Source organism: Phaseolus vulgaris, chromosome 2, assembly GCF_051622355.1.
Source record: "Phaseolus vulgaris cultivar YP4 chromosome 2, ASM5162235v1, whole genome shotgun sequence".
In the NCBI taxonomy this organism is placed as follows: domain Eukaryota; kingdom Viridiplantae; phylum Streptophyta; class Magnoliopsida; order Fabales; family Fabaceae; genus Phaseolus; species Phaseolus vulgaris.
This window is the reverse complement of record NC_143499.1, coordinates 46795478-46939656: the sequence shown is the minus strand read 5'-3', so window position 1 is coordinate 46939656 and position 144179 is coordinate 46795478. Positions and strand designations below refer to the sequence as shown.

The 144179-nt window shown below is 30.6% G+C and overlaps 13 protein-coding genes and 1 long non-coding RNA gene across 29 annotated transcripts; 11 read left to right on the top strand and 3 right to left on the bottom strand.

Moving 5' to 3' along the window:
- Nucleotides 1-6273: 6273 nt before the first annotated feature.
- LOC137812697 (uncharacterized) lies at nt 6274-7476 on the top strand. 3 transcript variants are annotated; one of them, XR_016518866.1, is made up of 3 exons: nt 6292-6432; nt 6540-6615; nt 6976-7476. It is a non-coding gene; the product is annotated as an uncharacterized LOC137812697 (long non-coding RNA). The 3 variants fall into 3 exon arrangements; XR_016518865.1 differs by having other exon boundaries at nt 6540-7047; nt 7157-7476; XR_011081274.2 differs by having other exon boundaries at nt 6274-6432; nt 6540-7476.
- A 6671-nt stretch (nt 7477-14147) lies between these two features.
- LOC137812696 (uncharacterized) lies at nt 14148-16318 on the top strand. The gene is made up of 7 exons (XM_068614860.2): nt 14148-14483; nt 14584-14753; nt 14849-14951; nt 15139-15255; nt 15338-15508; nt 15728-15851; nt 15923-16318. Exons 1-7 carry the CDS (start codon nt 14193-14195, stop codon nt 16051-16053), a joined length of 1107 nt encoding a protein of 368 aa, XP_068470961.1. The 5' UTR covers nt 14148-14192; the 3' UTR covers nt 16054-16318.
- Nucleotides 16319-23086: 6768 nt separating this feature from the next.
- On the top strand, nt 23087-23884 carry LOC137812695 (disease resistance response protein 206). The gene has a single exon (XM_068614859.2). It carries the CDS (start codon nt 23206-23208, stop codon nt 23749-23751), a length of 546 nt encoding a protein of 181 aa, XP_068470960.2. The 5' UTR covers nt 23087-23205; the 3' UTR covers nt 23752-23884.
- Nucleotides 23885-30928: 7044 nt separating this feature from the next.
- LOC137812694 (dirigent protein) lies at nt 30929-31747 on the top strand. Its single transcript, XM_068614858.2, has one exon. The coding sequence runs from the start codon at nt 31044-31046 to the stop codon at nt 31611-31613; it is 570 nt and encodes a 189-aa protein (XP_068470959.1). The 5' UTR covers nt 30929-31043; the 3' UTR covers nt 31614-31747.
- Nucleotides 31748-36982: 5235 nt separating this feature from the next.
- On the top strand, nt 36983-46027 carry LOC137812693 (potassium transporter 3). Of its 2 annotated transcripts, XM_068614857.2 has the most exons (9): nt 36983-37158; nt 37899-38142; nt 38239-38487; nt 38614-38664; nt 38787-39047; nt 39125-39177; nt 39839-39953; nt 41866-42120; nt 44441-46027. In XM_068614857.2, the coding sequence occupies exons 1-9, from the start codon at nt 37117-37119 to the stop codon at nt 45541-45543; spliced, it is 2373 nt and encodes a 790-aa protein (XP_068470958.1). In that variant the 5' UTR covers nt 36983-37116; the 3' UTR covers nt 45544-46027. The 2 variants fall into 2 exon arrangements, with proteins under 2 accessions (XP_068470958.1, XP_090155245.1); XM_090299119.1 differs by lacking the exon at nt 41866-42120 and having other exon boundaries at nt 36997-37158.
- A 10860-nt stretch (nt 46028-56887) lies between these two features.
- Nucleotides 56888-62092, top strand: LOC137812692 (uncharacterized). 6 transcript variants are annotated; one of them, XM_068614852.2, is made up of 3 exons: nt 56888-57373; nt 58438-58535; nt 59445-62092. In XM_068614852.2, the coding sequence occupies exon 3, from the start codon at nt 59767-59769 to the stop codon at nt 61753-61755; it is 1989 nt and encodes a 662-aa protein (XP_068470953.1). In that variant the 5' UTR covers nt 56888-57373; nt 58438-58535; nt 59445-59766; the 3' UTR covers nt 61756-62092. The 6 variants fall into 6 exon arrangements, with proteins under 6 accessions (XP_068470953.1, XP_068470954.1, XP_068470956.1 ...); XM_068614853.2 differs by having other exon boundaries at nt 56972-57373; nt 58438-58540; XM_068614855.2 differs by having other exon boundaries at nt 57025-57373; nt 58415-58540.
- A 4164-nt stretch (nt 62093-66256) lies between these two features.
- On the top strand, nt 66257-72959 carry LOC137812689 (calcium-dependent protein kinase 1). The gene is made up of 8 exons (XM_068614843.2): nt 66257-67169; nt 67737-67880; nt 68864-69016; nt 70135-70250; nt 70589-70756; nt 71888-72015; nt 72116-72215; nt 72518-72959. Exons 1-8 carry the CDS (start codon nt 66509-66511, stop codon nt 72605-72607), a joined length of 1560 nt encoding a protein of 519 aa, XP_068470944.1. The 5' UTR covers nt 66257-66508; the 3' UTR covers nt 72608-72959.
- A 1007-nt stretch (nt 72960-73966) lies between these two features.
- On the top strand, nt 73967-81684 carry LOC137812688 (potassium transporter 3). Its single transcript, XM_068614842.2, has 9 exons — nt 73967-74207; nt 74929-75172; nt 75275-75523; nt 75639-75689; nt 76521-76781; nt 76862-76914; nt 77870-77984; nt 79099-79353; nt 80138-81684. Exons 1-9 carry the CDS (start codon nt 74166-74168, stop codon nt 81232-81234), a joined length of 2367 nt encoding a protein of 788 aa, XP_068470943.1. The 5' UTR covers nt 73967-74165; the 3' UTR covers nt 81235-81684.
- Nucleotides 81685-85464: 3780 nt separating this feature from the next.
- Nucleotides 85465-91117, top strand: LOC137812687 (uncharacterized). Of its 3 annotated transcripts, none has more exons than XM_068614840.1 (4): nt 85465-86066; nt 86377-86532; nt 89884-89955; nt 90166-91117. In XM_068614840.1, exons 1-4 carry the CDS (start codon nt 85941-85943, stop codon nt 90832-90834), a joined length of 1023 nt encoding a protein of 340 aa, XP_068470941.1. In that variant the 5' UTR covers nt 85465-85940; the 3' UTR covers nt 90835-91117. The 3 variants fall into 3 exon arrangements, with proteins under 3 accessions (XP_068470941.1, XP_090155240.1, XP_090155239.1); XM_090299114.1 differs by having other exon boundaries at nt 85601-85795; XM_090299113.1 differs by lacking the exons at nt 85465-86066; nt 86377-86532 and adding an exon at nt 86559-89628.
- A 5255-nt stretch (nt 91118-96372) lies between these two features.
- On the top strand, nt 96373-102100 carry LOC137812690 (uncharacterized). Of its 4 annotated transcripts, none has more exons than XM_068614847.2 (16): nt 96373-96786; nt 97186-97307; nt 97430-97518; nt 97609-97644; nt 97766-97859; nt 98241-98289; nt 98359-98459; nt 98807-98871; nt 98982-99478; nt 99548-99635; nt 99741-99881; nt 99997-100565; nt 100778-100916; nt 101052-101120; nt 101215-101391; nt 101619-102100. In XM_068614847.2, exons 1-16 carry the CDS (start codon nt 96569-96571, stop codon nt 101730-101732), a joined length of 2568 nt encoding a protein of 855 aa, XP_068470948.1. In that variant the 5' UTR covers nt 96373-96568; the 3' UTR covers nt 101733-102100. The 4 variants fall into 4 exon arrangements, with proteins under 4 accessions (XP_068470948.1, XP_068470950.1, XP_068470951.1 ...); XM_068614849.2 differs by having other exon boundaries at nt 96377-96786; nt 98247-98289; XM_068614850.2 differs by having other exon boundaries at nt 96427-96786; nt 98247-98289; nt 99744-99881.
- Nucleotides 102101-104678: 2578 nt separating this feature from the next.
- On the bottom strand, nt 104679-107503 carry BTI2 (VIRB2-interacting protein 2). The gene is made up of 5 exons (XM_068614851.1): nt 106513-107503; nt 105748-105928; nt 105511-105652; nt 105243-105312; nt 104679-105133 (listed from the first exon to the last, which is right to left on the bottom strand). The coding sequence occupies exons 1-5, from the start codon at nt 106712-106714 to the stop codon at nt 104964-104966; spliced, it is 765 nt and encodes a 254-aa protein (XP_068470952.1). The 5' UTR covers nt 106715-107503; the 3' UTR covers nt 104679-104963.
- Nucleotides 107504-115493: 7990 nt separating this feature from the next.
- Nucleotides 115494-117773, top strand: LOC137812686 (putative membrane-associated kinase regulator 2). The gene is made up of 2 exons (XM_068614839.1): nt 115494-116667; nt 117085-117773. Exons 1-2 carry the CDS (start codon nt 115560-115562, stop codon nt 117177-117179), a joined length of 1203 nt encoding a protein of 400 aa, XP_068470940.1. The 5' UTR covers nt 115494-115559; the 3' UTR covers nt 117180-117773.
- A 1812-nt stretch (nt 117774-119585) lies between these two features.
- On the bottom strand, nt 119586-120813 carry LOC137812683 (late embryogenesis abundant protein At1g64065). The gene has a single exon (XM_068614835.2). It carries the CDS (start codon nt 120413-120415, stop codon nt 119744-119746), a length of 672 nt encoding a protein of 223 aa, XP_068470936.1. The 5' UTR covers nt 120416-120813; the 3' UTR covers nt 119586-119743.
- Nucleotides 120814-122308: 1495 nt separating this feature from the next.
- LOC137812682 (respiratory burst oxidase homolog protein A) lies at nt 122309-132102 on the bottom strand. 3 transcript variants are annotated; one of them, XR_016518863.1, is made up of 14 exons: nt 130917-131940; nt 130546-130705; nt 130230-130278; nt 129548-129661; nt 127482-127907; nt 125642-126050; nt 125447-125542; nt 125040-125155; nt 124493-124660; nt 124228-124387; nt 123835-124035; nt 123571-123699; nt 123368-123446; nt 122309-123180 (listed from the first exon to the last, which is right to left on the bottom strand). XR_016518863.1 is itself a non-coding variant. In XM_068614834.2 (14 exons), exons 1-14 carry the CDS (start codon nt 131560-131562, stop codon nt 123071-123073), a joined length of 2841 nt encoding a protein of 946 aa, XP_068470935.1. In that variant the 5' UTR covers nt 131563-132102; the 3' UTR covers nt 122309-123070. The 3 variants fall into 3 exon arrangements, 2 of the variants coding, with proteins under 2 accessions (XP_068470935.1, XP_090155235.1); XM_068614834.2 differs by having other exon boundaries at nt 125642-126028; nt 130917-132102; XM_090299109.1 differs by lacking the exons at nt 129548-129661; nt 130230-130278; nt 130546-130705; nt 130917-131940 and adding an exon at nt 128150-128304 and having other exon boundaries at nt 125642-126028.
- Between the last annotated feature and the right edge of the window lie 12077 nt (nt 132103-144179).

Genomic DNA, 144179 nt, shown 5'->3' with positions numbered 1-144179 from the left:
ACCGAAATGTCAATGAGTCCAATTTATAAAAAAATTACTCAAACAATTATATAAAATTGCATAATATTTTTTATCAGCAACAAAAAATTAAATAAATATGAACTATTTTAGGGGTAATCCAACCTTTTTACAAAACAACTCCTATTAAAAGAGAGATCCTATAACTAGATTTCAGGATAAGATTGAGGTTTCTATGGCTATTTCAGTAATTAAAGATTTAACTTGTCTAGTGGGAAATTCGTCTAAAGCTTCAATGAAGAATGATATGTTGGATTTCAACGTGATTAAGATTTTTGGTATTTATACTCGTAGTGGTAAAGTTCTTCGTCATTTTCCCGTTAGATGGGAGTTTCCTTCACCAGGCTGGGTTAAAATTAACATTGATGGGGTATCTTGGTCTTGCTACTTGTGGAGGTATTTTCGGTGGGAGTATGTGAGAGTTTATTGGTGCTTTCTCTGCATTTCTTGAAGTCTAGACTTCTATGGTTGTTGAGTTTTATGGAGTCATACATGCTATGGAGGAAGCTCATTAGATGGGACTTACTAATGCCTGACTTGAATGTGATTCTGCCTTTATCTGTAATGTGTTTACTGCTAGGATTAATGTTATGTGGATGTGTCATAATCGATGAGATACTTGTCTTAATTACTGTGGGAAAATCAGGTTTATGGTTACTCATATTTTTCGTGAAGGGAATGTGTGTGCTGATAAGTTGGCTAATTTATGATTTATTCATAGATGATCATTTCATTGATATAATAGATTTTCATCTACTTTGTTTTTACAATTCTTTATGAATAAGTCTAGTTTAGCTATGTAAATAAAAAACTCTTTATCATAAATAAATAAATCAAGAGATCAAGACACTTATCAGAATAAGAGAAACATGCAAATAAAAAAATAAAAACATATAAATTTAACCGTGTAAATATAAAGTATATATAATGATTGATAGGGTAGAAGTTTAAAATGATTCATATTACAAGCACTCGTTTCTAATATATAACATAACACAAATGATACTCAATAAATATCTTTCTACCCTAATTATTACAAACATCCATACACAAGATACTCCTTATTATGTTATATTATTTTATTATATGAAAAGTAGGATGCTGCAATAGGATACATGAATATCCTTACCACCTTTGACGTACATTTGCACCAAAAATTGATCTTATGATCCACTTCGTAGACATCATGGTGACAGTTGAATGTTGCACAATGAATCAACTAAGGTCTTCTAATTCATGCCTGACTATGAAGTGGTCAACCGATTAGCTAAAAGTATTGTAGTATAGTTTAAGTATGTCTAAACAAAAAAAAACCTAAAAGTTGCACTAGACATGTTAAGTAGAAAACTAATAAATAGATTTTTTTTAATAAATATTTTAAAAAAATTATTAAATAAAAACTAATTTTAAAAATAATTGTTATATTAATTAAATTAAAGACTATTTTAAAATTTTTTAAAAATATTTTAAATTAATTTTTATTATTGTGAATTAATTTTTAAATTGGTCAAAGTTTTTACTATCAAATTTAAAATTTAAATAATAGATAGTTAAAACTTTGATAATTAATTAAATATTAATATAAAAATTATTTAATAATAATAATAAATAATTATTTTTTTTTAAAATTAATATTTAAAATATTTTTAATTTAGTTAAGATAACCATTCATTATTTTTTTAAAATTTAATTTTTATTTTGTGATTTTTTTAATAATTTTATTTATTTATTTTTATTTCGAAGGATCAATAGATCATATTTAATAACAATATTTATGAAAAGAAGGACATTCTAACTTCTGTATACGTCTAGTTCTGATTTGAGAAAAATTTATTACAGTAAGCATCGATCACAAACGACTAATTATAGTAAGCATCCATCACAAACGATTGATTTGAACAAAAGTTAAAAGTTTTATTATAGTAAGAATTGATCACAAACGAGTATTATCTATGCAATCTTAATATTTTTTAGGATTAAAATTCAAATATTTTTTAGGATTAAAATTCAAATATTTTTTGTTGTCATTTTTTTACACTGTTACAAATTGATTAAATTAAAAATTATTTTATAAATTAGAAAATTATTAATATGTAAAGTAATTTTTATTATTAATAAAAATTTATAAAATAATTTTTAAATTAAAATCTAGTCATTAATTATCAATATTTTATCTACTTATTATTTTATATTTAAATTAATTTTTTAAAGACAAATTTAAAATATTAGTTGTTAAAATTTAAATAATTAATTTATATATAAATTTAAAAATTATTTTATAAATTTTTGTTATATAATAAAAATCATTTTAAATATAAATAATTTATTTATCTTATTTTAGTTGATATAATAATATATTTGAGTTTTATCTCAACCAATTTAAAATTGAAAAGTTTGAGTTTTATTACAAGAGAGTCAGTGATATGTATGACATTATTCAAAATATCAAAATATTTTATAATTTAATTACAAAAATGTAAACAAAGTTTAATTTTCTATAAATATAGAAAAACTTAAAATTAAGATATAATTATATATTTTTCCAATATTTTATGACTTTATTTAATTTAGTCTTTATATTTCTAAAAATTCAAAATAATTTAATTGTTTTTAAAACAATTTATTATAGTCTCTTACGTTATATCATCTTCATTTTAATAGATTTATCGTTTTAAAATTAATTGAGTCTATTGTTAGAAAAAATAAGACCATCCTAAATTCTGAAGATTAAATTGAATAAAGTATTAGGAAAAAAAATGATAATTATATCTAAAAATAAGTATATAAACTTTTAGTATTTTGTTTTAATATTGCTTTTGTTTTTATATTATTTTAGAAATCTATTTCAATAAAAAATAAATATAATGTACTCAAATGTTTATAAGTTGTTTTTTATGTCATTATATTTTGATAATTATCATTATACTGTAAAGGAAACTTTAATAATAACAATAGACTGTATTTTTTTTAAAATATTATTATTTTAATTTTGAAAAGTCAAATTTCAAGAAACAACCAACCAGTGAATGCCATATATACAAAAATAAATTATGGAGATTCAAAACTTCAGGAGAGGTCACAAAAAGGTCCAGTTTTTCAAATTGTGTAAAAATTATTTTTTAAAAAATATTGAAATTTATTTATTTATTAGCAGTCCTTAATTAGAGTTATTTAAGCAGTGTTGCAGCAGGAAGCTTTGAAGTTTGAATGGTGAAGTGTGACTGCACATATCATATCATATGGCGTTGTCGCATGAAGTGACCTCGTAGCTCAGTACCTATCTAGTCTGCCTCTGTACTTCGTCCACAATTTCTCTGTCTTTCCTTTCTCTTTCTAATAATATACTTTTATCACTCTCCACCTCCTTTCTCACCATAGTTTCCACACCTGATCACGTGTTCTGCTATGTTATCTGTAACCTTTTCCTTTTCCTCTCTATCGATAAATCTAATCAATTTTACTTTCATAATTCCTTCTCGTTCTTCAAGTAAACCTCCCACCAGAGACTATCTATTTTAGGTTAATACCATTAACTACTTTTGAAGCAAGATATCTTGATTGATTTGGAAGAACAACAACCCTTAATTTGTATATATAGATTACAGTTAGTTACTTAGATGTAGATAAGTGATGATTATGGAAAGATTAAGTAAAGGTGGTAACGTGTGATGTGATGATAAAAAAGGAGGGAAGTGCATTTAAACAGAAACTGAGAGATTGTTTGTTTAGTGGTGGTGACAGAAGTGCTGACATTAACGAGTTCCGAAAAGAGTCATAAATTGGGAGTGGAATGGTAGGTTAGGGCTATACACGAAATAGAGGAAATGAATTGAAGGTGATTGGATGGATGGACAGGTGAGGGGTAATGAGAAAAAGGTATGATTGGACAAATTGAAATGAAATGGTAATGAAGATGGTAATGGAAGAGAGATGAATGCAAGGGACACCCATATCTCTTCCATATTTGGTAGACAGCTTTTTTTTTCCTTTGACAAGACCCATTTCTGTACCCACTCATCCATCATCCACTCATATGCATATGTCTGCTCCACCCTATCCTTCTCTTTCAAAATTAATATTCAATCAAACACCACACATTAGTAACACACTTCTCCAACAAAAAACAACTTAAGTACTTTGTTTTGTAAATTGTACCTGTGACCCTTTTAAACAACACCATATTACTACTAAGAATTTATAAACTTATTCAAGATCTCACCCTCTTTTACTAATAATAATTTCAATCTGTTTATCTATTTAAGGTCTCTTCTAGGATTAGGATTTGAAAGAATTAACAAATGTTGGTTATACATCTATCAGTAAGATATAATAAAGGAATAAATCTTAGCCCTGAATTAAGAGAAAAGTAATGAAAGAAAAAACCTTTAGAAAGAGTATTCTCAAGTTTGAATGCATAATTTGTTCTCCATTATAAATTATAATTTTTTTCATTCATTTTGTTATTTAGTTTCTGAAATATATTTATATAAAAATGTACAGTTAGGTGTCAAAGTGTGCAGTCATATCAAGACATGATTCATTCAGCAAATTGAATGATGTAATTAGAATAATTTTGAATTGGTCATCATGTATGTTTGTACGATGAGAAAGTATATTTTTAAAATTTAATATTTCTTCTCTTAAACCACCAGTTACAGAATTAAGACAAAACATTGTCTACAATGTTATCAGCATATTTTGTAATTTTTATTTACATTACTTTTATATTATATATAATCTTTTCATACACATATTAATGACATATATTAACATAAATAACTTATAATTATAATTTATAATATTAAAATAAAATCACCTAACATTTAATTGAGAAAATTCAGTGTTTCGTGTAGTCATTTAACCATAATCGACTACTAATGGTATACAATTAGATTATAAGCTTTTAAATTTCTTTTGCTCTTATGTTATAGTCACCTGTTATTCTTGTCATTTCATCCAGTTCCAAATAAAATTATTAATAAAAATAATAATCTTAATATCATAAATAAAATCATAATAGAAAAACTTATCCATTTATAAACTATTATGTTCTGTAATGTTTATTTAATAATATTATCTTTTTCTATTTTATTGGTAGTCATTATTTAAAACTATAAATACTATCAATCTAATCAAACATATAATATACTCCACAATTTAAATAACAAAAGTTCATACAAAATATTTTACTATTTATTATATGTTTTTAAAAAGTTCAAACACATTATCAATGACTTTTATAAAACAACCAAACTTATATTATGCAACAATTAACTACACATTATCTATGACTTTTATAAAACAATTAACCAAACTTATTAAAATTAATCAAACAATTTATTATACTAATTACCATTTATTCAATAAATAATAGTAATTTTTCGTAATTTTTTACACAATTATTTTTGTTTTTAAAGTATAAATTATCATTTTATATAAATTAAATTAAAAAATTAAACTGTATGATAACTTTAATTTAAAAATAATATAAAGAGGTTATTGTATTCCTGCACGATTTTAGTTATTGTTTTTACACTGAAAGATATAAAATTAAAAAAATAAACTGTGTGACAACTTTAATATAAAAATAACACAGTGAAGTTATTACATGCATACTTCTGTATATTATTTTTACATGTGAGACAACTTCAACTTTTAGAAAAAAGTTAGCAACACTGATTAGGCTAGATCAAGATGGTGTTATGAAATTATGATAATGTCTTAGTTCTTATGGCTTTTTTATTAATTTAGTTGCCAAATTATATTCAAGAGCTTCCAAATAATAAGAGTGAAGTTGTGCTCCTTGAAAATAACTTATCCATTTTTATAATTCTTTTTAAATAGCCTACTCTCATATAAATTTAGTACTAAACTTCACCATTTGCTTAAAAATAATCCTTTATATTCTTCTTCTCTATTTCTAAAGTTATTCTATACTGAGTACACATTCAAGTAGTTTTTTTTTAGGAAATGACTGAGATTACTGCTCTTATATTAAAGGAGAATATGAATAACTTTCCAATATAAATAGATAAAATAAAGAATAGATGTAACTCTATTTTTTTTTTCTTAATTGGAGACACCTGTAGCTGTTTATATTTTATATTTTCCCCCGTTACTTAATTTCAATTTACATCTAATTTCATGTTTTACACAAATAAAATATGTCAATTGAATGATTTCTTTTTTGTTTACCATATATATATATAAATATATTATTTTATTTTACAAATTAACTGTCAAGAATTAAATTCAGAACCCTTCTCTCTTCTAGCTTATATAAAGCCCTTCATCTCTTCTTAGATTCTGTGAGTTGCTTGCTTAGATTAGAGTATCATGAATGCTGTGGCTAGTCTGTGAGATGTAAGATGGTCGAGCCATCCTTCTGGGTATAATATGGTTCATGATTCTTTTGTAAGATATTTTCCTTGCTTTATTTTTCCTTCTCAATACCCAGCATAACAGTTACTTGTCTTGTTTGCCTATGTTTAACACCAGTTTCTTCTATTTCTTGTGGATAGTCATGCAGATCTGTATACTTGTTCTTCAACTAAGCCAAACTGTTGAAGAATACCAAAAAACTGAGCCTTAACAAATGTAGGTAAGTGAGCTTTCTTCAGTCCACTCATAGGTGGCAATAAGATTCAATTAGCTGCCGGCTCATTCATCCAAATGCTGAGTGATACTCAAAGATGCTCATCAAATGAGTGAATGATGCGGGAGACAAATTGGTTCTTAAGTTTCCTGTACTTGGACTGAAGGGAGCTCCCTTTTCCTTTCTATGTAAGACCCCACTAGTATTTACTGTATCTTTAATTTATCTGAGTTTTTGGACTTCATAAGCAAGGGCATGCTGTTATAATTGTGTCTCGGCACTGGTTTCCTAATATTGATTTATTACTGCACTGTTTTCTGATGTACTTTTTCTCAACTTAATTGTTTTCTATATATTACAAGTCTGACATGCAAGATTTTGCCAAGTTTTGCTTATAAAGGGCTCTATGTTTGTGGAGTTGCTGAAAAGTGATGGTAAGAGGTTGATGGATACATGTTTTCCAATTAGGGATAGATTAAGGTTTGCAGTTTGAGACTCTTATTTTTCTTGCGAAGTGCATTGAGATAAGGGTTTTGGCACCAGGTGAAACTTCTTTTTCCAACTTGAGTTCTTCAAGTTCCAAGTAGTAACTGGAGGCTACACATGAGTGACATGTTAGCTCGAGCCCATACATTCAAAGTCTACCTCATCTCGGGTCGTGCTCTTTCTCAGCAACAAGTTCCTAGACTGTGATGTCTGCCACAAAGTTGTTCAATTACTAACATATCCTTGTACATTTGTTCATGTTGATGTTGGTTATTGTGAATGTATTTTATGCGGATTCGAAAATAAGGTATCTTGTAGTCATGAATGTATTTTCACTTGAGTTTATGTAATAAAGCTTGATTAAATATTTACAGTAAGCTTTGACAATACTATCTTAAGGTGGGAGCATTTTGTTTAAAATGGAAAATCAAATAAATTTGTACCAAGGGTGTATGGTGATAATTGAAAGTAAAATGTGAGACTAAATTTATCACGAAACAGTAGGTGATGGGGATCTGAAAAATGAGAGTACTAATTTATATTTTTCTGAATATTTTAATTACATAAATATATGAAGAGATAGATCTTGGTTGCTTCTTCTAAGTACAAACTTGGGGGCGCATAGCAGAATGAAAGAGCTTGTGTTGATTTTTTAAGAAGCACTTTTATCGATGCGATTGGCATTGTTTGTTGTTTAATATAAAGTGAGGACACTATAATTTTTTAGAGTATTAGATTTGCTATTGTTATATTAATATTATGTTGTTTAGCAAAGTTAGTTCTATATATGTTGTGGAAAACTGCCAGTTTGAGAAGATTGTAAAACTAATCCATAATACAGTAAATAGGAAAAGCTTTTTTGTTAATGTTTTTACATAATGATGGAAAGTATTCCATCTGTTTAGAGTTTTGAAAAGTGTATATTGGGTTTAGAATTGACATTACATTTAAGTTAATATTGCTTTGCTTTTTCTTTTGGAGAAGACCATCTTATGGTACAGTGAATTAACTCTTCTCATTTGAGATTTGAGATGTGGTAATGACCCTAAAGTTTAAGGGTTTTGTTAAGATTTATCTGGAGCAAGGAGTGGGTTATGTATGAGTAAATGGTGAATGGCAATCCCTAGCATGGAAGGTAGTGTTGGCACTGGATATACAGTGTTGAGGGTAGTTTCTTTCCCAATAGTATAGAATCTAACAGCCCTTTTTACGTGTCTTGTTTATATTGATCATTGCCCCATCTTTAGCCAACACAATGGCTAAAGTTGTTTGTCATTAAGAGCAATATACTGATAAAATATATCAATTTTCCATGTGCCAATCACTTCAAGGGCTAGTGTTTAACTGATTAATTAATGTGTAAGTATAAACTTTAGATATGGTAGTTGAGACTTGACAATGGATATTGTCTTGTGTTAAAATGCAAATGTGTTTGATTAACCCTAAAGTATAATGTTCCTTTATTCTGTGGGACCTAGATGTTTCCAACGCCTTTGGAAAAATGTTAAGACTTAGTGAAGTGAATAGTTTGCAATAATGATTAAAGCCTTCCCCAGTATGAATTTATGTAAGATATTGAAATAAATAAATTTCATGTGACCTTGCTGCGAATCTGTCTTAAAATAGTAGCTAGTCAAAGCAAGGGTTTTAATTGCTTTTATGATCCTTAAAATATAAGAGCCAAGAGAATACGCACAAAAAAAAGGCTACATGAAGAGGGAAAATGCAGATGGATGTAATGTATTTGTACCTGCTAGAAGCTTATATCGAATTGATGTGACAATAATAACATTATCACTGTTTTCTTTTCTTTGGTAGTGCGAAACAGATTGATGTAAAATACACCTTGATATGGTATCCAAGTGTAACTTTGCATTTAGTTTTAGGAGGATGGTCTCTTCTTGCACATCAATAAAGATGCTTTCATCAACACAAAGGATCCATGTGCAACCAATAATAGTTAATTTGAAGGAAAAATTAAGTGGCACTCACTGCATCAACATGCATTTTCAATTGTTAGATATGTGAGGTAGCTAAGGTTCTTTTGTTCGACTTTTCCTCCACAATCACAAAAATAAGAAAATAATTAACAAACTTTCATCCATCGTCTTTCAGACCACACACAATACTACTTCAAAGTATATGACATATACAGCATGTCTCTTTCTGAATATATATTAACTAAATAATTATATAATGCTACCATATATCCTATACATAAATGTCATTATAAGAGATGAATCATGAATTTAATTTAATTTTATAAAATTATATATTTATAACTTGTTCCATAACAATAACAAATTATTTGATAAGATAAAATTTGAATGTGTGATATTATATTAAAAAATAGAATTATAAGTTTAATTTAACTGCATAAAACTAGTTGATAAGAAAACATGAAACAAACATATTTGTTTCTAACTTATTGTTGTTTTCAATTAAAATTAAATTTTAATTCTACTAAATAAATAATTATGTTACTAAATAAATAATTATGTGATGAATCATCGGATATAGTAAGAATAATTTAATAAAGCTGTTTCACTCATTAAGTTATTTATTATTTTTAGTTAAGTACAGCTCTTTTTAATATTTAAAAAATGAAATTAAATTTCAATTTTTAAAATGAAAAGAATAATATTGTTCTTGATAGTATTAGATAATCTTCACACATGTGGCCATTTATAACTGAATAAAAAATTAACATGCAAACATCAATATTTTTTTCTTTCATTTTAAACATAGTCAAAAATCGATAATTCAATTAAGAAACATCAATATTCTTCAATTTCAAAACATATACAAACATCAAACCACTACATTAAACCTAGTAAATTCGTAAATTCAAAAACATTAATATTCTTCCATTTCAATAACATTGGATGTATGTTAGTACATTCATCATTCATTCTAATCCAATAAGCAAATTAGGATTTTGACAGGAATTAATGGTTCAACAATATGGTTGTATAAAATAAATGGTCATCGTACAAAATAAAATATATTCTTTAGGATTTAGGGTGAAGTTACTCTATAAGCATTTTTTATGTTGTTTTTTTGCCATATCCTTGCCAATTCCCCTAAATTTAAGTTTCACCATTTCTCTTTACTCTTGGCGCTATAATTTTATTATAACTGAATAAAAAATTAACATTTAAACATCAATATTGTTTTTCTTTCATTTCAAACATAGTCAAACATCAATAATTCTATTAAGAAACATCAATATTCTTCTATTTCAAAACATATACAAACATCAAACCACTACATTAAACCTAGTAAATTCAAAAACATTAATATTCTTCCATTTCAATAACATTGGATGCATGTTAGTACATTCATCATTCATTCTAATCCAATAAGCAAATTAGGATTTTGACAGGAATTAATGGTTCAACAATATGGTTGTACAAAATAAAATATGATTTTACTCCCACAATCCATAAGGAGAAATAAATGATTGTTTAGGGTGAAGTTCCTCTATAAGTTTTTATGTTATTTTTTTGCCATATCCTTGCCAATTCCCCTAAATTTAAGTTTCACCATTTCTCATTACTCTTGGCGCTATAATTTTATTATAACTGAATAAAAAATTAACATTTAAACATCAATATTGTTTTTCTTTCATTTCAAACATAGTCAAACATCTTAAACTTGGTAAATTCAAAAACATTAATATTCTTCCATTTCAATAACATTGGATGCATGTTAGTACATTCATCATTCATTCTAATCCAATAAGCAAATTAGGAATTAATGGTTCAACAAATATGGTTGTACAAAATAAATGGTCATCGTACAAAATAAAATATGATTTTACTCCCACAATAAATAAAGAGAAAGAAATGATTGTGTAGGGTTTAGGGTGAAGGTTACTCTATAAGTATTCTAATGGTTCAACAAATATGATTGTACAAAATAAATGGTAATCGTACAAAATAAAATATGATTTTACTCCCACCAACAAATAGAGAAAGAAATGATTGTTTAGGGTTTAGGTTACTCTATAAGCCTTCATCTTTTTTGCCATATCCTTGACAATTCCCCTAAATTTAAGTTTCACCATTTCTCATTACTCTTTGCTCTATAATTTTATTATAACTGAATAAAAAATTAACATGTAAACATCAATATTTTTTTTCTTTCATTTCAAACATAGTCAAACATCAATAATTCAATTAAGAAACATCAATATTCTTCCATTTCAAAACATACACAAACATCAAACCACTACATTAAACCTAGTAAATTCAAAAACATCAATATTCTTCCATTTCAATAACATTGGATGCATGTTAGTACATTACTCATTCATTCTAATCGAATATGCAAATCAGGATTTTGATAGAAAATATAGAATAAACATATAATTAAAATTAATGGTTGAACAAATATGGTCATAGAACAAAATAAAATATTATTCTAATCCCACAATAAATAGAAAGAAAAAAATGATGGTTTAGGGTGAAGGTGATTGTGATAAGCCTGGATGCATCCTTTCTTCCATATCCTAGCCAATTTCTCTAAATTTAAGTTCCACCATTTCTCATTCTACTCCTTTCACCTTTCTGTTCCTCGCCTACATGATCTTTGGACTCGAATGGTACATGCAAAATTTATGCTTATTTATATAATTATCATGTATCATTTGTTATTGGATATAATTAAAATTTTAATTTATAATTAAAAAGATACTATTTGATCTTTGATGTTGACCGAATAAGGTACTTCGAATCGATTATACAACTCGACCGATAGATAAGTTAATCCAATTTAAAAAAAAAAAGACTGTCCCATTCAGATGAGTAGCCCCAAGAAATTAAGTCATTCTTAATTAGATATTATTACCATTGATAAGTTACAAACTTCACACTAACAATATGTTTTAATTCTTTTTCTATGTTTTATAAAACGAGTATTATTTTTGTAACAATTTGATATTATAATCTTCTCCCACTTTAAGAAGACAATGGCTACAATGGTACAAATAATATTTCGCCCCTGTTTGTCCCGGATGAAAAATATGAGGATTTATTTTAGTTTCTTACTGATATTTAAAAAGAACTGCAAGAATGAAGAGATATGTGCTTTCCCTTATTGAAATATAAATTTGGGAGGAGAGATAGCTATTCATGACAAACAAAGAATAAATATAATTTTTAATATATATTTTTCATTAAAAATATAATTTTAATATATATTTTCCTTTAAAAATTATATTTTTAATATATATTTTCCTTTAAAAATTATATTTTTAATATATATTTTCCTTTAAAAATATAATTTTTTTATTTAACTTCAAAATTATTTTAATTCTAATTTATATTTTAAAAACTAATGTTTTATATCAAATTATTTTAAACAAATTTTCTCTTCGGTTACAAAACCTCACTTTTCATTTCTTTTTTCCAGTCCCTCCGTGAGAAACCGTAGAACTGAAAGAAAAAAAAAAAAGGCCACAAGACACTATCTCTCTTTCTTTCTCTTTCTCTTTCTCTCCTTTTTTTTTCAATTTTCTTTTCCATAACTCATCTATTTCAAAACCAGATCATATCGTGTAGTAGCTGAAGAGTCAGACTACATTTTAATCCGATTAGATTTTTAAAAAATAAGTTCATTTTTACTTTAAAAATCTCTTATTATTATTTTTATATGATTTAGTCATAAATCTTAGTAGAGTCAGTTGATAAAAGTGTTTCTTTCAACTTGATTAAGCTCATATTAAAATTTGGATAACTTGTTATAGGTTCCTAAATTTTGGAGGGGTTTCCCGGTTTGAAGTAAAATATTCATCAGAATAAGAAATTAAAGATAAGGGAAGTTATCTATGTTTTTTTAATACAACCTTAGATAGTTGATTTAAATAACAAGTTAATCTAGTAATTGTATGCTTGTTAGGTTATAAAGTTAGTTAAACTGAATGTGATTATGAGTATGAATTTGAAATATACATGTAATTGATTTGAGAAATCTTAAATGATATATGTATGAGTACTTGATATGTGTTGTATGTGAGTGATGAAAGCTGAATGAACTTGATGTCATACATTTAGGATAATATATGAGATGTTGAGTTTTGGTACATTAAGTATGAAAAACCTAGCCTATGAACAGAGATCTTCTGGCTTCACTAATGATTTAAGCCACATAGACCAATGTATCAGTTGGTGGAAACTGAAGAATGAATTCATACACACCGTGATCACTTGTAGTCACAAAGTATGGATGTTTAGACTTACACTGATCCGATTGGAGTGAATTAGATGTTAGTGTATAGTAGAAGCATACTTAATAAGTCTTCATAAAAAAATAATTAAATACTTATAGTCTTATCTATATAAACGTCCATTATAGATATCTATTTTGTATTCATTATCATTTAATCACGTATAATTTTTATTTTTTTTCAACTTATTAAAGTAGTCACTCCTTTTTCCTTTAAGAAAAGTTTAAACGAATTTCTCTCTGTTTTTTTTTATCATTTTTTTTCTATTAGCTAACACAACAAGACTAGTGTATTCTTTTACATAAAACGCAGGGTTAGGGTAATCACTGCTTATTAACTTCATTTGTGTTTTTGTCTTCTTTATCACCCTATTTTTATAAAATTATATGTTTTCATGGCAGATGTTGTTTGTTTTCAGGAAGACTACTTTTAAATCTTTCTTTAAAAATTCTCTATTTACTATATAAATAAAATACTACTAATATTTTGAAGAAAAAGAAAGTATTAAGCATTTTAAATTTTCAACATCGTAAGTATGTATGCATTTTATTTAATATTTTCTTCTTAAAATATTAAAATTCTAAATCCTGTTTAGACATTTTCATTAATTCGCTAGTTTTGTATGTTAGATACTACATGGTTTTATATTCTAAAACTATTTATTTTTATTCAATAATTTTTTATAAAAAATATTAAAAAATGTATGGGAGCATATCATTCTTTAAAATACTAAATAAATGTAAGAAAACTTGAAGGAGGGTAGAGATTAGTAACATTTTCAAGCAATAAGGATAAGGGTTAAACATAAGAAAGTGAATATTTTCTTTTCTTTATGTCTGGTGTTAACATAGCTGCCACAGCAAAATGGGAAGCTGCAGTGTGGATAGGGAGAGGCTTGAGATGTTCGAAGTTGGACCATGCAAAGATGCTTTCGAAATGGGTCTCTTAATTGGCCAAAGATTCTCCAAACTCATAAGGAGCAGAGTGGCCAGAGATCTCATTTTACAAAATCATCTCCGACCCTTTGCCCTTGCACACACCCCTCACTCAGAATCACTTCTCAAAGCACTTTTTCATTCCAACAAAAGCAAATTCCCAAGGCATTGGGATGAACTCTTGGGGACTGCAGCAGGAAGCGGTGTGCCACTTCTTGATGTAATTGCAAAACCTTATATTATACATAAATAATTAAATGCTGCAACATAACTATGAGCTTGTAACATTGATATCTCGTGTCTTGTGTGTGCGTGAGCAGATTTTACTTATCAACTTCCGGAAGGAGATTCTGGCGTTTATTCCAAAAGAAGGGGCAAAAAGTGCCAGTGTGGATACCTCGGATGATTGCTCCGATGTTGCTGTTGTCGGTGAATCTATGGCTATTGTTGCGCACAATGAGGATGCAAATGTTGCTCTTGTCGGGCACACGTAAGCTTAGAGATTCATTTATGTCTTGTCCTCGCTTCAGAATTCGAATAATTAAAACGGCTTTGTGAGTGTTTTCTGTGAAATTACAAGTGCAGCTACTTAATCAAAGGAATCTTGCCGGATGGACACTTTTTTGTTGGTTATACTTATGCTGGGGAGCTTCCAAGCTGTGCATTTGGGTTCAATAGCCATGGACTGGTAAAGTTTCCTATATAATCACTGTATCTAGTAAATGATGTTCTTTATTTTTCTTCGTGTGGTAAAATTCTCAATTTAAAATATGTAATATAATGAATTTAAGGATTTACAATGTCATTAAAAAGATATCAATTCAAGCATGGTCTTGTGCCAGCAATGTCTACAAAAACAATGATATGATTCGCAGGCGTTTACTCTGGATTCTGTACCCCCCGCTGAAGATGAAATTGTGGCTGGTGGGATTGGGCGCAACTTCATTTCTCGAGACCTTCTTGAAGCTTCAAGCATGGATGATGCACTGAGTGTTAGAATTTGCATCCCTTTCCTTCCCATATCAGTGAGTTCATAAGTTTGATGTTTTCTTTTTTGTGTCATTATTTCATCAGAGGATCCAATTGTCAGAAGTTTCTCTGGGGCATTCTTATAACCTGATAGAAACAAAGACCCGCAGGATTTTTAACGTTGAAACTGCATCTAGGAAGCGGATTTCAGTTTATGAGGTGGGGGAAGTACCTTTCTTCCATGCAAACATGTACCTCCACCTTCCTATTAATCAGGCAAGTGATACAAAACAAAATCCTGTTTTGCATTTGTTTGATCCAGACCTCTGCATACCAAATCACATGGGCATGTTTTGCTGCTTGGAAGTGTCTCAATTCACTTCACCAATAAAAGAATTGAACTATTGAGGAAATTGCATGTCAAAATATCATGAAAAAATCCATGATGAAACATGTGTATCTGTGACTAAAACATCATTTGGATTTCATTCAAAGGTGCACGATGAGAATTCAATCAGCAGGCAGAAAAGAGCATCTGTGTTGACAAAAAAGTCGAAAGGGGATTTTCTGTCACTTCTAGGAGATATGGATGACAAAAACTACCCCATCTACATGACAGGTAAATTGAAGACATCTCACATCTGAATCCATATACTCTTGATGATCACTTTTTCTTTCCCCTATTCTCAGGTCCATTACTTCACACCCTTTGTACTGCCCTTATCGATCTGGACGAACAAACATTATCAATCATTGAAGGGAATCCAAAAAAGGGAGATGTTTCATATGTTTTCTCCATCTCCCCTCAAAAGTCCCCATGATTCTAAAGCAGCCAAAAAATTATTAGAATTGCAAAAGAACCTGTTACTGGAGTTCCCATCAATACAATGCATAGCAGTAACCTGATCACAAAGAGATCTTATCCATTTTGTTATAGTCACTGACTTTGCTGTTGATATCAGTCGCTGTAAACGATAGAAGGATTGCTACTCCGTTACTTGGTCACTGTTATATATGCTATGCTATCATTGTCACTTTGAACCTCGTAAAATCTTTATCGTCTATGTTGTCACTTTTAACATCAAATTTTTGAGACGATACATTTTGGGATGTTTCTTGTCGAATACTAATTGATCAACGTATTGTCACTGGATGATTAGGTGGTAACATTTCTTACTCAAACTATATACTCAAAAAAACAAAACTTCGAGTTACCTTACAGGCAATTTCTTCCTGCATTTTTTTATATGCACCCAAACGTAACCATTTCAATCCAACTTTTTCCTAGTTGTCACAAATTTACTTATGCATATTAATATCCGGAAGTGTCAGTTTTGTCTATGGATATTAACATCCGAAAGTGTCAGTTTTATCTACGGATATTGGTATTCGGAAGTATCATATTTGCTTACGAATATTATCATCTGGAATTATTCTCTTTAACTACGGACATCTTTATCCGGAAGACACATCATACTTCTGGATATACATATTCGAAAACCAATCATCCTCAACTATTTTTTTTTTACAGTATGATGATTTTGGTACTTTTAATGAATTAAAATCCACTAAACTAAATAAATTTAAAGAATTAATGTTATGGACTTTAATCCAAAAGCAACTAGAAAATACAAAATAAAATTGTGAAACCATGTACCTAATTACCATTCAAGTAGCAAACCAATAGTTTGGTGAAGCACTCCGAAAATTCTTGGGCGAAAGTGCAATAGAAAGAAATGGTTGCATTTCTCAAATCAATTGGACAAAGAGAATGAGGTTTGTAGGATCCTTTTATCCCCCAACAAATGGGATAGTGTCATGTGTTGGCAAGGGCCACATGAGATTTAAAGAAAAAGTTAAAGGAATTGGCAGGGGCACATTCTGGATTTTTTCATCCGGAACAAATCAAGCAAAATATTCTTCCAGACATAATTATCTGAAATTATTTTGGATATATATCCAGAACAAAATAACACAATTACGGATATATATATCCAAAAGTGAAAATTTTTATAAAAATTTACTGTTTTACTGGGTGCAATCAGCTTTAATCCAATTTCTATTTTATTAAGGATACAAAAGTAATTTCATACTTACATGTTGGGTGCCAATCACAAATGGTGCAGGAAGAATGTTGAGCCCAATGTATTTTCATTGTGTTTTTTTTTTTTATCAAACTTAGTTTTGTGGTTAAACAGTGTTCTCAGGATGATCTAGTTCAATACTACGAACGAAATTAACCTTTATATTGTAAACATTTATTATATTAAAGGTAATTACAATACCACAAAACAAATTAATCTTCATCAAATAAATAGACAAGAAAAACGTATTTTCTTTTAGTATATGTATTCTCTGGCTGCTTCTTCCTGCACCTCCATAGCTTCTTGTGTCACCCCCATATATTTTTTATATTCCAAAAATGCCATTTTTTAATATTCTAGATTACATAATCCGGAAGTCTTTTTCTAGATTCAGAATTAGCTTCCAGATTATGTAATCTGGAAGCCTTTTATGATTAGCTTCCGGATTACATAATTTGAAAGTCTTTTCTATACATAAGATTAGGTTCCGGATTATATAATCCAGAAGTATTTTTTTCAGATGTGTGGTTAGCTTCCGGATTATATAATCTGGAATATATCTAGATTACATAATCCATAGACTTATTTAAAATGCAAAAAAGAGTTTCGGATTTTATAAATCTCAAAAACAGTTTTCAGATTATGTATGGAGGTGGTACAAAAAAGGAGAAAACGGTATTTTTAAATTTAGTATGAAGGTGGCAGAAGAAGGTATGGAAGTGTAGGAAGAAAGAGTCGTATTCTCTTTATACACATTTTCAATGTAAGAAAAAAGTCCCGAGGCTTTTCAAAATTGGGCCTATATTCTCTTGCCCTTCGTGAGAAGGCTGTTCTTCCTGCATATCCATAGCTTCTCCGAGATCCCGTCCTTCTTAAAATACCAAATACACTCTTTATTATATTGATGTTTTTCATTTCAGAATTAATAATTCGAAAAATTCTGAATTATAGAATTTTAAAAATATATTCTTTTCAAAAAATTTAAAAAACATACTTTGAATTATAAAATTTAGATGGTATTTTTTCTGATTCTGTAATCTAAAATGTATTTTTCTTAAAAAATCAGATTGTATAATCTAGAAGATATTTCTGAATCCGAAATAACTTATGGATTTTACAATCTGAAAAAAGTGGAAATTGAAAAAATACATCATCGAATTCTAGATTCAAGATTCAGGAAAGTATTTTTTAAGGACAAAATGGTCTTTTACTTAACCTATGGGAGTGCCAAAAGAAGTTATCAAGGTGCAGGAAGAAACAACCTCGTGAGAAACCTAGTGTCATGTCCAGTAATGCTTGTATCTTTTTCCCCTTTATTTTAAATATAAAAAATAGTATCATAATAAACAAAATTTACCAGAATAATAATTTTTATATAATTTGGAATACTTATTTGCATGTGATACTTTCAGTAACTCTTTGATTTTTTTTAATCACAAATCAAAATACTAAAATTTGAGTTGTTCTTAATAATAATAATGTAAATTTAAGTCAAGCGGATTATTAATACTTTGTTAATTTTGATTTATATTTTAAATTTTAATTCTATGTTGAAAAAATTATGAGTTGATAACTTCATTTTTTAGGTAATTACAATTCTAATCTATTGACATTAGATTACAAAATTCTCTATTACTTTTCTAGTAATATTTAATACATTGAAAACATAACATAATTATAAAATAATTACTGAAAATTAGAAAAAAAAACAAGATGTTTAATTTTCACAAATCCTCACAAAAGTGCAATGTTAAATATAAAATAAATAAATAAATTCATATGTTATATAACTTTATTTAATTTAAAGTTATCTTTTTCCCCTTCTTGATTACTTAAATAAGTTTGTTCTCATAAAATTGATAAATTTTAAATACAAAAAAAATAGTTAAAGTTTTTTATTATGTTATTCACACATCCACGATAAAATAGATTTTAGCATGCTATTCAACATTATGCAATAAATCTCCGTGTAAAAAGTAGATTTTATATTTTAAACCCTAAAATCAATAAAAAATAGAAAAGTTCAGAGAAAGTTACCACGTATATTCCCTTCACCTTTGTCATTCTTTAATATTGTGTCAAACAATGAAGAGGAAGAAGAAGCTCTACTTAATTTGGAGTTAGTTTCAAATACATGTAAATAAGATTATGGATGGAAAATTTGTGCTTAAAAGAGAAACTTTCTTGAGATTCGTGAGTTAAGTTTTTCAATATATATTAATAATTGACAAGTTAATAGATACTTTATTATATCAACACTGTTTATAAAAAAATAGTTGAAACTTTTAATATACACTAAGTTTTTTCTTCTGCAGTAACAATTTATAATCTATAGTTTATAACACTATATAATGATAATAGAGGTCCTTTATTACATTTTAATAATAATAATAACGATCTTCATCTTCTTTTCTATTCCAACCACATTCCGAATGAAATGGTTCGTTTAAATCATTAAATTAAGACTATCGTTTATTAATTCAACCATTCATTTATTGGTCACCAAGACCATGATATTATGTCAAGAAGGTCAACCATTTAGGCCAACGACTTCATTTAATTCATTGAAAACACAAAAATGTTCTTTCAACAACGACTTGGTGAAAACAATACATTAAAAAAACTCATATATATATATATATATAATATTTTCAAATAATTTCACTTTTCACATTTTTTAATAGAAGGGTCTTAATGAAAAAAAAAGTAACTTCTACCTACGAAAAATGGAAGCTTAATCCTTTTTCAATACAATTTTTTATTATTAGGTTAAACTTTTGAAGAGTTTGTTCACTTTTATCTTATTATAATTGATAGTATAATTTTCTTTATTTGTATATAAAAATTAAAGTCTAAATTTATTTGTGTTAGCAATGTGGGACAGACCATGTGGGACGTTCCACAATCTGATAATAAAAAGTGCGAGACGGGTTCAGTAATTCAATCTGTTGACTTGTTTAAGTCCATCTCGCATGACCTGCAGTCAATCGCGGCACTGAGCTAATTGAAGTCATTTCTTTCTCCCCGATTTATTGTGAAAGCATATTTTATTTTGTACGATGCCTGTATTTGTTGAATCTTTAATCTTAATTTACACATGTGAAAAAAAACATGACTTTGTGTTATCATTGACAATCAATTAATTAAATTAATTGTGGAGTACTTATGTCAATCACCTAATTTATTTTGCAAATTGGATTGGAATTGATGAGTAATGTACTAACGACATCCAATGTTATTAAAATTAGAAGAATATTGATGTTTTTTAATAGACTATATTTAATGTAGTGGTGTAGTTTTAATGTTTGAATATGTTTTGAAATGGAAGAATATTAATGTTTGATGTTTTATATCAATAACAAATATAAGTTCAATTTTTTATTCAATTATAATCAATTTATATTCAACTTTTTTTATAATTAACAATATAAAAAGTAACAAATATTTTGATTGAATTTTTTCATATTTAATTTTTCAATAACAAACATTTTTATTGAATTTTTTAAAAAAAATTTGTATGCGGACGGGTCTTTAGACCCACAAACTGACTCTTATGCGAAGCGGAGTAAAGAAATTTCGAAGGTTTCGCAGACAGTCCACATTATCATTCATAATTTATATATAAAAACTAAAGTCTAAATTTATTTGTATTTTACTTTTATTTATTCCTCATGAACCGACCATGTTGCCCTAAAACTACAAGGCTTTTATTATTTCGATTTATACAAATAATATTGTCATTGAAGTATATGACAATTAACTTCAAGTTAAAAATATACTATTATGGGTTTGAATATTAAAACTCTCCGTCTAAAAGTTCTAGGATAAATTATCTTCTTATTTGTTTAACTTGTTGAAGGGACTCAAATTATAAAGAAAGAAAAGAAAAACAAAAACAAAATATATATTATATAATTTATTTATTTTTGTGTATTCTTCTTGACTTTTAACAAGTTTGTTTTAAATTCCTTTTTCACATCGATATTTAGATAGTATATTACAAAGAAAGTGTATCAATTAATAATCGATGTTAAAGAGTAAAATTAAAAATAGGAAAAAGTAGTTTGTTAAAAAGATAAGTTATTACGTTGATAAAGAAAAATATTTCATGACATCCACGATTTTATAGTTTTTGGACTCATTAATATGAGCAATTTGAAGATTTTATTTCAGTTTAAATGCATTAATTACTGAAACAAACGGTCTAGAGTGTGTTTAATTTTTCATTAACGCCGTTCTTTTTAATAAAATTTGTGACCTAAAAGACCACAAACACAACATTTAGTGATTATTTTCTACTACCGTTAAAATAAATATATACATTTATAAAATGTCAAGAAAATTATTGAACTTAAAAATAAATTAATCCTAACAGATTTGTAGGAACATTATTAATTAAGGGTAATAATAGAAGGACCTACTTGTCCCTTTCTGCATGTTCGTTAACATATAATCGGAGGTAGATGAAGCCAAATGAAGAAAAAGATTGATTTAAAAACGGGACCAATGACCAGTGTTACGTGGTGGTGATGTGAAATGTGGAATTTGCACCACTGAATAGGGATCACCAACAACGAGTCACCAACCCTTAACATAAGGACTTTTTGCCACTAAATTCAAGATCTACCTAATACCACCTACCTCCATTAACTTATAGCTTCCCAAAAAACGATTAAAAAAGAAAATTATATTTTATTTTTTATTTTTTATTTTTATTTTGTTAATTTTTCTAGTTTTTTATATAATGAAATATTTTAAATTTTAAACATCGTAAATATACTATTTTTAAGGTGATAAAAAATCGTAGGAAGATATAGTATAATCATTACCAATATATATAAATATAACTTTTGTTTATTTGTAAGAGTTTTTGCCATATTTCTGCACTAAAAATAGAGTGCTTAACATATTTTGAAAAAATAAAATACGTGGTTGAAGCATCATTACCTCTGCAAAAAGATTTGTATATCCTCATGTGAAAAAAAATGTTTTATTAAGAAATATTTATTAGAATATTACCTTTTTAAAATATACTTTCTAAAAACAAATAACAAATATAAAAATTGAATATTTCAACTTCAAATCTTAAAAAACTTAAAAAGAAACTCCTTAACACGCATATAAACGTCCCTCTTGTTAATAATGCAATGGAATTAATTAACAGACACCATAGTCCTTTTCAGCCATCAGCATCGGAAGTTACAGATGAATGTAACTGTGCACTGAGGAATAAAGATGTGGAGTAAGTTTACTCGTTTTATTCTCTATTTCTTTTAGGAAAAGATTTCTTTGACTTTTTGTAACTGTTTGTGTTCTTTTAAGCATTGTTATTGTATAATAATATATTACTATTGAATTGAAAAAGACATATTATAAGGGTGAGCTTGTGTACACACAACTTAATGAAAAAAAAAGGTTAAACAGAACCAGAATAATAAGAGCTTAAATTAATATGTAATTTTAAGCAAATTTTAATTACAAAGAGTTTAAATCTTAAAGTTACTATTGGAGATATACTATATTTAATTATTATTCTTAATATTATCAGAATTAATATTCGGCTAATGGCAAAAAGTTAATTAAGGAACATTTTTTAATTAAAGTTCTTTAACATGGCCAAAAAAGTCTTACTTGTAGATACCGATGCATAATATCATTTGAAACGTAGATACATATTTGTGTACAAAAGTACAAACAAATTTTACAATTATTAAACTTCTTCCTACTTCCTACCAATTGTTTTCAAGAAATTGGAGAATCATCAAGTCCTTATAAAAGGACACTAGAACTATGTAAGAACATCACACAAAGTTCCCAAAGTATTCTTGGCTATAGAATAAATACTCTAGTGTGTTTCTCTCCCTCTTGTTTTACTTTTCTTGGGATATAATGGGTGGCAAAGTTTCCCTCATCATTTTCTTGATGCTGCTTGTTTCATGTTCAGCCGTGAAGAGGAAGCAATTTGCACCATGCAAAAACTTGGTCCTCTTCTTCCACGACATCATTTACAATGGAAACAATGCAGGCAATGCAACGTCTGCAATAGTGGGAGCCCCAGAAGGTGGTAACTTAACCAAACTGGCGAGCATGTTCCACTTTGGAAACATAGTGGTTTTCGATGACCCCATCACGTTGGACAACAACCTTCACTCAAAAGCCGTGGGAAGGGCTCAAGGCTTTTACATCTATGACACCAAGAACACTTACACTTCGTGGCTAGGATTTACGTTTGTTCTTAACAGCACTGAGCATCAGGGAACCATCACATTCGCTGGAGCTGACCCCATCATGCAGAAGACTAGAGACATCTCAGTGACTGGTGGCACTGGCGATTTCTTCATGCACAGAGGAATTGCCACCATTATGACCGATGCATTTGAAGGCGAAGTTTACTTTCGACTTCATGTTGATATCAAGTTCTACGAGTGGTGGTGATACTACAACTCCTTGCTAAATAAACTATGTTCATCTTGATCAAATGTTTTAGATTGGATATTGGATTATGGCTACGTTTCTCTTCGCAGAGATTTTATTGTATCAATCTACAAGTTTGGATTTCAACTCAAAATTCCCTAGACCATCGAATAACTGAACCTAATTAAATTGATTACTCGAATTTATTAGTCAACGAGGTTTTATATTGACACATGCTAGAAAAAAAAAATTTCTTCGTGGGGTAATATTTTTATTAATATTTGATTCAAGAATTAAGAGAAGTAATCAAGTCTAACACTAAACTTTGGAAACAGACTTCGAAAATAAGGTGTGTTTGCATTAGGAGTAAGATGGATATTAGATGCATTTAAAAGAATATATACATTTTACTCTCATTATCAGTATCCATATTTTTATTTTATCAGCATGTCAGTATCCATATATACTTAGTATTGACTCCTTACATCACTACTGTTCACAATGCTTTCACTACTGTTCACAATGCTTTCCTTCTGTTGACACCTTTTTATACAACATAGTTCTCTTCTTTCGTTCTTGCTATTTCTCACCACTTTTCTTCTGCTCACCATATGAGTAATTTTCTACGACTGAAATGTAAAAGCTAGCAAAAGAAAAAGAACTGATTTCATAGAAATCATGTTTCCCAAGGTAATCTGTTTCTAAGTTGCTACAAACATTCAGGCAAAAACTCAACATCTAATCTCTAGTAGAGTGATAACTAATTGAATCAATAAGCAGTAGTTTGGTGAAACAGATATCAACTACACTAATAGTGTAAAGTCATGGGCTTAGTCCGAAGGAATGTAATATATGGTTCATCTTTTGAGCTCCAACTCACCATAGTCTCATTGGTCTACGCCTGAGGCTGAAGAACATTTAAGATCATGGATCTGACCCGATAGTTGGCAATTTACGGGTCATTTTTCGATCTGTGTATCTAACGTAATATTATAGCATAAATCAAGAGATCTCAATTAATTAATCGCTCAATTAAGACAGAATCATGATCAAAGACGAAGATGTTAGAATTTGTTCATATGTATCAGATTACGCTCTGCAAAAATGATCATCTGAAACACACTGATAAAGGATATACTTATCCTCGACCACCTTGAATGTTCTTGGTTGAAAGTCACCTATACTCTTATCTGAAACAATTATACTCAACTTCATATGTAAAATATAAGAAAGGTTGTGATGTGAACTTGTGTATACGTTGTCAACAATTAAAATAGTTAAAAACGAATATGAAGAATAAAACATGTAACATGTAAACCACATCATTGACTTTTGGGATAAAGAGATTACCAAAGTATAGTATAAAAATATATGTAAATCTTATTTTATAAACTTATCTTATAAATTTAAATTAAATTTAAAGTCCTCTTTAAATATGGTATCAAAGCATTCTGAGTCTATTATAGTAATAGTTTATTCAAATAACATTCATTGAATTATGCGACCGATTATTGAACTTGTTGAACCACTGACAAATATCTAATTTTACTATTGAAATATTGATTGCTTAGGTGAAGAGATATGTTGGATATTCAATTGTATTAATGATGACGCCTCTTCCTTGGGGAGAGTGATTTCAACTATGTAAAAACACACTTTACAATTTATATTCCCATTTGTTTCTCCATAGGGTGTTCTGGATTAGGTTGAGTAGAATTTGGGTGAACTCATTACTAAATCCTTTAAAAACAAGTATAGAATTGAATCAAATTTTTGCATTTTTTTTTATGTTATACCCAATTTAATCTAACTTACTTTTGAACGATTTAGTTTGAGTTTGATCAATTGGATCAAGATTTTAAAAGACTTTTTTTTATTAAAATTATAATTTTCAAGTATCAATCTAATTAAAAATAATACAATATTTATAAAAAAAATTAATTCAAGGCTTAGTAAGTGAATAAATAAAGTCATAATAAATTTGTTTAAACTAATTTTTAGACATAAACAATATATAATATAATTCAATGAGTTTTGTGTCACATATAAAAGTGGATTAGTTTTGGATTAAGTTAGATTTCATCTAATATAAATGAAACTGAAAATAATTTGTGTTGAATTGGATTGATTTAGATCATAGGTGTTAAAATGCTTTTAATATAAAGCTTACATGCCTTTGCGTGTTTTCTTTTTCAATTTTTCTCGTTGGACCTTTAATAGTTCTCTATGTTTCATCTCCCTAGCAGGATGCACAGTGAAGTCAGGAAGACGGACGACAAGTTCTCATCAAAGTCCTTTCCAAATTCGTGCAGTAGGTGAAGGGGGCATACCACCTAGAGTGGCTGTCGGGCAAAAGGAGTGCTTATGTTGCAGTATATATACCAAGGAGATGTAATGTGGTAGGATAATTGTTGTCTATTTTTGGTTGGTAGAGGAATTACAATAATTCTAATAGGATTGGTTTTGGAGAGAATATGAAGCAATAGGTAACAAACAAAAATTATATAAGAAAATGGTAAGAAAAATGAAAATCTTTTTATTCTTTTGTTTGTATTTACATAACTCCATATACAGTAAATATATACAAGTGTTATGTAGGGATCCATTAATCATAAAATTCTATCAGTATTAAATTAATTGCATATAATTGCGTTCAATATCGTACAATAATGTACCATAATTGCATACAATAATTACGTATAATTTGATAATTATTATTTTCTTAATATTCCCCTTAAGTTGGTAGGTGAAAATATGAACTCCCAACTTGTGTCCTAACGTCGTCAAAAAATGTTCCTTGTGCCTTCATAAAAATATCGTAAAATTCAACTAATGTTTGAAAATGAAATCCTAATCATAGTAAAATTCAAAATGGTTAGGTTTCTGATCCAATTTTTTAAAATTCAATGAACATTGTTTCTTTCAATATTCAGTTCAACTATTAAATAATATGTATATATCTCAACTTTCATACTCTACATCCATTTTTTTCTAATCCTATATCTGATCAGCTCTCCTCACATCATTCACCTTGAATTGACAAAACGTGACTTAGTATTTTTATACGTGACTTAGTATTTTTATGTGTATTTCTTTTGAGGTAAGATTCCCTTATTAGTTTTACATTTAGACACATTTTCCTTTATCTTTTCAGGATGCTGCTAGATATCGTAATGAACTAAACAAAATTGCCCCACACTCTTTTTTGAAATCTTTATGCTACAGCATTGGTATGATCCCTATTTCCTTATTCTTTATCTAAATTAGAAATACGTTTAACTAGTAAAGCAACTTCCCTTTTTAAAGCAATCTTTGAAGCTGATAGAATAATTAGTTAGATACCAAGTGTTAAGAAATGGAAAGGTTATAAGATTCCAAATCCAACCCAATTCCCCCAAATTCAAGCTCCACCCTTTTTTATTACTCTTGAATCTCAAGAAACTCATCCCCTGAACATAGGTATAAATCTTTGAAGGCTCCACCTTTTTCATTACTCTTGAGCCTCAAGAAACTCATCCCCTGAACATAGGTATAAATCTTTGAAGGCTCCACCCTTTTTCATTGCTCTTGAGCCTCAAGAAACTCATCCCCTCCACCCTTTTTCATTGCTCTTGAGCCTCAAAAAACTCATCCCCTCCACCCTTTTTCATTGCTCTTGAGCCTCAAGAAACTCATCCCCTGAACATAGGTATAAATCTTTGAAGCATACAAAACATTCCATTGGACTCGTTACTAATGCCTTTTTTGCCAGACATGATCTCTTATTTAGCGGATCAAAATGGAAAGGGATGTGTACATATTATTTAATAGTTGAATTGAATATTGAAGAAACCGTGTTCATTGAATTTTAAAAAATTGGGTCACAAACCTAACTATATAACAATTTGAAACCAACTGGAAAATAATGTACACTTTCACGTTATTTTTACTATGATTACGATTTCATTTTCAAATATTAGTTGAATTTTAGGATATTTATTTATGTTCATCCAATGACTGGCACATTGTACGAGAAAAGTTACAAATTGAGATAATTCGTTCTTCATATGTACTGACACAATACCAGCTCGCAAATACTTTTACGAAGGTACCGCGAAAGGAAAAATTTTTTGACACTACGACACAAGTTGGGAATTCATATCTTCATCTACCAACTTGAGGGGAATATTAAGGAAATAATAATTATCAAATTGTACACAATTATTGTACATTATTGTACGCAATTTTATATACAATTAATTTAATAATGATAGAATCCCATGATTAGTGGATCCCTACATAATTTTATTGACCGCTAGGCTTTCCTCGTTTAAGGTGAGATCGAACATTTGTTGTCGTATGGTGGGCTCGCCCACTTCGACCGGATCATCGCTTCGGTCCCGTATGTTAGGTTGTACGGTGTTTCCTGTGCGGTTGTTTGGGGTGTGCATATGTATGCCCTTAGTACTTCTATCACCTCTTTTGTCCATCGGTCTTTCGCTTTTCCGAGACGTTTCTTCAGCTCGTTCAATATGACCTTTTTTGCGGCCTCGACTTGCCTGTTGGTTTGCAGGTGCTCGACCGAAGTTGTGATTGACTTGATGTCGAGGTTGACATAGAAGGATTGTAGTCCTTGGTAAATGAATTGTCAACCGTTATCAGTTATTATCGTGTTAGTGTTAGGGATGCCGAACCGACACACGATACCTCGCCACACGAAATTTTGAACGTTTTTTGCTGAAATGGATGCGAGTGGCTCGACCTCGATCCATTTAGTAAAATAGTCAATTCCTACCAGGAGGAACTTGGTCTGCCATTTTCCTAACGCGAAAGGGTCGATGATGTCCATTCCACAGATGGCGAACGACCATGGGGAGATGAGACTGTGCAGCGTTTCTGGTTTAGCATGATGGAGGGGGCCGAACTTTTGGCATTTGGTGCATTTTTTCACGTACTCAGCGCAGTCTCCTTGAACGGTCGGCCAATAGTAGCCTTCTTTGAGGACTTTAGAAGTCATCATCCGTGCCTCCGAATGATTTCCACAGACCACTTGCTGTATCTCGGTCAGGACATACTCGGCTTGCTCGCTGGTGATGCATTAGCCTCTTCGGTATAGATCTTTGTTTATCATAGTGTACCGGGCACACTGCTGCTTCATTGTTTTTTCTTCTTCTGGCTTACATGTGCCGTCCTTGAGGTACTGGATGATGGGGGTCATCCGGTTGTCATCCTTAGTCTCGGCAACAGCAAGACATTCAGTTTTCGACACACTGGGGTGTCTTAGCCTTATCCGTATAACTGATCGTTAGTGGCTCTTCTTCTTTGTAACCGACAGTCTAGACAAGGCATCGACCCTTTTGTTCTCCTGTCTCAGTATGTGCTGCACATGTGCCTTGTGGAACCAGGCGATGCTGTTTCGGACAACATGGTAGTAGCGCTGTAGCAGGGGCTCTTTCACCTCGAACTCTCATTTGATTTGGCCGACCATAACCTGAGAATCGCTTTTGCACGTGATCTCACGTACTCCCACGTTCTATAATAAATAAAATATAAAAAACCATACATGTACAAAACTCACACACGTATGAGACACCAGAGAAAGAAGTATTTAAGTAGGAGTAACTACCCGATCAAGAATAGTCGTAACATCCACTTAACCACTTCTCTCTAATATATATATATATATATATATATATATATAATATTAATAATTCATTAAATAACTAAATATTTAATATTTAATTATATATTTTATTTATTTTAAATATTTGTGTAAGATAAAAAAAATTATGAATATATTAATTCTAGTGTATTTATTCAAAAAATGTATTCATTTTATAGCTATTTATAAAAAAATTAACTTTTATTAAATTGAGTGTCAATTTTTTCTTTCATAAATGAATTTGCTTTCAAATTTTATCAATTTAGTGATCAATCCTAAAAGATTGAATTTAATTTCGAGTGTTGATATATTTGACCACCTTTGTCAAATTACAACTGGAGAATATTTTTTTCTTAAATAAAACAATTTTAAAATTATATTTACTAAATCACAATTACAAATTAGTGTTTTCAATAAACAATTGACAAAGTAAAACACTAAACATTTTCCTACCATTTTTTCGAACAATTATGTTTTCATTTTGAAAAAGTCGAGTTCATTTTCAATAAGAATAAATAACTGAACAAATATTACAAGTTGAAGAAATAACGTTATAATTAGCATATATTAAATTGTAAGTATAAAAGAAAAAAGCAAATCCTTAAACATTTGATAATTATAAGAGAATAGCACAAGCTATTTCATTTATTAAAACTAAAAAAGATTCATCCGAGTAGTGGAGTTGGATGAGGTTTGCTTGGGTGGGTCGACGCAACCAACCAACCAGCAGCAGGTCCAGTTGTAGTTACACCAAAAACACGTTTAGTACTTTGTCTTATTCCTCTTTACGTCTTCATCCAATGATTTCGCATGTCGTAGACTCAAAGCAACCAAAAATTAAGCACTCTTACAATTCTGTTTCCTTAAATGGAAAATGATACTCTAACAGATATATAATTCTTGATGATATGATGTGTTAATAAAATATAAATTTAAAATTAAATGATATAAAAGATATTAAAATAATAATATTGAAGATTGTAATGTAATTATATAAAAAAATGTAGGTTGTAAATGTATGATTTTTTTTGTTTTATTTTGTTGGAGATCTCACATCGACGGGAGATTATGACATTTCATTGTATATAAGTGGGTGCAAACTTCATCCCATAAGCTGGTTTTATGGGGTTGAGTTGGACTTAAAGTTCACTTTGTAATATGGTATCAGAACCATTTTCAAATTTATCATAGCGAAAATTTGTTAGGTTTATCAGGCCGTTATCGGACCACCCATAATATATTATCCCACGCACAAGTTGTCACTCTCAGCGTAAGAGGAGTGTTGAAGATATAACTGAGTGCAAACCCATCCCATAAACCGATTTTATGGGATTGAGTTAGGCTTAAAGTTTACTTAATATATTTATTATAACTTTTCCTTCAAAGCCAAGCCTAACTATATGCTAGATATACAAAAAGAAGTCATCACCAAAAGAGAAACAGTGTTATTCAGTCAGCTTAAAAGGTTCACCTAAACATAAAAATGGCATTATAATAATAAGTTGCTAACCTTCTACAACATTGGTTCATGTTAAACTTGAAAGTCTTTGCAGGGATATATTTAATTAACTGCAACTTTGCTTTATGGGTATAGTCACTAGAGTCTCTAGACCCGTGCTTATAAATTACAAGTTGGTGACCCAATATTTCCATAATTGAGGCATCATTAACAATGGAACTCACGAGGTTCATTTTGGCTCTCGTCTTCTTCCTAATGATGGCGGTGGGATCTTGGGGTTCTCCGAACCATTGGAGAGAAAAAAGGGTTCGTGAGCCCTGCAAGAAGCTGGTGTTCTATTTCCACGACATAATTTACAATGGCCATAACTCCAAGAATGCAACTTCAGCCATTGTGGGAACACCAGCATGGGGGAATAGGACCATACTAGCAGGGCAGAACCATTTCGGTGACGTGGTTGTGTTCGACGACCCTATCACCTTGGACAACAATCTGCACTCACCACCCGTGGGACGTGCCCAAGGGTTTTACATTTACGATAAGAAGGAGATTTTCACGGCTTGGCTTGGGTTCTCCTTTGTGTTCAACTCGACGCAGCATAAGGGTAGCATCAACTTCGCAGGTGCAGACCCTTTGATGAATAAAACCAGGGACATTTCTGTGATTGGAGGGACTGGTGATTTCTTCATGACCAGGGGGGTGGCCACTCTCTCTACCGACGCATTTGAAGGGGAAGTTTACTTCAGGCTTCGTGCGGATATCAACTTGTTCGAATGTTGGTGACTAAGCTAATTGGTTTCTCTTTTCATGGTTTCTTGTTTTGTGTGACATTTTTCTTTGTGTTGGAGGGATACTTAAATGATGTTAAACAGCTTATTCACAGCTAATTAAATGATGTTAAACATCACATTTTTTCATCTACCATGTTTATTTTCTTGCTTTTCTTCATATATTAATTAACACCCAAAACTGTTTAAAAACTATAATTTTTAATTAAAAAATACTTTAGTACTCTCCCAAACAAAACTTATTTAGTTGTTAAAAGTAACATAATCATAATGTTATTATATAGGAAGTAATCATAATGTTATTATATATAGGAACGTAATCATAATGTTATTATATAGGAACTTAAGAGTTACAAAAACAGCACATGTTTTGTGCACACGTGTTATTACTTTCAATAGGTATTTTCAAATTTTAAATAATTTTCTTTTAGTAGTAATAATTTGGGTTTTATTTTATATTTTTAATTAATTTGATCTTTGCTTACTAGTTTAGTCATAAATTAAAGAGTTTGATTTCTTCCTCCCACAAAATTATTAAATCATTTATCAAGTAACTTAGATAAATAATTATGTCAATTTTTAGATTGTTTAGGACATAATAAAATGACAATAGATAATAGGATATATTTGCCCTTCAAGGTGGAAGGTTTTAAATGACCAATAAAATTAGTTATGAAATGTGGTTAACACTTAAGTTATGAGACTAGTTCATTTTATCTACAATTAGTCTAAGTATAAAGTTTATTGTCTCACTCAAAAAAAATTGGAAAAATAGAATATATATTAGATATCGAAGTTGTCAACCATTTTTTTTAGGCAGTTTCTTCCTGCACCTCCATATTTTTCTTCCTGCACCCCCACACTCTTATGAAAAGACTAAATCACCCTTATTAATTTTTAAAATTCCAAAAATATTCTTAACCTAAAAAGACCCTAAAGAGGTGCAGGCAAGGATGCTCTCTTGCGCAGCCTTGTCTTTCATGTTCCAGTAGCAGCACGCTTTCATGTTCTAGCAGCAGTGCAAGACCTCCAAATCCTTCTCTTTCAATCTCACATTTTTTGTTGGTGATTTAGAGTGTTCATGACAAAGGTAAGTAAATTTCTTTGCTTTCGGATCTGCACATCCGTTTCTTTTATGGATTTTTGTTTCCATAAGTGTTTTCTTCCATTCCAAGTTCTAGAATCCGATAGAATTTCGGATCACAAAATATGGTAAAATCTTGAATTTTTGCTTCCAGTAAAATCCCAGATTTGTGGTTCTAGGAAGATTCTGAATTTGTGGATCCGGAAGGTTCCGAATTTGTGGATCCGGGAAGATTCCGAATTTTTTTATCCGAATTTGTGTTTTTATGGTCATCCTTTCTTCAACATATAAAACTTCATCAAAAGATTTTTTCTATCTTCAAATATGATTTGCAATGAGCTTCTTTTTTTCTTCATTTAATATTTTTTTTTTGGTCTATAGTTTATTTATATTTGTTTAGTAAAAATGATTCAATGCTTTTTTTTCTCTCTTTTGGATTCAATAGAATTTTATATTTGCTTTTTTTGTTTGTATTTGTTCAACATCTTATTCATTAGTTAGTTTGTAATTTGGTCTTAGAATGATGTAATTCAACAGTACTGGTGAAGACTAGGAGAGGAGGTTCACAAAGTGATCGTCTACGTCCCACAGCCTCTGTTATAAGAAGACATGTTAATGAAGATGAAAAACATGGATAATGACTTCTCAATATCATCATCATCCCACAGATCAACCCCATCATATAATTATTGTTCAAATTCATCAATAATGTTCATGCTTTTACAAATAAATAAAAAATGAAACAAAATCATTGCATTTCGGATCCATAAATCCATAAGTCAAAAACATTATTCTGGATCCAACAATTCATAATTCAAAAAGACCATTCTGGATTCAGGAATTCATAACACAAAAAAATAATTCTGGATCTACCAATCCGTAATGCAATTTAGACTTCTGGATTCAGCACTCCGAAAAACAACAATTTATTACCTTTTACCTTCCGGAATACCTCCCTCATCCGGAAAACACAATTTAATCAATTTCGGATTCATGAATCCAGAATATATTACTGGATTTCGATATCCGGTAGCCCCTTTTGAAATTATAGGTGAAGGTTAATGTTGAAATATTTAAAATTGTGGGGTGCAGAAAGAAAAACGTGGAGGTGCAGGAAGAAGAAGCTTTTTTTTATCATGTCCATTAGCAAATAATCAATTAAACCTTGAAACTATAGGAAGATGCCATAAAAATTGTTAGAGGACCATTATTTTATTTTATTGACATTCTTCCACATCCTCTACTTTATAGCTTGATACTACATGAACATTTGTGCAAATATTCAAATTCTTTTTTATATATAATATGCATCAACTATGATAAATACACACTTTTTATATTCCAAATCTATCGAACAAAATATCTTATTCGTCTTTTATATATATATATATATATATATATATATATATATATATATAATCATTTGGTAGCATTTTCTTCAAAATTTATATTTCACTCATATTTTACCTTCAAATTCATGAGACACTAAACAAATGACAACCACATAAATCTTATACACTATGATACAATACAAAGATATCTCACCATCACTCTTTAATTTATTATTTTATAATACACATAACATGTTCTGATTGAAATACAATTATATGTATTTATAGTTAATTAATAACTAAAAAAATATATCAATGTGTCTTTTGAAGGTTGTTTTATACTTTGATTTTATTATATTTAAAATATATTTATACTTATCAAAAATAAAAATATGATAATAAATTTTATTACAGTTTCTTAAATGTAAAACCATGTATACACAAAAAAATCATGGCATGTTTTTGTATTCGACAAATTTTAATTATAGAATACTTAATAATTTTTAAATAAACATTTAACAATTTTACAATACCAAAATTCAATCAAAATTTAATAGCAAAACATTGTTTTAGTTTGATTTTGATTAAAATTAGGGATCACTGTAATCGAGTTAAATATATATACATTAAAATCGAACTAAACCAAACCACCTTTCATTTATATGCTTGGTTCAAGTAACTTTTTATTGAAAAATAAAACCAAAACAAACTCTCAACACTCTAATTGCATTGTGTGTAAAGCATCCAATTTCTTTGACTGATGTGATTAATAACTTTTTGAATCTCAAAAAAAGTAATAAGCAAAATAAATGGAAAATTCATGGAAAATTAGAATCACGTTAAGAGACTATGGATAATTTTTTTTTTTTTTTTTTCCATTTTTTTATACAGATAGACTCGTAAGCCCACAATTGTATAAGATAAGTTAGACAGTATTCTTCAAGTATTACGTGAGTCAGCTTCTCGTGTTTTTAATATAAATAATTAATTAATGAGATATATTATTTTTCTAATTTTAAAATTTAAAGATACATTGCTATGATATTCCTAATTAAATGACTTAATTATATAATAAATTAATTGGATATATACGTTTTATTTATTTATTTTGGAACTTAAAGATGAATTTTGTGACAATTTTTTATTATATTATAGTCCTTTTTAAATTAAGCATGTTTTTTTAAGTACCAATATGGGCCTATCTTTTAGTTTCCCTCAATATACATTAGTTATGAGGGTTAAAAAATCTAATATAAAATATAAATATTTTCTATTAAAACTACTATTTAAATATTATTGTTCATTGCAACTGAAGAAACATAAGAGCAAATATAGAGCTAAATATATAAAAAAACATAATATTAATCTTTATATTATTTAATAATAATTTTTATGATAATAACTGTGACTAATTGAATTTTAAAAAAATAATAAAAACATATGCAAATTTTATTTAATTATTTTAGAGTGATATAAGTATTTAAAATAAAAAATAATAATACTTAATTAATTACAGGAGTCGTTTTTATAAGAAACATGGAAGGTGTTAATATTTGTTTACACATAATTAATTATCGAATTCAAAGTTTCGTTTCGCAGACCAAACGTTTTCCAATTCTCGATTGTTTATTTAATTCTTTTTCTCATCTTATCTCAACCGTGATTGACCATGATTCATGTGATTTTACTTTAAATTAAATATATTTTTTATTTTTATTATAATATAAAATTGTTTTTTCTCTTTAAAATAATTAAAACAATACTTGACACGCGACTTAAAAAAATAAGGAGAAATTAAAGATAGGTTCTCCATTATAGGTTCCTCTTAAAATGTGAACGTCATTTAATAAAATTTCAAAAAATAAGAATAAGCTTTCTATAATTAAATTATTTATTTATTAAAAATTCTTTAAATTTTTTTATTTTAAAACATTTTTTTATAATTTTTTTATTTAAGTTTAAGTGAATATGGTATTTAAAAATGTAATAAATGAGATAAATAACATTTCAATAATAAAAAAATAAATATCACTTTAATAAAAAAACAAAAGATATGTTTTATTTAATTTAAAAGATAAGATATATATACACGTGAACTTGCATAATAATAATTAACATAAAAGTTTTTATAAAAAAAAAAAATACATATACACGTACTTTTTCTTTCTTTATGTTAACTTGCACATCATTTATGATTTTGAACTAAGTGGAAGTTTATACCATATCAACAAACAATATATATATATATATATATATATATATATATATATATATATATATATATATATACCACATTTTTTTATCGGCATTAATATACCACATTGCTTTTAATTTTTTTTTATATATATTTAGGACAATATGAGATTGAAAATAAATATAAAATTGAAACATAACTAGAAGAATTTTTAATAAAAATAAGAGATAATATCAAATAAAAAATACACATATCTTAATTTTTGAAGAATTTATTTGTAAAAATATTTAAAGTAATATTAGATATTTGTCTTTTTTAAACCAATACGTAAATTAACCTATAAAATAGTAACATATAATTTTGCATGAAAAGAAAATCAAATTTTTTTCAATCATAATTATTAAAATTTTTCTATTGCTTTTTATAAACGAACTTTTTTTAAAAGACTGGGAAACAATTCACTGTAACATTAAAAGGATGAAGTTAAAAAAATAGAAAAAATGTGAATATTTAGTCACCTTTGATACTTCGTTAGTAATTTGATGTATTATCATGTAAACATTATAATCTCTAAATTAAAAATTCTTAAAAAAAGAAGAGATTGAATTTTGTAAGAAAAAGAAGAGATTGAATTTTGAAAGAAAAAGAAGGGAAAGTGTACAATTTGATTGATTTGAGATTTTACCAGACACTTTTACCACTGCCACAACATTTTGCAATTGAAATTAAGTTTACCGTGGAAATAATAATAAAATATGAAACACGGTTTCCATAGGAGGCAATTTCGCGGTCCTAACCCAATACACAGTTGGAGTAGAATTTCAACGACAAGACAACGCTCTCTCACAAAACCAAAAAAACTCTTGCTCTGTTTTCTTCTGCCTTTGCTATGAGTTCAGATACGATTAGAGAACGAGGTGCATCAACCGGGGTACGTTTTCCCCTCTTTTTCCTCTCAGTTAAAACCCTAAGTTGACCATAGAAGTATACTTATACTTCATATACTCTGTAATGCTTCTGGAACTTTCTGCACTTCTTTCCGTCTTTTCAGATTTGATTTTCTTAGTATCGATTGAATCCTAACGTATGAATGTGTGATATAGCAATTCTTGAATAAGCAACGTTTTATTCGAGTTTTTAACTGTAAAAAGAGAATGCGAAGTGAAAATGGGATCCGTTGTTTCAAACTCGATCGTCAATGTAATTGTGGATCACTAGCCTGGAGATGAGACAGGGTTTTGTTGTGTAGTTTGGGAGTTCACAAGGCATTGTGGCAATCACGTGCATCATTTAAGATATTTTGCAGCATCAGAAATTGAGAAAGAAATGCAAGTTGTTGTGTGGAGAGTGTGGTGAATGTTTGCTATGTCGGTAGAAGCTTAGAAAATGAAAATGAAAATGAAACTGTTCCTGAACATAAGCCGCTATAAGTAGATGCTTTTTGTTCAAGACTTGTGTTCTTTTGCACCTCTTTTGTCTTTTATTATCTAATGGAAAATGAGCAAATTACACGAGTTGCATGCTAGTGCAGAAGAAGAGGAAATAGGAAAGAGAAGCATTGAACATCTATGTAATTTATTTTGTTCACTGCTTTCAATTTTAACCTAAAGTTTGTTCTATTGAACTTAAAGACCTTGTGTATGTGTATGACATGTTTTTTTCTGTTAACAGGTAGAACGGAAATTTCAATATAGACAACTTTTGTTTTTGGCATACCAAAGTTTAGGATTTTTGTTTGGTGACTTGAGCTTATCCCCTCTTTATGTCTATCAAAGTATATTTTCCGAAAGACTGAAACATGTCCAGAATGAGGATGCAATATTTGGCGCTTTTTCTTTGATCTTTTGGACTCTTTCAAGTATTTCTTTGTTGAAGTATGCACTTATTATGTTAAGTGCAGATGATAATGGTGAAGGTAAGGGCTATTGTTTTTTATTTTTCTGTCAACCTAGGTTCTTTTTAACTCATTACTTAATTATTGTGGTAATACTAATACATTCAACTTTAACAGGTGGAGTTGTTGCTTTGTATTCACAGCTTTGCAGAAGTGCAAAATTTTGTTTGCTTCCTAATCATCAAGCTTCCGATGAGGAGCTTTCTACATATTACAAACCTGGCTCCTCAAATGGAAGTATACCATCCTCACCTTTGAAAAGATTCATTGAGAGACACAAGAATACAAAGATGGCTTTGCTTATTTTTGTTTTACTAGGTGCTTGCATGGCAATTTGCGTTGGTGCACTCATGCCTGCCATTTCTGGTAAGGACACGATTTTTACTCTCTCACAAATATGTTATTGTGTCTGGTGGGAAACCTTAGCTGATTGATGTTTTATTGTTGTATTAGCTCTATTTGTACCTCTGCTGATAAGAATTCTTTTTGTAGTTCTTTCCTCCGTTGAAGGCCTGAAAATCGAAGCAAAGATTACAAATAAAAGTAAGTGTAAAAGATGCTAATCTCAATTGACATGCTTGTTATATGATACTGGTCCTATATTCCTTCCTTAAAAAATTTGATGCAAATTTTCTATCTAAGCTTATGTATTTATCATTTCACAGGTATGGTGTCTTGTATTTCTTGTGTTCTACTGATTGGACTCTTTGTCATGCAACATCGTGGCTCCTACAAGGTTGCATTCGTGTTTCCTCCTGTAATCATCCTATGGCTACTGACTATTTTCATGATTGGCATTTTCAATATCATCAAGTGGAACCCAAGAGTATATCAGGCTCTTTCTCCATATTATGTATACAAGTTCTTTAGGCTTACAGGAAAAGATGGTTGGACTAACCTTGGAGGAGTATTTCTATGCGTTACAGGTCTGCATCTTTTAAAACTAAAGTCTGCTTAAGCCTTATTCTTGCCAAATTCATTATGTTTTTCTTGTCATCTACAGGAACTGAAGCTATGTTTGCAGACCTTGGTTACTACAGACAAACACCTATAAGGGTATGTATGGCCAATAAGTATTATGTTGGCTTTTGACTTCATGGTTAAATTGCAATGTTTTGTTCATAACGGGCCCTTCAAAGGGATACTGAGAATGATTAGTGTTACTTTACTAAATGTTTTTTGTAAGGGTGGTTATGATTTCCATTGGTCAGTAATAGTGTGTGTACTAAGTTGTGAACTACTTTTTAGACTTTAACTTGATATACCTGCCTAGTCTATGAGACAGTTGATGAAATTTTCTAAGAAAGAACTAAATATCAAATAGAAAGCTGCTACAAAGAAGGAAAAATACAACCTAATTTGTATTGCACGTATGTATTAGTATCATGAAAGACAAACCTTTGTTTAAAATGATGGACATGCATAACAAGTGAAGGAGTACAGGTTTTATTGAACTGTAGGTTAATGACATCTGAAAAGTTATTCTTGATTTGTTAAGGAGAGGTATGGCTAAAGTGGAATATGTGAAATCAAAATTTGAGTTTATTTATCTGTTGTGCAATGTAATTCACGTAATTTACCTTCATCTGTGGTCCTTGACATAATAAATTGAGGCCTTAATAGTGATTCATCATTTAAAACAGAATGGCAACTTTTCCATAGATTTTGTTTTGAAAATGATTGTTGTAACTGTTATTGTATCCTTGTTACTGTGCAGGTTGCATTTCATTGTATCATTTACCCATGTCTAGTTCTTCAATACATGGGGCAGGCGGCGTTTCTTTCCAAGAATTTATCTGCAGTGCCTATAAGCTTTTATGCTTCTATTCCAGGTCAGTTAATGTAAATACTAAGAATAAAGTATCCCTGATAGGCCATTTCATGTAATTCTAGAAGAACGTGGATTTGAGGTTATTTGTCACAGACAATGGAAAAATATGCAGTGAATAGTGTAAACCTTCTAAGTGTGACTCGACCACTTACATTGTACAAAAATTTCTGAACTTTCTAAGCAGCAGTACATTGAGCTAGCGATAAGTTGGGATTCTTTGAATAATCGAATATATTCTTTTTTTTTTTTTTTTGATCGGCAAATCGAATATATTCTAATTTCTATCTTTTAAGTATTATCTTTTTATTCCTTGTGTCATTAGTTGTCCATTATGAACTGATACCAGCACTGATAACTTTACCTGGATATTGGCCAATTTATATGGAATAGTCAAGAGATCACTCTTATGAAGTAGATTTAGGCCTAAATCAACTCTACAAAATCGGTTTGTAGTGTAAAATTTGCACCCACTTATATGCTATAATTTGACTATATCTGGTTGGACATCTCGAGTGTGAGAGTAGATATTTTTGAGTTATTCAATAGCGGGTGACATGATAAGTCTAATAAACCTTACTATTATAGGCTGTGATACCATCTTAGAAAATAGATGTGTAACTTTATCTTACAAAACTAGCTAATAAGGTGAAATTTATACTTATATATTACAATGTAGTCATATCTCAAGTCGATGTGAGATCTTTGACAACAACTTTACTCTTGGAGAATTCTATATTTTCACAGCTTGTTTTTAATGAAGCCTAAGTTTTTCATATGTTACTTGAGAAAATAAAGAAAAAGACAACATATTTTGAGGGCTAGAAAAGGTCTCCCTTAAGTGGTCATATTTATATGCAACAACCCAGTGATAAAATGATGAGAAAAGAAAGTGTTAAAAACAAGTAATTCTAGGTACAAATAGGTATTACCCATAGCATGATCAACTCGCTCTAATACCAACGTGAGAAGATAAAGAAAAAGAGAACAATATATTTTGAGCTTGAAAAGGTCTGCCTTACGTGGTCATATTTATATACAACAGATTTGTGATACAATGATGAGAAAAAAAAGAGTAACAAACAAGTAATCCTAGGTACACATAGGAATCTAAACCTATTCTGATAATGTTCTAGAAACTTAAGTTGGTTTCGTTTAGATATTATATTTCTATTAATTGTACTATGATTTTCTGAGTTGAAAAAAAGTAATATCTATCATGTCTTGCTTCAAGTTATATATTGCTGTAGTGATCTATAGATTAACTGTTTGTGACACTATCTTTTTCTTAGTGAAACTCAACCTCTAACTAGAATGTTATTGATCTTGGGAAAAAGGTGCCAGAATCTCCACCAGTCTATGTCACTTATTATTTAGGATGTAATTCTTCGTGAAACTGGATAAAACTAGGGAAATTTCCTATATTTTGAACAAAAAAGGTTGAACTTGTACTGTACTATTTTTCATGTATGACAGTCGTTGGTGGACAAATTAGTAGATCTGGTACCTGCCCCTTTTTTTCAATGTATAAAAGTCACTGTTAATTGGTTTAGCTTAACTCTAATTGATAATTTTTGAGCTAAACCTAGCTAATGGGTTAGTTGTTATTGTTTCTTCATTTTGGTTCTGTACTCTATTAACATTTTTCCCCATAAAAGGAACCACTCAGACTATCCCTGTATCTGATTTTTGTAACTTTTCATTGTGTTGTGCTGTGTATTACACGTGTTCAGAGGAATAACTTCATGGTCTACTTTTAGCATTTGCCATCATATATGGAAGGAGCTTACATTAGTGGTAAATAAAGCAAATAGTTGAGTTGGTAAAATGTCCTGCCATTCGATTTTTATGAGACTGCTGTACATGTTTTCAAGTCTCTGTCATGTATTTCAGATTTTTTCTTTTCATTTTTGTAGATGTTCTCTTCTGGCCAGTATTTGTGTTGTCTGCTTTGGCTGTAATAGTTGCAAGTCAGGCTGTCATTGCTTCAACATTCTCTGTAGTCCAACAATGCCATGCATTTGAATGTTTCCCTCGGGTTAAGGCAATACATTCCAGAAGGTGGATCCCTGGTCAGACATATATACCGGAGATAAACTGGATTCTTATGATAATCAGCTTGGCTGTGACAGTTGGTTTAGGAGACAAGAACCGTATAGGATATGCTTATGGTAAGTGGGTGAATTGGAGAATTGTATTGTTAGTTAAATCACAATATTAGACAATGGAACAAACGATTCCCTATTACACAGATTTAATAGTGTGTTCTAACTTTCTGTCCTGAGTTGTCAACATGAAAGTTACTATTCAACATTCTCACACAACTGCCACTAACCCTCAATTCCCATCATAGGTTGTCTAAAAGTAATGTTATTTATAATATCTATTATCTAATTAAAATAGTTTGAGTTCCATTATATTTCTCTTGTCCAATATGCTATTTATTCAATATTATTTGATGTTAGTTGAAGGTTTTAGATTTTAAAATCAGTGTGTATCATTACGTTTCCACTGATGTGTAATCTGAGTAATTGAAAATGCAACTCTTGAGAAAATTTGGGACCCATATGCTAAAATAATGTGGGGAAATTTAAGGGGTATCATGGAAGAAAACAAAGAAGCATTACCAACTATATGATAAAAAAAACTTGAATAGAAAACCATGGACTTTGATTAGCAATAAACACATGTTGAAACACTAGGAGTGGAGGAAGACTGGCTTTTATTTGAGGTTTTCCATTGAAGATGTTCTTGAGCGCCATCTCAAGATCTTAATTTTAGATTTTTCGAACTTGGACCAATTTGTTGTCTTTTCTTCTAATCAGTGAACACGGTAGCAATTTTCCTCTGTATAACACATTGTCTTGCAATATAAACATTGGGGACAATCACCTCTACTTCCTCTTCCTCCTCGATTTCTATGACCTCTTCCTCTGGAAGATACCATTGCTGAGGATTCAACCATATCAGTTGAATTTTCCCTTTCTACAAAAGTAGGAATATGAAGAAGTCTTGTAATTAAGTTGTCCAAAGAATGAACTTCTTGACTAGTCAATATTTGACCATGAATGTTATTAAAATCTTAATTTCTCGTCGAGTTTAATTCCTTCCAATGAGTCTACATATAAGAACATTTTCCGTTCTTCCACTGCAACTTGCGCTTGAGCTAGATGAGCATTCATATCATGGTTGGCCTGTTTGAGAGAAATTTATTTCTCAGCTGAGTAGTACAGACGTATATCATTAGCAAAAATACTGTGTCTTTTTCCAAAATGAACGTTTGAAAGGTTCTGAGAGAGTCCCTAAAATATGTGGTCCCACAAATTGCCTCAGTCAAACAACTGAAAGTCAAGCTTCTTCCACTAAACATTACTCTCTGTTGATCATCCACTACCCGCTTTTGCTAGATGCTCATGGGATTGTTGACCAAGAAACCAAAATTCCAGAGACAGCCCATGATAAGTAATTTTTACCATTTAATTTATTTGTGGTGCGGTGGTGTCCCAGAAATAGAGAAAATAGGACCTGAAACAGACCCAAGAGAACTAGGAGTGACCAGAACAGGTTCGGTGGGAGAAAAAAACATGTACAAGTCAACCAACCATACAAAATACAGTTGAAGATGAAGATGATCTCTGAAACAGATCAAAGAAGCTCCGGTGAGACCTGTGGAAGAGACCCGATGATGTTCCGACGGTGGCAGACCAGTGTGTGAGATGCATGCGTGTGACAGGACATGGGTCGAAGTTTGGACATGAACCACTTGGGCAGTGGTTGATGGGGCACCAACCCTAAAGTCGCCAGAAGAATTGGGTTCCAGCATTGCTGGTGATGGTGGTTTCCAGCAATACAATAGCTGTTTCCGACGGTAGGCGCAATGATGGAAGGAAGGACAATAGAGTGGGATTGTTCTCTGATACTAAGTTTGAAGCTTTTAGATTTGAAAATCAGTGTTTCACTACACTCCACTGATGTGTGTCTTTATATATAAATCTGGGTAATTGAAAATACAACTCTGAGAAATCAGAGATAACGGCTACTGCTCTGGCATACTCGATACAGCAAAAACCAGCTTTATAAAAGGCTATGCAACATTTAATGACACTGTAAAAAGCTTTACATTCTCATTATACAATGTCATCTATTTAAAAAATAGAGGTGAAACCTTTACCGAGTGAAAATTAGCATAATTTTGATCTGTTGTCAACGTAAGAACTATGTAATTTGCATTCAATAATTTAATATGATATTATTAAAAGAGTTGGCTAAAGTAATAGCTTCCCAATAGGTTAGACTTTGTTGATGATATGGCAACACAATATTGGATCCTAGGGTTAAAAGTTATGCTAGCCGTGAATAAACATTTTTACATTACTTAGTTATAGATGGTTTAATAATCGTGAATGAAAATACATTGATGTCATGGGTCATTTTGTCTCTCACTGCTGTTTTTCAACTCATGATGCTTAACAACCTCATTTTTGTTTACAGGGATTGCATATCTAATTTTGGTGTTTGTGACCACATGTTTGACATCACTAGTAATCAACCTTGTATGGCATCGAAGTCCTATAATTGCTCTGGCATTTGGTTTGTTCTTTGGTTCAATAGAGATTATTTTCCTGTCATCCTATTGCACGAAAATCCTCAGAGGTGGCTGGATTCCACTTGTGCTTTCGGCAGTCTTCATGGTTGTTATGTACGTTTGGCATTATGGTTCTAGGAAAAAGTATTTATTTGACATGCATAACAAAGTTTCAATGAGGTCCATCCTTGGATTAGGTCCTAGTCTTGGGATTGTTAGAGTTCCTGGAATGGGCCTTATCTACACTGAATTGGCTACTGGAGTCCCTGCCAGTTTTACTCATTTCTTGACAAATCTTCCAGCATTCTACCAAGTGGTTGTTTTTGTTTGTGTTAAGACTGTGCCAGTGCCTTGTGTGCCGCATGAAGAACGTTACCTCATTGGCCGAATTGGTCCCAAATCTTACCGATTGTATCGTTGTATTGTTCGAAATGGCTATAAGGATGTGTATAGTCACGAAAATGATTTTGAAAATGACCTGGTGATGAGCATAGCAGAATTCATTCAATTGGAAGCAGAAGGTTCCTCTGGAAATGCAGAGGGTTCAGTGGATGGACGGATGGCAGTGGTTAGGACATCAGGGAAGTTTGGGACACGATTGCTAATGTCCGAATCTTCTGGTTTTGAGGAAGGCAACAACATTAATCTTCCTGGAGCTTTGACTGTCACTAGCAGTAAATCCCCGACATTGAAGAGACTGCAGGCCATGTATGAGCAGGAGTTGCCTGAACTCAACACTGGACGACGAATTCGATTTGAGTTGCAAAATGTAATATATAAAGACGCACGTGTCAAGGAAGAACTCATGGAACTTGTAGAAGCCAAGCGCACTGGAGCAGCGTATGTAATAGGTCATTCTCATGTAAAGGCGAAGTGGAACTCATCATTTATAAAGAAGTTTGCTATCAACCTCTACTCTTTTCTCCGGAAAAATTGTCGGTCCCCTGCAGTAGGTCTAAACATTCCTCAGATTTCTCTTATTAAGGTAGGAATGAATTACCATGTGTAGCATGAGTGGGTGACAGTGTTTTGATTGGGGATGTAATTTATGCGAGCAAGAATATATACTACTTTGGCAGATTCCACTTGAATGGATTTCACTCAAGAATTTCCTCTTGGAATGTTTGAAGAAATAGCGGCATCAAATTGCCAACATCTTTTGATTTTGTGATGGGCCTGGTGAGGTATCTAAAGTAGTGAATTGGTTGCCAAAGGAGTTTTGTGCAGGGTCCTATACCTGTTTATTTTGTTAGCCAAATTGGCCTTGTCTTGTGAGTTTCGCTCTAGTTTTGTTGAATATAAATTTGCATGTAACATCTACTGCTGCCGCCTTTTTGTACTTGTACAAAAATTTGTTCTGGTTTTCAATCTTCCTAGGGAAAACAGGGAAATGAATTGTATTTAGAACGGAACCATACCTGAACTGAAAACGTGTCACGTCGAGTTTGATTTTGGTTCTTTGATTTATTTATTAATTTTGGCTACTGAGCTCATCTCTCTGGTTAGTTTTGCTCTGCTGTTTTTACTTTGACTGGCCAAATATATCTTATTTCCTCTAGATATTTTGCAAAAATATATATTTCATTTACCTATTTTCTTTATGTACTTCTATACTGCTTTTGTTTTCTTTTGTCGTGGGTAACTAAATTATTATCTTGGATTGTTTTAATCAATTAATTGAAGAGTAACTCATCCTTGCACCCCATAATTTCAGCTTCCAACTCGTAGATTTTAAGTTTCCAAATTTACCTTGTCATCTAAGATGTTCATTTTCAATTCTAGATTGTGTTATCTGGAGACAATTTGAATTGTTCAATCTTGAAATGTGAAAACATGAATATTTTTTATGTCGTAATGTATATTATTTGATTACAAAAAATACAAATGTACTGTGGGACTACTGCGGAGGTGGCGCTGGAAGTTGGAAGAGAGGTTGCTGCGGCTCGGAAGAGGAAGCGACCTATTCAATGAAGAAGAAGAAAATGTCAAAATTATCATTTTACTTCTTCTATGATGGTGGCGAAAGAAGACATGGAGGTGCAGGAACAGAATTGCAAGGTCATTAACTCATGTGATAATACTGATGATAGTAGTGTAGAAACAAAACATGACTCTTAACTAGTTTCTCACTAACAGGATTATGTGTTTTTTATGCTCATAATTTCATGATTGCTAATATATGCCTTTTTTATTGAGGTAATAATATCATATCCTAATTAGGATCTTAAAAATCATATGTTCTTCACATGCATGTTAAAAAGAAGAAGAGAAGATTAATACAAAGATATATAGGATATTAAATAAAAAAACTATATTTAAAAAGACCTATATTCTAATAACTCAAACTAGTTTCTGAAAAAGACTTTAGTACAAGACAATAAAATATCATCTAAAATCTTGCTTAAACTCTACTCTTAAATTATGAAGAATGTGAACACATTTTTTTTTTCTAAAAATGTAAGAAGCGTGAAAATTTAAAATTTTAAACTTAATTAAACAAGGGTTTCATCTTCCTTTAAACACCAAAATACAATATAACAATTTACAAAAACATGTACCACCAATATTCAATCAATCTGAATCCATAAAGAAGAACAATTTTTACCCACTCTTAATTCAAGGAGTAACATGCTACCATAATTTCATAAGAAAGAGAAACACTTTTATATATACCTATCATGTTAGTTACACTTGATTCACGTTAGTGTCGAAGCAATGAATTCTAGCTTATACGTACTTCTTCATAGTTGACGTGAAAATTTAGGAAAAAACTCAAATCAGTGATGTATATACAGTGTAATTAATTTAATTTAATTCCATCTAAATCATCCAAAGCATTTTTTTATTTTTTTCAATCAAATAAGAAAAAATAACTCTTTTTTTTCACTTTTTTTACCAAACAATTAAAAAAAATATTTTTTCCATACTTTCAGTCGTAAATAAAAAATATATAGTTAATTATACTTATTTTCTCTTTATCTAATCATGGGCCAACAACTGGTGGACCAAAACAAAATGGGCAATGAAGTGAGCATAATATCTTGAAGATTGACCCACAAAAGGCCCACTGAGAAATTGGGGAAGATTTTTTGGCAGGAGGGGAACTCTTGTGTGTGCATAATTTAGAGGCGAAGGAAAGAAACCTAGTATAAAATCTGAATGATTGCCATAAACAGCAGCGACATGGTGGAGGTTCCTTTAAAGGAACCATTATTGGGAAAGAACATGTTCTGTTCTTCCAACCAGACAATAGAAGAGAGGAGTGAAGAAGAGTCCATTGTTGGGGCGGTAACATTATTACAGGCATAAGAATATGTTATATGTCGATGCTCTTCTCACCACAGTTTTTATATTCCATACTTAGTGCACTATGCCTCAAGCATCAACAAACTACATTCCTCTACATCTCCAATATGCCTCATGCACCCATCTCAAACTACATACACTCTCTTTTATTCCCTTTTATTCTTAAACTTATTTTAACTTAACAACCTTTTATATAAAAATAAATAAATGAGATTTGACAAATCCGTTGAAATGACATATTAGGAGTCAAAATATTTGTATCCAATGTATTATCTGTTTTAAACTTCAAAGTTTACGATTTTGTTCATAAAAAATAATTTGACGAAGAAAGGTGTATATAAATTGTACTTTTAACTTCTTTCTTAAATAATATTTTATGAAACTATATGTATCGAAACTGAAAATATTAATAGCACAATCTAACTTTTCAGGGCAATTTACATGTTATAATCAGTAATCGATTTTATATAATTTTGTTTCTCTTTTAAGTGATACTATTTCTTCTACGTGTAGCAATTCACATCTGTAAATAGTCTGGAATGCAATACTTGTATTTCAGGAAAATCGTTACAATGAAGGTAGAATATGCTTTGATTGCAGGGTAGATTTTTTGTTGTTGAAAAAACATGTGGAGACGTGGCATTACCTTAGCCATTGCTAAGGTCTTTGAATTGGAAGAAGAATCATAAAGTGGTGAAAGGGACGATTGTGGTTTGTGGAGAATTGGGGATGGAGAAACGTCACTCTCAGTCTACCCTTCCCATTCCTCCAAACCTTTACTTCCACTTGTATTCTTTTCCCACTTTCCTTTTTCTACATTTCATCTCCCTCATCCAAATCCCATTTTCTCAACTCCTTCCACAAATATTTATCTCACACCCATCAATCAAACAATAAACAAAACAAACATTTTTCAGATATTTCAACACTATTTCTTCACCCATTATTTCTTTATCAAGCTCTATTGTGTTGTTATCTTGTAATTGTAAGTAGTATTCATTCCGCTTTGTAGCATGTGTTCTATGTGTGTTAACTTTCAAAGATGAATGAATTTTTCATGTAATGTTTGGAGTTGTAGGGCACAGTGTAAAGATACCTAATTGTACAAATTAATTAAAAAAATTTATTTTGAAAAAGTTGAAACTGTGCAAGTGGAAGTGGTGAGAATAAGATATAGAGGGAAGATCTGGTGGGACAAAGAAGCACACATGGTCTAAGTCCAGAGTCCAGATCCACATGCTACTTTTTTTCTTGCTTCTTTCTTTTCCTATTTCGCAATATTTTCTCCAAAAACAAAAACAACACATTATATTTATATTATCTTCTTTGGAAAATGCTGTGTTGTGTTGGTGAGTGGTGACATGTGTGTGCGTGTGTGTGAGATGAGCCACCCCATCGATGACTCACCCTCAAACATGGCACGTGCATTCTAGGATCCGAATATCAAAAGGTATATTCTTTAAAAACCCCCTCTTTTTCCTTGATATTCCCAAACAATTTTTTAATAATTAATTATAAATATTTTGCACTTTGTAACTGTGTCTGAAAATGAAACCAATTTGACTTTTCCTTCTAAATTTCGCGCTTCGATGGTTAAAACATAATCTCCATTGAGCAGATCCAACGGTGCAAAATTTTCTCTTGCAATGCGGGCGCCCACAGTGTGATGGCTAGCAAACCTGAATCGCCTTTAGCCGGTTTTGGCTGAAAAGGGTGGGCGGTGGAGGCGATGAGTGCGGGTGGGACCATCTGACACTACAGGATCCCATCCAACGGTCCAAGTCCAATTCCATGGGATTACCTGTGAAGATCCAACGGCTGGGAGATCTACAAGATAAGGGAATAGATTCCTCTTAACTTTTTTGTTTTATGGATGACCTACAAAATTGCATAAACCCAAGGATTGTATCGTTATGTGAAATATGATTCTTTTTAATTTATTTAGAAAAAAATATTATATTAACCAAAAGCATATGAGGTATTTTTTTTAAAATATTTTAATTTTATCACGATTTTATTTTAAAAGATATTTTTATGAATTAAAAGAATTTTTGTTATAAACTATTAAACATTGATTTTGAATTTTGGACATACCATAACAAGAATATTAATTCTCGAAATAGAATGCCTTTATGCCTATATTAAGAATTTTAATAGAGTATTTTGAAGAAAAATAATGGGAATTTAATTTGTTATAAAATAAAATAAAATGTGTTGAGGGAGAAATAAAATATTAGTATTATTTTTGTTGTAAAGGCAGTAGCAGAGGACAAGAGAATAAAAAGGACGCACTCACACACAAAGCTATCCACAACCATTACTCTCTTCTTCTTTCCATGCTTATTCTCCTAAATGGAACAAACGGGGTTTAGAAATTCACACCACACCCACATATTTTACTATGCAAATTCCTGTCTTGCTCCTGCGCGTCCATCACACCTTCTACTCCAGCGCGTCTTCTTCACTTTCCCGTTTTCTCCAAAAACTGTTCCGTTTCTCAACTCAATGCTGTACCTAATACAAGTCAAAACGAAATGACGTTAATATATACTACTAAATTATTTACTGTTAAAATATAATCCATAGAACGAATAAATAAATTGACAAAGATGGATAAAAAATTAAATATTGGAAAACATTTTTTTTCTTAAGATTATTATTATTATTAAACGGGGAATTACTAATTTTTTGTGAATGACGAAGAGGCGCACTTTAAAACGATCCCGTTTGGTATTCGTAAGGACGTTTCAGATCCATTTAGAGTTGTCTTTTATGCTTGCTCGTGGCTACTACCTTCTAATAAAAAATTAATTCGTCAATTTCACGGTTTAAATTAAAAAAGAAATGGCTGTTCATTTTTAATATTCTTATCTATGCATATCATTTTATATTTTTTATTACATCATCATCATCCAGAACGGAAATGAAATGAGATAATGCATTTATTATCCAATCTTAAAAGCAATATAAAATCGTACTTATTAAATTTTATTTCTTAAATTAGTTAGAATAAAGAAACACGACAGTTTCTCTCTACTAGAGAATATATGAAAAGTTAACTGTAAAGAAATTTCGGGTGTCAAGCTAAAACATTAAACCATATTTGAAAATATTTATGAAAGTAACAAAATGATTTAAAATAAAGAAAAAGTATTATTAAAATATGTAGTGGTATTAAGGAAGGGTATTAAGAAAAGACAAGTTTCATAATTAATATAGATTTGGTGTGGGGTCGAAGGGGCGAGCAGTGACGAGACGAGCCGCTACCGTTTTACCTAAAAAACCTCAAAAAACATAACGTGGAGTTGACTTAGGTGTCCGCTATTGATGCCTTGTCCAGAATCACGGTTCGCCACGCCGCGCCACCCTTCACCCTTCCTTTCTTTCACACTCTTTACTCTTTATCCACCCACCTCTCATCAACTATAAACTGCATCTGGACATAATATTGTCTATATTCTTTCTTTTTTTTCAATTCTCATCTCTCTCTGGTTATTTAAAACCCTTTTTCGATAAACATATGTAGGGTTTTTTTGTTTTTGCACAGACGTGTTCAGAAATACTTGTTAAAGAAATAATAAAAAATATAGTTTATCGAAAATCATGGAAAACTAATATTACCCTTGTTCTTATCGGGTTGAGTGGTAATTGTCGGAAGAGAATTATATGATTTAATTGATTGTTGAAAGATTGAGAAGGTGGGTTTGTTAAAGAAATAAAAAAATACATTAAAGAAAAAAAATATTTTATTCAAAATCATGAAAAAACAATGTCACACTTTTCTTCTCAAACTAGATATGAATTATATCAGAATTATTCTCATGGGTTCGTAAAATGTTTAATTGATCGTTGAAAGGTTGGAAGGTGAATTTTAAGTTTAATATTGTTTGTTTTGAAGTTTAGAGTTTCGTCACAGTTTTATTCTTAAAAGGTATTTTGACAGCTTAAGAGTGAAAGAAATATATAAATTATTTTTGACCTCGACTTCTAAGACATGTAAAATTATATTAAACATATGAAACACTTATATATATATATATATATATTATGAAATGTTATTATCAGTTGATGGGATATCCAACACATCTTTCACTCTGATAGACTCTATATAAAACTTTACAAAATTGACTAATAAGGTAAGTTTTATACCACTTATATACTATGAAATATCATTAATTTTTAGTCGACGTAAATCTTCAACCGTTACTCAATTTTAATAATAAAACCAAACCAGTGGTGATACACCTCTATAAAATTCTTTTAACGCTAAGATAAGTAATAAAATAAATAATAAGTATTAAATTAAGATAAATACTTTTAAAGTTATATTTATAAGTTTTTAAACAGTTAAAATATATAATTAATTAATATACTAATATTAAGTTGATTCCAGCGATCATGTGGTTAATTCTCATTGTCACGATTTAGTCAGTATTTTTCAGTAATGGGTACTACACACCTTAATGATTAATGAAAAGAAGTATATTGAATGGTTTAATAAATGTTTTAACGAATCTAGGAAGAAGAGTAAGAAGAAGGAAAAAATGGATGGAAACCGAGATTGAGAGTGATGTTTATGTCTTCGTAGGTGAAGCGTGTGGTCTCTTTTCCTTCTCCCTTCGTCAACATGATATAGTGAAATGAAGAGAAATTGGACCATTTGGCTACAATACAACACAATCTTGGTTCATGAATCACGCGTATGAACCTATTCTCACATCATCTAAAAATTATCCATAATTGTGCTTACACTCCAACTATGCTACTCAAATACGTATTTCCACAAATGCTACCTCTCAACGTCTTATCATTCAACATTCCAAATACAAATTAACCACTTTCAAATTCTATTCAAGATGTAAATTAGAGTGTTAGAAGTTACTACAATATATATCAATAGAATCAATAATCTTATAATATAAACTAATTTTGCAAACCCAAGTTTATTATAAAAATATACACTTTATTCATTGAAATAGCTAAACAATGTTTTTTATCAGTTTTTCTTTATTTTGATGAAAAATGGTTGAAAAAATAATAAAGAATGATTTTAAGTAGTTTTTCAATTTATTTTTTGAATGAAAAAAACAAAGAGGATAAATTTTAAATATATCTTTAGTTTTTTATGTGATGGATTCTTCCGCTAAACCTAATGATTGATTAGTAGTGTGTAGAATTGGAATCACGTTAAAAAAATAACTATTGTAGTTTTAGCTAAAAACAAATATATGTTCGTTTTTATACGAAGGAAAAATATTATTACTGTTTAATAATAAATAAAAACTAAATTTTATTACTATTTTTTAAATGAAAGTGTCGAAATGTAAAACAGATTATTTTGAAAATATTTTTTGTATTTATGAACACCCACTCACATACAGTACTAAAGTAACTTTAATTTAAGAATAAATGAATTGAATGCATTACGTACATAAACAAATGATTGATGGTTCAAATTTGATCCAGTGGATCATTACTGCATTATTGATAGTATCGAACAGTGGGTTTGAAATAGAAATTTAGGATATATTTTTAAAATATTTTATTTAAATTACAGATTAAATTTTCATAAACTATTTCATTTATTTAGTAAGATAGTTTTTATTTTGTTTTAATAAACTAGTTAAGTTAATGTTTTAAAATAATTTATTAAGATATAAGTTATATTTCATTATCTTATCTTTAAAATGATGATAAGAAATAGTTGTCTCATGATTTTTTTTATTATTGTTTTATTAATACATTTTCATTAAATTTTTTGCGTTATGCTTGTTTATTATTACAATTATTTAATTTTTATTAAAAATAATAACTATTTAATATACAAGCATCATTCACATTTACCTTCATCTCCATTTGTAGGAGGTTTCCTTTATTAAATTTTTCAACGCTTCAACAATAACTTAATGGTGAAGATCTCAAAAAGGCATAAACATTTTAAGATAAAGGAAAAATACAAAATGAAGATTCCTCAAGAGAAAGAACAGCAAAAAAGAGAGTAAACAAGTTAATTATATAGGAGATTAGAAAGTATAAAATATAGAAATTATTTGAGTTCATTTCATTGTATTAATTTCATGATTTATCTTTCACTCTTAGGAATCTTTTCAAACATACCTCTTCATTCTAAGAATATAATAGAGCACTCCTCTCCATTGTATTATACACTTGCAAAAATATGAAATAAAGTTTTTGTTTTGTGAGATTAAATGTATTTTAATTTTGATGTTAATAATTTACTTGCTTTTTATAGGATTTTTTTTTTAAGTGGTGGATCATCTATAATAATTTTTTTAAAATTTTCAACACCATTCTTTAATTTATGAATATTCTAAAAGACTTTGAATATTTTAAAAAAATAATGTTATTGATAAATTATTTAAAATTTGTTTGCTAACATATTTGATGTTATAGTTGTTATTACACTCACTATTGTAAGAATGTCTTTAAACAACAACTTTTAAAGTCTTTGGGTGACGATTTTAGAATCGTAGTTTATGCGCATATCATTTATAGTTTTGAATTATAAACGATGGTCAAACAACCATAGTTTATTACACCAATATAGATAACACTTACTAATAGAATCGTTGCCTAACCTATATTCTTTTGTGGGTGTTCAATGTTTTGTACATGGAGCCAACATAGACTACAATTATAGTAAAAAAGTAGTCTATGACTATAAATATAGTTGTAGACTTGAAATTGGATCTTAATGAAAACTTATTCAATTGAGAACTAAGTTATGAATAAACCCAATAAAGGATATACAAAAAGATATTCAAAGTTAAAATAAGAAATAAGTCACTAAAACAAAGAAAGTGTTGGTAACAACATGTAAGAAAAACATGACACAAATATGAAACTTGTCACCTTAGACATAACACATGAAAGATTCTTCTAAATTTTTTATTTGAATGTGAGTTTGAGTTTGTCTCTCATTTACATATAGTTTTAGATAAGTAATTAATTATAAATAATCATATTTTCCTTTTGTAAAACACTTTTTATTGAATGAAATTTGTATAAATTTGAGATATTGTCTATTAATAAAAGTAACTATCTTTCTCTTTTAATCTTTTCTATAAATTGTTAAGAATTTAAGTGATGATTTTTTCTCTCTCTCATTTATCTTAAGTATAACTCAAGTGACATTTTTATATTTCTTCCCTCTTTCCATTTTCTCTTTTTTTTGTTTAACTCTTTACATTATTTTCAAATTATGCTCTTAAGTCCATTACTCAAAGCTAAGCATTATTAGTATTATGGTGTAAAGACATAGAGGAGATTCAATTCTTTTGCTTATAATTTTACATGATATTGATTTGCTTCCATTGATAATTGGATTTGATAGATTGTAGGTGAAAGTCTCTTATGTGAAAAAAATCACCCTTCCATACTCACATTCAATGAACTAAGTGTCTACATTCATATTATATATATTTAAAACGTCGAATATTTAAAGATTAAATTATCTTATTTACTTTTGGCCTCAATTTCAATAGTTTTTATGATTAACCTTGATATAAGGGCATTCATTTATAAAATATTAGAGAAGGTTGGTTATTTTCAAGCACTTCAAGTATAACATGTATCATTTATATGCTAAAGAATGGTGAAAAACAACCAACTATAACATGAGCAAATTTATGTTTAATAAATCTCCCTACTAAACATTTCATGTTAACTAAGAACGGGTTAAGTAAAAATAAGTAAGTATTTCATTCCTTCCTAAAATGTCAGTATTGTATTACAACTCTATTGATGCTCATAAATGTGAAAAGAGAATTATTGATCACAAAACAATAGTGGAAAGTTGTCTATTACATCCTAACAAATCGTAAAACTTTAATTAATTTCCGTCTGTCTCACTTATATTTTTGTCTTGGACATACAAACTTTCACCTAGATGGATCTCTACCTCTTTTGGAATACAACAATTACACTAACTATATGAAAATTTGAGTTTTTATATTATTATTCTCCATGCGTTTGTAGGTGTATTGTTCACTGTCCCAATGAAACAATGTTAAAAAAACCTATAACTCTTCTCTTCCAAAAAATAATCCAATTTTGTAATTTGTAACATTAGGGCACTAAATTACTCACAGGTCTCATTATCCTTTGCCATTTCACTAAGACACGTATGAATTTCATATAAAAATCACGAGTAACAAATAAATTTTTGTATTGATTAATATTTTTTTCCATGGAGGAGCATATGTCCCCAAACAATCCTTTCATATCACTCAAAATATAACTTGGAATTTTTAAGATGAAATGTTGATGTAGTGTAATCCTATAAATATGGAAAGAATATTACCTTTAAAGAGACCTAATTTAAGTTTTTATGTTATGGTATATGTAAAAAATTGACAATTTTTTCCTCCACAAAATAATATATTATCTTTCACCATATCCTAACACTAAATATAAATGAGACACCTCTTTAACCCACTCTGATGTTGGTTTTTCTTACTACCAAAGTACATAACATTATCTTTCCTACCACATAAAACAAACAATTAAAGAGTATATTCAGCAATAATAAAACACAATATATAGTAATTATTGAGATTTGAATACAATTAAATGACTCTTTCTTGTTGAACATATGATATTAATTGTCTTTCAAAATTCAAAATGACTTACCAATTGTTATCCTCCATTTCTTCTATTTCAACCTCCATTGACCTTTTTTAAATAAATATACAATTTAATATATAAATGGAAGAAAGTATTACAATTAATAAATATAATAAGCTCTTTAATTACTATCCACAAATTTCTTAAATCATAAAAAATTATTAACCACGCAAATAACACATATAGTCTATAATCTATGCTAAAGTAGAAATATTAGTTAGCAAGAATAAGCTCAATAACAACAACACAAATAACACCAATTCTATGAAAACTAATATGATATAAAGAGAAACATGAACATAAGAAATATGTATTTCCACTTGTTAACACAAATAAGAAAAAAAAATGATTTGAACATAAATCATAGACCAACATAATTTTCTTTCTTCCTCAATCACACCAACGAAACAAGAGAGAACAAGATTCACATCCTAATTTTTTACAAAAAACTAAAACAAAAGCGATGTTCCAATCCAATTCAATCAGATTTATCTTAAATCAAATTAGAAAATCATATCAATGAGAGGCTCAAGAAACTGAAATTTCAAATGCGGTTTAAGGCAGATAACTGTTGAGAAATTCTCGAAGAAGCAAAAGCAATTGCGGTATAATGAGGCAGAGAAAAAAATAATTTAAAAAAGAAGAAAACAAAGAAAGAAGAGAAACGTAACCCTAGAATTCGTGGAGTATTAAAATTGGGTGTAGCGTACTCTCACTAGGAACACGCGCCTCTTCTTCCTCATTCATCTCTCACTCTCTCTTCCTCTTCACCGTTTACTGTCGGCTTTCTCTGTCCACTCTCTCTCGCCGGATTTCAAAACCCTAGGCCACCCGTTTCTCTAACCCCAAATCAAATCAATTCGAATTCAATCCAGTCTACGCGCTTGGTAACTCGCTCTTCCGAGATCTCCCATATTCATTCTCAATTCATGTTATGTGCTTCTGGCAATCTAATTTTCGTTAAGCATCTTCATCAACAAGCTACGGAATCATCATTTCTGTGTACTTTTCGTTTTCCATTTCATTTTTCTTTCTTTGAAATCTGGAATTGTATTCAAAGGACGGCATATGAATTGATGCTTTTATTCTTCTTCTTCTTCTCGACTATGTGGAAACTTAATTTTGAATTTGATTGAAGATTCCGCGTTTAGCACAATTCAGCAAATTTGGAACGATGAAAATTGAATTGGAATATTTCTCTTTTCTTCTTCTTTCTTCCCTGCCTGCATAATTCACAGAAAAGCAAACATATAACCTTAGGACCAATTTATCATATTTTCTACTTCAATCTGTTTCTTCCCTAATTAATTTCGATTTAACCACGTGTGATCAAATTCACCATGTTTGGGGTGCTTAGTAATAATATTTGCTAATTCAACTTGTGCGTTTCTATCCTTATTTATTTATTTATTTATTTATTTATTGGAGTGTCTGATTCCAGGTACTTTGAACTAAGTCTCGGAATTTCCCTCGTTCTGTGTCCGTTTCACGTTTTTTTGGTCGATTTTTTCTATGATTTATTTGAAAGGATTTTATTTTTATTATTTATGAGGGTTTACCCTGTATGAAAAGAAAGTTTGTAGTTAGCCCCCCATCTTCTCTTTTTGGTTGGGTTTAATTGATTTTAGTTATTGAAACAAGTTAATGGCTCAGAGCAGAAGTAGAAAAAGAGAGAAGAAACAGTTTTCGCACTAATGGTTGTATTTATGTATGGTACTGTGCTACCGAGTTGTAGTCTTGTTCATTGTCCAGGCTTTTTTGTTCGTTTTTTTAATTATGTGTTGTTTTGTTGAGGAATTATTACACTCAAAGACTGTCGTTATCTTGTATGCCTCAACATTCCAATTTTTGGTATTTCATGTTTTCATCTCTGCAGTTGCTTACTCTTAGTCTTCGTTTTTTATTGTTTTTGTACTATTGGATCCTAGCTTCTCTGCTGTAATATTTTCAGAACTTTTTCAACCGATGCACCTGGGTGTTAGGTGTTAGGCTGCTGTATTCTCGTAGCTGCTCCTGCTGTTTTATGGAAATACGTCTCATCAGTAATAGGTGAGGTTCGTTCAAGTGCTCTCTCTCTCTCTCTCTCATTTTCTTATACGCTAAATTTTGATGCATTAGTTAAAGCTTGGCAGACGTCTAAGTCATCTATTTTATAAATTTTTATTTAGCATGAGAAAAGTCTTGTTGTGGTAGTGGTTTCGTCCAGTTGGTTCAAAACACAGTATAAAGTGGGGGATCCCTTCTACCAAAATAGGTCAAAAGTATAACGTGGTGGTCATTAGGGTCTGATACGCACTTTTGGTGTTCTTGTAACAAACAAACTATCAGAGAAAACAGTTTTTTTGACAAACAAACTTACAGAGAAAGCAATGTGCTTGTTTTATGAAATGCTGCAAGGTGTAAAATAGTTTATATATATAATAACTACTGATTACTTCAACTACTTTCACTTGGAGTACTCTGGACAATGACTCAGATACTCAGCTCTTTCTTCGTTTCAACCCAGTTATTTTTTAAAAAGATTCTCTCTTTGGGGGATTTGGGTTGATTTGTAACACTTTTTGTAGGATCGGGCATGCAATTTAATAACCTTTTGCTTCATGCATAACTATAACTAAGTTTTTGTTTTGCTGGCCTGTGATGCCCTTGCAAAACGGAGATCTGTGTGCCCAGTTCATTTATTTAAGTGTTATTTTCTGAGTAGATTTATCTTCTTTCTTTATGTTTTATCTTACGTTTCAATTTCTATGGATAAAATTTCTAAAAGAAGTTTCTGGTCAAGTTGTTCTTTTAAGTTTTAAATTGTAGTATTTTTCTTATTTTGGGCCAATGAACATCTGGTGTTTGGCAAACATAAGTTTATTTTTTGTGTGCGTTTCGCTTTCTGATGCCATCTATTACCGACTTTTATTTTAGTAAGCATGCAAAAGTTGACTGTAATCATGTTTATTCTGGCAGATGTTCCAGTTCTGACCATGTGGTTCGTGAATAGTATGATTGCTTCCATGGTGTGTTTTGGAAGGAGTCAGACGTTGTTAGGTTAATTTGTACTTGCAACTGACAAAGTGAACCTCAGCTTAGTCTTTCTATATCTTATAGATGGATCGGCGTGATACTTCAGGATTTGTCAGCGGAGGTGCATTATACACCTGTAGACACATCTAACCCTTAATTTTGTAGATAAACATCTATATCTTTTTTACCCTGAACTCAGGAAGGTTGTTCTGTTAAATTCATAAATAGGATTAGATATTGTTTCTACAGTGGTTTAATTACTTTAATGGACGTGAGGTTGAAGCAATTTTTGGGATTTGCTGCAAATCATTCTGCAAATGCATTCAAGATTTTGGGCAATTCTATGCAAGCTGAAGGAAGGGGCGCTGATCATTACGGTACAGATACCATCTTACGACTTGATTCCCCTGGTTCTTCAATTCCCACCGGGGTGCCCTCTTCTAAGGGAACGAAAAGAAAGTGGGATTTAATTGATGGATGTACGGGTCAAAAAGTCGACTCATCTTTGTCACTTGGGCTTGGTCGTTCAACCTGTTCCTCTGATAGCAAGGGGAGTTCAGCTGCTGCTTGCACAGCTATGTCTTCAGCCAAAGATACTGATGAGGAATCATCTATGGATATTGAACTGGACTTTTCTCTCCATCTTGGCTGTGAGAAGGTACAAAGCCAGAAGAAACCTGTTAATTCAAGTTTGAAGACGTTGGAGCTGCAACCAAAATTTGATTTGGAATTAAGCCTTTCTACTGGGCCCTGTGAGTCAGATATTACAAGCGTACATCTAAATCCTTCACCTCTTCAATTGAATATGGAGATGCCATTAACATTCAGTGGGACACAAAATACAGACGAGGGATCAACTTCATGTAGTTGGAAGCCAGGGATTGTTTTGCCATCTTCAAAGACGTCATCAAATACTGGCACTGGTTTTCTTTTAAATCAGGCTTTAAAGCAGTTTGATCGTAGTCCCGTTGTTCTGGATCTCTCGTCAACCAGACCTAAAAGTTCAGTTACATGCACTTCCGAGCTTACACAGCAGCAACAGCCACTACGCCCCAGTAATTCTAAAACATGTCAAGTGGAGGGATGTGGAAAGGGTGCCAGAGGTGCTTCTGGAAGATGTATATCTCACGGTGGGGGTAGGAGGTGTCAGAAACCTGGCTGCCTCAAAGGAGCTGAGGGTCGCACAGTTTACTGCAAGGCACATGGAGGTGGCAGGCGATGCGAATTCCTTGGTTGCACAAAGAGTGCAGAAGGACGTACAGATTTCTGTATTGCCCATGGTGGTGGCCGGAGATGCAGTCATGAAGGCTGTACCCGGGCTGCTAGAGGGAAATCTGGATTGTGCATCCGACATGGTGGTGGCAAGAGGTGCCAGAGAGAAAACTGCACCAAGAGTGCTGAAGGCCTATCAGGTCTTTGTATCTCACATGGTGGAGGGCGTCGATGCCAGGCTACTGGATGTACAAAAGGGGCACAAGGGAGCACAATGTTTTGCAAAGCACATGGTGGGGGAAAACGGTGTACAGCACCCGGGTGCACCAAAGGCGCTGAGGGGAGCACCCCGTATTGCAAGGGCCATGGAGGGGGAAAACGCTGTACGTATCAGGGTGGTGGAGTGTGTACTAAAAGTGTGCATGGAGGTACCAACTTCTGTGTGGCACATGGGGGTGGAAAGAGGTGTGCTGTACCAGGATGCACAAAAAGTGCTAGAGGAAGGACTGATCATTGTGTCCGCCATGGTGGAGGCAAGAGATGCAAGTTTATAGAGTGTGGAAAGAGTGCACAAGGCAGCACTGACTTTTGCAAAGCACATGGGGGAGGCAAGAGGTGCTCTTGGGGCCATCCTGGTTCCGAATATGGCATTCAACAGGATGGTCCTTGCAATTCGTTTGCAAGGGGGAAAACGGGTATGTGTGCTCTTCATAGTGGGCTAGTGCATGATAAGAGGGTTCATGGAGGTATCTCGCTGGGATCTGTTGTCCAGAATCCACATTCGAGTAAAACAGATGAACTAAAGCAGTTACTCGTTGACAAAAACATGGATATAGATATGATGAAAATAGGGAGTAGCCTAGGCCCGGCTGCAACCTGCTCTGACTTCAAGCACTATGAAGCTGTAACTGCTCATGTCTCAGCCAAGGAAGGTGGTCACTTGCCAATGTCAGTTGCTGTTCCTGAAGGCAGGGTGCATGGTGGAAGTCTGATGGCAATGCTGAGTGGGAGTCCCATGCCCCAGAATTGGATTGAAAGCTAGTTATCGTTTCCTTTCTCATTGTCTCCTTAGTTAACAAATTTTATCAGCATGTTACATTATTACTCCATTCTACGTTAGATTTTGACGAATTGAGTTATTCTGTCATCCTTTGAAATTGAGTTGGGAGAATAACCAAAACGTTTGACAATCTCGTGGAGGGGATATCATGTTAGGAAATTGTACTTTGATTAGGTAGTTGGTGCTGTTCTTTTTTACATTCTTCCTTCCTCTGTAGATATTACATGTAATGTAAGCTCTGTCAGTGTGTCATGTATTCTATTTAATAATAGAACTTCACTGAGATTGTATTTGTTATAATAGTACTTATTTTTCAATACATGGTGATCCTCGAGTAAAACACCCATTTTACTGGCTAAAGGGATTTATGAGGGCGCATTCACTTGGCAATTCGTGCTGGTGTCTTGTACCATGACAGCATTGTGTTGATAATTGTGTTCTGTTTTCCACCTTTATTCTCTCAAAGTTGATTAATGGTCTTTGAGGTTTGTTAGTATTAGGTTCAGATATCAAAATAAAAATAAAAGTGTACAATAAGACATGCCAAAAATATATCGTTCAAAACTTTTAAATTGATGTTGAATATTGTGACTTAATTGTTGAAGATATGGAGACTTACAAAAAGAAAATAAATCTTAATAAAGTTGTTTATACAATATATTTATATTTATCTTCCTGGAAAATTTTCAAAATATTTTTTCTTCATAATAAATCCAAATACATAGATACACATAAACATATCCACAAAATAAAAAAATATACGAAATATAATAAAATTATTTCCTAACTCCTTAACCCATATCTAGTGAGAGTGTCATCTTCCAACATATTTTGTTTTCTTATAATACACTATCATCATAGTTCATAAACAAAACACAAGGCTCGAAAAGATAGAATTTTAAAACAAAAACTTGCACATATATAAATTTATCATACACAAATTCAATTACAATTTATCCATACACTCAAATGGATACAACTCATGTAAGCTCAATTGGTCATCTCTCATGTAATAATTCAAACACATTAACATCAAATAAACTTGACTACTTATGAAAAGCTTATGCGTTGAATTAGATTCAGAGATTTGCACTGTCATATTACTTTCACTAATTTATTACCACAACAAAGCTATATAATAAGAACTAGTCTACTCATGTGATAGGTTAAATTCATTATGACCTACTAGACAAATTTTTTTTTCACACCACATACTAAATCATATGTGACTCTTATCACCTAATTTTTTCTCTATGTGAGTCCAATATTAGTAGAGTTAGGATTATATCCTTTAGAGTCTCAAAATCAATACACAACCTAAACATCTCAACATGGTATTTCCTCCCTAAAAATAACTATAACTTACCATATATTATATCACAACCAAACCATCACATTTAGTAACTCGAAGATATGCCATAGTTAATTCAAATTGTTGTAAAAGAATGTTATATTCTTTTTCCATAGCTTAGTTTTTGTCCTTAAGGAGGGGTTTTCTTTGCAAGGTTTTAATGAGGCATGCTCTTGGATAAATTTCAAAATATTCAATTTAAAAGCTTATTTGACAACTAGATTCAATGTAATTTAGTTAACATATAACTGGATCAAAGTAATTCGGTTATCACAATTAATCAAATCAAAGTAATTTGGTTAACACATATAATCGGATCAAAGTAATTCAATCATCTAAATTAATCATATCAAAATAATTCGATTGATACATTAAAAAATGCACACAATGGAATGCTCAAATCAAAGTAATTTGACACTTCAGTCAACGTAATTTAGTTAAGTTAAGTTGATAATCATATCAAAGTAATTTGATTAAGTTACATTAATAGTTAGATCAAAGTAATTTAATTAAATTAGTTTGAAAATGAACAAGGTCAAATAAAAAGTCATCCGACCAAAACAAATTTAATAGTATCATTTCACAATTTCATAGTAATAGTTACTATTTTCGTTATACTTTAATTAAACTAAGCTCAATCCATCAAGCTATATTAATGGTCGCAAACTCCAACTTAAAGCTAGTCATGAAAATGTGACCAATTTTTTTAAAGCTAGACAAAAATATGACTTGAGCTTAAAAAGTTAAAAATAAAAGTTCGATTACCCTAAAATCGTATTCCCGAGCTTGGCTGCTTGTGTACTATCTAGTACCAAAAGTATTAAAATTATAATATTCACTTGAGATAGTTGAGCCAAACCACCTACGAATCCGAACAACTCAAATTCACTTGAAAACTGATTTTGGTTACAACAAAAATCAACCAAATATTTAATAACATACTAATGGGTCCAATCTTTGGTGACTACCTTATTGGATATTTTTCTAGGTCCAAAAGTTTATAAATATAGTTTTATTCTCTTGGGAGTACTAACTCAGTCTCATCTAATTACTTAAATGCTTTTATATCTCTAAGCTCTTACTAACTTGAGCATCAGAGAATCTTTTACAACAGGTGGATTATCCCTCGATCTTCATCTACGAAGTTTGGCAACCTTTCATAGAGATGTCATATCGTCCAAATAGCTCAAACATCCACCTCAGATGACACATCTTTGGCAGAACATTTAAATATTGACCTCTCAAGTTTATTAATATAACATCGTTAAAGTTAATCATCACATCCAAGGTATTTTTGCTTTAGAGTTTGGAGGTCCCTCACGATTTTGTTCTTAAAACACGTCTTGGAGGTTAGGAATGGATGTATTTAAATTGTTTTTTACCTTGATTCCTAAGCATTGTGTGATTATTAAGCGTAGTGAAACAATATTAATCATAATTGTGTGATTATTAAGGCGTAGTAAAACAATATTAATCATAATTTTTATAAACTGCATAAGCTATCAAACATGTGAATTAGTTATAAAAATTAATATGTTTTTTTATGCTAGTTAATAAATTAAAGGTATTGCATTAATTTAAAATATGGACGAATATAATGACAAATATGAGTATTAGGACGGAGTGGGATAAACATGTACATATCCATCATCGTCTCCGTATCTTTTTGAAAAATTAGATATTACTCATATCCACATATGTACTGAGTTAATACGAAAATTCTTCATCAAAATCAAGACAAATTCAGAAAATACTCATCAAGATGAATTTATTGTGATCTTAGACAAAGGTATCACATTAATGTCTTTTTAATTTTATATTTGCATAAAATAATTTTGATGTTTAAAATTGAGCATTAAATTTTTTTATCTTACAAATAAATTTATAATATAACTCTTACGCAAACACATTTCAAAGAATAAATTTTGTCTCATAAACACCAACCAAATATAAATGTTTATTTATAATTTATAACAATATATAATGAAATTTCTTTATTTGATATATATAAATTATGTTTCTATTGTATTTTTAATTTTAAAATTTTATGTGTGGAGCGCTTATGAATATTTATAAGGTTGTATCCTTGTGATATGTGTAAGTGATAAAGGGTGAGAAAGATATATAGGAAAAATCAAATTTTGTGCTATAGATAATAACGAAGTGCAATGTCTCGTATGATGTGCAAATGAGATAAAGTAGAAATGCGGTAGTGTGGGAAGTGTTGTGTTTTTTTAATTTTTAATTTTAAAATACAAACTATTTTATTCAAAATATTTAAACTTAAAATTCATTTATATATCAATTTTTTAATACAAAGACAGGACAACAGGTGTTTCTTCATATACAAAGTGTCTAATGTAACCTAAAAAGATAAGTTTAGTAACAATGTTTACTTATAATCACCTTTTCAACAAATTTATTTATTTATATTATGAGAATGCACATGTTTTCAATTGAAATTTGGGTGGGTTTCGTGGTCATTTTTTAATCTCTAATGATTTAGTTTTCAAGAATTAAGTCTGAGGTTCCACCTGTAAAAAAAAATACTCATACGTTCAAGTCAATAAGAACATTAAATTCTACGTATATAGTGAATATAATACTACAATTCTAGTTGAGATACTTCGTGTGAGTGATCATTTATTTATAAACGGACTTAGATCTTTGACACTCTCTAAATTTTAATGTATGGCATATATCTTTTCATCAAATCCGAATATTATATTGAAATACTTCCTCTAAATGGTCATTATTTATTTATAAACTTTTATGTGTGGCTTGGATTTTGACACTAATTTCTCCAAATTTTAATATTTTAATGTGTTCCATATAAATTAAAATATTTATGTAATATAAAGAGAGATATTGTAACAATAGAAAAATCATAATATTGTACATTAAAAAATTATTCCCATTAAAATATTTATATAATATAAAGAGAGATAATGTAACAATAGAAAAATCATAATATTGTACATTAAAAGATTATTCCCATAATATATTTATATATTATGCTAAACTAATATTATTATATGATGATAATTACGTAGGAGTTATAATAATAATTCTAAAAATCACAATGACTTTAACCTGTCAAATTAATATATCACCGACCAAATCCATAACTGTGCACTATGTTTATAAAAAGCTTATTATTTTTAAACTATTATGTATATGATTATATTTTATTAAAGTAAATTAATTAATAGTTTAAATATTAATATTAATTTAAAATATAACAAAACTATTTTAAAGTTTAATGTAAATATTTGAAAGTCCTGTGCCGGCCACCTAGTTTTAAACCCCGACACACTTAGTCTTCTTCTGACCAACCAAACCTCTGACTCCGACCGCCACAGTTCTCTTCATTGACCTCAGTCCATGGGTAACTGCAGCAGCAGCCACGGCGGCGGTGGCACGCCCGCTACTTCCACTTACTCCGACGAACTTCCCCAGCGCAACGGCATCACCGTCCTACCTCCGAACACGAACCCTTCACCCCCACTCCCGAAGCCCCAAGCGTCGTCCTCGCTGGGCCGCGTGCTGGGCCGGCCCATGGAGGACGTCCGGTCCATTTACATCTTCGGGCGCGAGCTGGGCCGCGGGCAGTTCGGCGTGACGTACCTGGTGACCCACAAGGTCACGAAGGAGCAGTTCGCGTGCAAGTCGATCGCAACGCGCAAGCTCGTGAACCGCGACGATATCGATGACGTCCGGCGCGAGGTCCAGATCATGCATCACCTCACCGGCCACCGCAACATCGTGGAGCTCAAGGGCGCCTACGAGGACCGCCACTCCGTCAATCTCATCATGGAGCTCTGCGCCGGCGGCGAGCTCTTCGACCGGATCATCACCAAAGGCCACTACTCGGAGCGCGCTGCCGCTAATTCCTGCCGCCAGATCGTGACGGTGGTGCACAATTGCCACTCCATGGGCGTGATGCACAGGGACTTGAAGCCCGAGAATTTCTTGCTGCTCAACAAGGACGATGATTCCCCTCTCAAGGCCACGGATTTTGGCCTCTCCGTCTTCTTCAAGCCAGGTTAGTTAGTTACTCAATATGCTGGTCACTGTTCATTGATTCTGCTTGTGTTAGGTCTTGTTTGGATAATTAGTCGGAGGAGAAGAAGAAGATAATGTTATGATTATTGAATTACGCATTTTCTCAAATTAAAATGAATTAGTTTACCAGTTAAAATAAGTTTTTTGAAAATGCTGAACAAGAAAACTCACACATAAATTGGGATATGAATAAGATAATCATAATTTATGATTGAAGCTTAATTCATTTTAGTTTGACTTTATTTAGATAAACTGTTTCATTAACATTTACAGAAAAAAAAATAGAACGTTTCATGAGTTAAAATTATTCTATACATATAATTCTGACATAAGATTTCTCATTTCACTTTTTCAAAAGTTTACTTGCATTCGTTGATTTTTAAGAAACTTAATTGATTTTAGTTTCGTATTTTTTTCTTCCAGTAAGTTATTGTGTAAAAGTTCATGTTATCTTTCTTTTTATCTCTTGTAAGTGTTTATTGTGAAATTTGTGAAAATGTTGGGGTTGTTCCAATGGTTGACTTGGAGAGTTGGGTTCTGAGAACAGGAGATGTGTTTAGAGACCTTGTTGGGAGCGCTTACTATGTTGCTCCTGAGGTGTTGAGAAAAAGTTATGGGCCTGAGGCTGATATTTGGAGTGCTGGGGTTATACTCTACATTCTGCTTTCTGGTGTTCCACCTTTCTGGGCAGGTACAACTCCTTCCTTTTTAATTTGTAAATAAATATTTACACCCTCACTTTTATTTTTGAATATGGGTAAGCTTGGAACTTTTTTTGCTGACTCAAGACCATGTCGAATATGTGTACCAGAAATTAGTGTATGATTTTGGTGTGCATATGTCTATGGTCTCATTCATTTCCATTTCCATGTGTCATGTAAATTGAGTTTATTAACTATTTTTAGTAAATTGAAAGTTTTGGTTATGTATCGTGGGAGATTGACTGATATAATAGATAGGTAGTCCAGGCCATGGACACCTGTTGGGTATGCCTAAGCACTTTTCAAAATTATTATTTTTTGAATGGGCAGAATAGGTATGCTTTGACTCATAGGTTTACCTTATCTACTATAATTATTCTCTGAAAAATAATTATAGTTTTTAGTTTAAATTACGGATCCTCCCATCCTTTCTCTTGATTTTTTCATTTTGTTTTTTCGTATTCAATCAAATCTATTCTTCCTTAGCCATCAGATAAGAGTTTATTATTATTTTTTTATAAATGTTTTCCTAATAATCTGCACTGTTTTACTGTATTTATGTTTATTTTGAAATTTACTGTGTGTAAAAAATTGTTAACTTACCTGTAGTTTCAATGTTGAAAGATTGCATATCATATACCTGTATCTGTATTACATGCTTTTGCTCCCCAAGTCAATGCAACATCGTTGATGGGATCTATCTCATACTTGCATGAAATCTTTATGATTCTAATGGTTTATTGGTGTTATGAATTAATTATCCAGCAACCTCAGGTTATTAGGTGAAGGAGCGGAATTATTTTATCCTTATATAACAATTATAACAACTGCTTGAACCTTCTGCTTTGTTTTCTCAGCTTCGAAAGGATTATGTTGGCACTTTACTATGGAAGTTTGCTTTTATTGTACCTTGATATACTCAGTTTTGAACCTTTCCAATGGTTTTCACTTTATTTTAATCTTTTATGTGAAGAAAATGAACAGGGTATATTTGATGCAATTCTGCGTGGACATATTGATTTCGCATCGGATCCCTGGCCTTCCATATCAACTAGTGCCAAAGATCTGGTCAAGAAGATGCTACGAGCTGACCCTAAAGAACGGCTTTCAGCAGTTGAAGTACTCAGTAAGTTAAATTCTACCCATGAACGTAAATTTTTTATTTTTGTGCCAAATTTGGTTTATATTTTATTTTAATCTTACTGGGAGAGAAGAAGAGAGTCATTGTTTACCCTTATAGCGAGGTTCTAAACCTGTAGGATGGATTATGTCGTGATTCAGTGAGGCCGAGATGGCTGGCAAGAAATAGACCATGGATATTCAAAACAGTTGTCAATTGATAGATCTGTGATATTGTTACGGATACTGGACCATTGGAATAGTGTGATTAGTTAAATAAAAAGAAAAAGAAAAAGAAAGAGAAATAATTGTCACATCCAAAACATTTCAGCCCCCTCTCGAGAAAAGTAATAAAAATAGAAATGTAGGTCAGGACCTGCAGTGTTATGGCCCAGACTAGATCGTCATAGTCCCGATCTTAGTAATATTTCTGGTCGGTCTTGGTCGATTCATAAGAGTAAGATATGGGGGTCGTAATGAAGGAGAGATGAACAGACATTATATTAAAAGCATAGGGACAAAAGAATAAAGCTGTGTAATTAGTTATAAATGTAATGAATAAAAATTGAAAACATGGTCTCATAGTGGTCATAAAGAAGAAGGAGGAATGAACAAACATTAGATTAAAAGGAACCGTAGCTTCGGATCTCTATACTTCTTGGCTAGAACAAGACCCAATGATTCTTTCTACTAATACCTGGATTTACATTTTCTTCTTGCCTAGTGTATAACGTGCTCTTGTTTTGCCCGTAATTACAAATAAATTATTAGGTGGTTGTGAACCAGTTAGTCCATGACCAATTTTTGTTACATGTAATTAATTATTTTATTTTAAAGTTAAAAACTTAAGCACATGTCACTTAAAGATTGATAGGGACCATAGAACAGGTGGTGGTCCTGAACCACTTAATAACTTCTCCATCATTACACCTGTTTGATATACGATAACGTTGCACTTAACAGAGTTGTCCATGGGAGTTTACTCTGATTAATATTTTGCTTTAAAGTGATTGCGACTTTTTCTCAAGCACTAAAGCAACATAAAAACATTTAAACTAAAGGTCTCTTGGCAGTTTGCTTATTTGAATTAATGCATCATAGCATAATATGTTATATATGGTGCAGATCATCCCTGGATGAGAGTGGATGGAGATGCATCAGATAAGCCTCTTGATATTGCTGTTTTGTCCAGAATGAAACAATTCCGAGCAATGAACAAGCTAAAAAAAGTAGCCCTGAAGGTAAATTATCTTTTATCATAATATTTTTGTTCTCACCATGAACGTCATTATCGAGTTTTTGGTACAATATCTGCAAAGTCCACTATATTGAAATCCTTTAGGATTATGTTGTTATTTGAGGTGTCAGGTCAGCCTAGCTTAGATGCCAAGTTGCATAGTGATGCCTAACATGAAAGTTTTTATATTATTTAGTTCCGCAATAAGATAGATCCGTCTTGAAGGAATTTGTTTCACACACACCTTCGAGACTTGGTTTCACAGACACCCTCAGTATCCACTATTTGGACTAAATGACTCATGAAATGAATTTATTAATTTTTAAATTATTTTATTTGCAGGTTATTGCTGAAAGTCTTTCTGAAGAAGAAATTATTGGCTTGAAGGAAATGTTCAAATCCATGGATACAGATAACAGTGGAACAATCACATTTGAGGAGTTGAAAGCTGGTCTCCCAAAACTGGGTAGTAAACTTTCTGAGTCTGAAGTAAGGCAATTGATGGATGCGGTAAGATTACTGTTCTCTTCTTTTTTGGTGATACCTTTGCCTAGTGTTTCTTCCAAAAGATTTGCACTCCTTTGTTGATACCTATTGAGAATGTTTGAAGTTTACATGATATCTCATCCTGTCTCTAAATTTGACCTGAAACAGAGGTTTAGACACTACACAAAATCTGGTCACCCAGCATGTTGTATGAAACTGTTATTGTTACATGAGCTGACAAATACCCATTGTGGTTTGCTTCAATTTTTTCTATTCAGACTATTGTATCTCTGGTCGCTGGTCCATGGCTCATGTTTCATTTCATTGTAGGTTAAAAGTGAATTGAATAACTTCAACTTGATGAACTTGCCCTTCTAGAGTATCTCAAGTTAAATTTAGCATATCTTAGTGCACAGTTATATTTTCTTTCAATTCTAAATGATAGGTACCAGCAAGCAAGAAAGACTAAAAGGAAGAAACTGAGTATGAAAATATTTCTACTGCAGTAACAGGTCTGAATAAAGGGTGTTCAGATCCTGGTATTTTTGTGTACACATTTCTGATAGTGTCTAGTCTCTTCCAGCCCAGGCCTAATTTTAGTCTACCTTATACATACCCTTCTCTACATTTTCTGTCTCTCTCTACAACAAACTCGTATGCACTCCCCCATGATCTGCTGCTCGGTTAGTAGTTAGTAATCTTTCTCTCCCCTAAGACTGATCAGGTGCATTTCACCTTTTGCCCATCGTTTAATACACCTTAAGTATCTTGGGCCATGGGGCCACATCACTTAACCACTGTCTGTAGCTTGGCTACCCATAGCTAAGTTTGTTTGTGTGCGTGTGAAATACCGGTGAACTAATGGAGATTTGCTCCCCATAGCTAAGTATCTCTCCGAGCCCATGTACATACTATATACAGTTAGCTTTTCTTTGCAATATCATCTCCTGTCCTGTAGATAATCATGAGCACTCTAATCCTTGTTTTGCACTTATTAAGAACTTGATGCTTTATGCATCTATGTGCTGTGTTGTGTAATATTTGCTGAGACAGGAGATGCCAAGATGGATAGTATGTTAATTTTGTGATCACTAGTCTGTCACTTCTCTTGATTTTACTGATGTTTTTATATGATTGTAATTATTTGGTTCTCAGGCTGATGTAGACGGAAATGGAACCATTGATTACATTGAATTTATAACTGCTACGATGCACATGAATAGAATGGAAAGAGAGGATCATCTATATAAAGCCTTTGAATATTTTGACAATGATAGGAGCGGGTAATCTCATTTATTTTTATTCATAGTTTATACTTTAGCAACATTCTCACCTTAAAATGTTGATTTTCATGTTGGTTTTCTCGTTGTTGATTCTATGTAGTTACATCACAATGGAAGAGTTGGAATCTGCCCTCAAGAAGTATAATATGGGTGATGAGAAAACAATAAAGGAGATCATTGCCGAAGTTGATACTGACAATGTAGTTAATTTCTTTCTACCCTTATTTGCTCCCTCTATATCCGTATATTTTTTTACCATAATCACAATCACATTCAACAATAATGTCATTCTAGAAAATGATATAATTATATTTTTGGGTAATACTGCTTCTTCTTTCTTAATATAACAGGTCTAGAATTTTTCGTGTCCTTTTTTTAACTAGAAAAGCTGTATCATCTTACAGGGCAACAACATTGATGGTTGTCCTAGTGCCAAATTGTATATGTTTATGCAGTGTTGTCTAATTATCCTTTGCAATATTAATTCTCAAATTTCTTTCAGGATGGAAGAATTAACTATGATGAGTTTGTAGCCATGATGAGGAAAGGCAACCCAGACATATCCCACATAACCCAGAGACGTCGCAAATAAGTTCTGCATTGCTTTGTTGAGATCAGTCTTCACTCGTTTTGGTATTACGGCCTGTTATTTAATTGAGCACTTACACTATATTAGTGGGTCTAGTTGCGCCAGGTTTTTTCCCTAATTCACAAGCAGACATGAATGTGTTTTCCATTTTGTACAAATCCAAGAAAAAAACAGATCCAACTTTTTTCTCTAGTGAGGTTAAGAAAGTGCAATTTTATTGAGTTTCTCTTGGTTTACGCAGAGTGTTAACTTTGTATACCAGATAGATCCTGGGGAGACATATTCGTCTTATGAATAAAGTAACCTGAGAAGGCGGATATGTCCCAAGTGCCTATCAGGTATAATTTGTAGTTAAGTTTATTGTTCTTTAATTCATCAATATGTTAACAATGGCCTGCACTGTGAGAATATGGATATGCATATTGTGTCTGTAGAGGTACTAACATAACTAGAGAAAGGGAAGAAAGGGAAGAGAGGGAGGGGAAAGGGAACATGAATCAAAAAATAAAGAAATTTTCCCAAAGAAGCTTATATGAAAACGTAATATGATTATTCATAATCATAATTTATGTCATTAAGAATGTTAGTCATACTTATTTTTAAAAAATCATTCTCTAAACTATTTTTCATATCTATTGATAGAAGATTTTAATTTTATTAAAACATGTTATAGTTGAAAAGACTATAAAAAAACTGACTTAAAATAAATTTTGAGAATATTTTTATTGAGTAAAATGAAATTACTTAGATTCTTTATACTGTAGACTATTTTATATATGTGAATTTCCTTTGATAAAATTTATGATAATATTTGTACTAGAATAATTTATAAATGCCGTGGTCTCTTAAATAATTGGGAATGATTACGTTATGTCTATGCGGGGATATCATTGATTTATCATTTCTTTTGCTTCTAATTTAATATTATTAAGTATAACACGTTTATTGTTTTACATTATAATTATTTTAAAATTATAATTTGTTCAAATTTAACTTAAATTAAATTAACTTGTCCGAATTAGGCGATTGACTGAATTGATTTTTTCGTGAATGTGGACTAATATGTGTGATTTATTTTAAATATTTCATTAAGAGGGTTTTGAGAAAAAAAAAAAATCAATGCAACATCCAATTAAAAGAGGTTTTACAAAAAGTTACAAATAATTTTCTGAAAGAAAAAATCTTATAAATAAGACGAGGAAAAAGAATTATATATATATTCCATGTTAACTTGCATCATCATTTATGATTTTGAATTATGCGTAAAGTGTAGATTATATTGACAAACAAAATAATAGTTTATATAAATTTTGTTTTTATGTAAATTGGGTATATATGTAACTCAGTCCAAGGATAAATTTTGATTGGTTGAGATATTACAAGACACTTTTACAACGACATTTTGAAATGGAAGAGCTAAGTTTAGTGTGCAAATAATAAAATAATCAAACACGGTCTAAATTGGAGGCAATTTCGCGGTTCCAATACAGTTGGAGTGGATTTTTCCTTTCCAAAAGAGAGCGCAACGAAACTCTTGTTCTGTTTTCTTCTTCCTTTCGCTATGAGCTCAGATGCGAGTAGAGAACGAGGTGCATCAACCGTGGTACATTTTCTCCTCTCTTTTTTCCTCTTATTCAAATACTGACTTAACCACAAAGTATATTGCAAACGTTTTGCTAGTTTCTGGAACTTTCTTCACCTATTTTCCGTTTTTATCAGATTCGATTTTTTGAGAATCGATCGAATTCTAACGAATGAATGCGTATTGAATAAGCACTGATTGTATCGAATTTGACCGTAAAAAGACAATGTGCGAAGTGAAAATGAGATCCGTTGTTTCAAACTCCATCGTCAATCTAAACGTGGATCACTGGCCTGGAAATGAAATATGGTTTTGCTGTATAGTTTGAAAATTTACAAGGCATAGTACCAATCACATGCAAATATATTTAGCATCAGAAACCGATAAAGAAAAGTGAGTTGTTGTGTGGAGAGTGTGGTGAACGTTTGGTAGTTGGTAGAAGCTTGAGAAATGAAATGAACATAATTCGCTATAGCGCATCGTATGCTATATTTGTAGAAAGCGTTTTATGCAATATTTGTGTTCTTCCGCATTTCTTTTGTCTTTTATTATTTGGTGGCAAATGAACAACTTATCATAGTTGTACGTATGTCTGTTGTGCGGAGGAAAAGCAAATAGGAAAAAAACATTAAATATCTATATAATCTATAGTTTTGTTCATTGCTTAACGTAAAGGTTGTTTTATTAAAAAATTTGAAGTCCTTATATATGTGCGTAATATTTTTTTTTTCTCAATTAACAGGTGGAACGGAAATTTCAATGTAGAACACTTCTGTTTTTGGCATACCAAAGTTTTGGCTATTTGTATGGTGACTTGAGCTTATCCCCACTTTATGTGTATCAAAGTATTTTTTCTGGAAAACTAAAACACGTCCAGAATGAAGATGCAATATTTGGCGCATTTTCTTTGATATTTTGGACTCTTTCAATTGTTTCTTTGTTGAAGTATACAGTTATTATTTTAAGTGCAGATGATAATGGCCAAGGTAAGGACAACTTTTCTTTATTTTTCTGTCAAAGTAAGGTCCTTTTTTTACCTATTATTACTATAATTATTGTGGTAACGCTAGTGCATCCACCTTCTACAGGGGGGATGGTTGCTTTGTATTCACAGCTTTGCAGAAATGCAAAATTTTGTTTGCTTCCTAACCATCAAGCTTCTGATGAGGAGCTTTCTACATATCTCAAACTTGGTTCCTCAAATAGATGTATACCACCATCGCCTTTGAAAAGATTCATTGAGAAACACAAGAGTACAAAGATGGCTTTGCTTATTTTTGTTTTACTGGGTGCTTGCATGGTAATTTGTGTTGGTGCCCTCATGCCTGCCCTTTCTGGTAACGTCACATTTTTCTCATTACGAATATGTTATTGTGTCCGGTGGTACAACTTATCTGATTGATATTTTACCATTGCATCAGCTCTATTGCTAATACCAATTCTATCCTGCAGTTCTTTCATCCATTGATGGCCTGGAAATTGAAGCAAAGACTACAAACAAAAGTAAGTGGAAATTATGCTAATCTTCCTCCAAACAGTGTCTAATACTCGGAGCATAAATGATCTACATGAATTACCCACTAGGGTTGGCCTAGTTGTGAGGGGATTTGGCTAGTTTGCTCAAGGTCTTAGGTTCAAACCTTGTTAGCATCTTTGTACGCACAAAAAATGTAAATGAATTAGATTAATCTACTAATAAATTAATGCATACAGACTATACAGAAAAAAGGTAACAGAGTGTAATATTAAATCATGGAATGTACTCCAGAAACTGTGATTGTTAATTTGAAATAAAGTGAAATTAAGGACCTTAATTTAGACAACTCCCCTTATTTTATCCCAAGCTTATTATATATTGCATGCGTTAATTAAAAAAAAATAACACTCTTGATTATGTTCTGCATTATGAACTTTTTTATGAAAGGTTGAATTAAGCTTGCTTTTCATCGTTCTTCAGCATAAGCAAAATTACTGGGGAACAAAAAATCTTGATTATATAATCATATTTGGAAGCTCAAGATTGGTTTTATTTAGTTTTAAAATTGATAATTCATGTATGGTTGTATTTTGTATGATAAGGATTTATTCTCATGATAACAATTCAGAACAATTCTCACTTGACGCTTATTATACGGTACTGGTCCTATATTCCTTCCTTGAAAAATATTATGCATTTTTTCTATCAAAGCATACGTATATATCATTTCATAGGTGTGGTATCTCGTATTTCCTGTGTTCTACTGATTGGACTCCTTGTTATGCAACATAAGGGCTCCTACAAGGTTCAATTTTGTATTTTTTTCTATCGAAACTTACGTATATATCCTTTTATAGGTGTAGTGTCTCGTATTTCCTGTGTTCTACTGATTGGACTCTTTATTATGCAACATCGTGGCTCCTACAAGGTTGCATTTGTATTTCCTCCCATAATCATTCTATGGTTACTTACTATTTTCATGATTGGCATTTACAATGTCATCAAGTGGAACCCACGAGTATATGGGGCTCTTTCTCCATACTACATTTACAAGTTCTTTAGGCTTACAGGAAAAGGTGGTTGGGTTAATCTTGGAGGAGTATTTCTGTGCGTTACAGGTCTGCATCTCTTTCAAAATTCAAGTTCTGCTTAAGCCTTATTCTTTCCAAATTCATTCTGTTTTTCTTGTCATCTCCAGGAACTGAAGCTATGTTTGCTGACCTTGGTTACTACAGACAAACACCCATAAGGGTATGTGTGACCAATATTAAGTTGGCTTTCGATTTCATTGTTAACTTCCAATGTTCTGTTTATGACTGACCCTCTTAATAGATAATACTCAAGAACGAATAGTGTTATTTAACTCCAGGTTTCTGTAAGGGTGATTATTATTTCCTTTAGTCAGTAATGTGTACTAAGTTGTAATATACTTTTTAGACTTTTGATGTGCCTATTATATGAAACAGTTGATGTTATTATGCTTCTAAAGAACTGAGCAACAGATTGAAAGATACCACAACATACTAATTTGTATTATACTCATACATATCAGTATCATAAAGACAATCCTTTGTTTATAATGATGCACATGAATAATAACAAGTGATAGAGTATAGGTGATGTAGAATTTAGTTTGGAAAGAGAAAGAAACAGAAAGACAGGGGAAAAAAGACGGGGAAAGGGGGAAGAACAAAATAGGGAGGATAGAGAGAAGAGGAGAGAAACAGAGAGATTAAAGAAACTGTGCACTGCACTTGATTATCATTTCAATCTATCTACATTCAGTCTAGATTCAACTGTCTAGCATTACAACAACCTACCTTACTTTTAGGCATCTACCAAACAACTATGAATGAACTAACAATAGCTTACTGACTAACTAACTAACATCCTTGTCTTTTAATATTTACATATCAAAAGGGTTTATTAAACTGTAGGTCAATAACATTTAGAAAGTGATTCTTTGATTTTTTATTTAGAACATTTTGGCCAAAGTGGAACATGTGAAATTAAAACTTTGAGTTGATTTACCTATTTGGTAGTGTATTACGCACAACTTACTTTCATCTGTGGTCCTTTACATAATAAATTTAGGCCTTAATAGTGATTCCTCATTTTTTAAAAAGTAACAACTTTTAGATTGATTTTATTTTTGAAAATGATTGTTGTAATTGTTATAATTCTTATTGTATCTGTTACTGTGCAGGTAGCATTTTATTGTGTCATTTACCCATCTCTAGTTCTTCAATACATGGGGCAGGCTGCTTTTCTTTCCAAGAATTTGTCTGCAGTGCCAGTAACCTTTTACGCTTCTATTCCAGGTCATTTAATGTAAATACTAAGAATTAAATATCTCTGATAGGCCTTCGTGTAGAATTCTAGAAGAACGTGGATTTGTATAATCTTTTTGCTCCTTGTCTCACAAATTGTCTATTATTAACTGATGCCAACACTGACAACTTGGCAAGTATTAGATACAAGTTCTGGCTATGCCTGGCCAATTTAGGTGAGACACTTTTGAGAGGTAACTTTAACCTCTGAGATTATTAATCTAACAATGAAATATTTTAGTGTGAATTCTATTTGGGGTGGATGTTTTACTGTGTATTTTTTCTTCATAGCATGTTGTCCGTTAACCTTTACTTTTTCTTATGTTCTAGAATTTAAGTTGGTTTCACTTACATATTCTATTTCTATTAATTATTATTAATATATTATGATTTCCCAATTTGAAAAAGTGATATCTATCACGTCTTGCTTAAGGTTCTATATTGTTGTAATGTTCTATAAATTAGACCCTGTTGTGACACTATCTTTTTCTAACTGAATCACAGCCTCTAACTAGAATGAATTTGATCTTATGTTGAACTGAAAAGGTTGAAGTTCTAGTACACGCACTGTACTACTTTTAATTTATGGCAGTCGTTGGTGAACAAATTGGTAGATCAGATCCATCTCCTACTCCTATTATTCAATGTATCAAAGCCATTCTCAATGGGTTTAGCTTAACACTATTCGATAATTTTGGAGCTAAACCCCAGCCAATGGGTTTATTGTTCCTTGTGGTTTAGTACTCTTTCAAACATTTTTCCCCATAAAAAAACCCACTTAGACAATCCATGCATGGTTTTATTGTTCCTTGTGGTTTAGTACTCTTTTAACATTTCTCGCCATAAAAAACCCACTTAGACAATCCATGCATCTAGTTTTCTTAACTTTTGACGTTAGTGTGCCGTGTATATATGCTTTCAGTGGAATAAAATCACCATTTACTTTTACCATTTGTATGATGTACGCAAGAAACTTACTTTAACGGTTAATGAAGCAAAATAATTGGCTGGTAATAATGTCCTGTCATATGTTTTTTCTAAAACTGCAGTACTTGCTTTCTAGTATCTGTAATATATTTCAGAATTTTTTTTGTCATTTTTGTAGATGTGTTATTTTGGCCAGTATTTGTGGTGTCTGCTTTGGCGGTAGTAGTTTCAAGTCAGGCTGTCATTGCTTCAACATTCTCAGTAGTCCAACAATGCCATGCATTTGAAAGTTTCCCTCGGGTTAAGGCAGTGCATTCCAGAAGGTGGATCCCTGGTCAGACATATATACCGGAGGTTAACTGGATTCTTATGATAATCAGCTTGGCTGTGACTGTTGGTTTAGGAGACATAAACAGAATAGGATATGCTTATGGTAAGTTGATAGAGCACCAGTTGGTAGATTGGAAAATAGTAATGTTAGATCACAAAATACAGTGAAGTTTGTTGGTCCAAAGTCATAGATTACTACAGAGATCTGTCCAAATTACTAGAAATCAGAACAAATGTTTCCCCTAATTCCCCTATTACCCACAAATTTAATATTATGTCTTCTAATTTTCCGTCCTATTCAAGGTATTCTAATGCATAACTGCTTTTGTTAATTGTTTTTTATATTACACAATTTGAAATGTTACTTTCTGCTATTGACTGTTATAACCGCCCCTAACCCTCAGTTTCCATCATAAATTCATTTCTTTTTATCCAATAGGCTATTTTAATATTATTTTATATGGAAATATGATTGAATTGTGATTCATTGACACTGTAAAGCTTTACATTCTCAATGTATAATGCCCCTTCTATTTCAAAAAAATATGTAAAACCTTTACTGGAAGTGAAAATTAACATAATTTTGACCCATTGTCTGCATGAGAAATCTTTAAATTGTCCATCAATCGTGTGGCACGACATTGTTAGAAGAGTTGACTATGAAATATCATAGTTAAGCTTTTTTTATGATTCAGCAACACAATATTGGATGCTAGGGTAGAAGTTACGCTAATTGTGAATCAAAATTAAACTTATTTTGCATAATTGATTATGTGTTATAGATGGTTCAACGATTGTTTGTGAAAATACTCTGATGTTCTGGGTCATTTTATATTTACTATTATTTTCAGCTCATGATTCTCAAAACATCATCCTTTTGTTTGCAGGGATTGCACATCTGATTTTGGTGTTTGTGACGACATGTTTGACAACACTAGCCATCATCCTTGTATGGAATCAAAGTCTTACAATTGCTCTGGCGTTTGCTTTATCCTTTGGTTCGATAGATATTCTCTTCCTGTCATCATATAGCCTGAAAATCCTTAAAGGTGGCTGGATTCCGCTCGTGCTTTCTGCAGTCATCATAGTTTTAATGTATGTGTGGCATTATGGTTCTAGGAAAAAGTATTTATTCGACACGCATAACAAAGTTTCAATGAAGACCATCCTTGCATTAGGTCCTAGTCTTGGGATTATTAGAGTTCCTGGAATGGGCCTTATCTACACTGAATTGGCTACTGGAGTCCCTGCCAGTTTTACTCATTTCTTAACAAATCTGCCGGCTTTCTACCAAGTGGTTGTTTTTGTTTGTGTTAAGACTGTACCTGTGCCTTGTGTCCCACATGAGGAACGTTACCTCGTTGGTCGAATTGGACCCAGATCTTACCGATTGTATCGTTGCATTGTCCGAAATGGTTATAAAGATGTGTACAGTCACGATTATGATTTTGAAAATGACCTGGTTATGAGCATAGCTGAATTCATTCAATTTGAAGCAGAAGGTTGCTCTGGAAATGCAGAAGGTTCAGCGGATGGACGGATGGCAGTGGTTAGGGCATCAGGGAAGTTTGGGATACGATTGCTAAGGTCGGAATCTGCTAGTTTTGAGGATGGAAGCAGTATTCCAGGAGCTTTGACTGTTACTAGCACTAAATCTCCGACATTGAAGAGGCTGCAGGCCATATATGAGAGGGAATCGCCTGAACTCATCACCAGACGACGAATTCGATTTGAGTTGCAAAATGTAATATATAAAGACCCACGTGTCAAGGAAGAACTCATGGAACTTATAGAAGCCAAGCGCACTGGAGCAGCGTATGTAATAGGCCATTCTCACGTAAAGGCCAAGTGGAACTCATCATTTCTAAAGAGGTTTGCTATCGACCTCTACTCTTTTCTCCGGAAAAATTGTCGGTCCCCTGCAGTAGGTCTAAACATTCCTCCGATTTCTCTGATTAAGGTAGGAATGAATTACCATGTCTAGCATGAGTTGTGACAATCTTTTGAATAGAGATGTAATCTATGCAAGCCACAAAAGAATGCCCCTTGGGCTTCCTTGACTCGCTAGATTATGCTACGTTGGCAGATTCCACTTACTCAAGAGTCTCCTCTTGGCATGTTTGAAGAATGAGGTGCATCAAATTACCAATATCTTTACATTTTATGATGGACCTAACAAGGTATGTAATTTGCTAAAGGTTGATAAAGGAGTTTCATGCGGGTCATGTACCTCTTTATTCAGTTTGAGCTTCTCAAATTACACTTTGGAATCACGATTGTCTTGTCATTTCCCTTGTAGTTTTGTTGAATACAACTTTTCATGCAACATCTACTGTTGTTACCTTTGTACTTGTACTAAAAAAATTCTGGTTGTTTTTGCAACCTTGAAAAAAAAAACTAGGAAATTAACAGTATTTAGAACGGTCTGCAAACATGTCACTATGTCCCGCAACGTCCATTGAGTTTGAATTTTTGTTCCCTGCTTGGCTAACTAATTATTTTTGTTCTCCTCTGGATTTTCTGCAAAATTATATTTCATTACCTAATTTCTTTATTTTATTTTTCTATACTGCTTTAGCTTTCCTTTTTTGTCATAGGTAGCTAAATTTTTATCTACGGGAAGCAAGTGGTTCATATATCATTTCTCATTCCAAAATGCACGTTTTGCTTTTATCTAAATATTTTCTTATTGGGAATTGATCCCCTCACATTTTTTCAATCAATTAATTCAATGACAACTGTACTGCAATTACTTGGTAGAATCATACAATAATGCTTACTCTGTATTAATGCTTTTCATGATCAAATGAGGATTTATGAAAAATATTTGTTTACAGTTCTTGAAAAATAGTTGTCAATAAAAATCCCCAAGAAACAGAACTGATATCTAAGAGTTGAATTAGGGTTCCTATAAAATTAGATTAGGGGATTTAAAAGCATTGGTGAAACAGTAACTCTAGGTTTCCTCGTTATTGAATTTTCAAAGTTTTCATTTGCTCTTGTTTTAGCCAAGAAAAATGTATCCCAAACTAGAGTATACAGTTTAATTAAAAACAGTGGTTTTCAGTAAAGTGTTCTATCTCTCCGTATTCCTGCTCTTCCATAATGGAAAAAAATATTGACATTTGTCTAGATTTGTTCATTTTAGAAAACTGAACTTCTGAATGTGAAATTAAATATTAATATACACCAAAATTATTGGACGAAAACGGAGTCTAAGCTTCATGTTTATGTTCAAACTTTACAATTTATTTAGTTTCTAATTATAATATTTATAGAATACAGAAAAAAAGGAATCCAGGATGAATTGTATGTTGTGTTCTCAAAAATAATATTTCTACGAATCTTTTCACAGACGACATATAGAAGGTTTAAAAGATTGTCTTATAATTATAAATTTCTTTTAAGAAATTGAGTTATAAATTTTATTAACTTTGTGTTTGAACGAAATAATTTTAAGAGAATAATTTATTTGTTGGAAAATTTAATATGCTTTGTTGTGATATGTATTGTTTAGATAAGAAATTTAGGAAGAAAGTAAATTTTAGAAATTAGCGAAATATTAATGATTTAACTATTTTAATTAGCCAAATTGGCCTTGTCTTTAGTAACTAATGTGTATAATAAAGTAATTATTAGATTTACATATTAAATTATTTATAAATATTCATGATTTAACTATTTTAATTTTATTCTTGAACTAATATAATATAAAATAAATAATATTTTAAACTATTTTTCTTTTATTTTTCAACTAATATAATATAATATAAAATAAATAACATTTTAAACTTTTTTTATTTATTTTTAAATTACAAAAAGTGGACTGCATGGTTAGTCCTCTTCATCCAGCGGGTTAAGCCGAGCATTCTAATACGGATAACAAATCAAACTCAGTTTGTACGCCTAATTATAAAATTCTACTTAGGTTGCTAATTTTGCTTTCATAAGAAACCATGCATTTTACATTTCAAACAAATTATAAATAAATAAACCAATTAGATTATAGTATATATTTATTGGGATCAAAGTCAAGAATAATAATATAATTTGTAAACTTTATATCAAACATAAAATTTGTTTAAATAATTGCTTTTACTTTGTAGATATCTGAGGGGGAACAAATTAATGCTTAATAATTGAAGGGCAAATTCATAAATCTAAACACTTATAATTGAAGGGCAAATACATTTATTTAACTGTGTTTGAATAAATTTCTTTCAAAATATCACGGATTTGCAAAATTTAACTACTTGCATTTAAATTTTATTTTTTTTAAATATTTTATTTGGATATATCACTTTAAATTTGTGTATCAAAAATTTTATATGAATAGAAGGCCATTTTATTTAAATAGTCTTTAAAATGTCTTTAAAAATAGGGTAAATTCCCTATCTAGCACCATTTACACTTTTATTTCCCTAATTAGCACTCTTTTGTTTTTATTTCCCAATCTAGCACCCTTTTGTTTTTATTTCCCTATCTAGCACCCTTTTATTTTTTATTTCCCTATCTAGCACCATTTCAAAAATAAATAAATAAATAATAATTTATTTATTTTTTGATAATTTTAATTTTGAATGTATTAAAAAATAAATATTTTTAATGTTTAAAATAGTTAGAAATATAATTAATGAATAAAGAAATGAGTTTTTATATAAAAAAATAAATTAAAATGTTTAGTTTAAAATTATTATTTTTAAGAATGAAGAAAATAAAAAATTAAACCCTACAACAACATAAAAGTTGAATCTATAAACATAAATTAGTATTTATTTTTATTATTATTGATGACATAATTATAAAAAAACCAAGTTAGATAAAGATTGATATGGATAAAAGAACAAAAGGGTGTTACTACTTTATTATACACATTAGTTAATCAATTAAAAAATCATTTTTTATATAATTAAATATTATATATATATATATAACAAAATTTAAAAATTTAAAATTTAAGAAAAACAAAAAAAGTTGATGAATTGAACTAAGATTTTTAATCCATTTTGATACTACTGAGGAACCTATCTCATTCTATCTTTTGTGGGTCAACAATGAGTTAGACCATGTTTTTAAAAATGTTAAAATCGATTTTTTAAAGAATATATCTATTTATAATCATATTTTCTTTATTTTCATTTTTCATCAATCTCCATTTTAAAAAAATAGGTGTTTATTTATTTTTAAATTCAATAACATATTTATTATTATTATTTTATTGTATCTTTATGTATTTTTTAATTTTTTAAAATAATATATATATATATATATATATATTTTTTGTGTAAGAGAGAGAAAAAAAAAGATAAATAATAAATTATACAATTATTTCATTAGAATAACTTTTTATTGTATTTATTAGTTCCTGCAAAGTAAAAATTAACATGGAAATATATGGGGATTGAACAATTTTTTGAATGAGAATGGTATAATACTATTTATTTTTTGTGATAAGTACGGTGACTTAGATAGTATTATTTTTATAGTTTTATCTTTGATAATTTGTATACTGAAGTCAATCACAAATAAATGTTTTTTGATATAAAGAAATTATCAAATTGTATCACAATTATTACCGTAGCTACGACGATTAGTGGGAGACTAAATACCTTCTAAATTAAGTATATTAACTCTTTTAATGTATTCTACAAATTAATAATTAACACTTTTATTTATTTAATAACTATTTTACTCATTAAAGTTATGTAATTAAATTCACTTTATGTTAAGCTATTATATTTAAATCCTTTTTAAATTTTTCTATTTAGTTTTACTCACATAAATATAGCATAGAAACTGATACTATACGAAAACGAAGATACTTATAATCTCTGATACGACATGAACATAAAGATACTCATAATCTTTAAAATATAAAAAATAGATACATAAATTTATATATTATATAATTATGAATTATATAAATTGACAATAAAGATTTATGTATATAAATATGTTTATTTTTTTAAGTAGAAAGATGTTTTTCATTACTAGTTTAAAATGATTTGTTCTTTATTTTTATAATTAATAAATTTAAATTTTAGAAAATTAATGTTTTTTTTAAATTGTGTTAGAATTGTTAAAATTTAATAATTTTTTTTTTGAATTTGACATTTTATATGTATCTAACAAATTTTTTATAAGTGTTGGTGTGTCTGACACAAACACACTATTTAAGAAATATATCCTAATCTCATAACTAAGATTCCCTCTCTTACTATCCATATTATTTATATGAGAAAAAAAAACAAATTTGTATATTTTTATCTAATAGGATAATTATTTTTTATTAGTTTGGTGGGTAAATGTTAAATACCTACCCACCTTTTGTATTTGTGAGCATTAATATTCCCAATTTCCCATTGGCATCAAATCTGGTGAGTAAGTTGTTTATTTTTCTCCAAAACCCTCATAAATTTGGGGGTCAGAATCTGAACACCACAACGACAAAGCTTCATAGTTGGGGTTCAATGAGTCCAGCCAGGAAACAACCTTAACCTTGGTAGCTGTCTTTTCTTCTCCTTGGATGGAACAAACTGGAAGTGGTAAGACAAGTTTCAAATCACATTCTTCTACCTAACTTCTTATCCTAACCATAACAACCAATCCCCAAATATCAAGCCCTTTTTGTTGATGTAAGGGACTAATTAGGAGGGTGGAGATTGGGTTATTAGCCCTTAGGGTTTATAAATGTTGAGTACCTCTTATTGTTCTGCCTTTACCCGCTCCTTTCTTCCAATTAAGGGTTTTCCCCGACCCGTCGCACTACGTCCTTTTCCTCGGATCTTGGAATCCCATGCCAAGTCTCCCAAGAATGTAAGCATTCTGTGATACTTCTTCAAACTTGTGTTCTTTATTTTCTCTTTTTATTTGTGTTTCTGTTATCTGCCACTGGAATTATTTGTTATATTTTGTTTAGAGATGTGAAGAAAATAAAAGGGTTTGGAAAAGTTCTTAGCTTTGTCCCTATGAACCTGGGAATCTGAGTCCTATGTAATTCGTTGTTTGTGGGGGCTGATGAGTATTCTTTTGGCACATGCACACACACATACATACATATAGCCGGAGTAAATGTCTGAACCAGTTCTGCTTTGCTGTTTTCATTTTTTTGGGGCTTTCCTTGCAGAGATTGAGTATTCAGTGCTTTAGGCACGATCATCTTTCTCCAGAAACACCCCAACCTGAAGTTATAGAGCACTTTTTTCATGAGGAACTGGTGCAATCTGAATTCAGTGACTCCAGTGTTGTCACCAAAAGAGACTGGAAATCATCCCTTCAGAAGGTCACATGTCTATTGTTTATTCTTATTACAAATGGTTTTCCATTTTCTTTGTCGATGTGTTGTGTGGCAATTTAAAGTTTGGTAGTCATATCGATGAACATGTGTGCTATTGATCGAAATTGAAATCTGCAGTTGATCCCTACCGTCAAGTTTCATGGTGATGACATGTCAAGTAAAATTCACTCACACTAACTTATTAATGATGGTTTACATTGGGTTTTGTTTCTTCACTGATGATAAGTAAATTTTGGGATAGTTTGATGGAAGTAGCATTCATACATGTTTTAAAATCAAGAGCTAAGTATTATTTGGTATGATCTACAGTTATGGGGAATTACTTAATGTTCTATTCTGCATCCCTGCTGATAGATTCTAGTTTCCATTAGCTAAATGTGCTTAATATTTACGAATACGGGGGTTACTCTTATCCCATTGGAGAGGTGGTACTTGAAAATAATGTACAAACTCTTTAGAGCTTAATTGCTTGAGAGGCAACTCTCTGTAGATGTATATTTATGTACATTAATAATTACAATCATTACTCTTGATTCCAAGGATTGCAACTAGATTGAAAAGAGGAAAATAATCTAGGTATAGTAAGTGTCTAAATTTGGCAAGCTAATGGACATTTAATTAAAAATATTCAACATTATCCCGGAAGCTAGACTTTATAAACCATATGCTTTCATCTTTTAGTTGTCACATACAGACTATACCCAGGGCCAACCAAAGAAATTTGGTGAAGATGTTTGCTACTTACATACAAATTATACCCAATATCACTTTGTAAGAAGGCAATCTTGATATCAAGTTGATGAAATAGTCAATGATGAGTGGCTCTTGAGGAAAGGAAAAAGAAACAAAAATCTTAGAAACCAGGGACTTTATCAATGTAGTCTTGACCAAAAAATTTAGTGTACCCTTTAGCAACAAGGCAAGTATTTTGGTCTGTCATTGCTCCATCATGCCCGATTTTAGCATAAACCTGTAACAAACAGTCCATAGAAAAATTAAAATGGGGGCAGCGCAACAACTTCACAGATACCATTTTGTGTGTAATGCATATATCTCTTTTATCATTTCTTGGCTCCATTTTTAGTGAGAAAGCTTCCAATATTGTCTTTGGGATAGACATAGACAGTGGACAGACAAGAAGTAAAGGCATAATAGGAAGGAAACAAACGATGATAAATAAAATATCATAAATAGGAGAATGTGGGAAAATTTACCAAAATGGTGCAATTCAGTTTGAGTATTACAGAAATGGGCAAATGTAGAAAAAATTACAGAAATGAGCATTTCTAACTCAAAGTTGTCAATGGTGTAGGCAACATCAATTAAATCCATTAATCTGTCACTTTTTTTTAACTCAACTAGATCCTAACATCTCACCACGCTGTATGGCCCTGGTGCCCATGCATTAGTCCCAGGTGAACATTATAATGCAAGTGTCACCACCCAGGCTGCTTGTTTGATGCTGAGAGAGTTTGGAAAATCACACCACAAAAGCTAGCTGATGTAGTTGGAGATCCCATGAACCGGTAAACCACATGCTAGAATCCCATACTTCCAGTGTGAGACTCTTGTTTCATACCTTGCTATTGAGCCGTAACACTAACTAATTCTACCCTTTGCAACAGCTGGATTGAAAAAAGAAAAGCAGAGCTGTGGAACTGATGCTGATACCAACTTAAAATAATACAGAAAAGTTGTTTACAGCTTAATTTTGAGAGGCTACTCTAAGCAAATGTACATTTATATAAATAAACAAATATATTCATATCCCGTGATTACAGGGGTTACTACTAAAATGAAACAAAAAGGCAGATAATCTATTAGCAGCAAGTGTCTAACTTTAGAAAGCTAATTATATTCAACAATATTCAATATGCAATAAGTTGATAATCTATAAAATGCATTTTTTAGTAATTTCGTGATACCTAATGCATTTCATTCTTGGTGCCAATCACCCTTTGATCCTCAATCTAACATTAGGATTCTGAAGGCTGAAATAAGTTTGGTTTGCTCGATAGTTTAGTTCTTCCTGTGTATTAAAAGAAATACTTGTCATCAGGTATCTGTTTTGTAGGAATTCTGTGAACAGACTTTGTCAATCAAGTACCATGTAGTTATTCTGTGGAAGTGACGGGGTATTAAATTATGTGATATGTGGCGTATTAACTATTACGCAAATATCTGCCTTTATTTATGCTATTGACTGAGAAAAAAAGAAGTGTGGTTTTCTTTGTCATGCCAAATGTTTGGTTTGTAGTGTTTTATAGAGTGCTGACATAGAATATATCAAGAGAATATCTATTTTTATTTATTCATTGGAATTTATGGATGAGAAGAGACTGTGGTTCCTTTGTTATCCCTAATGGTTGATTGTATAGGCTTAGTTTATTTATTTGTGTTCATTTTATGTAAGATAAATGTGGGATTTCAGACCTAATAGGTTGGAATAAGGTTTTCAGTTTGATTCATGGAGATTATAAATTAATTGGTGTATATGGAATGGAGATGGAAGTGATTTGCAGAGAATATAAATGGGTTTTAGGGTCAGAATAGTGACTGTTTTAGTGCTGTCTCTGGTACCTGCATTATTTGGTTATTTTTTATTTAGGGCAAATTGATGGAAGAATGAAGTAGGATTTTGATGTTGTAATCTATCAAGATGTCTGACAAGGCTGATTTTTTTTGCTTATAATACATAAAAATGATCAGTCTATTATAATAAAGCATTACATCTGTCTACTTCACAGACCTCAAACTTTATCTGAAATGAACCCAAATCCAATAGACTCTAGTTTTACTAAACCCGTAAGAAAAACTTTATCAATAAAACAAAACTAAGAGAAGCTTAACATATTAAATAAATACCTCTAAATGATTATGGTCTTGTAAAGTGATGAAATAATTCAGCTGGCACCATTGTTGTTAGCCAGGGCAGAATGGCGTGGCAGATTTATTTCCAAGGGACTGCGCCATAGGCTATCTATGAAGGGGGAGGTCTAGTATGGCGGCACCATAGGCCACAATGGCATGTTTGTGCTGTGGAATTTTGGCCTTTTGTCGTATTCCCCATTAATAACATTGGTTAGCACTAAATTTGAAACTGAACTAGAACATTAGAATGGTTTGATCTGTAAACTTAATGCTTCTTGATTTTAGTGCATCTGCGTAGTACTTGTTTGTCAGTTAAAATATATGAAGCTTTAGATGGTCTTTGCATGTGGAAATATCAAACATGCATCGTTGCAATGGACAAAACATTGTCAATGAAATAAAATTTTATATTTTAAGTGTTATCTCATGTCAATCTGTTTACCAAAATACTTGTGTTATTTTCAGGCTGCAAATGAAGTATTCAAGGTAATTGGTTATCCATGGGTTGTGCCATGGACTGCAATGACTATATTACAAGTACGTGTTTTCCGAAACTTTGAACAAGATGTCTAAGTAGATTTCTCTTTTATATATCAATTCCTCAGTTAAAAGTTTATTGGTGGTACATGTGATACGAGTGGAATGGATATAGAATGGTTCTTGACCCAATTGAGTTTAATTAAAATTCTGAACAATAAACGGTCAACATGAGGTTTGTGACATGACATGCAACATTATATGATGCAGGTTATGCTTCTTTGGACGACGGCATTTTGGTTTATAGGATCTTGGATGATTCCTTTTGCAGCTCATATAACTGGCTTTAGCAAGGAGTCTTTAACATTTAGAGGGCAAGCACTATTCAGCCTGGTTACCGATGTAACCGAAGGACTTGCTGGAGTTGCAATTCTTCTCCGCTGTCTTTCTCGATTTCGCCCCCTTCCACCGGACTGGTTCAGGTTTAGCCTGAAAGGCAACTGGCAATTAGATGTCATCATGGGATGTCTCATGTTTCCGCTTGTGAATCGGCTGTCACAGTTCAACCTGGACCTACTACCCCTTTTACCCTCTACGCCTGTCACCCTTTCAAGCGTTGAACAATCAATAAGGGCAAGAGATCCAGTGGCAATGCTGTTGTATGCAACAGTTGTATCAGTGTGTGCTCCTGTATGGGAAGAAATAGTCTTCCGTGGTTTTCTACTCCCATCCCTCACCAAATACATGCCAGTGTGGTGTGCAATACTGGTAAGTTCAATTGCCTTTGCGCTTGCACATTTCAATATACAGAGGATGCTGCCCCTTATATTTCTTGGCATGGTGATGGGTGTGATATATACACGGTCAAGGAATTTACTGCCACCAATGCTGTTGCATAGTCTTTGGAATGGTTTTGTCTTCTTAGATTTGATGAAATAGCTTCTTCAAAGTTGTATTCTCTATGAGGGAGTCTATTGTGTAGGTAGGATTGCAAGCACTAGCATGCATGCATGCATGAGGGGTTATGCTTTGGATCAGCATCTTGAGAAGTAAATGTTAGAACACTACCTCGCTGACCAAGTGCAAGTGCATGTGCATGTGAGTAACATGAGTTATAATGTGCTCTTACAGTTGTACATTTGTCCATATCTGTGCTGATATTTGACAGGTATAATTAAAACAATCTATCGAGTAACCCCTCTCCCTTTGTTCTTAACATTAATTTTGGCTCACATCATGCTCAAGGACGCTTCTATCAACTAATCTAATCATAATCAAAACTACACTACACAACAACTCACTCCATAGTCTTTTATAAGCGCCTGTTACTTGTAAATGAAAATCAACTTATTTATATGAATTATTTATGTAAGAAAAGTTGAATGAAAGTATGAAAAAAGTTAATAGTTTGACTTCAAGAATGTCTACGAAGATTTTGAACTTGATAAAAAGTTGAAATTAATATTACTTAGTTCTCTTATTCTGCTCATCCTTTGGTTATATTGGTTCCCTTTTATGAATTTATCATTTCAATGATTATATTTTTACGATCTAGAAAAGGATAAAAATATTATAATGAACTATTTGAATCCATGACCTTGTTTTCTTTCACCACCTAAATTACAATTACCAGGGTTTTTTTTTGGATAGTAAATTTTAAAGATTTTGAAATTGTTTTAGAAATTTGAATTTGTTTTCATTTGAATTTTCTATATTTTAAAATTCTTTGTTTTGATAAATCATTCAAACCTATTATATTTTAATTTCTTGGTTGGGATAGGATAATTTAATTTCTATTATATCGACAAAATTACGTGTATAGAAAAAAATTAAAATTTTAATATCATGAATTAATTTTATATTTTTTTAGTTAGATTTAAATCCTACAATCTTAAGTACCAAATACCAAAATTATTTATCCAAAAAATTAAAACATTTTTAATTTTGTATAAAATTGAATTATCATATGAAAAGTTATCATTCAAAATTACATAATCACTTAACTAAAATGATTTAGAGTGTAAAAATGACTATACTGTATATAACAAAAATGAATGTTTTTTATAATACTTATTCAATTTTAAATCTAGTTTAAAAATGCTGAAACAATCTATATAACAATAATAAATATTTTTAATAAAACTGTATAAAATAATATTTTATATTTAGAGATATATAGTTAAATATAACGTATAATTACTTGTGTTTTGTTTCCTCATTTTTTCAATATATCACTACTTTTGTGTTTTGTATTTTAAGTAATTATGAGTTTCATTTTGTTCAGATATTACCCACAAGATACTAAGTAATTTTTTATTAGAAATATTTTTTTTGTATAAATTTATTATTTTTATACTATCTCTAACATTTATAAGTATTTTAAAATTTATATTTTATATAATACAACGTTTATGTTTATATTTTAAGGGACACATTGGTTTAGGTAGTGAAAGAAAAGCGAAGGAGATGAGTTCAAATCAAATCCTTCCTCCTCATCTAAAATTTGTATGGGGTTAAAAAGTATATTTTTGTCTTTATTTTTAAATACTTTTTATGTGAAAAACATCAAATTATTATTATTCCTTTTAATAGTAAATAATCATCACAATTTAATTTGTTAATAATATATTATATTCAAAGAATTAAAATGAATACGATGTAAAAACTAAATTTAATACATGAACAAACACACAAACAAATAACATTCATAAGATACAAGTTTCTCAAAATAAAAGTTTCACCACCAAAACCAAAATCTAAAGAGCCTTTCATCTTTAAAAAACTTCATAAAAAAAGTCATGTTATTCTATAAATATTTTAAATCTTTTTACATGGTAAAATATATTTTCATTAAAATAATGTACCATTTAATATTGACTTTTTAATTCTTTTCTTTCTTTACTTTTCTTTCCTTATTACATGGTAGGCAACAAATGCTCACTGTTGCAGTGGTGGTGATACTTTTCACATGAGTGCAAATACAGAGGCAATGTATCTATGAACTCAGAAAGCATCCACCAATCAAAGTGTAGTAGCAGTAGAACACACTCATTTTTTAAATACACATAGGTAACTGTGCCACTGTTTCAGCATTTTTGCCACAATTTACAATGCATTTTTCTGCTTTTCACCATCATCCTTCATTCATTTTCCTCCCACTTGCCCAATTGGGCCACAACATGCTACAACAGATATATAAGTACTTTTTTAAAATTCATTTTTATAAAATTTAATATTTGGAAGTTCAATCTAATTACTTTTACTTTCATATAAATTAATTTAATTTATAAAGAAATCTTTTATTTTTATTTTTATTCCTATTTTTTACAAGTATTTTATTCAAACATGCCCTCATATTTATGCAGTTAAGGACTCTGATTCCTGTGCAGATGCAGTCATTCAGTGCATCTGAATAAGTGATATCACATTCATCTGCATTTACATTTTCAAACATTAAATTTTGTGTTTATTATCTGAATGCAACTTTCTGTTTTCAGTATTATTTGAATATTGCAGTTAATCAAAATATTCAAAACAAAATACTTGCTAAAAAAGAGAGATTCAGATCAAAACATCCAAATAGCAAATGTTCTAAGGTAACTGACATGTTTACATTTATAATATGTTATAACAAGTTTTTACAATGGAAATTAAAATATGTTAGTAGGGAGAACTAGAATTTTTGAAATTAAGTTATGTAATTTTTTTTAATATTTTTAGTGTGGAAAAGAGTTTGTCCACACATACATTGTACACATGAAAATCTATGTCCACTTTCCACGCCTACGTTGACAAAATAGTTTATTTTACATTTGAAAAAAATATAAAAATGAAATTAGATTAATATTTTGACCTTTTAATGGATATAAACTTTTAATTAAAGAAAAATAATCTGAGCCTTACGTGTCTCTCAGTAAAGTCTAAGTTATTTTTATTGTGAAAATTATGAAAAATGTTTCTTAAAAGAAATCAATTTTTTAAATAAATTAATTAGCCTGCATTTCCTAAATATAAGTTTGTAAGTTGGAGAGTGAAAAAAAGGTACGATTCTTTGTATGAAAATAAAGACACATATTTTTAGAAGTCAGATAATTCAAATAATAGATATCATTTGGGAGAAGAATTTTTTTTAATAGATAAAAAATTATGAAGGTTTTTTCTTAGTCAAATTGATATATTTTTCTATGTTTGACTTTTTGTTATTCTTTTTACCTTCACTCACTTATTTTATTGCATTCAGTATTCATTTTAAGATCGCATTGAACAAAAACATGAATTCCTAACAAAAACAAATTAGTGTGATGTTTCACCAGCGGAAAACAAATTGAGATTTAGCTATATTTAATAGAAAAAATTAGAGAAAATTTGATAAAGACATTTTTATGTTACTATTATTTAATCATAATAAAAGTTATTAATTTTTATAATAATTATTATAAGTATACCAATAATGAATTTATTAATTAATCATATGATACTTTTCCATTAATAATATGTGAAAATAACGATTTTTTTTAAAAAAGTATTCAAATATCTGGGAAGAAATAAAAAAAAAAAAAACTATGTTTGGTTTTTTCTTCACATTGATCGAGCTGAACAGACCTTTAGCATCAACGAAAATCTAAAAACACTATCGTGGGTCATCAAATTTATATATAAATTTCCAAAAAGTACAATTAGAAAAGAGATAGAAATAATAATACGTATTAAGATCGTAAAAAATATGTTAATATATAAAATTATCGACTTCTATAATAGTCATTTAAAAAAGATTCCAAATCTATTGAATTAATTAGGTCATTCCGGTGAAATTATATATATAAAGGTTAATTATAATTAAATGGTATTATTTAAACAAATTTTATTAATGAAACAGTGGTGTTGAGTTGTTAATCTAAGACCATAGAGACTTTTTTTAGAAAAAATATTTCATTAAAATAATATTTTAATTATCAATATTTGATAAGTAATAAAAATTAGAAAGTTATATTACACATTATTTTAATTAATATTAATTTTTATATAAAAAAATAAATTTGTAATATTACAAAACCTATATGAAATTTGTAAGACCCTATTATTATTTAATAATAAATTTTAGGTAATTAGATTAATTCACCATTATGTTATTGTTTTGTTGTAATTACTAAGAGCAAATTTCATGTTAGTGAAATATTTATTGATCTTATTTTATATTTTTTTATTGTCAATAAAAAGTAAAAATTAAAAGATGTGATTCATTTTAGGGGTATTCAACCTTATACATAAATATAATCTTAACCTTCTTCATGTATGTTTATATACACTTGTAGCTTAATTTTGATAAAGTCACAGAGACAAACAATAGTACAACTTAAGTAAATACATCATGAGATCATCTACATACAAACCAACCAACGGATCTATGCACCAATTAGAAAAGAAAAAATATGCAGACTGTGACTTGGATGTAACTCAAGACCAAGCATTTAATGGACCAAAGCAAAAACTTCAAGTACATCTACTACTTCCCTTTAAAGATTACTATGTTTCTATGCTTCCAAACTTCATTGACTACTGCAATCCAAATCATTCTACAAACTTCATTCACTAAAGCAGACACGTTGCTCATCCTAAACTGGAAAAAGTTTAACAATGGAAAATTGTGAAACACGCTCTTGCACAACCAACCATACACAGCAATGATTCCACAATAACCAAACAACTCTGCAGTCGAAAACTAATAGGTACTAGTCTCTTCCTTGACCCTACAAAGACTACACATGAAACTTGCAATCGTCATCTCGACCTTTTCAGATTAACCTTAGTGGCTAACTTGTTTTTCAACACCCTCCAAGCCATAACTAGTGCAATAGATACGGCTTTACTCATCAAAAACTTATTTTTTTTATATGTTTGTAAATTATTTTTTAAAATTATATATAATATGTATATGACATATTTATAGTTATATGATACAATTATATAACGTGTTATCTACTAGAGCATGATAGAGTTTTGCATGGTAGATATATGTACTAATTTTAAATGAGATCGCTATTTTGTATTTTGTACTGATTTAAGCATCACATAATTTTTTTTTGCAGCCGATTAAGATCGAAGAAGAAGTGACCAAATAAAATGACACATTCCAAAAAATTTCAAAAATCATCTTAAAATAAAGACGAAGAAACTTTCCAACCGATGCAAGAACAGCTAAAAAAATAGAACCGGCATGTGTTCCACTAATAATATTCTTATTTTGAAAATTTATGCATACTTGTTATTTTGTTTTATTTGTAACATTATTATATAGTAGTCATGAAAAATAGTATGCATGATTTATCTCATTTTATTTGCATCTTTTGAATATGTATAAAATAGAAGATAGATATGTTAAGGATCTTCATGGCGAAGAAAGGAAAGAGGAAGCAGAAATAATAAACAAAACTGTTAAACCGACATATAAACCGCCAAAACTTGGACACGTAACAGTGCACACATGACTCACCAATCTTCTTCTTTAAAACCTCGACTCTTCCAACCCATGTCGGAACTCATACATTCCACTTCCACCTTCTGTCGTTAACCACCGCTTTGCCAACAATCATTGCATCAATATCAGTTATTGCACTGCACCCATTATATATTACACTCACAACACCAATATCAGAAAGAGAAAGAACTTCAAGTGATGGAGCAGAAAAGCATTCTGATGTCAGCTTTGGGTGTTGGGGTGGGAGTGGGAGTGGGGATTGGATTGGCTTCTGGACCAAACGTTGGCAAATGGGGAGCCAACAGTTTTTCCTCAAACGCTATCACTGCTGAGAAGATGGAGCAGGAAATGCTCAGACAAGTTGTTGATGGAAGAGAAAGCAACGTCACTTTTGAGAAGTTCCCTTATTACCTCAGGCATAACGCAAACTCCTGAATTTGCTTCCTCTTTCAATTTCTATTATGCTCTTATTTATGCTTAATCATTCACACAAACACACGTAATATGCAACTTTGCTTCTTTTCCTGTGAATATGGAAGATCAACATAGTTTTATATCATAATGGATCAGAACTAAGAAGTTTGAGCATGCATATATATTTGATCTGAGTGGTCTCCTTTATATGGCATAATCTATAATTCCTTAAGCAATTTCATGTAATGAATTTGTTACTGACAAACTGTTTATTAGATACTAATCCTTTCCGTGCCCTTGTTGTTGCTCTTGATCTTGATGAATATATAAAGTGATCACTATATATTATTTATTCAAAATCTGTTCGAGTATAACCCTTCACATCCCATGCTTGATAACAGCGAGCAGACAAGGGTTTTGCTGACAAGTGTGGCTTATGTCCATTTAAAGCATGCTGAGGTTTCTAAATATACACGGAATCTTGCTCCTGCAAGCAGAACTATTCTGCTCTCAGGGCCTGCAGGTTAATTACTTACTCTGAATATGTTATTTTCTACTGATAAGGGATTTGATATTCTTTGATGTTTTATTGGTACTGTCAACCTAACTGTATCTCCTCCTTCTCCCTTTTTCATGTCTTAAAAGAACTTTACCAACAGATGCTTGCCAAGGCTTTAGCTCATTATTTTGACGCCAAGTTACTGCTGTTAGATTTAACCGACTTTTCATTGAAGGTTTGTTTGTGAGAAGTTTTGATCCATATAACTTGTTTCTGCGTTCTTCTGTTAATCATGTAAATAATGACTGGCTTGCCGTTTGAGCAGATTCAGAGTAAATATGGTTCTTCCAACAAAGAATCTGTAAGCTATTCCTGATTTATCTTTTATTTGTGTCTAGAATACTGCTGTTAACCATCGTGGATATATGTTTTCTTTTCTTAACCTGGTTGCTTGTCTTCTTTTCATTTGTTTCCGATTGTAGTCTTTCAAAAGATCCACTTCAGAGACTACTTTGGAGCGGCTTTCTGATCTAATTGGGTCATTTTCAATCTTTTCACAAAGGGAAGAACCTAAAGGTACAAATTGGTTTACAACTTCTGACTCTTGGCAAAGAGCTATATTCATAATCAAAAGCTTTGTCAATCTCTAATACGTGGTTGTTTAAATCTTTTTATGATGCGGAGGAAAGTGATAATAATAGTACTTTTGATTATTTAAAAATGCTGCAGAAGACTAGATAGGGTATAGGGTGGTTGTGCAGATAACTTCATCTGTTTTATGCTTCATGTTTGCCATGTAAAATGTTTGGTTGTGCAGATAACTTCATCTGTTTTATGCTTCATGTTTGCCATGTAAAATGTTTAGTGGTTTATTCTCTTCATTGGGATACTATTCCATAGTTGACGATGTAATTATAAGGAAGGATAAAAGCCAAATCACTGATCAGGTGCATTCAGTTGCAGGCAAAATGTACAGGCCTAGCAGTGGAATGGACCTCCAGTCAATGTAAGTAGATGAACAAATACAACTTTTCCTGCCAGTATTATTGCTAAGTATTTGGCTTTTGCTTTGCAGGGGAGCCGAAGCATCTTGTAATCCTCCACCACTTCGTAGGAATGCTTCTTCCTCTTCAAATATAAGTGGCCTTGCTTCCCAAACCAATGCTACGAATTCAGGTAACTTGAAAGTTGATTTTTTTCATTTACTTGTCACGATCTAGTGAGAATGCTACGAATGTCAGAAGCTTCGATTTAAGAAAAGCCAAAATGAAGAGGTTTACACTTTCATCTTATTTTTTTGAAATCACAACAGAATCCACTTGTTTATTTAGTTTACACATAAATCAAAGCCTTGCTTACTAAGTTGGAGTTACAATCTGTATATTTCAGAAGTGGTTTTTATGCTTTAGATTAAAAAATCAGAGAGTGAACTAGCACAATGTACAGTAAATTTAAACTCCTATTCCTTTTTCTATTGTTTTCTGTCTCAAGATTTCTTAAACCTCGTCTCCCTCTCCCTTCAGCTCCTCTGAAGCGCACAACCAGCTGGTCTTTTGACGAAAAGCTTCTTATACAGTCTCTTTACAAGGTAATATTACTTTCGATTTTATGGATATTTCACCAAAATAGCATTATCAAAATTGAACATGCCTCTAGATCATATTCCTCCATAATTCAAAAGTGGATATTCACTTGCAGGTTCTGGTTTTCGTGTCAAAAACCTATCCCATTGTGCTATATTTGCGGGATGTTGATAAGCTGTTATACAAATGGCAAAGGATATATTACTTGTTCCAGAAAATGTTGAAGAAACTATCTGGACCCATTTTGATTCTTGGTTCACGAGTAATAGATTGTGGTAATGACTATGAAGAGGTGAATGAGAAGCTTGATTCACTCTTCCCATACACCGTAGAAGTCAGGCCCCCAGAAGATGAGTCACGTCTTGTCAGCTGGAAGTCTCAATTGGAAGAGGATATGAAGATGATACAAGTTCAGGATAACAGAAATCATATCATGGAAGTCCTTGCAGCAAATGATCTCGATAGTGATGACCTAGATTCCATATGTGTAGAAGACACAATGGTTCTCAGCAACTATATAGAAGAGATTATTGTGTCAGCAATTTCGTGTCATTTGATGAAAAACAAAGACCCTGAATACAGAAATGGGAAGCTCCTTATTTCTTCCAATAGGTGAGATTCATGACATTAATTGCATGAACTGTCAAAATTTGGTGAATGAATTTATCGTGTGTGAAACAGCTTGTCCCATGCATTGAGTATATTCCACAAGGGGAAATCCAGTAAAGGAGATACCTTAAAATTAGAAGATCAAGCTGTAAAATCTGAGGTTTGCACTGCTTCACATGTCTTACATTAACTTGAGAACACTACCTACCAGGTACTGATATTCTTAAAATGCTCTCTCTTTTTTTCTTTCCACATGTATATAAAGAAGCAAAGAGAGGAAGGAACTGATATGAAATCAGGAACAAAGTCTGAAAATGCTGCTCCTGTAAAAAAGGCTGAAGCAGAAATATCAACTTCGGTGGCAAAGGCGGCGAGTGAAAAATCAGTTCCTGCTCCCAAAGCCCCCGTAAGCCTTTATAAAAAATCATTTTGTAACAATATTAGCAGAAGTAATATCTTAGGATTTAGAAACACCCCGTTATCTTCATGTCATTCATTTGCAATGCATGATTCATTTTCAGGAAGTTCCTCCTGATAATGAGTTTGAGAAGCGGATAAGGCCTGAGGTAATACCAGCAAATGAGATTGATGTCACATTCTCTGACATTGGAGCCTTGGATGAGACCAAAGAATCACTTCAAGAACTAGTAATGCTTCCTCTTCGAAGGCCGGACCTTTTCACAGGAGGCCTTCTAAAGCCTTGTAGAGGAATATTGCTGTTTGGGCCTCCTGGCACTGGGAAGACCATGTTAGCTAAGGCCATTGCAAAGGAGGCTGGAGCAAGTTTCATCAATGTTTCCATGTCTACCATCACTTCTAAATGGTTTGGTGAAGATGAGAAGAATGTTCGCGCTTTATTCACACTTGCAGCCAAGGTCTCCCCAACTATTATATTCGTGGATGAGGTTGATAGCATGCTTGGGCAACGTACCAGAGTTGGGGAGCATGAAGCCATGAGGAAAATAAAGAATGAGTTTATGACCCATTGGGATGGACTTTTGACAAAACAAGGGGAGAGAATCCTTGTTCTTGCTGCAACCAATAGGCCATTTGATCTCGATGAAGCTATTATTAGGCGATTTGAAAGAAGGTACCTATAATAGTTCTTGACTTTATATCCATTCTTCATCTTGCCACTACATTTCTACTTTCTCCATCTGTATTCATAGTATTAGTACTTCATCTTCCTTATGTTTAAGGAGAAACCAGATGAGCTATCTCTAATATATGTGTATGAGTATGACAACCTGAAGACCATGAAGCTGAGCAATATGTTTTATCATTTGAATCTATTTAATGCAGAATTATGGTACCACTACCGTCTGTGGAAAACAGGGAAAAGATTTTGAAGACTCTTTTAGCAAAAGAGAAGGTGGACAACGAACTTGATTTTAAGGAACTTGCAAATATGACCGAAGGATATACTGGAAGTGATCTTAAGGTTTTTACTATTCTTTATTCTTTGACATTTGTTCACATTGGACTTGGACGTAACTTTCGTGTAACAAGTGTTATTTTGGTTTTTTTTCTTTGAACTACCCTACTTACTCACTGACACAACCTGTTCCACATGTAGAACTTGTGCACAACTGCTGCCTATCGTCCTGTTAGAGAGCTAATTCAGCAAGAGAGGCTGAAGAGTTTGGTAAGTACTAATTATTTTTAATATATTATATAATCCTACATTTATGTGTTCATCATGGTAACTGCTTGATGATGTTTTTCATTTTTTGGGGTAGGATAAAAAGCAGAAAGCTGCCAAGAAACAGAATGACTATGTAAAAGATAGTCAAGGTGAACCATCTATTGCAGGAACTAATCAAGATGGTACAAGTGGAGAAGAGGAAATCGAACAAGAAAGAGTTATTACCCTTAGGCCATTGAATAAGCAAGATTTCAAAGAGGCCAAGAATCAGGTAACAGTACTCTAATCAATAAAGAAGTATTATTTTATGGAGTTTGATACCAGTTTAGAACAGTACTTTTATTAACAATGAAATCTTCGAATAAACTAAAAACTCCAGTTGGATAAACTTAAAATAAACTAAGTTAAAGTAATGTGGTGATATGATAAGATTATTGCAGTAGAATGTTTAGTAATATACATACTGTTTAATCTAATCTATATCTTGTTGAACCACAGGTTGCTGCAAGCTTTGCAGCTGAAGGGGCTGGAATGAGTGAGCTGAAACAGTGGAATGATTTGTACGGAGAAGGGGGTTCAAGGAAGCAGCAGCAATTGTCCTACTTCCTATGAAGTTTACTGAGGCTGCAAACTACATTTTCAGTGGAACAGTGTGGGAATCCCACATTTTCTTTCACTGTATCAGACATCTCCATATACTTTCCGAGAATTCCTTCAGCTTAGGAACTAAGCTATAGCTTTGGTAAAGGCTATGAATATGACAGTTACAGTGGTAACTTATGTTGCCTAAAAAGAATGTGTTTTGGCAGTTTTTGTCAATCACTGAAAAGCAAAAGTAGCGTTATTTATTGGCATTATATTTGTTGTATTGGTGTTTTAACATGAAATGTAAACTAGAAATAAGTGATGTGATTCAGTGTGGGATTTGGCACATTTTCAATCTTGATAAATCGCATGTGAAGTACCTATTGTTTTGTCAACCTCTATAATAATATAATATAGATTTTCACAATTTATATAACCAATAAAGAGTGCATTTTGATTCTGAAAGGCAAGACTTTAGAGACAATATTTACGGGAACAGAAAACAGAATGATTCATAGAAGTGTAAGCTGGATTAGTTTCTAATACGTTATTAAAGTCTTTTTTATCCTAATTCAACTTAAGGTTGGATGATTCTGTACAATTTCAAATCAATCTATACTGATTAAATGCATATTAAGTAAAGAGATATCTCATAGTAGTGTAAGTTAAGTGTTAGAAAATACCTAAATGTTAGGTAAAACTAAGATGCTTTTTTAGATAATGAGTATATCGGTAAGAGTGATCATTAACAGATTTAACATACTTAACGAAAATAATGTTTTTTACCAAAACTTTAAGAAAAAATTAAATCTTTAAATTGTGGAACTAGTCCTTTTAGTACTTTAAACCTTTTTGTCTCTTGATTTCCAATACCCAAAACTATCTAACACGGATATAAGGGTTTGATCCATATAAATACAATTCATTTGGATTAAAGAGGATACTTGAACTCTTTAACTTTTGATATTACAAAAAAGTAAAATACATAAGTTAAAATTTTTAATTTTATTATTTTAAATAGTATATAAATAATGTATTTTTAAATCGTAAAATATATCTCAATAAAGTAAGTTGTTAAAGGAACAATCACTCACAAATTATTCTTTCACATCTTAATTAAACAATAAAATTGTCCTTGCTCGTGTAAGAAAAATCTATTATTCATTTTCATAAACACTACATCAATAACATTAAATAAAACATTAATATTTAAACTATAATAATAAACACGCACAAATAATGTTTCGTAAATGTAGTATTTGTTCCAATTTTAGTTAATGTAAAAAAACTATATCATCTTTTTACTTTGTTATTTCTACCATATAAAGAAAAACCTACTTTATATATATACCTATATATATATATATATATATATATATATATATATATATATATATATATATATATACCTATATATGTATATACCTATATATATGTGTATATAACGGCTGATAAAAAAAAGCATGGATATAACTTTAAAGATGTTCTATAAACTGAATAGTTTTATATTTTAGTTAATCAATAAAATTACTGTATAAACAAAATATTTACATTGTATAATTTATAAATTTTCTTTAAATGGGACAATAGCTACATGTTATATAGAGGAAAAAAACTTCCTATTTATACATCATCTTAAATATTAATTAAAATATTAAATGAAATATTAATTTCTTCTACATAGAGATTAAAATTTCCTGCTTCAACAGGTATTTTATATGTTTTATTTTAAAAAAATTAATTAAAAAAAACTGTATCATACATATTAAGTCTTCTTTAAATAATTATTAAATAATACAATAGTGTCATGTTATTTAAGGAAAAAGCTTCTTACTTGTACGTCTAGATAAATATTGATTAACATAAAATCAGATATTATTTATAATTAACACTTTATATTTACATTTTCCTACTTCAAAACATATCTACGCATTAAATTTTCAAAATTCTAATTAAATAAAAAAAAACTATCATTTTATAAGCAAAAACTATTTATTTATATATTTATTTACATTAACAACATTAATTATATGTATATATATTTAAAATATGTTCTATATAAAAATTTGAAATTTAATAAACAAAACTGTGTTGTAAATATATGTTTAAATTTTACATTGATAGCATTAAATATTACATCTATGATTTATTTGAAATTGTTCGCTTATGCTTATGCTTTGAAAATATTCTAAACTACATTTATATTTTAATATCAAAGCGATCACATTATAAGAAAATAAATTTATTTATGTTTCATTAATACTTTTTTTTCATATGATAAATTAACATTTTACTTTCAAATTTCGCTACCTAGTAAAGAACAGATCTTCATTTTACAGTGCCATTAGATTATTTATAATTATGCAAATAGTATATTAAATTATACTAACATGTTTTAAAAAAATTATAGATCTAGATAGCACGCATTAATAATTGCATCTACCGTTAAAAAATTTCTTTTTTCCCTACAAAATCCAAAAATAATTACATAATGTAATTAAATTACAGATTAGAAAATCCCTGATGAAAATTTATCTCTAAGAAAAATTGTAGATAAGGTCAACAACGAGGATCCACCCCATCTCATTGCCATGGCAATTACAAGCTTTTGTAATTAAAAAGAAAAGAAAAAAAAAACAAAATAATAGATCTTAACTTGTATAATTGGATAATTCTATTTGAGATAATTCTATTGAGATCCAAGCTGCACATAAAAGAGGCTTGGGTCTTTTAGAATGTGGCAATCCTATAAGCTCGATCCATAATAATGAACACAAGAAGACATCTCAAGACTAAATAACTTTGGTAATTAATTTACAATAATATGGAAAATAATCAAATAATGGCCAGAACAAAAGAGGTAACATGATGAAATATAAATTACCAGATGCCCACATTTGAACTCGGGCAGCTTTCAGCCTGCATTGACCAGGGAAAACATAATTTTGCGTAATTTTGAGGAATTAACAATACTTCTAGGAAAGCATTCAAATGCACAGACTATATGTATTCATGATGTAAATACAGCAGAATAAACAAGTCATCCATAAGCATATAGGATTTCTTGAAGGGTACATGTAAGTAAACCAGTAGAAAAATACATAAGATAATTTTCCTCCACAATGTCTAGTAAGTAAAAGTCCCTAAAAAAATAAAATATGACATGATTATCGGGTTTTGACTGATGCTGAATCTAAATTTAACAGAACATTGGAAGAAACCCCACAACAACATCTTTGTCCGACTCTAGTACCCACTTCAATCTTTCTTTTTATCTTTCAAAGGTCCTTTGGGTATCTTGCTCAAAACCTTCGCATCGAACACTGCATATTGCTTCTTAATCTCGGCAATCGCCTTTTCACCAAAAGAGTCCACTTGATCTTCATATTTCTCATAGAGCACAGGCACAGTATGAAGCAAAACAAAAGCTGTATCGCGAAAATATAGAAACACATCACATCGCTATATATACAATTCAAGTTAATATTTGAACTTCCAAGACAATGAGTATCAAAGGATAAAGAAACACTATATTACCTATGTAGAACAACGTCAAGAAGTTCGCCCAGCTCCCCAGAATAGAGAAAACCCATAATCCAGCAATCACCTAAACAATACAAAACAAAAACCATACCGCTTTTAGTAACAGCGTTGGAAATCGAAACAGAAATCTGCAACATTGTATGACACATAAATTGCCGTCATCCCACAAATCACTAGTAGAAAACTGCCAGGTTATTATTATTCATTGGCCATAAAGCTAATAGATTGCAAGTGTACAGAGCATAAAATGTAATCAACGTACTGATAAGAACTTCTTGAGATCCCTTCCGGATGCAATATCCCTTAACACTGAAAATGCCCGATTAATCTCAATTCTAAGAGCAGAGGCAAATTGTAAAATAGGGTCCTCTGGAATGTGCACTTGTGGGATCTTTGGCGGCCTCCTAATGAAAATCAAAACAAACAATTTAATTAGCTAAAAAATAATAGACCAAAATTCAGAAAGCCAAATAAAATTACTCCAGTATCAAAATTCTACTTGTTGATGAAAGTGGATGCATTGGACCACAAGAACAAACCCGCGAGGGCAAGTATTACGAAGTGGCAAACCAGAGTGAGGAGGTGGTACTCAAGCAATTCAAACAGAATCCATATGACTGTAGCAACTCCGAGTGTCGATGCTGATATCTTCTTATTTCTCCACAGAAAAACATCAGCCTCTGTTGTTCCAAAACAAAATAATTAAGATAAAAAACACACAAAAACCCAATATTATTAATTGAATGTTAAATTTAGATTAATTTAATATTGAATATATGAGATGAATCAAGAAGCAATATTATAGTCAAGATGGGTCCTCAATGATTGACTCCGCAAATTAAATTCAGAGAAAAAAAGAGTAAAATTTAAACATCGAACGAAAAGTCATCACTGATCACAGCTAGAATGTTCGATCTTTAAGAGTATCTGTATTAATTGGGGAGATTTTGAAAAGAAAATTAACAACTGGAGGAACAGGGGATAGCAGATCTAAACCTAAAATTATATCTCGATATTATTTTAGCCATTCAAAAAAAGAGAATAGAAACAGGAACAACGATCGGAACAACCAAGATCTCACTAAAACCTCATAAACCCTAGACCCACTATAGCCCAAATAAAGTACACAACTCAAAAGCAAGAAAAAGTTTATTAATTCAGAATTAAAGAAAGTAAATGGAGTCGTAGCATAGAAATTGGGAAGACAAAACAAGAACTGGTAGAAATTAAGAATGAAGAAAATCCAGAAAAGGCAAACGCATACGTTTTCCGCCACCAAGAACATGGTGAATGGGCTTTTCCCTTCCGAAAAGCCTGAAAACCTTTGACTTCAAGGAATCAGAGGGCCCGGTTTTCTCGTTGTCGGAATCCGAGGAAGACGATGAATCGTGGTCGTGGATCTTCCCGGAAATCTTGTCCAACAAGGACTCACCCTTGGCCTCCTCGTGCTCGTGGTGCTCCGCCATCACAGAATCGCCGATCAATGGAAGCGTCTAGAAGGAATAAGAAACTCCCTTTTTCACCAAGAGAGAGAGTATGTGTGTGTGCTAAGTGCTAAATCAAAAGTAACCCTCACTCTCTTAACATTTCCATCTCTAAATAGCGTGGCTGATCATGATCAATGCATCTGGACCGTTCGATTGTAGGACCCAAAATATCATTAACCGAGTTCGGGTCCTAAAATGTGATCCGACCCGATATGAGTCTCGTTTCGCAAGCGCCAAGGGACCCGAGCCGTTAAGAAGCTTAATTTAAATGACATGAAATTGGACGCGTGGCATGAATTCCGTCACCGATGCTTAAAAGTCACACACGCGGTTCAACAAACAAAATATCGCCTTATTGCAGCTCACAGATGTGTGACACGTAGTAGTTTTTCTGTGGGGACCATCTTACTAGATTCCCGTGTACAATACATTTATAATACGAAATTTTGAATCTTCTAGAGAATAAAGAAAACAACTTAGGTCTTAAGAAAATGGGAGTGAAGGAACTTACGCGGTGGTGAATTTTAGAAAAATACCCGGCCCGGCCCATGATTGAAAAAGGTTGTTCTAGTATTTGCTAGTAGACAAATTAGCAGAATCTTGGGGGTTCGTTATCAAATCAAATTCATTGTTGGAGTTAACAACAATATGAATATGAAACCCAAAGCACCCTCTACCCTTTGCTGCTGCAGATTGATGTCAAGTTGTCATAGTCAGAATTTCCTTACCCGCACTTTGATTATTTATAAAATTATTATTATAAGTATACTGCAAAAGTTGTAGGGCGCATGAATTAAAATTAAGAACAAGATAACATTTGTTAAAGTTTTTCAACTAGCATAATATTGTTAAATATCAAATCAATCTATTTCCTTTGCCGACTTTCATCATGTTTTAATGCAAAGACCCTTGCCTCCCAACAAAAAATAAATAATTAAAGACAGTCACGAAAAGTAGAAAACAATAATTTTGTATCTCCTACTAAGAAAAACAGGAACTTATTGAATACGAGGATGTAATAAGTAATTTTAATATTCATTTTTAAAAATAAAAATATAAATGTTAATTTATTTTTATTTTTTCTTTCTTTATTATGACTTATGAGATCTTATTTTCAGTCTCTATTTATAGTATTTATTATTAATTATATATTTTTAATATTGTGATTTGTATCAAAAATAATTTTAAATATTTTACTGAGATTCATCTATTAAATGAATTTAATTGTATAACCAGACCTGAGACAATTGGGCATGAGTCATAACACTCCTCTGGAGATTTTTTTCTTGTACCCCTATACTTTCCAATTACTAAAATTATTCATTTAGGATTTTACATTTTAGAATGAAAATTCGAAATACAAAAAATCACAAATTTTAACTTTTGGATTTTATAATCTTGAAAGTCTCTAAATTTTATATTTAAGAATTAAAAAAAAAAATCAATTGAAAAGACAAAGTGTAATTTGAATATTTTTTTAAGTATCGCGAGGTGCAGGAAGAAATCTTCCAAGCTCACTACTAGTCTTGGGCTTTCAGAGCCTAGACGTTAATATAAGGGGTGAACCAATAACGCACCTTCATAGATAAGGCCTTAGGAGATCAAATTTGGATTGTGCACTATTTTAACTCGACGATCAATCTACCGAAAACAACATAGATTAGACTTAAACAAATCGTGGATTGTGAACACTTTGTATAACATATATGCCAACTAGAACAAACATGGATATAAGAGCATCCAAAAGCATTGACAAAAACATGTAATGTTTACGGATATAAACGATTTTAGTGGATTAGTAGGGACTTCAATTTATTAATGTGGGACTCTTTTCCCAGTTTACCAACACTACAATTCCAAGAGAAAACCCCAAACATTGTGAAGGTGTGAGACCAGAATGACGGAGACGAGGAACAATGTGAGACACAACGTTTTCTTATCTTCGTGTTTTATTTATAGAATACGATAAAGAGGAACCAAGGAAACAGAAAAAACTTTGCAAAACAAGAACATAATATCTGAATTTTCAGAGCAATATAGTTTGTATGAGCTAGTAAAACTGGTGAATACCTTACATAGTCTGAAATAGGTTGATGCAGAAGGCAGAGATGAGAAGCAAAAGGATTGGTTGAGTTGCTGAACTATGTGCCTTTTTGTTTCTCCCTGTTGTGTGGTTACTCTCTTGCTATTAGAGATGAACAACCTCGATCTATTCATGGATCACAGTTATGATTCTCTAAGTATCTGTTTCAATGGAAAACTGGTATTATGGAAAACTCTTTTTTCTTTCTTCATCCCTCTAATTCATTGCTGTATAAATTTTTATGTAGGAATATCCTTTAGAATAATAAATGGGAGGTTGAAGGACTTAGTTCTCAGATTCCTCCATCAATAACGAATATGCGTTGGCTATACCCTTCGCATTTGCAATTTGGGCCGCTACTCGTTGTTCATATGGGCCACTACAATACATAGTTCGGCCCATGCTCCCATAACCCAACCCAACCCATCTAACTTGCACATGTTGTACAAGCCCAAACACTCATGTAACATAGCAAAGGCATTTTCTACTATTAACACAACCTTTTTATTTTGTTTCACTATCACAATTTTAGTTTTTAAAGTAAAAAATTATTTTTTATTCATAACAAATATTCCTTATATAAGGAACAATGTTCATTATTTTAAAAAAAAACGGTTTTTTCATAAACTAAAAATAATTTATATACATAAGTCACTTTGTAAAAGTTATTTCTTATTATTTATCTTAATTTTAATTTATAATGAACCTAAATTAGTTGGAACCATATCAACACATTTTTTTTATTTTATATAAAAATTTCTAACTTTTTTTTCTTATTCTTGAATTCTTACCGTAAATTAGTACCTTAGATTTTTACATTATTTTAAAAATTTAAAACTAGATAAAGTAGTGTAGTAGTCAACACACCTAGTTCATCAATCTAGTTTTTTTTTGTTTTTACTGACCCAAAAAGTAAATGAAAATCAAGTTAACTTGTTACTCTTAAAATAAATTGAATAAGAAGTTAAGTCACCTTGAAATCTCTGCTGCATGTAATGATTTGGTGGTTCTTTTGGATTGACTATGAACAGTGCAAGGCTATTAAAAGTTTGACCAACAAGACTACTACATAGCGTTTGACCCAGATTTGAACAGTGAAGTATGAATAATTAAGAAAAGTTGGGGAATTTAAAGTTAAAATGGGTGGATTAGAAAAGGTGATAAACACTGAGAAGCTTTAGAAAAGTTAGGAGACATGGCATGCAGGAGAATCTCCCTTTTGCATATCAATGCCAAGTGAAGCTTGTACTTTAGAAAGAACCCATTGCATTACGTGGAAATCAATGCAAACATATTCTTTTACTTCTTTCATGCTTACAGAAAAAGGATGTTTTCTGTACAAATCCCCATTTTCGCACGAATCCGTTTCAGGTTTCATGCTACTTTATTTGTTCCAATACCAAATAGGTATCTTTTATGCTACAACCCAACTCTTTTTTTTATTATTTCTGCTTTTATATGTAGTTCAAATCACTTTTCTTTTACAGATTAACAAAATTATACCCAAATTTAATATTAACTTTTTTTAATAAAAAACATCCAAACATAAATTATGTCATTTTAAAATTAATTTTATAAACATCAATTCTATTAACACATAAATGAGATAAAAGTTTGAAAAGTGAGATTTTCTTGCACCAATTTTACAGACATTTTGCATGATTAAATATTTATTTTTTTACCTTCGAGGTTGATTGGATCAAAACCACAATAAATAGTTGGTATAATGACTAAATTAGAAATCATTTTAGAGATTAAAAAATATTTGGTTTCTAAATTTTTTATCAGTAATAACAAATATATAAATGCGAACCACTTCAGGAGTGAATCAATTCTTATACAAAAATACATAATCTAACGTCTAACATGACCCTCCAAACCAAACAGGCAAAAACACAGTCCACACTAAGAACCTAAAAAGCATCAAATAATCAAACACATACATTCCAAAGGTTTCAAACATCAACTGGAAAAGAAAACCGAAGCAGTGCGCGATTTTGCAAAAATCCAAGACCAGACTTTTGCTTGCATCAAAGTACAAATTCTAAATTTGGTAATAAAAACCTTAGTTGTTAATTAGACACCAATTTAAAAATCATTTAACAATAATATAAATTAATTTAAAAATTAAAATTTTTATAGTCTTTAAAATAGTCAGTAAAGTAACTAATTATTTTTTGTCTCTGAAAATTGGTTTCTATTTCAATGATTTTATTGGTTTCTATTTTATGATTTATTTATTGAACACAAAGCTTTTATTCAAAATCATTTTTCTTGAACAGTGAACATATATATATATATAGCTAGTATATCGTAATTTTGATGGATTGTGGGTGAGAACACACATGATGGTTAAAGGGTACCTAAACGTGTATGGTTTGATAAATGATGCAGAAAGAATCAGAAAAAGGGTCAAAATCCTACCAAGAATAGTGACACTTTGATATTTATTATGTTCCTTGATTAGAACTTGGAACTGATAAATGGTAGAGAGGCTTCATCACCATGCTGCAATGATCTCAAAACTCAGCACTTCACATCACATGGCTCCACTTTTCTTCCTTTCTGCTACTCTTCAGACCTGCAACCCTGAGGAGGGTCCCCATTTTCTCTCTTCACATGTGAACTAACTCAAAGAATATATATAATTCATCCTTGTTACTGAAACTTATGTGAGGACTTTTCCAGTAAAATACTGATCGTATAAATCACCAGTTATCTAAATTTTTAGTAATAAATAATATTGTATTTTAAAAACTGGAACACGCATAAACTTTGACAGCACCATGCAGTGTACATATTGTAGAGTACTGTACAATGCAATTGAGCAATGGAAGAGAGGCCCCATAAAGTAGCAGGTGGGTAGGTCTGCACTCTGCTGCCTAAAAATACAGCACAAAACTGAACCCTGCCTGCATGATTATTTCACTCCAAAAAAAATTATTTTTGTGATAGAGATTCATTAATGCAATGTTTATTAGATGAAAGAGTGATTTAATTAATTTTATAAAATAATTACTGCATTTTTAAATCATTGACCAGGTTAAATGGTTGTTTCTTGAAATAAATGAAATCAATATACACATATATTTAAAGAAAGCTGCAAAAATAATACTATCTCACCATATAATTTTCTCTAGATGTTATAGTCCATGTATTTAATTTAGTTGATGGGTCGGTTTTATCCGAAATAGGATAATGGATCAGTTTAAAAAAATGTTAATTAAAAACTATTACACTTAGATGTATTTAGTAAAACTAGTCTAACATAAAGAATACATTTAAATGACTTCTTTTGGAGATTCTAATTTTGCAAGAAAAAAATAATAATTTTATTCTTAAATTTTTCAGGTAATTGTTAATTCTTAATATTTTTTAGGTAGTTGATGGAATTGTACTGTGTATTGAAATGTCGATTATTGAAATTGGATGCAGTTTAAGACTCTGAACGATCGGTTTGAGTTGAAATGATTGGTTGGAATTAATTTTGAAAATGAAACAAAATGATAAACTAAACATAAATTTGATCAGTGGATAAAATCTTGCTTAATAAAATTCATCCAAAAATGCAACAATACTCTTGAGATTTGAATATGCTCATAAAATCGTAATCTGCTTAGTGAAATGAAATAAATTTTAGCCATACTAATGCAGATTGGTGGTGCGGCGTTTCACTTGTAAATTGTAAGTTGGAATGGTCCATCACATGCAAGTGCACTCATTTTACTAACTTGTCTCGCATAAGAGGTAATCTGTGGACCTGCAGACCAACTGTCCACATAAAAAAAAATATTTTTTTTAAATTAAAATTTTATTAATTTAGTCAATATAACAACTAATTATTTTTTATCTGTAAAAATAATTTTTATTTAATAATTTTTTAGTAATGTCAATTGTAGATCATAAATTCATGATAATTTGTGAATTATAATTGAATGTATGTATGCAAATAATTATTTTGTAACATAAATCTTTAACTTCATTGATTATCTAAGTAATACACTAGTATATAAAGTGATGATACACTAGAAGTTTATCGTATCTTAAAATAAGTGTTAGAAATTTAAGAAATTAATCACAAAATCAAATAAGAAGTTTAGAAAAATTACATTATTCCTTATAATCGAGGGTTATGTACTAAAGATTTATATACCTAAGTTATAAGTTATTAAAATAAGGAAAATGTTAATTTTTGCTAATATAATAAATATTTAATAGAATGATTTATGAAGGAATGTGCATTTATACATATGATGAACATAAATTGTGGAGTGGAATTACAATGAGTTTGTTGTTAAAATGTAATAAAACAGAACTATTTTATTGTATTATAATCTTAAATTTTAGATAGTTTACCTTTTTTTTCTGTGTGATGATTGAACTATGTAAAAATAGATATCGAAGAATGTTTTAGAACGAATCATAGAAAAAAATAATTTATTAATTTATATATTTTTTACAATATATATATATATATATATATTACTTTTTAAGAATTATTTTAAATTATGAAAGTTTGTATGAATTTATATCTTAAATAAATAAACTTAATATATTTTTTTGATAAATAACTTAGTATAGTTTTGTGACGTTCTCACAAATTTAAATTAATTTATAATAACATTTTGATAACTAAGAAATTTACATTTCAAAATTTGAAGAATACAAAAAGAACCAAATACTTTAGATAGACTATAATTAATTTTTAAATATTTTTTTATAAACAATAAATATATTTTATTCCTTTATGCGTGAAGGATGATATTTTAATATTTGTTTAGAATTTATAATTATTGAAAATAACTCAATGGTACAATTTAAATTGTTAAATTTAAACGGGAAATAGAATTTAAATGGGAAATAAATTTTAAATATAAAAACTAATTCTTGGCTGTGAACTTTAATAATTATATACTTTATATGAAAATAATTAGTTGTTTTTTTTCAGCTATAAATTACAGTTATTTTAATAACAATTGTTTTAAAGGACTATTATTAAATAAAGATGTTTTCTTTAAATCAATTAAAAAACAGATTTAGGATTGCTGATGCCTTTGCTTAGAAAAAAGGATTATTATCACTTCCATTAAGAAAACTGTCTTATAAAAGAAATAATATATAGACCGTTTAGTTTTATATTTTATTTATTTCAAAATGTGTGTTTAGATGTTAATTTGTAAATTTAGTTTGATTCAATAACTAGTTAAAAAAATAATTTATCTCGAACACTTTTTTATCTTTTATATATATATATATTAGCAGCATTACAATGGAAGTTCAAATCTCCATTAGAAATATAGCTTATAGCTTGCAATAGTTAAAAGGGGATTAAAGTTCAAATTAGTCGAGTCCAATTTTGAAACTTGAATTTGACTTCTAAAGGAATATATAGGTAAAGTTTGACTCATTTATTCAACCAAGTTGAATTAAAAATTTGAGTTTGATTTGTTAAAAATGTATTAATTATAAGTTTGTCTAGTTTACCCATTGGTACTTTAATTAGTTTTTTTTATGAACTATTTATAATGTTAAACTTTTAAAGCTTAACATTTACCCAATGGTACTTTTATGATATAAGCTTATTTAAATAATTAAACTTAATTAAAAAGTTGAACTTATATACTTAAGTTAAAAAATAATAATAAACTCGAATCCTGTCTATACATTTAGATACTAGTGAAGAATAAACAAAATAGTTAAAGTTATATTGTATTACACTCTGAAGTATTTTCATAAATTAAAATATAAAATGAAAATATAATTTATATGATAAAATTTATTTATTTATTGTAAAATTTAATTATAATATAATATATTTTTTCATTAACTTTATAGTAATTTTAATTAAACAAAAAATATATCTATTGTATTACAAATTAAAATACTAACTATAATTTTAATTATGTTAACTAAATTCCTTAAAATATTATTCTTTATAAATTCCAAATATACTATACAATCAAATATAAGTATACAATATCATTTAACTAGTCAGTTTATCCTATACATATTTCCTTTACGGAGAATACTAATAAGTCTAAACCTTATTTTCCCACAATAATTAAGATAAGTGTCTACCAATTAAGAAACATCCACAAAATCTTAATCCTAGCAATAAAGGCACCACTAACCAATGCAAAAACACATTAAAGTCATAAATTAGTAAGACTCATCTTTTGAACTTATTCTTTAGCATATATAACCCCACAAAACCCAACAACTAAATATAAATTTGTACATAAAAACACACACCAATAAACTCAATAACAAAGTTTTTTTTAAAAAAAACTATACACTTATCTCTTTTAATGAAAATGTTTTTTAATTATGATATTTATACATACAAATAAAAATTACAAAAATCCAAGTAATAAAAATAAGTTATTAACATCTGTATATTTTATAATTTATAAAATTCTTGATTTTTTTTAAAAAAAACTTAAGCATCTTAACTAAATATCTAATATTATTCCTAATAAGTTTTAGTTCATAAACAAATCATAATGTTTTTAATTAATTCATGTATATTTTTAAATTTGAACTAATGTAAGATATGAATGGCATTTTCAGTTTATGTTTTAGAAAAAAAAAATGGCTTAATCCAAAAATAAATGAGGTTGGAAAATTGAAAAAATATATTTTCTTTTTATAAAAACTCTCTGGGTGAGTCTGAGTGTCTCACCCACTATCCTCTCCAATACATACATAGTATGCTAATATGCCTGACTTCTCTCACATGGCATGACTCACCTGCAATCAACCAAACTGACAACACAAAATAAAACCCATTCCTTTTCTCTTCTCATTCTCTCTTCTCTCAAACACTCTCTTTCTTTCCAACACTCTCTCAAACACTCTCCAGCCATGGAACCCTTCAACTTCCTCAAATACTGGAAGGCTGCTGCCACCGCCCCTGCCACCGCAAACGACCATTTCTTCGACTTAGAGTTGGCCTTGACCGACGAAGACGATTCCCAAGACGACACCAATGCAGCTGAAAACCACCACCAAGATCATAGCAACCAATCAGAAGCAGACTCAGACTCAGACTCGGACTCAGGCTCTGAGAAAGAGTTCAACTTCACGCTTTCTCCTTCAGCTTCCTCCGACCACCCTACCATTTCCCTCTCTCCCTCTCACCATCTAATCTTCAAGGGAAACCTTCTTCTCAACTCCCAACCTAACTCCAAGCCTCACTTCACCGCCTCCTTCTTCAAATCCGCCACCAAGTTCCGCGTCTTCATGTTGGGCCTCAAGAAGCCCAAGCCCAACACCCACCCCAAGAAGCCCCGCCAGAGAAAGCTTTTCACCGTCAACTTCAAGGCCGACGAGGTTCCCATCGTCTCCTTCTTCACCAGAGATAACAGCTCCCGAGCCAAACCCTCGCACACTCCAAACGCAGAAGAAACTGAACCGTCACACACCCAGACGCACCTGCCTTCTTCTCCTGCTGAAGACAAGCGCTCAATGCCAAAGTATTTGAAGATGGTCAAGCCTCTCTACGTCAGGGTTTCCAAAAGGTACGCCGAGAAGATCAGGTTTTCCGACCAGGTTGATGTCGCTTCGCCGGAGTCTGCGCCCCCGTGTTCTACGGTGCCGGAGAAATCTCCGACGGAGGATGAGGGTTCTCAGACTGAGGGAACCGCCAGCGTGAAGGGGCAGAAGCAGGGGAATGTTTCTCTGCCTGCGGGCCTACGCAAACACTTAGGCAAGGGTCGTTCGGCGGCGCCGCCGCCGCCGCAGCCGTTGGAGTCTTCGAAACGGCGTGATGATTCGCTGTTGCAGCAGCATGATTGGATTCAGGGTGCTATTTTGCATTGTAAGAGGTCCTTCAATGCAGCTTCTACTGGTAAGTTACTATTTTGTTTTCTTTTCCCCTTTGTGGGACCATTTTTATTTTTTATTATTATTGAAAAATGTTGAAAATACACTCTATTGTAAGTTACGGTAAGAAGTTGATTTCTGGAACTGCATATGTTGAAAACAGTTGTTCAGAAATTATCTGTATCTGGAAGGAATTATTCTTTGACTGAGTGTCAGTAATTTCAAATCCACTTGAAAAAACAAGATAAAAATAAGATGAAAGAGAAGTTAGAGCCCTGTAATAATGATAACAAGTCATTAAATAAACAATCATTTTATTTGAGTTTTTTAACATCATCTTTAATCAAAATCAAAGTCTTATCAGTGACCCTTTTAAAAGTGTGAACATATAAAGTAAAATTTGAATTGACTTATGGAGTTTGTTGATGGTTGATATATGCAGAATGCGAGAGTTCTGAGATGCCACGATCTGCGAACGAAGCATTGCCCGAGGTATCATCTCCTGAGTTATCTGAAGAATCTACGACTGAGAAGTAGCTTTGAGAATAGTTATAATGAATAGCAGTTATTTTGGCTCAGTTTTCGTAGTAATTTATGCATGTGTATTTATGTATATTGTAAAAGTGGTCTTTCTGAGAGAGTGAAAGAAGAATGGGATCTTTTGATATTTTGATGTGTATGGTACCTACAGAGGCAGGACTCTTGAATGAACAGTGTAATGGAAGTGAAAAATTAGGGTGATTGTGGCGTTAGGGTGTTGTCCTCGGGAACCTGGGTTGGTGGTTGTCGATTAAAGAAAAACAAGAAGAAACAAAAATGTTGTTGAAGTAATAAATGATTGGTGTGTAGGTATGATAAAGTGAAGGGGTTTAATAATTTGCAGTATGATGCATAGTTAGTGGAGACGACGGAAAATGCGGTGAGAGAAGTGGGAAAGATTGGGACATGAGCAGTGAAAGTGAGATATTGTTTTGGGTGAAGAGAAGGAAAGGTGTTACTGAGTGAGACAGAAGTGAGTATTTAATGTGTAACACCAAAAATGAGAGTGAAAGGGACAAGTGAAGAGAAGAGGTTTATGTTTGTGTTGTGTTGTGTGTGTGTGAAAGAAAAAGTCTTTGATTTGAGCGTGCATGCCATGGTTTCTCTCATGCCTTTCAGGTATCGGAATGGGTGAAGCTCTGTCCCTTTTCGTTTTGGGAATAATCTGCCTCATCATTCAATAGGTTGGGTTTTTTAATCACTTTCACTAATAACGTTTTAAACCCTAAGTAAGATAAATGTGAAACTCTCAAAATAGGAAACTACCAGAACTTTTATTAATCTTAAAATGATTTCCTTTGTCTTTTAAGTTCTTATTTATAGACTACGTCCTTGGTTATTTGGCAATTATTGAAATACAAGAGTTAAATTCATGATAAAGTTCTTTATTGATTAGAAAGATAATCAGTAATTAAATTTGTTGCAGTAAATTTTCACTGTTATAATAACTCCCCATTCATTAGTGGATTCTTTCCAGTCACACGAGACAATAAGATCTTGTCTTGTTATAATAACTCCCCATTGCAGTAACCATCAAAGCAATTAAGAACTCTTCATAACACTAAAGATTGACTTGGAAAAGTGCAAAGGAAAATATGGGCTAAATTTTAGTTAAATATGAAAATAATCCAAAACCAAATTTAAAAAGTTAATTAATTGTTACTAATAATATCAGTTAATACTTCTTCGTAGTCCAAGAGTAAAAGCAATAACCAAAGCAAACACTTATCTAAGAAAATTCATTAACTACAATAAAATTATTAAATAAAAATCAATTTTAAAAATAAAAAATAATTAATTGTTATATAAATTAGAAATATTTTATAAACTAAAAAATTATTGATTTTTAAATTAGTTTCTATTATTGATAAATAATTTTTAAATTAGTATCTAATTAGCTATTAAGATTTTTTTACCAAATTTATAATTAAAAAATTAGTAGTTAAAATTTTGGTAACTAATTAGATATCAATTTAAAAATTACTTATAAATAATATAAACTAATTTAGAAATCAATAATACTTTTAATCTCTAAAATGGTTTATAATTTAATCTAACTATTATTTGTCTTTAAAATTGGTTTTTATTTAATAATTTTTTTATATTAATAACATTAATAATATATATAAAAAATTCACACCAATTAAAAAATCAGTTAGATGTATTTAATTTCACTACTTTTATTTTCAAAACTAAACATTTTTTCTTAACTACCGTTTTTTAAAAATTGATATTAATAGAAGAGATGTTTGAAAATAAAATTTAAGTCAAAGGATTTTTTAAGATAATGTCATTAAATGAGATATAATTAGTTAAAAATTTATTTTTAATTGAAACCTATATATATATATATATATTTCATACAGAAGAAATTTCCTTCAATTAGGACTCAATTATTTGTGAACTAGTAGGAAGATAATAAGTTTTGATAAAACTTTTAACTCACTTGATATAATGTTTCTCTGATCTTAATAATTAAATATTATAAAAAAAATGTAAAAAGAATCTTTAACTTAATTAGTTGAACTTTTACAAATGGTTTTTAATTTCTTCTCATTATTTTCAACGTTGTCAATTTAGTTTAATTTCATAAAAAATAGAAAAAAAATATTATAAGAATTATTTGAATTCATAAAATTTAATTAATAATATAACAAGTTGTCAAAATTTATACCTTTTAATTATTGAAATTATATCCTCGTAATCTCTTTTAAAATACGAATAGTGTATCTCTGTTAAAGACATTTATTTTTAAAAAGTAATCAAAGCAATAAGTACTTTGGAAGAAAAAAATTACAAAAATAATCTTGAAAAAGTTCTCAAAATGCTTTGTAGAAAAGAGTAGGAGTAACAGTTAACAACATTTAGCATGCCATAGGTTGTTAATAGAAAACACAAATCATATATCCATAACCAGATACAATTAAAGTGCGAAAAATTCAACTGTAGATGAAACATCTCTGGTCTAATTTGAACAACCTACGAACACTAGCTATTTTTCACTACATGACACAACAACTATCATAACTAATTTGACAAAGAATTAAGATTACAACAACAACCTAAAGATCCACGTTTCCAAGACAATTGTCACCATTTGTAATCAACCCAGAGGTGATGTTGTATGTAATTGTGCAGTTGATCTCAATCGCAACTTTCCTCGGAAAAATGTTAAGTATTTTGACCTTACCATGGATCCTGGTATAGCTGCTGATATTCAAAGCATGATCCTTTAGATCAGTATCCAAAAATGGATTCGCCAAAAGCTTCTTTGACATAATCTCCATGGTGGTGTTGACCCTTATGGTCCTTCTGGCCTTGGCTTTCCCCGATGGAGATTCACCCTCCCCTATTCCCTCCCCATTATAGTAAACATCAGTGCTGGCGTTTCCAAATCTGAAGGTAAAAGCGTTTGGATTCTTCACAGATATATCAGCAAGAAGTGTAACGTTCTCAGTGGAATTGCTGGCGAAAGTTCCACTGATAAGGGTAACCCCGTTCATCCTCACCTCGGGGTCTTTGACATTGTAAACGGTGAAGCCCAAGACCAGTACTATGACCACAAGTAACACAGCAATTGCAGTGGCACAACCGCAGCACAGGATAAACTTTCTCAGACGAATGTTTTTTCTCTGTTCGAATATGTGGTCTTGATCTTCTAGTGTGTTGAAGTGGGTTGATGATATGAATGGTGCCAAGGGCTTGATATGCTGATCAGGACTCTGCTGAGCCATGCCTGATTTGTGAAGGTTGTGGGAATTTAACTTGGTATGGGATTGTCTTCTTTTTGCTACTATACATTATTGCTTATTAGTAAATGGGTGGTGGGTACTTAGATCAATTTCCATTATGAAATGTCTTCAAATGGTTGATTCTACGTTGATAGCGATAACTCTGTCTTCTGCACCTGCGATGTAATTGACAAGAGAAATTGAGTTATTAAATATAACTTTTTGTCTAGAATACTAATAAAATCTCATTGTTTATGATGGTATGTAGGAGTTGGGTCTCCCGATCTGATAAGAGATGAATAAATCTTAGTATTTTGTGCAATTAATTTGAATTTTTAGGCTGAAAATATTGTATTGAGCAGAAATAGTAAAGAGAAAAAAAAGGCTAGTTGTGTTGACCTTAAGGTATTGAGCATTAAGGAGTTATGGGTGATATTTTCGTGTACGCGTTTCCAGTATTTGCACGGCTTGACCGTTGACTAAATGGGGACTTTCTTAAATTGAAGGTAAAGAATGATTAAATGGGATTTGATTTATGGAATAAAAAATGGAGATGATGATTCAAGAGTAGTGACTTTGAAGGATTCTAGAAATAGGAGTGGGGGAAAAGACAAATCCGGCCTCATTAGAAGGAATATGAAATGCAGCAATGCAGAATATTGGGTCAGCGAATGGGTTGTAAGAAAATAAAAAATTAGGCCAAGTTTCATTCCACTACCTTGTCGATTTTCGCCGTGGAGAATGTGCGATTAAATATGTTTTGATTTGGTCATGAAGACCCGGCTTAGCATTTGGAAAATAATTTTAACTATTCGAAAGGGAAGTTTATTAAAATTAAAGTTATCAAACTCAACCCTCAGGATTCTAATGTTGGCAGTTCCCACCATTTTATCCATCTATTTTCCCTTGTATGGTGAATCGGTCAAAGAGACATGATAAATCGTTCTTCAGAGGGATTTTCATTTGCTTATTTGCTTTTTCCCTTTAAATTCACAAAAAGTTGGTGCCACTGAACCATTTTGGCCCATTGGGCTGGCATTTTACACAAGACCTGACGTATAGGGCTATTTTTAGGCTGTTTCTTCCTGCACCTCTATTATTCTTCTCTCACCTCCATAAATTTTCATATTTCTGAAAATACCCCTCTGTAATATTTCAGATTATATAATTTGAAAGTTTTTTTTTAAAATTCGTAATTAGTTTTTGGATTACATAATCCAGAAGTTTTTTTCAGAAATGACTAGTTTCTGGATTATGTAATCAGGAAGTCTTTTTTAGCTTCCAGATTACATAATCTGAAAGTCTTTTTTCTAATATATGTCCGGATTACATAATCTGGAAGCTACTCTATTGGAATGACACAAAAAAGATAAAAATGTATTTTCATGTTGTATATAAGAGTGACAGGAGAAGAAGAACCTATGGAGGTGCAGGAAGAAAGAGTCCAATTTTTATCAGTTGTCCATTTCCTGTATAATACGCTTCTTGGTTGGTTCTAAATAAAGATGTATTTATTCATACTCTAGATCCTCTACATGCGCCGCGCCTTCCGCGGTCAATTGCATGAAGTCTGACATGCAAATCAGAAAATAATCAACCAATAATTCTTACTGAATATACGTTAAGTTTTTGTAGAGAAAAAAAATAGTAAATTGTAATGTAAATTTATTGTATATTTTAAATGCGCATAAAGTTGTATATTTACAACTTCATTTCAGCTGACGATGAACAAGCCCCTTCTCCATTATGCAGAAGAGAATAAATATCTGGACTATATTTCACGCACATCCTTGTCAAACGTGGATTAAAGTAGTATATCGAGGACGTGTTTAATTCATTTTCAAAGTCTTAGGCGAAAAATTGAAAGGAAAAAATTATACCCGAATGGAACCTTGCTGAAGAACTTTTCAAATAGGTGGCTCGTGAAAAGCCAGCTTGGAAGCAAGTTCTTAATATTAATATACTTTTGATCTGGTATGAGCAGATAGTTTAATATGAATTGACCAGATGAGCACAATAAAATTTAATTGTGGCTCAATACTGTAGTGTTCACGCACCAATAGTTTTACTGAATGTACATAATGAAATAAATAAGTAAAGGTTAAAACTATTGGTCACTTTGAAAAATGAAAACACTATACCGGTTTCATTTACATAGGTATGTATAATCCCCCTCTCCCCGTTAGGATCCATGCAGAAGCAGAGGTGAGTCATTTGGTTCACTCTGAGTTTTCAAGAATTCCTGGAAGGAAAAATGAGAAAGTTACTCTTAAAAAGCCATCCCAGCCACATTCTTTAGTGCCTTTACCTCCTATTATCTTTTTCAAAAATGTCCATATCCAATTCACAGTGAATCTTTCTGCTAATAGTCGAAGTGGCTCCACTATCAGGTCAACATCTCCAGCGTAGTTGTATCGCACTCTAGGTGGTGGACAGTACCACTGCGCTTATCTCTTTAGTTATGTGGCCACAAGTATACTGAAATGCCAAGCAATCTTGGTGGCTCTATGTACAGTGCTTCACATCTATACAAAAAGGTTTTACTTGTTGAATATAATCATATAATATGAGCACGCCAAGTTACTAAAATGACTGGTTTAAGTTGTGACGTGACCCTGTTAACTTTAAGTACAGTTGGGAGTGCTCCGTCCAAATTCCTTAAAAGTGCTCCTTGTGGAACTCAAATTTTGTTGGACCCTTTTCATTGAACTCGAAGCAGAGCTTGCTTAGTTCTTTGGCCAAAACTGGTGCACCACAATAAAATACCCCTGATCCGAATCATGATAACCATAATGTCAGTAAAGGAAAAAAGAAGAATATTAAAGCAATATTTTTCAGATACGTGTATAAAAGAAGATAAAAAAAAGTGAGACATAAATAAAACTGCGTTATATGCTTGATAAAGATACGTTATAAAGGTGAGATACTTTATATGCTTGATCGAGACTAACTGACCTATTCGTCCATTACAGTGCTTGGAGCACATTTTAGAGAAAACCTTCTTCCAGTTAGGCCTAGCAAAATGAGTTCGCACCTGGTAGTTGGAATTCAAAGTAAGCGAGGTTTTAAATTTACTCACTCCGATTTTGACATTAAAATGGGGCTCAATGCTAACCATGGCGTATAATACATAAAAATAACAAAACGCGAAGGCTTACTGTCGTTCCAGAAACAATGTCAACTCCGTTTTTGGCATGGTTGAGTGCTTGTACCATGGTGATGAGGGCGGATCTAGCATCCCCTTCCTCGTATACGCTAGTCAAGTAGTTGTGCATCTCAATGACACCCTGAAGTCCAAATTTGATGTTAAGCATTAGCCATTGCAAAAAAAATTATTCATCTCTGTGGCAGGGGCAAGGAATACTAAAAATTCTTCGGGAGGAAGCATAAATAAGAAATACATCTTTTGCAAAAACAAATACCCTTTGATCAAGCTCTGCTACTTCATTCATGACTCCTTTGAACCAATCAAAAGAGCCTTGCTCTCTTGTAACCCAGTAAAAATAAGCGTTGGTGGTCTTCAGTGTTTTCTTCCGTTTAGGCGCAATTTTATTGAGAGATGGTGAGTCAGTGGTACTCCCAGCACTAAGGTCTGAACCTCTACTTATATCAGAGATTGAATCCTGAATAAAAGTAACCTTGGTTGTTATATTTTGTGGTACTAAATTTGCGTACAGATGTTCAAATAATATTCATGAGCATAACAATTTGTATGCGACAAATAACACGTCAGAGTTAGCTATGTAAAACATGAATATGTAACTCTTTGTGGTATTAATGTTCATTAGCTAATAGTATGTACCGCTGGAACTCACCGCCATTTCCTCCATTTTGATGATGTTGTTGAGAAGATCTTTTAGAATGCTGATGAAAGGTGTTGCTCCTATCCCGAGACCGACTAGTAACAGAACATCATATTTTTTATAATCTTGTGCCGGTGCACCGTAAGGTCCATCGATCTTTAACTTCGGCAAACTGTATCAATGGTTAGCAAGTAGGTTTGGAATTATATATAAATTATTTCATCAGCCCTGAGAAAATAAGAAAGCAACAACAAAAAATGGCAAGCGCAACATGTACCTTTTCTTAGTGGTTTCATCGGCCCTGAGAAGCCCACTCTTCCCAGGTACAGGAGTCTCGCAGGCCTCAGAGAACACCCTTTTAAGCTCCTGTGTCCAATCACCCAGTTGCCGAATATGAACACTCAGGTAGTCGTCGCCAGGGGCTGAGGTAATAGAGAACGGATGCCTGACAGATAAAATATTGCCCCATGTTACTGTTAGATACCACCGATACTTGCTGAGCAAAAAATTGCACAAGTTTCACTCTGAAACAAAATCGAGACTCCTAATAGCCCATAAACTGCGATATCAGTTTACTTTTCCCTTATTTTCTTGTTCAATATGTCTGATCATGAGGGGAAAAAGTACTACCGGTTCGATCTCTGTTTTGTGGATACTAAAAATGCAGAGGAAAGTTAATTTTCCAAACTTCGTATCGTTTTCCATATTTCTTTCTTTCAATTCAGTACACATGCTACAAATAGTGTCTCAATTAGCAAGCATAAGGTAAATTGTAAAACCGCAACATGAAACATATTTGTGTTCAAAATTAAAATGCAACTTACCATTCAAAAGGAGAAACAGCAGGACACTGTACAAACATGTATTGTCCGCTCTTGTAACGAAACTGAGGAGGCTTTGACATTTGCAATGTGAGAACATTTCCAGGATATATGGCAACCTAAATATTTTCCATTTTAAAACCAAAGAAAGAGGGAGAAAAAGATGTTAGCATGCTGTTCAATTTATATGACTATAATTTATGTGAAGTCACAGAGTTAGCGTAGTTTTTTAGATTTGGAAGGTCCACGCAGTTTTTAGTTTACTTGTTATGAATCTAGAGTCCGGATGCTCACATTTAGCCCAGACCAATTGTACCCAAGAGTAGTTGAGACAAGTAATAAAACCATATCTGTTATGAAGTTGAAAACTAGTTTTAGAGCCTAACTATCGGTTCACTTAATCTGCTAACCTTTCCAAGACGGACTGTATACAAACCAGAACGAAATAGTCTGAGTATTCTCTCGGACGTATAAAGTAAAACTGGAACCGCAAGATACATCCATGTCTGAAAACGGAAATCAATACGTAAGTAACTAATCACCGGTAAACCAAGCATTTTAAAGATATCCTAAATAATTGAAATATGATACTAAAAATTGCATACCGTTTTATGGTACCATTTATGCACGAGGTAAAGTTTTATTCCGTGGACGATGAGAAGGACGTAGACAATGACAAACAGATGATGTGAATACCAGAAGGCATTGAAGCCAGTGAGCCTACTAAATGGTTTAGGCAGCTTAATGAGATTTCTCCGGAACCATTTGGTTGCAAGTGTAAATGCTATTATCATAAAAATCACCATCAAAATTCCAGTCACGCCCTCGACGCCTTTAATTAGGTCTACGTAACTGGGTTTATGATCACCAAATACACCTCTCAAATACCTTTTATAATTGTCTTCAGACGTACTTACAAGTCTCGGAAAATCACAAGCAAGGTGATCTCCGGCATGAAGTATAATACCAATTACAATGGCCCCAGCAATTGTCTGTAAGAATCAGTAAGTAAAACTGGAAATCATATAAGAATCAATAAGTAAAACTGGAAATCATGTACCGAACTATCAGTGTACATAAATTATTAAGTTTGTTATCTTTTTTATTTGTGACAGAAGTGTTTCTCTCTTTTTTTTTTACTTTTGTACTTTAATTTTTTATGTATGATCATTACTTTTTTAATATAATTTCATTCGCATTCAGTAGGCCAATATAAGATTTAATATAGTTTCAGTATTCATTTATCAATAATATATTAAATATATCTATTGGTTTAAGAGAAATTATATCACTCGCACAATTTAGTGTTTTCATTCAAATATGAAATATATCTATTGATTTAAATGTGTTTATCAATAATATATGTCCCTCAGTTATAAGGAATTCAAAATAAATAGTATTAAAACGAAGTAATTTTTAATTTAAAATATTAAAATTAATATACATTTAAAATAGATGCAGCTGAAATACAATTTAAACATATTAAAAATATTTTATTTTTTATATGCACGCTTTAACTTATGTTTTATGATAATTGTCAATTGTTTTCACTTAATACCGGAGGTTAACCATTAATTTTACCACTCGTCATTACATGTTTTAAACTTCCAAATAATGTATGAATAAATCTTCGAAATAGGAAAAAAAAAAGAACAAATATGATGTTTGCATCAAAATATGAATTTGAAATTACAGTTATCATATATATAATTTTTTCTTTTCTCTCTTTCTCTTTCATCTAAAAAATTAGCATATTTTTTAAGTGACAAAAGCTATTTCCTTTTTGAAAAAAAAAATAAAATACTCAAGATTTAGTGCAGTGTTAGTAGTTTAGGGTTTAAGTAGATCGAGTTGGATTAAATTTAAGTTTAATTTTCAATTTAAATCAATTAAAATTAAGTTTGTCATTTCTATTTAGAATCTCCATACAATCAAGTGGGTTTGATTAAATTGAGTTATCAGATCAAACAATTAAAAAATATTTTCACTTATTTAACTCTAAGAAAGTTAAAATTAACTTTTTCAGCGTTTCCTAATTATTATAAAATAACACTACTTATATCAAAGATATATACAATAGTTTTTGAAATACTAAGATATCAAAATAATAAAATAAAATTATTTATCAACTCAATGAATATATAAAAAAATAAAATATTTACATATAATAATAAAATATTCACTCATAATATTTATAAATTATTATTCATATAATTTTTTTATATGTTTCGTTAATTGAGTAGAGTTGAATTCATGTAGTTTAAAGTTAATAAATTATTCTAATTTTAATTGAATGTATCAAATCAAACTCAATTCACCCAATGAACCAATGACACCGGGGTGGCATTAAATTATGGAAAAAAATGGTTTTTGTCAATTCTCTTCTAAAACAAAGCATTGGTTGTTTTCTAAAAGAGAGTTGTAAAAAATATAAGCACTGCGTACCTTGTGAAAGTTGATGTTGTCATCAAAAGGTACAGCATAGCCCAGCTTGGTTGTAGACCTGAGCCAAGTTATGGTGTTTCTGCACACGGGAAAGAGTATAAGGGCCATGTTGAACTTTAGAGTCTCAGCCCCACCTTTAGCCACGGGAAGACAGTAACCCATGATATGAAATGCATCTTTCTGCTTGTATTGGATAAACTTCCACGTGAACAGCCCAGTCATTATGCAAGCCCACAATGTTAAAACCCAAAGTCTCTTCCAATTCTCTTGCAAATAGTAAATCACTCTACGGCTCATTCTACGTATTGGACTTCTCTTCCTTAACCCGTGTAGGTTCTGGCTCAGAGCTTGGCTTGTGTAACTTAGAGCTTGACTGTAGTTGAGATACGTGTCCTTTTGTAAAAGAAGCGTCTCCAGTTGCCATAGCTGCGATGACATAGTGACCATCCAAAATGCCGTACAACAATCAAAAGTTGAATCGTGTAAAAATATTTCAGCATGCAGCAGCATACATAATTATTAGCATCACAAGAGAAATAGAACTCATCACGCGTGGATACGTCATGAATAAACCCCATTAATTAATATATGTTCTGTGGTAAGTCTATGCTTAACCGGCGAAGAAGCAGAAAGACCACTTGGGAACTGAAGCATGATGAAAAATGTACCTCAGAAAAACCACTCGGCATGAATATGATTCACAGTGTCAATAATGCTGTTAGCCGGTGAGATCTCCCCTTCCGCTCTTTCGCCCACGATATAAATCAGCAAAGGCTAATAGCATCGATCCTTTTCTTAATTTACCTCCTTAACGCGTTGTTTTAAGCTCACCGATGAGAAGGGAATGACAGAAAAATAAAATTACTCTATGAACAAGAATAATACTCTTTTTTGTGTGTGGATACCAAGAATCGTACTCTTTCCCCAACATTTTACGATAGTTTTTGTACTTTTTATCTCTCCGTTATTTCACATCTTTATCTTTTCTCTTCCTAATCTTTGCCTTTTTCATAAAATTATTTTGAGATAGATACTTTAAGTGGAAGAAAAATGTGAATAGCACTGTATCTAGGATCAGCATGCAATAACTACAATCCCATCCACTCTTTCGATTTTTCCATAACTCTGAAGACATACCAGCACTACCGAAAATGATAACGAATATCTTCTAAACAAGTTATGTTGGCCAAAGAAATAATCAGGTCATTGTAATAATCTATTAAGAAACTGAGTTATTAGAGATAACGGCTTAATTATATCACGTACATTTAAAGTAGTCTCTAATTGAGTTTACTTAAATTTGTTGACACGGCAAAAGGAAGAAGAAATGAGATTGCATGTTGAGTACACCCTATTAGTCTACTACTAATAATATGTTTTTTTTTCTAAATGTCGGGTGATTTGCTAATTCACAATTTAGCTCATCTGTTGACTAATGGGCACAAACCTATGTAAGACGGCTAAACAAACAAGGGTTTAAAAAATGTATATAGGTGTTTGTTTTTATAAACATCCAATATTTTATTAATTAATGACTTAACTTATTTTATTTAATATATTTTAAAGATACTCGTTTCAAACAGATTTGACTGTAAAATGTATGAGCTGTTTAATTTAATATTTTATTTTATTTTATTTTATTTTTCTGCTTATAATTACAAAAATTGTTACCATATCATTTGCTTATTTCTGTTTCTAAGAATTTATATTAAAGATAACAATAAGGAATACTTTTATTATATTTGGAATTGCGAGAGCAATTGTTGCCGTAATATGTCAAGAAAACCTTAGATTTCAAGGAAAAGAAAAACTTGTGTTTTCTATTTTAGTAGTTTTATGGAAATTATATAAAACAATAATGTAAACCACAAACCAAGTCTGAGTAATGTACTAAGCCACCATTATTTTTATTTATTGAGTAAAGAATTATTCCCCTTTACCACGCAACCAATAATCATTTCTATGTTTTTTACGAAAAAGAATAATAATATGACACACTATTTTGATTGTAAATATGCATGTGTTGATAAAACTAGAATATACTTATTATAATAAAGATTTCCGACCTCGATGTAGCCAAGTCCTTCGGGGTCTAACTCTTCCATGATCAGAGCTGCATATTCTTCGGCCTGTTCCTTCAATCTGGACAACCTATTTGCAGAAGCGCTTAACAGGATGATCTGTAATCAATAGTTGCGACACGAATTGGTTAATAAAAAATTTAATGTAAAAACTTTTGAGTTTTGACTAAACATTACGTGTAAGAAAACAACAATATTGGGGACAAAAGAGAAAAAACTTTAACTTGAAATGACACGAATACCCCCACCAACTCCACTGAAAACGTCTTCATTATAAATTCCAAGAATTTGGTAAAATAAGAAAAATGAAAGCGCAATATGTGTGACAAAAGCCGAAAAAGTAAGACATAGTTCACTAACTCTTGAATATGCACCAACTAATTAATATTACGTTCTAGAACATGGGAAACGTTATAAGTAGGAACATTGAATATTGGAAGCAGTTAATTAGTAACGATTAAATTAAGTTCAACCAATCCAGCCTAATGTTGATTATTAAACCTCAAGTGGACACCATATGTAAGCAACGTATTACGTTCACAACAACATGAAGAAGAATAACACTTTAATAAAAAAAGGGTATTAAAATAAAATTTCAGTTATAAACAAATATGAAAGATTTAGTTTCAGTTTGGATTTCGGAATATAAAACTAAAGTCTTCTGTACCTCTTTCACTTCTTCTTCTGTGATTCTCCCATCCTCGTTCTTGTCCACCCTGTGAATATTACCAAGATATATTTTAAAATACAAAGCACGTAATGATCATAATTGCATTACCACTTACAAGCAAAGAAATCATCAACGCTTTGACGGACATTTAAATATTAAATCAAATATGCGATGACATTTAACAATGCTGAGCTTAATTTGTCATTAGGTGTCGTGGGCCTAATTAAATATCGGAAAGTAAACAGAGGAAGATTATTTATCACTAATTAATTAAAGTGAACAGCAATTACAACAATAATGATCGAATAATTACATGTCGAAGAAGATCTGAAGTCGTGAGTCGAAACTTTGATCGGTAATTTGCGACCAGAATTCGAACAGTTCATCCCTGTTGATATTGTCAATTTTCATCCTTCGTTTACGACTCAGAGCATCAAACAGTTCCAGAGCAAATTCCTTCGAATCCTTCATACCTACAGTGATAAAAAAAAAGTACAACTCTCTGAGCTAACAAAAAAAAAAAACCAGTAGTAACCGGAAGAAAGAGTATAAATGCAAAAGATGAAAGATCTAAACAAGTAGAGAAAATTCAATGCAATGAAACCGGGAGGAAAGGGAAAACTCTGTAGAATAACTAATCAAGCGATTTAAACAAACAATGCGAGATTCGAAAAAGAAACAGACCTATGCATTGTGCAAAATCGGCGCGACAGAGAAAACCATCCTTAGAGAGTCTATCGAAGTTGCTCTGCACCTCGTTCCACGCATCGACACCATTAGATTTGCGACTGATAAATTTCAGACCGCGAAGCGCTTTGTGCGCACCGGAACGCGTGCGATCAAGCTGCGCGCGTTGCCTCCTGAGAGCGCGAGCGGCCAGCGCCGTTTCGAATCCGCCTCCGGCGCCGTTCGCAGCTGAGGAAGACGAGAGCGCGCGCGAAGCCTGGCTGTGGCTCCACGAGAACCGCCGCAGCTCGGATTTCAGCTCATGCGAGAACTGCTTCGCCTTCGCCACCGCCTCCGCCTTCAGCTCCTGCGAGAACTGCCGGAAGCCTCGCGACGAGCTCCGCCGGATCGTCGGCGACCGCGTCACCGACGCCGGAGTCTCGTATCCGCTGCCAGCGACGCTGTCGTCGATGTTAATAACGGAGGCTGGCTCGACGCTCCGAAGAACGATGGTGTCATCGTCTTGAAGATCAAGCGTAACCTCCACGAACTCCTCAGCGGCGGAGTTGGACTCAGTTCCCGGCGAAGTCCCGGCGCTGGCAGTCGCTCTTCCAGGAACAGTGTCAGAAGCCCATCGGCGCTCGTGCCTCGGAATAGCACTCATTGATTAGACAGAATGACAGAAATAAATGTACGGTTGAGCGTATAAGTATCTTTGTTTTTATATTCGAAACGAAAGTGAAGCTGAATTAGTCTTGCGTGAGTGTGTTTTGGAAAGTGGATTATGGTAAGTTGAGTTTTGAAGAGGAAATAGAGAGAAGAAGCAGAAGAAGCAGAAGAAGAAAGAAGAACGCGTTGATAATATATGAGACAAGGACGTGAACGCGTGAACGCAAAGAAAGGAGAGAAGAAGGGTTTTGCAGGAGAGAAGAATATGATGAATTGTATTTGTTAATGGGAGGGGAACCAATATAATACTTGGGATTAAGGAGGAACAGAAATTGATGGAATGTTTCTAAAGTATAGTAAAATAATTATATATGCAAGAAAAAAAAGTGTTGTTGGGTTTTTATATTGGTGTAGGATTTCGTAGCTAAATGTGGGTGTGGTTTGTGTGGCATGACGCGGTTGGAGTGGCTTGGTTGAAGACTAGAGAAGGAGTAGAGGGAGAGTGTGTGGAAGTGACCCTGTGCTGTGTGCTGTGGTGGGTTGGAAAACGAAAGGGAATATCTCTATTTTACGCCACTGGGACCTCTCATTCCACAGCTTCTGAGGCGACGGCAGGGCTCACTTTTGTCAACTCCACCCACTATCCATTTCTCTTACTTTCCTCTTTGGGTTACTAAGAAATAGAGGGATAATTATTTATGAGTATAGTTACTATATTAATAATTTTTATATTATTTTTTTACTGTTTTTTATAGTAATTTTTGGATTTTTTTTATCAAAGCTCTTTTTATTGGTTTGTTTCTTCCATTCTTCTTCATATTGTTGGTTTTGTGTTTGTTACATTTTTTCACACATAAAAATGTTTTTTTTTCTAACAAAAATGGATTATTTTTTATGTTTCTATTGATATAAAAAATTATGTAAGATTTAAACTATATTATAAAAGTAAAATAAAAAAATTAATGTTGTAAGTGAAATTTGAAAAATAAATAAAAGTGAAATCATAAAACAGTTATTTTATGTATATGATATTACATGAGCAAAACAAATACCATAAAGAAAACCATAAATAAATAGTATAATAAACATAAATATAATAAATTAAAAATTAAAAATAGAAAACATTCAAATTTAAATATGACTTTCAATAATTTAGGATTTGTATTTATTTATAATTTTAAATAAATTAAGTATTTTATTTATTGTAAATTTTTATTTAAGTACTATATTTAATAATTTATGATTTGTATTTATTTAGAATTTTAAATAATTTAAGAATTTTTTATTGTAATTTTTTATTTTAATAAGAAATTAAATAATTTAGGATTTGTATTTGTTAAGGATTTTGAATAATTAAGGAATTTCATATATTATATGTATGTTAACATCTAATTCAAAAAGTATCTTAAATGACTTTTTTTGAATAATTTAATATACAAATTTTTTTTTATCCCGCTATAAGTTTTTTTGATTTATTTGATGTGTTTTTCTTACATTATTTTTTATAAAAATATAATCTACATAATTAAATATTAAATATATATATAAGTGTAAATGTAAATAAAAAATACAAAACAAATATTAGTATATAAGAAATGCCTTAATATTTGTCTTAATTTTTGTGGAACAATCAGGTTTAGGGTAACTCATGTTTTTCGTGAAGGGAATGCGTGTGCTGATAAGTTGGCTAATTTAGGATTTATTCATAGAGAATCATTTCATTGGTATAATAGACTCACAGCTAGTCTGTTCTTAGAATTTTTTATGAATAGGTATAATCTACCTATGTATCGTTTGTGTTAACATATGGGTTTTGGTCTAGTCCCCCCATATTTGTGTACTTTCTTTCTTTTTTCTTTTTTTTAATAATATTTTTTTTTCATGTGATGGCAGATGATTGTTGTTACTTGAGGTGTCAGCTTAGCTGAGATGTCAAGTTGCATAGTGATGCCTAACACGAAAACTTTATAAAAAAAAAAAATATTAGTATATAAGAAATAAACATAAGCATATCTAAATAAATAAATTAATATAAACAATGCATAATTATAAATAATACACCATAAATAAATAAATTGTTTAACTATCAACAAATTCACACAAAGTTTTAGAAAAATAAGTAACAATAAAGAGTTATGTAAAAAAAAATAATTCATCATAAAAGGGGAATAACTCGAATTTCATAATTTGGTATGTTAACCTCGGTTTAAAAAACAATCTTATCGCATTCTTGAAATCATTTCACACACTTAAATTCTTTCATCCCACTCAAAGTATTGTTGATTTATTTGTCGTGTTTTCTTCACTATTTTATATAAAATTATAATTTATATAATTATATTATATATATAAATGTAAATAGGAAAATAAATAAATAAAAATTACAATCAAATATTAATATATAAGAAATAAAAATCAGCATATATGAATAAATAAATAAACTAAACATACTAAAGTTAATATAAACAATGTATAAAGATAAATAATACACATAAAAAAAAAATTGTTCAAGTATTAAGAAATTGACACAAATTTTGAAGAAAGTAAGTAACAATAAACATTTATGTAAACAAATGATTCATCAGGCGTATAGCTCGAAGTTAATAATTTAGTATGTTAACACCTACTTCACAAACAATCTTATCGCTTTTTTTGAAGTCATTTAACATACATAAATTTTTTCATCCCACTCTAAGTTTCATTGATTTATTTGGTGCAATTTCTTCACTATTTTGTATAAAAATATAATTTATATAATTAAATATACATATATATATAAATGTAAATATGAATAAGAAAATAAAAAAAATACAAATCAAATATTAATATATAAGAAATAAACATTAACATATACGAATAAAAAAAAAACTAAACATACTAAAATTAATATAAACAATGCATAAAGATAAATAATACATGTAAATAAATAAATTGTTCAAGTTTGAACAAACTGACACAATTTTTTAGAAAGTAACAATAAACCGTCATGTAAAAAAATTATTCATCCTAAAAGGCGAGTGACTTTAATATAATTATTTGGTATGTTAACATCTACTTCAAAAACAATTTTATCGTTTTCTTTGAATCATTTAACCTACAAAAATTCTTTCATTCCGCTCAAGTTTTGTTGATTTAATTGACATGTTTTCTCTTACTATTATAAATAATAATATAATTTATATAATTAAATATATATAAATATTATATATATATATATATAAATGTAATTGTAAGTAAAAAAAAATACAAAAAAAATATTAATATATAAGAAATAAATATCAGCATATGCGACGTTTTATTGATTTATTCATCCCACCTCAAGTTTTATTGATTTATTTGACACGTTTCTTTTACTTTTTTTTTTATAAAAATATAATTCATATAATTATAATATATATATATATATATATATAATTAATTATGTATGTATAAACAATAATGTAAAAAATATTCATCTTAAAATTCGGATAACCCGAATTTCATTATTTGTCATGTTAACCTCTGCTTCAAAAACAATTTTATTTAGGATTTTGAATAATTTAGAAATTTTATTTAAGTAAAATATTTAATAATTTAGAATTTGTATATTTAGAAGGTTGAATAATTTAGAATTTTTATTTATTGAATATTTTTATTTAAGTTTGCCATTAAATAATTTATATTTGTATTTATTTAAGATTTTGAATAATTTATGAATTTTATTTATTTTAAATTTTTATTTATGTATGATATTAATAATTTAGGTATGTATTTATTTATAATTTTGAATAAATTTGGAATATAATTTGTTTTGGATTTTTATTTAAGTAGAAAATTAAATAATTTAGATTTTGAAAATTTTACAAATTTTATTTCTTTTAGATTTTTATTTAAGTAGGAAATAAAACAATTTAGGATTTGTATTTATTTATGATTTTGAAAACATAAAATTTTTATTAATTTTATATTTTTATTCAAGAATGACATTAATGAATCAAATTTTGGTTTAAAAATGATATTACAAATTTCCAAGATTTTTATTTATTTAGGATTTTGAAAATCTTAGAAAGAAAGAGAAAGTTTTTAAGAATTCAATTGACATTAATAAAAATATATAAATACTTTTTTTAAATTAATAATTTATTGTTTAACTCATGTTAAGTTTTTATTTAATTACCAATATTATTTCATTTTATTCATTAATTTGTCAATATTATAATTTATATTTTGTTCATAAAATCATATGAAATGAAAATCAAAGCCAATAAATTTGTTATTATTTTTTGTGATTTAATTTATGGTTTAAAAAAATACTATGAATTAGTTACCAAAATTTTTTATGAAGAAAATGAAGAAGATAAACATTGTAAAATATAAAATACACTGCAAATTAAAGTTAAAATAACAAAGAAAAAAAAACCTATTACACAGAAATTACATTAAATTTAAATTATACATTATTAAATAATAAATTCCTAAAAGAATAATTCGATATATTTAGAATTTTGAATAATTTAATAATTTCATTGCTTTTTATTTTTATTTATAAATGATTTTTAAAATATTTGAAAATAAAACTATTTCAAATTTAGAATAATTTATTAATTTATTTATTTCAGATATTTTATATAAGTAGTACATTAAAGAAAAAAATAGAATTTGTATTTGTTTAAAATTTTGAATAATTTAATAATTTTATATATTGTAAATTTTTATTTAAGTAACACATTCAATAATTTAAGATTTGTATTTACTTAAAAATAATTTAGACTTTGTATTTATTTAAGATTTTAAATAATTTAGGAATTTAATTTACTTCAGATATTTATTTAAGTAAAATATTAAATCATTTAGATATCTATTTAGGATTTTGAAAATTTTAAAAATATTATTTATTTTAGAATTTGTATTTATTTAGAACTTTTGAAAAACATAGAAATTTAATTAATTTGGATTCTTATTTAAGAATGACATTAAATTTTTGGGACTTATATTTATTTAGATTTTAAAAAATCATAATTTTTATTTATTTTGGATTTTTATTTAAGTGGGAAATAAAATAATTTAATATTTCGTATTTATCCGTATATTAGTTCTCAATTTCATATTAGTCTAATTTAATGACAATAAAAAACAATTGCATTAAGAAAGATCTAAGATAATCTTTCAATTTTTATAGATTTTCATAATATCAGTTACTAAAATTATTTAAATAATATTGAATAAAAATCAATGTCATTCTATTTTTATATCATCTAAATGTAATGTTTTCAAATAATTTCAAAATATTCATATCTATACACAAAACAAAGGAAATTATCTTGTATACAAAAATGTCTTTTTACACAATCAAAAGAATTGATTTTACATTGATATATACTTCTTTCATCAGAGTATAAAAAATATGACTTTAAACAATTACAGAATTGTTTCATCCTTGTATCAATCCTACATAAGTTCTTTGATCTTACACATTGATCTTCAAATGCATGCTAAACATTAAGCAACAACGTGTTCTTCAAATACATCCTACACAATAAAGTCTAATAAAAGTCAAAAACAATAACAATGGACAATTCAAATTCAAAAAGAAATTACCTTTGATCAGAAACAGAGAACCAAAGACAAATAAAATTGAGAAAAAGCATGAAAGGATAGTAGGGAAGATCAAAGTTTGAAACTTTGATAAAAAAACAGAGAAAACAAATTTAAAAAAGCTTTTGCATGTGAGAAATAAAGCTTTTTGATCAGAAACAGATAACCAAAGACCAAAAAAAAGTGATAAAAAACATATTGACAAAACAAAAAAATGAAAGGATGGCAGAGAAGATCAAAGTGCGAAACTTTTATAAAAAGAACAGAGAACAATAAATTTAAGAAAGCTTTTGTATGTTAGAAAGAAAGTTTTTTTTTTTTCCAGAAACAGAGAACCAAAGACCACAAAATAATATTCTCCTATCTTTGATCCTACACATTGAAGATCAAATGTAGGCTACACATTAAGCAACAACGTGTTCTTCAAATTGATATTCAGACACTTCTTCAAAGCAGACGCTACAAAGCAGAAATTCAAATTCAAATTCAAAACATTACCTGAAGGGTGCTCTGTCATTGTTTTGCACAACTGCTGGAATCGACATTTGCAGAGTCATACACGCTTCTGGAAAAGCCATTGCTAGGCACACAGAAAACACATTCTCAGAAACCCTAATTTTTCCTCCACCTATAGATATTGGGCCTGTTCACTCATTTTGGCCCAGCAGAACCATGGGCTCGTGGCTCGTTTTCTTCCCAAGCCTCACAATCCGCCACGTGTAATGTTTTCTTCTTCTGGTAAATTTCATTTTTTGTATTTTTTTTTAAAAAAATTGTGAGAGTGACACGTGGACAAACTTGTCTGTTTGTGCTCCCTAAAATGTTATAAGTATAGATTTACCATCTAAGAATCCTTCCACTTCGTTAAATAAATTACAACTTAACATACTCAACCATCCTTGTATTTTTTAACATCACACATTTCTTCAACCTTATTTCTTATCACACCATATTTTAACAATTAGATCAACTCAACTTTCAAACTATAAATGTTCCTATGCTACAAATTATACAACACTAAATTACAAAGTGTCTTGTAAAAATATAAAAGTCATGTTTTTTAAAAGATTATTTTAATAGAAAATAAATAACCATTATTCATAAGTCTTGTGCGATTGGTTAATGTTAGATCTCAAACATTTAAAAGAACTAGCATTTATTAATACAATAACAAAATCCCCAGCAAGTGTATAACTTTACTACATTCTTTTAGGATTTGCCATATAAATTGCTGCCATTAATAAGTAACATTATAAATATATGATTGAGATTTGTATATGGAGATCTCAAAAAGTGTGTTCAGTGTGTTACATGCAATAAATGTGCTGAGACTTCAATAATGATGTTTTTATAAAAAGATAGTGAGACATATTGGGAGAAAGAGATGGAGGTGCAAAGGATAAGGTTGTGAGGTGGAACTTGTAGATGAACCAAGTGTAGGAGAAATAACAAAAGTATAAATTAGGGTATGTTTACATACAAAGGCGTGGTTTATATTCTAAGGTTAAAGATTATATAGATTTAGGATAAACAAATCCCAAAGTTCAAGAACGATAATTAAAAATTGTTAACTTTTAATTGTGATTTATATTTTTATGAATACTTATAAACATAATTCAAACACTACTTATTCTTAATATCTTACATTAACTACATTAAACACGGTTACATAATGAGCATTTTATTTTAAAAGGATGACAATATTGTATGAAAGATTAGAAGAAAACAAATATTTGTTTTAGAACTAAAATTATGTAGTTAATTTGCATAGAAAAAGATATTTGAAAATCTCAGATATCACAAAGATATCGAAAACAAAATAGAGTGTTGCAAAGATTATGTAATAATCATGTCAAAGTTTCGATTCAAATTTAGGAGAGGATTTCTTAGATTTGAAAAACAAATGGAAGTTGGACTACTTTTTTTTTCTGTAGTTACAAGTTGTTAATTGAGTACTCTTCATCTATAAATATGTGTCTCACTTTGTTTTAAAAATACATCTCTCATACAACTTTCTCTCTTCTTTTTCACTCATTTATTATTTTCTTTTACTTTTTAATATTTATGGTATTCCGATTTCTCACCCTGAAGGAGTTTACTTGTTAATTTTGATCTTCAATATTATCCAATAAATTTTTACCGCAATATACACCTAAGTCAATAAATTCATTTAAACTTTAATTACTACCACAAACAAGTTGTACACGATTATGTTTTTTAATCGTATGAGACCTTTAATCTATATCAACATTCTGTAATTTATTAGCATGCCTGTTTTTTTCATTGAAATGCAAACGTGATGTTATGATATGTTTGTCGAGAAGGGAAAAAAAAAGTGAAGAAGCGAATAAAAAAAAAAATTGAAATAGTTACTTTTGATAAGTTTTCATGTATATTAAGATTGTTGATTAATTTTAAAATATTTGAAATAATTTTGATTCACTTTTTTATTAATAAGAATATTTATTTTCTTTTCTTGTTCCTGGCGTGAGTCAAACAATGGTGTTCTCTCTCAACACACATCGCATCATAGGTTGACTCTGGCATGGAGATAGGCGATAGTTACAATGCGAAATAAAACAAAAAAGTAAAAACAAAAACGTAACATTGTGACACTTGAGCATTTTTTTTATTGTAGTGGTACTTTTTTACACATAATAATTCAGAACGAAAATTAATATATATAAAAAACTAAAAAAAAAATAATAAAGTAAAATGGAGAAATGAATAAAGTACTTATATTAATTACACCCTTCAAAGAATAGTATCCGACTTCAAACTTTGATGACGTCTAATCAAGTGAACCAATTTTTGAAAATTAAAATAAACTTTTTTGTTAATGTAAAAAATAACTAATGCCGGATTAAAAATTCTATTTTAAAATTATGTAAGTTAAAATTTAATTGTCATGCTCGATTGTATCGCATAAAATTTAAACATTTAATTAAAATGCTCTTATAGTGTAAAATTTACACGGTTAATCAATAAAAAATGTCCCAGTATAATTTTAAAATTTTATCATAAAAAATAATAAACTTGTCTCTGTAGTGTAAAATTTATCCGGTTAATCAATAAAAATCTCTCATTAGTCTAATTCTTTAAAATAATTATTATAAAAGCCGATGTGATTGTTTATACTTAAATGAAAATATAAAATGATCTTAACATAGCCCAATAAATTTGAATTAGTTAGAATATATAGTTTGATTTTGTTGAGCAATTGAAATGACCACGTATTAATGGATAAAAGGACATAGTTCCATATTATGACCAACATTTAGTGTAAATACAAGATTGAAAAGCTATAGTAATATATACCAATTGTAGAAGAAAAATCACGAGAGCATATTTAAAGCCAAAAATAGGTGAGCATGAGGTGAGATTGGACAAATGATGTTGAGTTATTTTATAAGAGAAAAGATTTGACAATTGTACTAAGTTTTAATTAGATGTGTATATTTCATGTTGACTTTGAAAGTAATATGAAAGGGTGCAAGATATGTCCAACTAAACAGTATTTAACTTGTACCATAAGGCATCCCATGTTTTCATGCATAAAATCTATGGTTCATATGGAAGAGAAGGAAAGGAAAGTGATAGATAAAAGGGAGATGAAGAAAAGAAAAAGATACTTCGTTTGACAAATATCACCCACCAACCCCTTTACCATAAAATATTACACACACAAGTTAAACACCACCATCACTTGTTTGAACTCCACCTACACGCACAATTTTTTTCCACATTTTTTTCTTATAAAGATAAAAAATTATACAAAATAAATTATTTTTTTCTACCATTATAATATATTGTTCTCGAATGGGGTTGGGGCCTAAAAAACGATTGAAGTTGTTCTTCTTCTTCCTTGATTGGTTGGTTGGATTGCACTTTAGTTCCTCTCATCTACTCGTTTCATTTCTCGACCTTCACGTAGTCCAAACACGGATGGTAACTGCAAAATATACTATGACGCTCAAGTCAAATTTAGTATTCGACACTCGGTATAATGACGTACCTGATTCTTGAAATATGTGTTATTTATATGATTATGGTGGACCTTTCTTATTGGACCGGATTAGATAGTTAGGTAATGTTTAGGAATACATTACCTAACTCTTGATCGTTGATTAGTCTCACTAATTTTGTTTAAGCGTCATTGGTTATATGGTGTCGATCGACACCATAATCGATTTCTGCACCATAATATCGGTCATACGAACCCTCCCAAATATATATATATATATATATATATATATAAATTATAAGTACATAGTTTATATTCTTTTCATTTTATATCAAAAAATATTCTATCCGCTTTCCAATCCCATTTAAATAAATAAAATTATTATTTTAAAAAATCAGCATTTTCACTTTATAATTAAGCTCAATTAATCCATTATCTCACAATATATATTTTTTAATTTACATTTAATTGTAAATTCTTACAAATTTAGGTGCACTGGTATATACAAGTAAAATAGTGGTATGTCTGAATCCTTATGTGAGGACTTGGTCTTTTGTGTTGAACTTAAGGGAAGGGAAAAAATGGTGTAGAAATATAATGTAAGTGTTTGAAAATAATAACAGCAATAAAAAAAATTGGAATTATTTTTTTACCGTGTAAATTACGGAGTTTGCAAGTAATTCTATGGTGTAGAAATATAATGTAAGTGTTTGAAAATAATAAAAGCAATAAAAAAAATTGGAATTATTTTTTTACCGTGTAAATTACGGAGTTTGCAAGTAATTCTATGATACAGTCATTACAATTATTCTATATAGAATAATTTTGTTGAAGTCTATTGGAAAAGTCTTTTAGACTAAAACAATGGTGGTCAAACGTGATGAAGTCAATCATAAGTGAAAAAACGCAATGGCGTGAAAGAAAAGAGACCATACATTCATTTTCAGGTGGCGGGGACTTTATACCAATTTTTTTTTTATTATTTATTTTATGTTTAAGGTTATAGTATAATATTAAGAAATAATTAATATTGTTTATAAATTATATATAAAATATCTTTATTTAATATTTTCATTTTTAATTATTAGCCCATGCTACAACACAAGAAAATAACTACTGTATTTAACTAGAGATATATAGAAGAATAAAAAAAAATTGAGAATTATAAAATATTAAAAGTTTGAGATTTTTTTTTTAATGAGAAAGTGTTTTTTTATCTCAATTTATAACTTTCAAAATGCGGCTATATTTCGTGATTTGCACTTTTAAAATGTTCACATGTGCTTGATAGAGACTTTAATCATTCTTTTTCCCACTAATTTTCATCTTTACCACGGCAGGGACGAATCAATTTCATTTTTCAATATGTTACATTGGTAATTTTTTTAAACATTAGAAAATGTATTTAAATGAGAATTTATAATTATTGCTTCGATAATAAAATTAATGTTCCACCCTATATTATCTGTCCACATGTCCCCTTTAGCCATAATTCAAATTAACTAGAAAAATAATTCAAATTGAATCATTTCATGAATTAAAAAAAATAATCAGAATCACAATTTATATAATTACATTTTCTATTTTTTTTAATCTTTTACATCTAGCTTCTCTTGCTCGATTTTCAATATTTAGTTTTAAGTCTGATCTTCATTTATGATTATACTTTGATACTCTTGCTATTTTTTTATCATATTTAAGAATATAATAATAAAGGTTAAAAATTTATTACTTTCTACATTAGAATGTTTATTTATTTATAATAATAATGTTGAATCCAAAACCCTACCTATATTGATGGTTAGATTAGGTAAAAATATTGAAAGAAGTATTCTCTTAATTATTATTTATGAGTTATTCTATATACTATATTTATTAATTACGTAATTAAATTTCTTGATCTTAATTAATAGATGTTTCTCGAAGATGTTAAGATTAAAATCTCTATATAATTGATCTAATTATTTTTTTATTTAATAAGTTACATTTGCGTGATTAATTAATTATATATTATTGATTTAAATAAAATTAAGTTTTAATTATTAGAAATCTCACATTAATAAAAAAAATTAAGATATTTTACGATATATAAATAAATACAAATTTTATTTTATAAGTTATTTTTTACTTAAAGTTCACTCTTAATATTAATTTTTGCAAAGTTGATTATATATTATTTATTTCAATAAATTTGTCGGACAACATCCAATGGAATAATTATCTGAACAGATATAGGAAATAATGTTACAGATTACAAAGGGAAGGATGTAAAAAATAAATAAATAAATTATTCATGTTCTCATTATTTTTAAGCTAAACACATTATACGGGAAATTATATTGTTTTGCAATTTTTTAAGGTTAAATAAGAGATGAGAAAAGAAGAAACATAAATGTGAAATCACTCACCGATTTCTCTACCAATCAAACTCCATTTCTCATCTGCATCAGTAATGAGTTCTGTTGACTCTGGAGAATTCTGTCTGAAGATAATTTAAATAAGAATGACAAAAATTTATGTTATGAACAAGATTCTTTTGCAGGATCAATGTAAAAATGGCTAACCAAGTTCTGAAATTAATAACAGAGGATTGCAAATTTTTCTTACTAGTATCATTAGATATTGAACGTACAGAGGCAGAAAGTCTCAAACGAAAAATCATAAAAGTCTTCTTTTTGTAGTAATTAATGAAATTTTCCCTTAAGAGAAATAATTACATATCAAATATAATTGTGATCATAACCTTCTTCACTTTTGTTTAATTGATGCAATTATTCTTCCTCTTTAAAAGGAAATGTTTAATGATACTTAACTAATTAAGTTTTAAAAAGAGTTGAAAACTTCTTTTATCTGTAATAATATACAACGAAATTATCAGTGTTTGCATGAAATACTTTTCTATTTTGCTTTTAATAATATATATTATCTAATACATGCACTAGAAAGCCTGATAAAACACTTTACTTATTAAATAAATTTCATGTCAGATCCACTAAATGAAATGCGCCAAACTTTGTATTTAATAATTTTAATTAATAATAAAATGTATTTAATAATGTGGTGATAACTATTAC

Bases quoted from the DNA above. Each gene is read 5' to 3' on its own strand.
- LOC137812696 (XM_068614860.2), top strand. From the start codon at position 14,193: ATGGGAAGCTGCAGTGTGGATAGGGAGAGGCTTGAGATGTTCGAAGTT. The intron at 14,952-15,138 runs GTAAAGTTTCCT...TATGATTCGCAG, and splicing joins GGTTCAATAGCCATGGACTG to GCGTTTACTCTGGATTCTGT. The intron at 15,509-15,727 runs GCAAGTGATACA...TTTCATTCAAAG, and splicing joins TCCACCTTCCTATTAATCAG to GTGCACGATGAGAATTCAAT.
- LOC137812695 (XM_068614859.2), top strand. From the start codon at position 23,206: ATGGGTGGCAAAGTTTCCCTCATCATTTTCTTGATGCTGCTTGTTTCA.
- LOC137812694 (XM_068614858.2), top strand. From the start codon at position 31,044: ATGGAACTCACGAGGTTCATTTTGGCTCTCGTCTTCTTCCTAATGATG.
- LOC137812693 (XM_068614857.2), top strand. From the start codon at position 37,117: ATGAGTTCAGATACGATTAGAGAACGAGGTGCATCAACCGGG. The intron at 37,159-37,898 runs GTACGTTTTCCC...TTCTGTTAACAG, and splicing joins AACGAGGTGCATCAACCGGG to GTAGAACGGAAATTTCAATA. The intron at 39,954-41,865 runs GTCAGTTAATGT...TCATTTTTGTAG, and splicing joins CTTTTATGCTTCTATTCCAG to ATGTTCTCTTCTGGCCAGTA.
- LOC137812692 (XM_068614852.2), top strand. From the start codon at position 59,767: ATGGACGTGAGGTTGAAGCAATTTTTGGGATTTGCTGCAAATCATTCT.
- LOC137812689 (XM_068614843.2), top strand. From the start codon at position 66,509: ATGGGTAACTGCAGCAGCAGCCACGGCGGCGGTGGCACGCCCGCTACT. The intron at 70,251-70,588 runs GTAAATTATCTT...TTTTATTTGCAG, and splicing joins TAAAAAAAGTAGCCCTGAAG to GTTATTGCTGAAAGTCTTTC. The intron at 70,757-71,887 runs GTAAGATTACTG...TTTGGTTCTCAG, and splicing joins TAAGGCAATTGATGGATGCG to GCTGATGTAGACGGAAATGG.
- LOC137812688 (XM_068614842.2), top strand. From the start codon at position 74,166: ATGAGCTCAGATGCGAGTAGAGAACGAGGTGCATCAACCGTG. The intron at 75,690-76,520 runs GTAAGTGGAAAT...ATCCTTTTATAG, and splicing joins AGCAAAGACTACAAACAAAA to GTGTAGTGTCTCGTATTTCC. The intron at 79,354-80,137 runs GTAAGTTGATAG...TTTTGTTTGCAG, and splicing joins CAGAATAGGATATGCTTATG to GGATTGCACATCTGATTTTG.
- LOC137812687 (XM_068614840.1), top strand. From the start codon at position 85,941: ATGTTGAGTACCTCTTATTGTTCTGCCTTTACCCGCTCCTTTCTTCCA. The intron at 86,533-89,883 runs GTCACATGTCTA...TGTTATTTTCAG, and splicing joins GGAAATCATCCCTTCAGAAG to GCTGCAAATGAAGTATTCAA. The intron at 89,956-90,165 runs GTACGTGTTTTC...TATATGATGCAG, and splicing joins CTGCAATGACTATATTACAA to GTTATGCTTCTTTGGACGAC.
- LOC137812690 (XM_068614847.2), top strand. From the start codon at position 96,569: ATGGAGCAGAAAAGCATTCTGATGTCAGCTTTGGGTGTTGGGGTGGGA. The intron at 99,882-99,996 runs GTAAGCCTTTAT...ATTCATTTTCAG, and splicing joins TTCCTGCTCCCAAAGCCCCC to GAAGTTCCTCCTGATAATGA. The intron at 100,917-101,051 runs GTTTTTACTATT...TTCCACATGTAG, and splicing joins ATACTGGAAGTGATCTTAAG to AACTTGTGCACAACTGCTGC.
- BTI2 (XM_068614851.1), bottom strand. From the start codon at position 106,714: ATGGCGGAGCACCACGAGCACGAGGAGGCCAAGGGTGAGTCCTTGTTG. The intron at 105,313-105,510 runs GTACGTTGATTA...TGTATTGTTTAG, and splicing joins ATCTCAAGAAGTTCTTATCA to GTGATTGCTGGATTATGGGT. The intron at 105,134-105,242 runs GTAATATAGTGT...TTCGCGATACAG, and splicing joins CTTGACGTTGTTCTACATAG to CTTTTGTTTTGCTTCATACT.
- LOC137812686 (XM_068614839.1), top strand. From the start codon at position 115,560: ATGACTCACCTGCAATCAACCAAACTGACAACACAAAATAAAACCCAT. The intron at 116,668-117,084 runs GTAAGTTACTAT...TGATATATGCAG, and splicing joins CTTCAATGCAGCTTCTACTG to AATGCGAGAGTTCTGAGATG.
- LOC137812683 (XM_068614835.2), bottom strand. From the start codon at position 120,415: ATGGCTCAGCAGAGTCCTGATCAGCATATCAAGCCCTTGGCACCATTC.
- LOC137812682 (XM_068614834.2), bottom strand. From the start codon at position 131,562: ATGAGTGCTATTCCGAGGCACGAGCGCCGATGGGCTTCTGACACTGTT. The intron at 125,543-125,641 runs GTATGCAATTTT...TTCCGTTTTCAG, and splicing joins ATAAATGGTACCATAAAACG to ACATGGATGTATCTTGCGGT. The intron at 123,447-123,570 runs GTAAGCCTTCGC...TCCAACTACCAG, and splicing joins ACATTGTTTCTGGAACGACA to GTGCGAACTCATTTTGCTAG.